General features: G+C 38.4%; 19 protein-coding genes, 1 long non-coding RNA gene, 3 other non-coding genes and 1 pseudogene across 30 annotated transcripts; 12 read left to right on the top strand and 12 right to left on the bottom strand.

Annotated features, from left to right (window-relative positions):
• The first annotated feature begins 5,109 nt into the window (after nucleotides 1-5,109).
• Nucleotides 5,110-7,072, top strand: LOC103430893 (1-aminocyclopropane-1-carboxylate synthase 7-like). Its single transcript, NM_001328913.1, is given in 3 exon segments — nucleotides 5,110-5,361; nucleotides 5,478-5,779; nucleotides 6,029-7,072. Coding segments are annotated over 3 exon segments (1,341 nt in total). The 5' UTR covers nucleotides 5,110-5,181; the 3' UTR covers nucleotides 6,888-7,072.
• A 4,865-nt stretch (nucleotides 7,073-11,937) lies between these two features.
• LOC139192371 (small ribosomal subunit protein uS10y-like) lies at nucleotides 11,938-12,526 on the top strand. The gene has a single exon (XM_070814430.1). It carries the CDS (start codon nucleotides 12,015-12,017, stop codon nucleotides 12,381-12,383), a length of 369 nt encoding a protein of 122 aa, XP_070670531.1. The 5' UTR covers nucleotides 11,938-12,014; the 3' UTR covers nucleotides 12,384-12,526.
• A 7,178-nt stretch (nucleotides 12,527-19,704) lies between these two features.
• LOC114821874 (small nucleolar RNA R71) lies at nucleotides 19,705-19,810 on the bottom strand. Its single transcript, XR_003769711.2, has one exon. It is a non-coding gene; the product is annotated as a small nucleolar RNA R71 (small nucleolar RNA).
• Nucleotides 19,811-37,843: 18,033 nt separating this feature from the next.
• LOC103453729 (uncharacterized) lies at nucleotides 37,844-40,301 on the top strand. Its single transcript, XM_008393294.4, has 3 exons — nucleotides 37,844-37,983; nucleotides 38,480-38,678; nucleotides 39,873-40,301. The coding sequence occupies exons 2-3, from the start codon at nucleotides 38,497-38,499 to the stop codon at nucleotides 40,057-40,059; spliced, it is 369 nt and encodes a 122-aa protein (XP_008391516.3). The 5' UTR covers nucleotides 37,844-37,983; nucleotides 38,480-38,496; the 3' UTR covers nucleotides 40,060-40,301.
• Nucleotides 40,302-41,709: 1,408 nt separating this feature from the next.
• Nucleotides 41,710-43,569, top strand: LOC103424185 (probable phospholipase A2 homolog 1). The gene is made up of 4 exons (XM_008362272.4): nucleotides 41,710-41,918; nucleotides 42,000-42,039; nucleotides 42,145-42,264; nucleotides 43,155-43,569. Exons 1-4 carry the CDS (start codon nucleotides 41,802-41,804, stop codon nucleotides 43,331-43,333), a joined length of 456 nt encoding a protein of 151 aa, XP_008360494.3. The 5' UTR covers nucleotides 41,710-41,801; the 3' UTR covers nucleotides 43,334-43,569.
• A 3,467-nt stretch (nucleotides 43,570-47,036) lies between these two features.
• Nucleotides 47,037-53,073, top strand: LOC103453732 (probable GPI-anchored adhesin-like protein PGA55). 2 transcript variants are annotated; one of them, XM_008393297.4, is made up of 7 exons: nucleotides 47,037-47,362; nucleotides 47,583-47,715; nucleotides 48,184-48,287; nucleotides 48,514-48,685; nucleotides 49,010-49,150; nucleotides 49,295-49,544; nucleotides 49,649-53,073. In XM_008393297.4, exons 1-7 carry the CDS (start codon nucleotides 47,331-47,333, stop codon nucleotides 52,627-52,629), a joined length of 3,813 nt encoding a protein of 1,270 aa, XP_008391519.3. In that variant the 5' UTR covers nucleotides 47,037-47,330; the 3' UTR covers nucleotides 52,630-53,073. The 2 variants fall into 2 exon arrangements, with proteins under 2 accessions (XP_008391519.3, XP_070670002.1); XM_070813901.1 differs by having other exon boundaries at nucleotides 47,060-47,362; nucleotides 49,292-49,544.
• Nucleotides 53,074-53,264: 191 nt separating this feature from the next.
• On the bottom strand, nucleotides 53,265-55,975 carry LOC103425002 (deoxyhypusine synthase). 2 transcript variants are annotated; one of them, XM_029094894.2, is made up of 7 exons: nucleotides 55,850-55,975; nucleotides 55,145-55,428; nucleotides 54,684-55,070; nucleotides 54,481-54,567; nucleotides 54,069-54,174; nucleotides 53,752-53,987; nucleotides 53,265-53,609 (listed from the first exon to the last, which is right to left on the bottom strand). In XM_029094894.2, exons 2-7 carry the CDS (start codon nucleotides 55,337-55,339, stop codon nucleotides 53,529-53,531), a joined length of 1,092 nt encoding a protein of 363 aa, XP_028950727.2. In that variant the 5' UTR covers nucleotides 55,340-55,428; nucleotides 55,850-55,975; the 3' UTR covers nucleotides 53,265-53,528. The 2 variants fall into 2 exon arrangements, with proteins under 2 accessions (XP_028950727.2, XP_028950729.2); XM_029094896.2 differs by having other exon boundaries at nucleotides 54,684-55,066; nucleotides 55,850-55,914.
• A 578-nt stretch (nucleotides 55,976-56,553) lies between these two features.
• On the bottom strand, nucleotides 56,554-56,625 carry TRNAP-UGG (transfer RNA proline (anticodon UGG)). The gene has a single exon. It is a non-coding gene; the product is annotated as a tRNA-Pro (tRNA).
• Nucleotides 56,626-56,664: 39 nt separating this feature from the next.
• Nucleotides 56,665-58,616, top strand: LOC103425001 (large ribosomal subunit protein eL28z-like). The gene is made up of 4 exons (XM_008363087.4): nucleotides 56,665-56,806; nucleotides 56,948-57,113; nucleotides 57,230-57,393; nucleotides 58,265-58,616. Exons 2-4 carry the CDS (start codon nucleotides 56,966-56,968, stop codon nucleotides 58,403-58,405), a joined length of 453 nt encoding a protein of 150 aa, XP_008361309.3. The 5' UTR covers nucleotides 56,665-56,806; nucleotides 56,948-56,965; the 3' UTR covers nucleotides 58,406-58,616.
• LOC114821879 (small nucleolar RNA R24) lies at nucleotides 57,584-57,675 on the top strand. Its single transcript, XR_003769716.2, has one exon. It is a non-coding gene; the product is annotated as a small nucleolar RNA R24 (small nucleolar RNA).
• A 568-nt stretch (nucleotides 58,617-59,184) lies between the features above and the next one.
• Nucleotides 59,185-62,511, top strand: LOC103400752 (histone acetyltransferase type B catalytic subunit). The gene is made up of 10 exons (XM_008339411.4): nucleotides 59,185-59,465; nucleotides 59,620-59,661; nucleotides 60,245-60,354; nucleotides 60,491-60,559; nucleotides 60,700-60,738; nucleotides 60,821-60,897; nucleotides 60,994-61,093; nucleotides 61,183-61,264; nucleotides 61,387-61,547; nucleotides 61,648-62,511. The coding sequence occupies exons 1-10, from the start codon at nucleotides 59,384-59,386 to the stop codon at nucleotides 62,308-62,310; spliced, it is 1,425 nt and encodes a 474-aa protein (XP_008337633.3). The 5' UTR covers nucleotides 59,185-59,383; the 3' UTR covers nucleotides 62,311-62,511.
• On the bottom strand, nucleotides 62,496-65,344 carry LOC103400751 (uncharacterized). Its single transcript, XM_008339410.4, has 7 exons — nucleotides 64,781-65,344; nucleotides 64,591-64,676; nucleotides 63,838-63,916; nucleotides 63,700-63,759; nucleotides 63,450-63,571; nucleotides 63,227-63,298; nucleotides 62,496-63,075 (listed from the first exon to the last, which is right to left on the bottom strand). The coding sequence occupies exons 1-7, from the start codon at nucleotides 65,174-65,176 to the stop codon at nucleotides 62,973-62,975; spliced, it is 918 nt and encodes a 305-aa protein (XP_008337632.3). The 5' UTR covers nucleotides 65,177-65,344; the 3' UTR covers nucleotides 62,496-62,972.
• A 4,185-nt stretch (nucleotides 65,345-69,529) lies between these two features.
• Nucleotides 69,530-70,958, bottom strand: LOC139192234 (uncharacterized). Its single transcript, XM_070813900.1, has 2 exons — nucleotides 70,768-70,958; nucleotides 69,530-70,686 (listed from the first exon to the last, which is right to left on the bottom strand). Exon 2 carries the CDS (start codon nucleotides 70,676-70,678, stop codon nucleotides 69,623-69,625), a length of 1,056 nt encoding a protein of 351 aa, XP_070670001.1. The 5' UTR covers nucleotides 70,679-70,686; nucleotides 70,768-70,958; the 3' UTR covers nucleotides 69,530-69,622.
• Nucleotides 70,959-72,362: 1,404 nt separating this feature from the next.
• Nucleotides 72,363-78,924, top strand: LOC103400750 (zinc protease PQQL-like). 2 transcript variants are annotated; one of them, XM_029094236.2, is made up of 21 exons: nucleotides 72,363-72,695; nucleotides 73,260-73,506; nucleotides 73,581-73,706; nucleotides 73,843-73,980; nucleotides 74,076-74,210; nucleotides 74,295-74,552; nucleotides 74,646-74,783; nucleotides 74,883-74,952; nucleotides 75,039-75,252; nucleotides 75,487-75,592; nucleotides 76,016-76,249; nucleotides 76,422-76,586; nucleotides 76,674-76,823; nucleotides 76,904-76,995; nucleotides 77,249-77,330; nucleotides 77,425-77,508; nucleotides 77,593-77,709; nucleotides 77,798-77,908; nucleotides 78,066-78,146; nucleotides 78,238-78,432; nucleotides 78,536-78,924. In XM_029094236.2, the coding sequence occupies exons 1-21, from the start codon at nucleotides 72,481-72,483 to the stop codon at nucleotides 78,602-78,604; spliced, it is 3,027 nt and encodes a 1,008-aa protein (XP_028950069.2). In that variant the 5' UTR covers nucleotides 72,363-72,480; the 3' UTR covers nucleotides 78,605-78,924. The 2 variants fall into 2 exon arrangements, with proteins under 2 accessions (XP_028950069.2, XP_028950070.2); XM_029094237.2 differs by having other exon boundaries at nucleotides 72,436-72,695; nucleotides 73,265-73,506.
• Nucleotides 78,925-81,683: 2,759 nt separating this feature from the next.
• Nucleotides 81,684-83,579, top strand: LOC103400749 (large ribosomal subunit protein eL31). The gene is made up of 3 exons (XM_029094157.2): nucleotides 81,684-81,817; nucleotides 82,085-82,190; nucleotides 83,125-83,579. Exons 2-3 carry the CDS (start codon nucleotides 82,108-82,110, stop codon nucleotides 83,402-83,404), a joined length of 363 nt encoding a protein of 120 aa, XP_028949990.1. The 5' UTR covers nucleotides 81,684-81,817; nucleotides 82,085-82,107; the 3' UTR covers nucleotides 83,405-83,579.
• Nucleotides 83,580-83,932: 353 nt separating this feature from the next.
• Nucleotides 83,933-87,109, bottom strand: LOC103400748 (uncharacterized). The gene is made up of 9 exons (XM_008339406.4): nucleotides 86,922-87,109; nucleotides 86,753-86,814; nucleotides 86,575-86,658; nucleotides 85,942-85,996; nucleotides 85,511-85,646; nucleotides 85,045-85,095; nucleotides 84,887-84,964; nucleotides 84,701-84,784; nucleotides 83,933-84,087 (listed from the first exon to the last, which is right to left on the bottom strand). The coding sequence occupies exons 1-8, from the start codon at nucleotides 87,025-87,027 to the stop codon at nucleotides 84,748-84,750; spliced, it is 609 nt and encodes a 202-aa protein (XP_008337628.3). The 5' UTR covers nucleotides 87,028-87,109; the 3' UTR covers nucleotides 83,933-84,087; nucleotides 84,701-84,747.
• Nucleotides 87,110-90,342: 3,233 nt separating this feature from the next.
• Nucleotides 90,343-93,630, bottom strand: LOC103431531 (IAA-amino acid hydrolase ILR1-like 4; annotated as a pseudogene).
• Nucleotides 93,631-97,923: 4,293 nt separating this feature from the next.
• LOC103400745 (vacuolar protein sorting-associated protein 32 homolog 2) lies at nucleotides 97,924-100,816 on the top strand. Of its 3 annotated transcripts, none has more exons than XM_008339402.3 (8): nucleotides 97,924-98,124; nucleotides 98,268-98,378; nucleotides 98,698-98,797; nucleotides 99,262-99,347; nucleotides 99,486-99,577; nucleotides 99,798-99,912; nucleotides 100,190-100,391; nucleotides 100,486-100,816. In XM_008339402.3, exons 2-7 carry the CDS (start codon nucleotides 98,298-98,300, stop codon nucleotides 100,379-100,381), a joined length of 666 nt encoding a protein of 221 aa, XP_008337624.3. In that variant the 5' UTR covers nucleotides 97,924-98,124; nucleotides 98,268-98,297; the 3' UTR covers nucleotides 100,382-100,391; nucleotides 100,486-100,816. The 3 variants fall into 3 exon arrangements, with proteins under 3 accessions (XP_008337624.3, XP_070670000.1, XP_008337625.3); XM_070813899.1 differs by having other exon boundaries at nucleotides 97,936-98,124; nucleotides 98,271-98,378; XM_008339403.3 differs by having other exon boundaries at nucleotides 97,936-98,124; nucleotides 100,477-100,517.
• Nucleotides 100,817-101,836: 1,020 nt separating this feature from the next.
• Nucleotides 101,837-102,980, bottom strand: LOC108169407 (uncharacterized). The gene is made up of 2 exons (XR_001785715.3): nucleotides 102,390-102,980; nucleotides 101,837-102,081 (listed from the first exon to the last, which is right to left on the bottom strand). It is a non-coding gene; the product is annotated as an uncharacterized lncRNA (long non-coding RNA).
• Nucleotides 102,981-104,135: 1,155 nt separating this feature from the next.
• LOC103400744 (meiotic nuclear division protein 1 homolog) lies at nucleotides 104,136-106,516 on the bottom strand. 2 transcript variants are annotated; one of them, XM_008339401.4, is made up of 10 exons: nucleotides 106,380-106,516; nucleotides 106,012-106,092; nucleotides 105,694-105,810; nucleotides 105,546-105,584; nucleotides 105,344-105,451; nucleotides 105,174-105,236; nucleotides 105,022-105,073; nucleotides 104,897-104,941; nucleotides 104,719-104,798; nucleotides 104,136-104,523 (listed from the first exon to the last, which is right to left on the bottom strand). In XM_008339401.4, exons 1-10 carry the CDS (start codon nucleotides 106,380-106,382, stop codon nucleotides 104,455-104,457), a joined length of 657 nt encoding a protein of 218 aa, XP_008337623.3. In that variant the 5' UTR covers nucleotides 106,383-106,516; the 3' UTR covers nucleotides 104,136-104,454. The 2 variants fall into 2 exon arrangements, with proteins under 2 accessions (XP_008337623.3, XP_028950603.2); XM_029094770.2 differs by lacking the exon at nucleotides 106,012-106,092 and having other exon boundaries at nucleotides 106,380-106,508.
• A 9,069-nt stretch (nucleotides 106,517-115,585) lies between these two features.
• On the bottom strand, nucleotides 115,586-116,035 carry LOC139191726 (uncharacterized). The gene has a single exon (XM_070812728.1). The coding sequence runs from the start codon at nucleotides 116,033-116,035 to the stop codon at nucleotides 115,586-115,588; it is 450 nt and encodes a 149-aa protein (XP_070668829.1).
• Nucleotides 116,036-116,878: 843 nt separating this feature from the next.
• On the top strand, nucleotides 116,879-119,193 carry LOC103400743 (large ribosomal subunit protein eL6-like). 2 transcript variants are annotated; one of them, XM_008339400.4, is made up of 4 exons: nucleotides 116,879-117,300; nucleotides 117,464-117,570; nucleotides 118,307-118,488; nucleotides 118,849-119,193. In XM_008339400.4, exons 1-4 carry the CDS (start codon nucleotides 117,044-117,046, stop codon nucleotides 119,002-119,004), a joined length of 702 nt encoding a protein of 233 aa, XP_008337622.1. In that variant the 5' UTR covers nucleotides 116,879-117,043; the 3' UTR covers nucleotides 119,005-119,193. The 2 variants fall into 2 exon arrangements, with proteins under 2 accessions (XP_008337622.1, XP_028950564.2); XM_029094731.2 differs by having other exon boundaries at nucleotides 118,715-119,193.
• A 1,090-nt stretch (nucleotides 119,194-120,283) lies between these two features.
• Nucleotides 120,284-121,794, bottom strand: LOC103400742 (transcription factor MYB36-like). The gene is made up of 3 exons (XM_008339399.4): nucleotides 121,535-121,794; nucleotides 121,276-121,405; nucleotides 120,284-121,008 (listed from the first exon to the last, which is right to left on the bottom strand). The coding sequence occupies exons 1-3, from the start codon at nucleotides 121,668-121,670 to the stop codon at nucleotides 120,504-120,506; spliced, it is 771 nt and encodes a 256-aa protein (XP_008337621.3). The 5' UTR covers nucleotides 121,671-121,794; the 3' UTR covers nucleotides 120,284-120,503.
• A 5,010-nt stretch (nucleotides 121,795-126,804) lies between these two features.
• On the bottom strand, nucleotides 126,805-128,792 carry LOC103400741 (zinc finger CCCH domain-containing protein 20). The gene has a single exon (XM_008339398.4). It carries the CDS (start codon nucleotides 128,548-128,550, stop codon nucleotides 127,357-127,359), a length of 1,194 nt encoding a protein of 397 aa, XP_008337620.3. The 5' UTR covers nucleotides 128,551-128,792; the 3' UTR covers nucleotides 126,805-127,356.
• Between the last annotated feature and the right edge of the window lie 8,084 nt (nucleotides 128,793-136,876).

The following is a 136,876-nucleotide window of genomic DNA, read 5'->3' as shown; positions in this document are numbered from 1 at the left end:
ACACTATGGATACATTCTTTTGCCATTTATTATTTCTTATTTTTATATAGTTTTTATCCATTTATTCAATCAAAATATTTGAATTTTTTTATTGTAACCGTTTCTAATAGTATTATAATGAGGGATTTTAAATTTATAGGATTATAAATCTCATAAAATATCAAACAATTAATGTCAAAACTATAAAAATATAAATATTAATAGTAATATAATGAAGTGTACAAAGTCAATGGACCTTGATCAAACTTTGAATATTATTAAGGTTTTAATCAAAGAATGTTAAGGATTAGGGACCGCATCCAAAATATCCCTATTAATTTTCATAATGTTTCCACGAAGAACAAACACGAACAATGTTGATAGGGCAATAAGTGGGACACACCAAGACATCAAAACATCAACAATTCAAATTCGTTTTTTCAAAGTAAATTATCGAATTTGTTGAATTGGCACAATCTTTCTCTTATCTGGGTTTATTTTTTTACTATTTTTGGTGACAAACATTCCCAGATAATCACACAACTATATATAACTACAAAGATGTGGTGTGTGTATATATCGTATCAAACACATACATTATACGTGGAAGATATATATTAATGTACATAATGTTTCCACGAAGAACAAACACGAACAATGTTGATAGGGCAATAAGTGGGACACACCAATACATCGAAACATCAACAATTCAAATTCGTTTTTTCAAAGTAAACTATCGAATTTGTTGAATTGGCACAATCTTTCTCTTATCTGGGTTTATTTTTTTACTATTTTTGGTGACAGACATTCCCAGAGGATTAATACTAAACATGATTAGAGAGTGAGCCCAAAGGGACTGTCTGATTGGTGAACCATTTCCGTTGACTAATGACTCCCTGCCATCTGATCATGATACCGACTTTGTGCATGCCAGTCCATTTATAAATTTAGGGTTGGAAATGGTCCATCCCATGCATATCAGTACAAGTCGAACCGTTAGGGATAATCAATTACTTGGACGACAAGAAATTGAGGCATTTTAAAGCCCACTAATTGATGGTCCTTAGTGGTGGCCCATGTGAACTGAATCATATATGTGTAGTACTTACCTCCTAAATTACCCTATCATTGAGCTTGTGGATGATATACAAAACTTACAAAGGCCGACTTTGTGTTTTTAAGATTTAAGCTAAGTGCATTTGCTTAAAGATGCTTTAATTTGTGTTGTTGATTTCCCTAAGTAAGTAATTAGCTTTTTAAGATGGTTCTTGAAACCTAATTGCCTTCTTTCGTTCTTTACCAAATTTCTAATTGTACCCATAATGTCATAGTCTTCTTTCTTTATTTCCTTTTATCTCTTATAAGGTCATTTAAGTTCCATCTTTCGTATTTGGTAATTAAAATTCGTTACAATTAAATAAGCAGAACTTTGTATTCTTACAAAGAAGAAAGAAACGTTTTTTGTATCAATAAAGGTTAGGGGGATTTAAACGTGAGACTTCTTCTACCATTGAGAAGTGAGGAATAAAGAAGAACGCTTTACTAATCTTACACAGAATAATAAGTTAATAACACTAGTCATGTTACACTTTTCACTTCTTAAACTAGAGACGATAATTATACCAATAGCTAGTTGACGAAGTGAAAGTAAGCTAAAAGATTGAGTGACCAATAATTAGTTTAAGAAGTTTAGTGAGGAATGTAGAAAGAAAAAAATTACTTGTGTTTTTAACTTATTATTCATAATTTCATACAGGGTAACTTGATTCGTACGTGTTATCTAATTGGACTTGTTTTATAATAAATCAATACGTTTTCAATGTGTATATATTGCACCCAAATATTAATAAAAGCAATTTTGATAATTTGGAAGTGTTCTTAACCCTAATTAAAGTATTCATACAGCAGTTGTTGTGTCTGAACTTATACAAATTAGCATTAGATTTATTTTTGTTTTATTTGTAATCCATGGATTAATCATATATAGCATTGAGATACAAAAGAAGCTAGCTCATTACATTAGGTTGTGGACATGGGCATGGTTTGTGGCCTCAACTAAAGGATCATCATAGACATAAATGAGATGTAATACACGACTTTGAACCTAGTTTTTGGTTCGACAGTATAAAATTTCCTTGAAAATTTCTTGCATCGAAATTAATCTATGCAGTAAAGGATATTTCATGTGCTCATGCAATCTAAAAATCTAGACGAAAAATGAATTCAAGAAAGTAAAAAAAGAGGTGAGGGAAATAATGGCCACCGTTTGGGATCTCATGGGTCACACTGCCACTTGCATTCATTTGCCTTGAATGGTTGCAGAAGAAAACACAACCCATTGACGTTGAAGGCACACACACAGTAGCTACTAATGCGGTAAAGGATATTTCATGTGCTCATGTTACCTAATCAGATGCATATTATATAATGTAGATATGAACTGGCTTTTAGCGACTACTTGCACATTATATAATGCGGTAAAAGATATTCCAACAACACTAATATTGTCCCCCAACTTGGTAAACTTTACCAAGTTCACAATCGGTTAGGTGTAGGGTGAGGTTTTATCATAAAAGACCTCGGTGTTAGTTGGAGAGGGGTTATGATATATAAACTTTTCTTTTCTCAGAGATACGGTCGATGTGGGATAATGAGATTAGAATATTTAAACTCTTATTTTCTCAGAGATACGGACGGAAAACAACGTCCAGATTTTTGGGCTGTGATAATTGGGTTACAATTAAACATGCCAACTCTTGTTTTTTTTTCCTCTTTACAATTTGGGAAACCCTAAATTAATCCTACCACTAGTTACCTAAGCAGATGCATATTATATAATGAACTGGCTTTTAGTGACTTACTTGCATGTAGTCCTTGAGAGCAACATTGAAAGACAAACTTTGGCCCTGTATTCAGAAGATGTTGACACGGTAGCTACTAATGCGATTACAAAAATCTCATTAATCATCAAAGTAATTATATAACACCCACAGCCTTTTTCCTTGTTTAATTAATTAATTGATTAAATTAGGTTAAGGCTGATGCTGCAAAAAGGCCATCTGCGACAGTACAGACTGTGGAGTTGTTCCAGCCAATTGGTCTGTCCTTTTCATATGTGTCAGTCCTAATTTCTGGTGTGCTTCCATTCCATGACATTTTCCTCAGTTGGAATGCACTTAGAAATGTGAACACTTTGTCAGCAATGAGCTTCTAATGCAGCTTCTTAATTAGTTCCTAATCGATTAACTTTATAGCTGATAACTTGATGCAAATAAGAACACTTTCACTTTCATACATAAAACACACACACATGAAGTGTTCTAGCTCTTTGCTTCCAATAATTTTCTTTTAAACATGTAAATAATTTTATTAATAATTGGTAAAAGACAACCCCACCATCCATTTTCTCTCTGTTTTTTCCCTTTTCTCTCTTACAAATTGAGTATCTTGTACATAGAAATATTATCTGATCCACCAACTATCTCACATCTTACAAAACGGAATCATGCTCTTGAAAGTTTTCACATATCCTATAACAATATTTTAGTTGGGATGTAATATTTGTCGTGGTCCATGAGGGTTCATTTTCTAATTTTATTTGTTGTATGACCAATAATTTTAATGATTTCCAAACCAATGGCTGATTGGGATTTACATAGAGAGAATAAGAATTAGAGTCATTCAAAATTCTTGAGTTTTATGCGTTTACTAAAATATATATGAGTATGAGATTCATTTTACTTATTAACTATTCTCCATATTTAATAGAGTTTATGTACTCAAAAAAAACTTCTACACTTAAAATCCTATCTATTTGAGTGATAAGTGTCATTTTGACTTAATTTATGTTTAGCTTTTAATTTTTTTTTTATAGAGAAGATAAGTTAAAATCCGTAATCAAACACATAAAAAATCAAGACCAGATAACTAGGAAGTTTGATACCTTTTCTTTAATTCCTCTATTTTCATTTTGAAGTCATTCTTCCGTTGCTGTTAAGTTTACATATCCAAGGATAAAAAGCACCTTCCACTGAAAGAAGTGTAATTACCCATAATCACAATTAATTTAATTGCCATATGCACATATAAATGAAGTTCCATATCTGATGTAGACTTTTTGGTTGATACTTGTCTCTCCCTTACAGGCTGAAGTGGCTGATCCAGTCGTCGTCATCTCATCATTCCATTCACGTTCTGTCTCTGTTGTATGCATTAGGATTCCACATATTAATTGCAAATCTCATGTTATCTCTTGCACATGGATTTTCACCATCTTGAGCCCCAAAAAACCATATATTCTCTATATATTATTTTTCCATTGAAACCATTTTGTCTGCACAAATACACACATATGGACATATAGTAAAAAACATTGTCCTATAAGTATAACACATACTTCTTTACAGAATTTAATTAGATTATGAGATTATTATTGCTTTAAACCTCAAAACCCTAGTTATGTATTTTGTTGCTAGGTATTAATACAGATGCATGTGTGATGTGTGGGGTCAGCAGATCTTCATGGAGCTTCAATTGTATGCAGCCCTAGATATCTTGCACACAAATCAGAATCTTAATCTCGGTATCTTTGTCCGGCAATCAAACTTAACCACTATAAGATCTCTTCAAATAATAATTTTTACAAGCATTTTAATTTCAAGCATCATTTGGGATTTAGGGTTTGCTCAGCAAGGATTTGACTTGTCATAGGTTGGGAAGTACATTGGGATTTGGAGAGAGAGAGAGAGAGAGAGAGAGAGAGAGAGAGAGAGAGAGAGAGAAACCTAACCATATATTCTGACTAATCTTAATCAGATCTTAGAAAGATTAAGAGAGAGAAGAAAGCTTTGAGAGCATAGCATAAAATTATTGACAGTTGTTGGGTACATGTAGGTGATGAGATTAAAACCATTTTATGTATGTAAAAGGCCAGCTTTGATGTATATTTTGCCTATGTCACAGAATCAACGATTGATTCTTCTTCTTTTTGTTTTCTCAATATACAGAACAGGCAAGTTGAGAGTACCATTTTTGTTTATTATTGTTTTATGCCATTGCTCGCCAAAGCGTTCCTATATATAAAAGTGGGTGATTTCAAAGGTTTTTCATTCAAACAATTCGCATTCAACTCTTTTCTCTCTCTATCTGAGTCGCACCCACAGCTTTCTTGAAGGCCAAAGTGCTTTTACAAGAAACCTAGTTATGGCTATAGATATTGAGCAGCGGCAGCAGCCTTCTCCTGGGCTATCAAAAATAGCTGTTTCTGATACTCATGGAGAAGACTCTCCATACTTTGCAGGATGGAAAGCTTATGATGAAAACCCTTATCATGAGTCAAGCAACCCATCTGGAGTCATACAAATGGGACTTGCGGAAAATCAAGTGCGTGTTTCTCTTGATCGTACAACGATCATTTGGTTAACAAAATCCCGAAGAAAAATTCAGATTTTTTAAATTTTTAGAATTTTCATCTAATTTTAACTTTTTTTGTTGAACAGGTTTCGTTTGATCTGTTGGAAAAGCACTTGGAAGAAAATTCAGAAGCCTCCAACTGGGGTTCAAAGGGAACAAAAGGAGTGTCTGGCTTTAGAGAAAATGCCTTATTTCAAGACTACCATGGCCTTTTGTCTTTCAGAAAGGCAATGGCAAATTTTATGGAACAAATTAGAGGAGGAAGAGCCAAATTTGACCCTGTTAGGGTAGTCTTAACGGCAGGTGCAACTGCAGCAAATGAGCTACTGACTTTCATCATAGCTGATCCCGGTGATGCTTTGCTTGTTCCAACCCCATATTATCCAGGGTAAGAATACTCCTAAATCACTCAAACTTACTGACCTTGGAAGTTAAACGTTCTCTTGTCAGACAGTCTCGCATGTCTTTCCTTTTCAAAGTGTTTATACGTCAGATTGAGTCTGGACATAACATGCCAACTGGTATCTGACAAAAGAATGCTATCATTTGGAAGTTATATTATTTCATGCAATTTTTCTGTGACTTTTTTCCATATTGATCATCAAAAACTAATTTCAACTTAAATTTTCTTCTTCAGGTTTGATAGAGATTTGAGGTGGAGGACTGGTGTGAACATTGTGCCAATTCACTGTGAAAGCTCAAACAACTTCCAGATTACTCCTCAAGCTTTAGAAGCTGCATACAAAGAGGCAGAAGCCAAGAACATGAGAGTGAGAGGGGTACTAATCACAAATCCATCAAACCCACTTGGTGCAACAATCCAAAGGGCAGTCCTTGAAGAGATTCTTGATTTCGTCACCCAAAAAAACATCCATCTTGTCTCTGATGAAATCTACTCGGGATCTGCCTTCTCATCCTCCGAATTCATTAGTGTGGCAGAAATTCTTGAAGACAGGCAGTACAAGGATGCAGAAAGAGTTCACATTGTTTATAGTCTATCCAAAGATCTTGGCCTTCCAGTCTTCCGAGTTGGCACTGTGTACTCTTACAATGACAAGGTTGTGACAACAGCAAGAAGAATGTCTAGCTTCACCTTGATATCTTCTCAAACACAACATCTCTTGGCTTCCATGTTATCTGACAAGGAATTCACTGGAAACTACATAAAGACAAATAGAGAGAGACTGAGGACGAGATATGATATGATCGTCCAGGGTTTGAAAAAATCGGGGATCGAGTGTTTGAAAGGAAATGCTGGGTTGTTTTGCTGGATGAATTTAAGTCCATTTTTGGACGAACCAACAAGAGAATGTGAACTGACTCTTTGGGATTCCATGCTGCATGAAGTGAAGCTAAATATATCTCCAGGTTCTTCTTGTCATTGCTCTGAGCCAGGCTGGTTTAGGGTGTGCTTTGCCAACATGAGTGAGCAGACACTTGGGATTGCATTAACAAGAATACATAATTTCATGGAAAAGAGAGAGCGGGCTTGCTAGAATTAAGTTTCCTCTCTTTTATCTTCTATTTTTCAGTGGACCATTTTTTATTCTTTTGGAGGACAAAACCCAATTTACTCTTTCTGAATTGTAACAATTCCATCTTGTTTTCTTGCTTGAAAAAGCAAGTTTTTACACAATCAGTTTGTATAATCGATGGATATAATATTTGTTTTGGCGTTCTACTAATTTTACCTTTGACTTGTCTTGCAATCAACTGTGAAAGACTTGAGCATTAACATATTAATGTTGGGATAACGTAAATTAATGAAGAACCAGAAAACTAAACAGATGGATTACAAATTCTTCTTCTTATTATTATGCCCCAACATGTATATATTATAAACCAAATTGTTAATTTTTCCAGCTAATTCATATATAATCACTTCGAACCCTTATTGTATATATGAGGTAGAATTTCCAACCTTCGACAATTTGAGCTGAGTTTGACGTTGCATGTCATACTCATAAAACCTGGCTTGATTAACTATGCGAATGCTACCATCTACCTTTTAGGTTTTTTTCTCAAAAATATATCTACCAAAAGTCATCTAAATCCGAAACATTTTTACCCTGTAAATGGTAGTCATTTTAGTGTTTCTTTTTCAAATAATATTGTTCCATTTTCTTTACTACAAATGAATGTCATAATGATTTTGGGTTTATTTAATTATTTTTAAGGATGATTTTATATATGAATGATGAATTTAAATATAGACTGTTTGGATTGTTAAAAAAAAATTACAAAGTGGGAGTATAAAATGAGTGAAAAATGGGTGTCTCCGATACCAACAACATTGTTGGGAAATCCACAATTTCTAGGACATAGTTACTAAAAGCAATTTCCTCAAATAATTTGAAAAAGTAGGTTATTTAGTTTGGAAAAAGAGTTAGGATGAACTATGATGGTGTGCACTGTGGATAATATACGAATGGTTGAGAAATGTAAAATAATTGAGACAAGTCACTCTTAATAGTTCATATTGGACTTCTTAACTACGTATTAGATTATTAATAATACACACACATATGTATATATATTTGCATGCGATCATGTGTGAAATTCAATTTTCGAGGTCTTATTTATACATATAACATTACATGAGTTCCCATGCATGTATGAATAGGTGACAGTTATGCGCATGCAGTTGAGCCTGTGCGGTTGCTTGGCTGGCAAGGAGGTGGAAGAGTATATAATTCGATTATTGGAATTTAAAGAATGGAATAAATTTAAATTATAGAGGAATTTCTAAACCAGAAACAATCATGGTGCTGTGTGACTGATCAATTTGTGTCTTACAATAATCTTTGTATGTGGTTCAATACATTAATGGATAAGATGTTGAGTTTCTAATCATACGTTATAGGTTTGAAATTCTCCAATCTTATAAATTATTGTAATAAATTGAAACTTTTCACCCCCTTTAAAAATAATAATATCTAATTACCGTCAAGCCCGTGTGCGTGAAGGTCATCATCTTGAATCACACTTCGAAGCACAAACTTGAAACACATACACACACACACACACACGCACGCACACATACATATATGAAAAGCATACTCACAAATGCATGTCATATCACTAGGGGTGCAACTTAGATTGGGCCAAACCGAACCCGTCCATGTCCAACTCGACTTTAAACCCGAATAAACGGATTTTTTTTTTTACTTATAACCCGCCCGACCCCAATCTAACCAGATTGTAACTAATATCAATTAATTCTCATACTACACCCAAGTGGGCCAAGTCCAAAAATCAACGCGTTTTCTAATTTTTTTTTAATAAATTACCCTTTATAATTACTTAAGCTTTTAGGGAATAAGAGACTTTGATTAGTCAGCCCATATTTGTAGTCTCTACATCCTAAAACTTTATAATATATGGATTTATGAAAATTAAAGTTAGCTAGCTTTGATGCTACTTGGCTTAATTTTTTTAGGAATTATTGGAAACTAAGTTGTTTACAAGATTAAACTTGAAAAAATTGGGCAATCCGAACCCAACCCAAGTAAACCCTAACCCAATTAAACCCGAGCCCGAATTAAACCTAACCTGAACCCGAGCCCGAATTGTAAAAGTTGGGTTACGATTAGGTTGACCTTCCAAACCGTCCAATTCGTTCGAGTTGCACCCCTACATATCACACACCATTTTTTCTCTCCGCATACTTTTCTTTACTTATGATTATAAAATTGAATGAATCAATTTTTTTTTTTAAATGTAGTCGTTATTATTTACCCAAACAGATCACATTCGTTTACTTGAGAAGAATAAAAGGCACATGGTTAAGACAGAAAATTCCTCCACAAAAAGGTCATTCTTGTCACATAAATGCATGTAGAAAAATAATTTAATTTGAACATATTCAATAATAAATACAAGTGAGGTGAAAAAAAAAACATAAATAAATATACAACACTGATGAAATGCAGAAAAGAAAATAAATTGATTTCTTGATGGCTTTTGACATATATGATAAATCAGTGGGAGTGTAAGTGGACGCTAGTGGATTGTGGTTGCAAAAATCTGCTGAGTCTGCTTCTGAAGAGTTCTTTGAGATTTGTGTGATGCTGAAGACTGACTACTTAAGGACTTTGATGTTTGCTCCAAGTTTATTGATAGTGTCGGGAAGGTAGTTCATTCGGATTATTTTGCGAAGCGTCCTGCTAGCTCGAGAAGGATTTTTTTGCTCGCTACTATGCATAAGACTTTGCTAGCAGGACACTTCGCAAAGACATCCAAACAAACTACCTTCCCGACACTATCAACAAACTTGGCGCAAGCATCAATGTCCTTAAGCAGTCAGCCTTCAGCTGCACACAAATCGCATGGAACTCTCCAGAAGCAAACTCGGCCGATTTTTGCCACCACAAATTGGTACTTTCATGGTGCTCTCAATGAAGCACCAATTTGTGGTAGCAAAAATCCGCAGTCTTCAGTCTTGACGAATTTATACCTACGCTTTGATAAAAGACCAAAGCCGGAATCTCTGATGCCTAAGTCAATATCTCTGAAAAGAGTGAGTTTTAGGCTTGTATGCGTAGCAAAAGCTTACCAAAATTTAGTGGAGATTGAGGTATTTATAGGGAGGAGTGGCCAGCCATAGGGTCAGGGTTTTGCCCTACACATGGCCAGTGACGGATCCAGGATTTCAAGATCGGGGGATCCCAACTTAAAAGCTCAAACCAAAAAAAAAAAAACTAATTTGGTTCCATATCACTATTTTCTACTGAAGTTGGTTCATTGAATAAATCAAGATTAATCTCAAAAGGTAATAAACCAACAAATTCTTCTCAGCAACATAACGCAATTAGTGACTCTATAAAGATAACATTTGTTAATGTAACATATATATTATTAATTGGGAGTTGGGACTAGAGTCTAGGATTGAAAAACTTATATGAATTTGGAAGAAATAAAATTAGGCAGCTAAAGGCAGTGGAACGATAAATGGTGGTGGGGAATAGGGTAACTTGGGTTTAAAGTTGGAAGGTTGAGACGATTGGAGCTGGGAATTCTTAAATATAATTTGGGGATACTGGAAAAGACCGGGGTTCTCGGGCTCTCTAGAGAAAACAGAGATATTTTAGTTTTTAAATTTTTTATAATTACCTGGCTCAAAAACGTTGTCGTTCTTTTAAAACAAAAATTAAAAACATCTTCTTCTTCTTTGTTATAAACACTGCTACTTGCACATTCATGGAGGCAAAAAGCCTCTCCACTGCACCTGCCCAAATTGTTGGAGGGTCCCGAAGATTGATCACAAGTATTTCTTCGGGCTTCTGAAGGGTCCCAGGACCTCCCAGGTCCCTATATGGATCCGCCAGTGCACATGGCGGCATCCGATTGGCCAATTAGTGTCATCCGTTGGATAAATGAGGAAATAATATTCCCAAGGTATTTTTAGGAGATAATATCTTGGGATATTGATGGAATGGAAGCATCCATAATTGATTGTGTTAGAGATTCTTTGCTTGATGGAGTTTATCTTGAATTGGAAATGTATTAAAGATATAATTTTGTAATTAATCCTATCTTTAATGCCTTTGATTTTTCCACGGCACAAGTTGGGGAGGTTTGAGCAATCATCGTCACCTCTAGAGATACTAAGTTACACGTGAGAATATTTGCCCATTTAATAAGGGCATTCTTGTCTTTCTTGAAAAAAAATTAACGTGTTGTCTTCTGAATTTTTTAGATTATAGTTTTTACTCCACATTGATCACATTTTACTATTTGCAACCAGAGGAAACAACATAAGAAAATGTATAGAGAACTACAGAATGTAAGGCTGATCGCATTTTCTGCAGAGCCATGAGGATAATACAGAAAGTGCATTTTTTTGTGCAGACATTAGTCAACACGGCTTATGTCCCAAAAGGTACTCGTCTGGGGTTCACAAAACGTGTTCATAGGCGAATTTGGAATCACTAATTATTATATTACAATAAGTAGGGGTTTTTTTTTAACTTTAATTCTTAAAAAATATTGAAATTTAATAAAAACTTAGCATTAGATTACATATTGATTGTAGTCTCTTGATTTATCCTTAATTCAAATTAATTAGTGTATTTATTTCAATGTTTCCCATTATATTTAACATTCTTCAAACTTGAAAGACTCAATGAATGTACTTAAATGTTTGTACCAAAATGTATTATATTGAATACACTTAAATGTTAGTATCGAAATGTATTATATTAAATTAATGTACCTAAATGTGTGTACCGAAATAAATATATTAAAATGTCTTAATTGATTAATGCACCCAAATGAAGAAGACAAAGTATATTGAAATATATTGTATAGTGATAACACTTTCTCTTTCTTAGTGCTCCGCCCCCTGCATCTGTATCTACATAAAGAGCAAAAACGACATCCACCAGCCAAACAAGTAAATTAGCTTATCTAAATTTTTACAACAAAATATATAATGACAAACGAAATGAAAATGAAAATTATAATGAAAAATAATTAATACATTAAAATTAAAAAGAAAAAGAGAAATAATTAAAACATCAAAATATAATTAATAAATGAGACCGCTTTGAGAAAGAGACGAGCCGCAGCTCCCGACCTCCCTCCTCAGCCACCCAGGAAAGCGAAGAGTTAGCCTGAAGTAAATGGCGTACGCAGCGATGAAGCCGACCAAGCCAGGTCTTGAGGAGTCTCAGGAGCAGATCCACAAGATCAGGATTACTCTTTCTTCCAAGAACGTCAAGAACCGCGAGAAAGTTTGCACTGATCTGGTTCGTGGTGCCAAGGACAAGCGCCTCAGGGTGAAGGGACCCGTGAGGATGCCAACCAAGGTTCTGAAAATCACCACCAGGAAGTCCCCTTGTGGTGAAGGTACCAACACATGGGATAGATTTGAGTTGCGTGTCCACAAGAGGGTTATCGACCTGTTCAGCTCACCAGATGTTGTCAAGCAAATTACTTCCATTACCATTGAACCTGGTGTTGAGGTGGAGGTTACAATCGCCGACTCTTAAACTCTCCCCGATTTCAGCATAGCTTTCCTAGCTATTTGAAAGATAAGCCTGACTGTTTTTACTCTAATTTTGAACTAAGACTCGTAGTGTTTACGATTCTTGAGGTTTTGGCATGGATATGAACATCGGATCATATTTCAATATTTAGTAGAAGTACGTTTTGCAAGAAAAAAATAAAATAAAATAAATAAATAAATGAGGTGATTAATGTATCAAAAAATTGAAATTAATTAGATTTTGATCTTACTCATTATTTTAGTCTAAAAAACATCTTTAAGAAGGATTAGAATGAAGTTTCTTAATTAAGTTTTGGATATATTTATGTTTGTTGCAAATCAGAGTACAAAACCCTAGCTAATTAATACGTACCAGTTCAGCAATTCAACCTACCCAGTATTCTACAATTCTCTCTCTCTCTCTATCTTGGCCATGGTCTTACCTAGCAAGACTATAATAAAAAAATTCCATGCCAAGTGGCACAATGGTTTTATATCTTCCACGAAGATATTTGGTCTTTGATTAGGTTACAAATACCAGCTCCATTTTTCCCTTTAACATTAATTTGCAGGAAACGAGCCCTCGTTAATTTTGATTGCCTCGTTGGATCATATGTGATATTATATATGGTTCACCCCTCTTCCTATATACTTCATTAATTTTGTGAAATAAATGTGAAATCATCTGAGAGAAGAAAATGTGGACCTTTTCTTAATTCCTACATATTACAAGATTTTGGAATATTGGAATATTTCCATATTTAGTCCCCAACCATTGCATGCATGCACTTTAACTAATGAGAATCGTCTCAATGTCAATGGAGATAAATTTTCTATATATTAATTTGTCTAAAATACAAAAATAGCACCTCTCCAAATCTGCTGATCGGAACCGACCATTTTTAAAATTGATACACTTTTCAAGTCTTACAATCATCAAGGTCGTTTTTGGATAGCTGAACAAAATGCCGTAGCACTAGCTATAGCCTAGCGTAGGCCAAATTATTGAGGCAAAAACCAAATTTACACAAATTAATATGTGATTTGTAGTCCCTATGAGCAACATGAAGTGACCATCTTTGGCCTTTTACTCTGAGGATGTTGACAAATTAGCTGTCCTATTGACTTGTTCTTGTCAGAAGTACAAGAACCCTAATCTCTGGTGTGCTTCCATTACATGCATGCTGGCTGCCCTGTTATTAATTAGTTGGAATCCACTTGGGAATGTTAAACACTTTCGTAGCAAAAGAGCTTGACAATTGACATGGTTTCTTGATCATCTACCTATTTAATTCATTAATATGTAGTTGATATAGCAAACTAATTTAGTTATGTCGATCGGCTGCTAGGCTGCTAGCAAGTGATTCCCCACTTCTAATGAATTTAGATCGGCCCGCACCAAATTGAAAGTCATGACCATAATGTTAAAAATTTACAAAGTAGAAGTTTCGTGTCCATACAGATATGGAAAATTAGCTAGGTTTTATTTTATTGGGAAATATTCTCATTGATTATATAAAAAATTGAAGGTCCGTATCTTGTGTATAGATTTTGTTTGATACTTGTCTCTTGAATGCAGGCTGAAGTCGCCCTGGTAGTCGTCATATGATCAGTGGCTATATTTCACGTTCTCTCTTTTCATGTTAGGAAGGTCTATCTACCATTTCCAAATCTCATGCTAGCTGTTGCGTTTTTGCACATGGATTCTCACGACCTCGAGCCCCACTCTGTAGTTCTTAATTATACCCCTGTATTTAAATTATCTTTTTCCATAGCCAAGTTAGTTGATTATAATCTACACAAATTAGAGACGCGATCTCAACAAATATATATCTTGACTCCATGCATATATATGTCTGACAAAAATACATAGCTAGCTTCCACATTATATATATGCCATTATAACATTTTGTATATGTGGCTATTGGTTATGGTGGAGAAATAATGTTTATGTTGCATGGACTGATGTGGTTCAGATTCTCACTATGACAATATAAGGCAGAATAAATCACATCAAACAAACATAGTAAATCCCTTACACGGGCATTACAAACAACACAATACACAACAATCAACGGTGGAAATCTATCACAAAAGAACAGTGATACAAGTTCCGAAACCAAGGAACGCACAAAGCCATAACGAAAGTGAGGCCATGCAGCCGTAGACAACACATACAAACACAATTTATAGCTAAGCCAAGAAAAAAACCACCAACGGCTCATCTCCAGAGTAAAAATTAGGGCAGCTACTTCTTTGTTAGTTTCTATTTAATTATGTATCCATTTTGTTTTACATATCGCATTTCAAACAAGGAATTGTAAAGTTTTCTATTATGTATATATTTCTTATTAAGTCTCTACTCTCTAGGTTATTTTCTCTATTTAAGTAATGTATACAAGAGTTTATGCTAGAGAATTTTAGAATGATTTTACTGAAGGAATTAATATATGTTTACAGTGTTCTACCATCAAATTAATTGATAAGGTAAAGAGGCATTTAAATAAACACATACAGGGTCACTTTGACCACTACTAAAAATGAAGGTCAATGGTCAGGGTTGCCATGGCCACAGATTTACTTGTCAGACCAATAGCCATAACTCTCTGGCCAATCTTTGAGGGGAACTAGTAAAATAATTGAAGTGGCCCCTGATTGAATTAGCTGTTTACAAACAAATTAATACAAATAATTATTTCTTTTAACGCCGAATTCATACTTTCAACAGTTACTATGTTTGTTGTTCTTTTGAGCACCAAATCTCTCTTGTTTTATTTATTTATCATGCGTTGCTGTATTGGTGATTGTTATTAGGAGTAATTAGGTTTTCATCCTTATTTTTACTACTCTATTGATTAAAACCTTATTACTTTTCAATTTTTGATCAAGGTCCTTTGTATTAATAATATCATTAATTATTTCAATAATAAAATATTTTTTATTTCTAAATTTATTCATTTAATATTAAAAATGTTACAATTAGTATATTTATATTTATGGCTAAAATTTTTATCATATATTTTTATTTTTAGTTTGTACCCATTTTTAATTTGCAACCCTTTTTTAATTTGTACCAATTTTCCTTTCAGTTTTAATTTGTACCCATATATTAATTTCTTTTTGTGCCCATATTTTTTAAAGTTTTATTTGTATTGTACCCATATTTATTTATTTATTTGTACCCATTTTTATTTTTGCTAAATGTACCCATTTTGAAGAATGTACCCATGTTTTGATACAATAATTTTTTGGTTATTTTTATGAATGTACCCATGTTTACACACACACACAATAGTATATTTATATTTTAATATTTTTAATCCCACAAATTATGGTTTTTTATTTAAAATCTCATTACTATAAATAACTATAAATTTTAATTTTTAATTAAAAAAATATAGTAACGTACATAGAAATAAATTATCAATTAATTTCAGGGACTTGGATCAAAAATTGAAAACCAATAAGGTTTTAGTCAAAGACTGTTCATAATTAGGGACCGCATCCAAAGTCTCCCTTGTTATTAACGTGAGCCATTATGAATTCGTATAAAAAAGGTTACTATTGATAATTTTATGTATTGGTTCTTTAGTTTCTTTCCTATACTTTGTATACAAAACAAAACTTACATATATTGATTCTTTAATTTATTTTCTATACTTTGTAAACGCCACATTTTTTGTTTTGATTTGGCTTTCGCTTCTATGTATTCTCTCCTTGTTCTCGTTTTCGTTGTCTTTTTTCTCTTCGGTTGTTTGGTATACTTCTCTTTGTTACTTTTCTTTGATTGAAGTTACAAACTCTTGGTTTCTTGATTGTCTTGTCATTGTCATGCTGGAGTTCTCAGGCTGCTGTTTTGAAAGAAAGAAAAATTAAAAAAATTGGTAGGGCAAACATTGCAAATGCTTAGTCTTGGATGATGGTCGATCATGAAACTAAAGGTGATGCTTGGCTTGGATATACATATGTTTGGTTTAGGATGAATGTCGACATACGCCATCTTCAATTCACACAAGCTTGTTTGTTTGTTTAAAGCTCACATTAGAGGGATTAGCTACAATGCTTACACATATATTTAATATAATTATCATTGCGGATTATATACAATTCACGTGGATACATGTATTTAATACAATCATCATCTGACAGTTTAGATAATAATTGTATTAAATATGTTGATGCACAAAACTGGAGGTCTGGGAACAACATAAATCCGACCGTGAATCTGCAAGAAATGTAAAGAACACAAGAGGTATCGTGGTTCACCCCAATGTTTGGGTTATGTCCACACTGATATTATATTTCTCTGTTTGTAAGAGGATTGTGAGGGTGAGAGCTTTGCTCTGAATATGAGAGGGGATGTGAGGCTTTGGGGATCTCAGGCCTAGGAATTGGCCTCTCTCAATGAGGAGAGTGATGGGTCTTTTTATAGAATAAGGGATCCTCACTTATTACATATTTGTCCCTTCATTTATTACATAATTACATTTGAGTCCCCCGAGTATTTATACGAGATCTAAATACGGAAGCCCTAAGTATGGTACAAACAGTAGTCCCCCAAGTCTTCAGTCAAGAGAGTTGATGAGTAGATTTTATATTATATATTTTACCCTAATCTTAGTATATTTTGGTTAATATTTTGGAAGAATTTTGATACTTTGATTTGTATTTTCAATATAAGATTTTCGACTTCATCTGGAGCAAAACAGAGCCAAATTGACGAATTTTGGAGTAATTCCAGTTGGAGGACGTTCGTGAGTCACTTGGCATGTTCGTATCAAAATTTGGGATTTTTCTACCAAACGGTTATTTTCTGGTGATGGAATAAAGAAGCAGTGCATGATGCTGGAAAATGACGTTTATGGGGTTAAATTGCGTTTTTGGAGACCAAGATGACCTTGGATGAGTTCGTGGCCTTCTGGAGAAGTGTTTAGAATATTCCAAACATTAAATCCAGCTATATTGGGCCAGTTTTGGAGCAGCTCATGGGTCCAAAACGTGGCTGTTCAGATTTTAGGCGAATTTTACCATTTAATTTAGGGTTATGTTTCCTATTTTATTTGATTATTAATTTTAGTTGCCTAGGGGGAATAAATGACCTGTTTGTGTGGGGGCTTAGCAGATATATTTGCTTGGCTTTTTCTCTACGCTTCCTTTTATGAAACTTTGGAGACAGAAAGAATTGATAGGGTTCTTGAAGATTTTCTACTTGGAGGTGTTTTTATTCTTATTCATTTTAATGATATTTCCTTTGATTTTTATTATGAGTATATGTAACTAATTCTTTTGCTAGGGTTAGGCCATGAACCTTAGCAAGAATATGTAGTTTTATTAATTTGCTTATGAACGGATGCATGTTTGCTTTGAATTATTAATCACTGCAGTTAAGACTATATATATATTTTAATGATTGATCACCATTAGGGTATTTAGACAAGTAATTTGATGCAATTTTTGTTGAAACATCACCCTGAAATTGAGAAGGGCTTCTTGTGATTAGTAATTGTAAGTTCGCTTAAGGCGAACATCACGCTCTTAAGGGTTACATGGTTTTTCAAAGGGTTTTCACGAAGTTTAGTGAGTCTTGCTTGTTTATATTTGATCTGAACATCACAGACGAATTGCATGCTAGATATACGTTTTCGCTTGAACATCACAAGGAAAATATGCATTAGGAAAACCTAACCTTCAAAGCATGGATGTGGAAATTCATAAGTAATTGATAGAATTGCATAGGATTGTGACGGTAACGGCTAAACGCTAGTCTTTCCCTAAATTGATTTTAATAAAAACAAACAAAAAACGTTTGGGATTTTTGGAAAAGTAACCATATTTTAGACCCCATACAGAATTATAGCCTCCATTTTAGTTTTTTGATAATTATAACCAAAACTTGATGTAGAAGTACTAATATACCCTTAATGACAAAAAAAATCCCCATTACTCTTAACCATGAAAAAACAACAATTAATTGAGATCTTGAAGCATAAAAGATGTAGCCTCTTGAATACTACCTGGTGCCCCTTACTCTCGAACCCCTCCATTTCCTGCAATCTTTTTTAATCTATATATATATATATGTATGTATGTATGTATGTATGTATGTATGTATGTATGTATGTATGTATGTATGTATGTATGTATGTATGTATATAGATATAGAGTAGATATAGATATTCACATATTGTTGTTAAATTAAGGGTATATTATGAAAAATTGGCAAAGGGTGCTCATCTGGTTTAAGGTGAGAAACCAAAAGGTTGCGAGAGAGTTTAAAGGAGTTTTTGTTGTGAGAACCCCTAATATTAAGGGTACATTAGTACTTTTACATCAAATTTTGGTTAGAATTATCATAAAACTAAAATAGTGGCTATAATTATATATAGGGTCTAAAATATGGTTACTTTTCCAAATTTCCCAAAACGTTTTTATTTTTTTCTGTTTGCTGCTTTTATTTTCTAACTTCTAGGTTTCTTTAATTGTTAATTCAATATTTTCAAACTCAAACATCTCAAATCTTTGATAAAAATCTGTTTTAATGGTTAATTAAGAGTTGATTTAATTACAAATTCATGAAACAATCTTTGGGACAACGACATTGCATGAGCAATTATACTACAATTACCTTGTCTTCTTGCAAGTATTTTCAGTGATTTTAACCCTATTGCGCAGGTATAAAAAATCATATCAAGAAATTGGCGCCGACGCCGGGGATTGTTTTAATTAATTTGTTTTTATCATATTCTTAATTAATTATTTTCGTTCAAAAAAATTCTTAAATTTTAATTTTCGTTTTTTTTCTTCAGATTATTGAAATCTGTGCATGGTCAACACCAGGTCACAATTTGCACAGCTTGTTCAATTTGATCCTAAGCCTGAAAGAACGTTACGAAAGCAGCGATGGGAACAATTTTTAAGCGTTTCAGAAAGCGAAGAAACAATGGCTTTTGCTATGCCCGAAGCTGGGCAGCCTTTGAGACAAACACTAGCAGCCCGTGCTAACGAATTACCGAGTTGCGTTGTTTATCCAGAAGATGAAGGTGATACTTTTGAGATTAGACATCACATGTTGGAAATATTGCCTACTTTTCATGGACTAGCTCATGATGATCCTAACATGAATATTATCGAATTTCTGATGGGTTGCAAGAATATTTTGGTTAAAGGGTTTTCTGCAAAGTCTATTAAGCTTCGTCTTTTTCCTTATACTTTAAAAGACAAAGCGAAAACATGGCTTTTTACACTCCCATCTGGGAGCATCACTTCCTGGGCACAGTTAAGCGAAAAGTTCTTAAGCAAGTTTTATCCAGCATCCAAGACTCTTGACATAAGAACTAAAATTCTATCTTTTGTTCAAAAGCCTAATGAAGAGTTCCATGAAGCTTGGGAGAGATTTTCAGATTTATTCAGGAAGTGTCCTCATGCTGATATTAATGGGGACACAAGAATGCAAATATTCTACAGGGGTTTAAATCCAACTACCAAAAGTTATGTGAATGCATCATCCGGAGGTTCGTTTTCAGATAAAAATGCCCAACAAGCATTTTAGTTATTTGAGAAAATGGCTACAGATACATAACAATGGGCAGCGGACCAGACACAAACTAGAGGCGTTTTTGATATGTCAATTGGAACTTCACATGTATCTGCTCAAATCGAAAAAATGGAGAAAAAAACTTGAAAATTTTGACTCAAAATTTGACATGCTTATGCAGAAAATAACAGTACTAGTGCATTAGGTTGCTGTACAGCAGCCTACTGCAGCAGTTTGTAGCATCTGCAGCATGCCAAATCATGATTTTATGGGCTACCCACATAAAGATGCTTATCCAGAACATGTGGCAGAATAAGTAAATGCATTCAACAATTTTCAAAGACACAGAAATGATCCATATTCTAATTTTTATAACCTAGGTTGGAAGGATCACCCAAATATGAAGTGGGGAGGAAACCAGCAAGTGCAACCTTTTCAGAAAAATCATATACAGCAGCCAGTTGTACAGCCCAAATGTTCTTTGGAGGATACACTCCAAATGTTTATGCAATCTACAAAGCAGTACATAGACAAAAATGATCAAAATATGCAGAATGTACAAGCTTCAATTCAAAATCTGGAAAAGCAATTTGGCCAGTTAGCAAGTCATATCACAGAAAGGGAGAAAGGAAAATTTCCTAGCCAAACAGTCCCTAATCCACGAGGTTCAAAAGAATGCAGTGCTGTTAGAGTTTTGCGGTATGGTAAAAGTTATGATCCAGCAACAGAAAAATGCCCATCACATGTTTATGAGGCCCCAATTCCATATCCATAACGTTTGAAGCCAAAAGCAAAAGATAAGCAATTGAGGGACTTCATGCAAACTCTATCTAAAGTTCAAATTAATCTGCCATTACTTGATGCAATAAAAAACATTCCATCATATGCCAACATTTTAAAAGATCTGTGCACTCACAAAAAGAAATTGGTTGATTTTGAAAAAAGTCATTCTTACTGAACAATGCAGCGCAATTCTACAGCACAAATTGCCATCCAAAAGGAAAGATCCAGGGAGTTTTACAATTTCTTGCACTATTGGAAAGTCTAATTTTAAACGTGCATTAATTGATTTAGGTGCTAGTATTAATTTAATGCCTTATTCTGTTTTTCAGAGATTGGGCCAAGGAGATCTAAAGCCTACATCCATTATTCTCCAACTAGCATATCGTTCTGTTACTTATCCTAGGGGGATTATTGAAGACTTAATTATCAAGGTTGACAGTTTGTATCTACTAGCAGATTTCGTAGTTTTGGACATGGATGAAGATTTGCAGACACCAATTATTTTGGGAAGACCTTTTATGGCCACTGCCCGAACATTGATTAATGTGGAAGCAGATACTTTAACATTTAGAGTTCAAGACCAATCAATGGTTTTTAGCCTATTTGAGGCTGTAAAACGCCCAGAAGGACATCAAGAGTGTATGTGGGTAGATGTGTTAGAAGGTGTTATTTAGGTAGAAATTATGACTCGATTGACATCTGATCCATTATTGATGTTCTACATAGTCCAGATACAGCACAAATAGAAGATGAAGACATTTTTGAGTATGTAACAGCATTAGACAGTGTACCAGCCCAATTACCACGTTGGAGACATGTTTACGAAAACCTTGGAAAGCCAAAAACGCCCCTGCAACCTTCTAAATTGCAACCCCCAAAAGTGAAGCTAAAACCATTGCCAAAACATTTAAAATATGCACATCTTGGGGCAGATGAAACGCTACCAATTATTATTGCTTCAGATTTGACAAGCATAGAAGAGGAAAAATTACTGCGTGTTTTAAGAAAATACCAAGATGCATTGGGGTGGACTATAGCTGATATTAAGGGTATAAGCCCAACCATTTGCATGCACAGAATATTGATGGAGGATGACATAAAGCCTATAGTTGATGCTCAAATGAGGTTAAATCCTATCATGAAAGAAGTTGTGCGAAACGAAGTAATGAAACTACTTGATGCAGGCATGATTTATCCAATTTCTGACAGTAAATGGGTTAGCCCTACACAAGTTATGCCTAAGCGTACAGGTATTACAGTGGTGAAAATGATAATGATGAGTTAATTCCAACAAGGTTGACTACATGTTGGAGAATGTGTGTGGACTACAAGAAGCCTAACGTAGGGACAAGAAAATACCATTTTCCATTGCCTTTCATTGACCAAATATTGGAAAGGTTAACTGGCCGAGCATTTTATTGTTTTCTAGATGGGTATTCTAGGTATAATCAAATTCCAATTGCACCAGAGGATCAAGAGAAAACCACTTTCACTTGTCCATTTGGTACTTTTGCTTATCGGAAGATGCCATTTGGGTTATGTAATGCACCAGCCACCTTTCAACGGTGTATGATAAGCATATTTTCAAGCTTAGTTGAGAGAATTGTTGAGGTATTCATGGATGATTTTTTAGTTTTTGGGGATAGTTTTGATCTTTGTCTACAAAATTTATCTCAAGTTCTCGAAAGATATCAAGAAACAAACTTAGTGTTAAATTGGGAGAAGTGTCATTTTATGGTAAAGCAATGCATTGTTTTGGGACATCTTGTTTCAAACAAAGGAATTGAAGTTGACAAGGCAAAGATTGATGTAATTTCCAAGTTGCCGCCCCCTACTACAGTAAAGAGCATTCGATCATTCTTGGGTCATGATGGGGTTTATCGACGGTTTATCAAGGATTTCTCTAAGATTAGCCGTTTTTTGTGCAACCTACTTGCTAAAGACGCCCTGTTTAATTTTGATGCAGATTGTTTAGAGGCATTTAACCAGTTAAAGACACTTTTAACTACAGCTCCTATCATTGCTGCCCATAATTGGGGTTTACCATTTGAGTTGATGTGTGATGCTTCTGATTATGCAATTGGGGCAGTTCTTGGTCAGAGAAAAGATAAAATTCCTCAGGTCATCTACTATGCTAGTAGGACATTAAATGATGTACAATTGAATTATACAACCACTGAAAATGAGTTATTAGCAGCTGTTTTTGCATTGGAAAAGTTCAGATCCTACTTGGTTGATGCTAAGGTTATAATTTACACAGACCATGCTGCATTGAAATATTTATTATCTAAAAAAGACGCCAAGCCAAGGTTATTTCGTTGGGTTTTGCTTCTGCAAGAATTTGATTTAGAAATTAGAGATAAAAAGGCAGTGAAATTCAGTCCATGTGTGGGCCGAAGTAACTAGATGTCGTCTAGAACTAAATACTCGATATGAGGTGGTTCTCAATGTGAAATGATGCTCAACTAGAAGTAGCACATGTTGCGAGGCTACTCGGCTTGTGGCTTATGTTGCCTTGGTTGGCTCGGCTTGTGGCGTTGAAAGTGAGGGAGTCTCTTTTATAAAATAAGGGATCGCTCCTCAATACATAAATGATGCTCGAGTTGATGCTCGCGGTGAAGTGGTTGCTCAGTAGGCGGCGATGCTCTCTAATGATGGTGAGGGAGTCCTTTTTATAGAATAAGGGCTTGTTCCTCAATACATAAGTGATGGACTAGAATTGATGCTCACGGCGAGACGGTTGCTCAGCTGACGGCGATGCTCTCTAATGATGGTGAGGGAATCCCTTTTATAAAATAAGGGTTCTCTCCTCAGTACATGAATAATGGGTTATGAGTGATGCTCGCGGCGAGGCGGTTGCTCAGCTGGCGGCGATGCTTTCTAATGAATGTGAGGGAGTCCCTTTTATAAAATAAGGGCTCGTTCCTCAGTACATGAATAATGGATGCTATCTAATAAAAGTGGGGGAGTCCCTTTTATAGAATAAAGGCTCGCTCCTCAATACATAAATAATGGGCTAAGTCCCCCAAGTATTTTTCATGAGTGCTCTCTAATGAAAGTGAGGAGTCCCTTTTATAGAATAAGGGCTCGCTCCTCAATAAATAATGGGCTAAGTCCCCTAAGTATTTTTCATGAGGCCCAATTGAGGGGTCCTTTTATAGAATAAGGGTTCATCACTTATTACATATTTACCCCTTCATTTATTACATAATTACATTTGAGTCCTCCGATTATTTATACGAGATCTAGATACGGAGGCCCTAAGTATGGTACAAACAGTAGTCCCCCAAGTCTTCAGTTAAGCGAGTCTTTTGGCTGGAGACTTGAAATTCAGTCCATGTGTGGGCCGAAGTAACTAGATGTCTTTTAGAACTGAATACTCGATATGAGGCGGTGCTCAATGTGAAATGATGCTCAACTAGAAGTAGCACATGTTGCGAGGTTGCTTGGCTTGTGGCTTATGTTGCCTTGGTTGGCTCGGCTTATGGCGTTGAAGGTGAGGGAGTCCCTTTTATAGAATACGGGCTCGCTCCTCAATACATAAATGATAGGCTAGAGTTGATGCTCGCGGCGAGGTGGTTACTCAGTAGGCGGCGATGCTCTCTAATGATGGTGAGAGAGTCCCTTTTTATAGAATAAAGGCTCGTTCCTCAATACATAAGTGATAGACTATAGTTGATGCTCGGGCGAGGTGGTTGCTCAGCTGGCAGCGATGCTCTCTAATGATGGTGAGGGAGTCCCTTGTATAAAATAAGGGTTCGCTCCTTAGTACATGAATAATGGGTTAGGAATGATGCTCGCGGCGAGGCGGTTGCTCAGCTGGTGGCGACGCTCTCTAATGAATGTGAGGGAGTCCCTTTTATAAAATAAGGGCTCGCTCCTCAGTACATGAATAATGGGTGATCTCTAATAAAAGTGAGGGAGTCCCATTTATAGAATAAGGGCTCGCTCATCAATACATAAATAATGGGCTAAGTTCCCCAAGTATTTTTCATGAGTGCTCTCTAATGAAAGTGAGGGAGTCCTTTTTATAGAATAAGGGCTCGCTCCTCAATACATAAATAATGGGCTAAGTCCCCCAAGTATTTTTCATAAGGCCCAGTTGAGGCCCAATAGATGGTACATAATGTAGTCCCCCAAGTCTTTGGTCAATAGAGTCAATTGGCTGGAGACTTCAAATTGAATTCATGTATGGGCCGAAGTGGCGGTTGTTCGGAGGTGGTATTTGTTTATCCTGAACTGAAGCTTTGTAGGTGAAGCTTTGCAAGTGAAGCTTTTGAAGCTAGAGCTCTGTAAATGAAGCTTTCGAAGCTGATTGACATGAGTGATGCTTATGAATGTTTATGTTGACTGAAATGAGTGATGCTCATGGAAGTTGACATGAGTGATACTCATGAATGTTAACATGAGTGATGCTCATGAATGTTGACATGAATGATGGTCATGAATGTTGACATGAATGATGGTCATGAATGTTTATGTATGATTGACATAAATGATGCTCATGAATGTTTATGTATGATTGACATGAGTGATGCTCATGTATAATTTTGGAGTACTCGACGTACTTTTGATCACCTGGTTGGTGATAATAGCGACATGCTGCCGAATAATTTTAGAGTACTGGGTGTACTTTTGATCTGGTTGGTGATAATAACGGCAGACTGCCGAATAATTTTGGAGTACTAGGCGTACTTTTGATCACCTGGTTGGTGATAAGAGTAGCAAGCTGCCGAATAATTTTGGAGTACTAGGCGTACTTTTGATCACCAGGTTGGTGGTAATAGCGGCAGGCTGCTGAATAATTTTTTGTAGTACTGGGCGTACTTTTGATCACCTAGTTGGTGATAATAGAGGGCCTTACTCTTTTGGGCATATGGGTCTTCGCCCTCCACATAACATTCCAGCCCACTATTTTGGGCTTGCCGGTTTTTTTTTTTACCCTCTGATGGGGTTATATAGATATCTGCGAAAAATAAGAAAAATAAATTACATCATTCAAAACAAAGGTTTCGATACAAAAGCTTCGACAGTTGCAGATCGTTGGTGCGTTGCTTTTGCTTTTGCTTTTGTTTTCTGCTTTGCTTTTGCTTTCGTTTTCTACTTTGCTTTTGCTTTCTTCTTTTCTCTTTCTGTTTTGCCTTTGCTTTCATTTTTCTCTTCTTCCTTTTAGTATATGGCAGACAACACAAAGGAGAATAATACTAGAAATATTGTAAGAAAACTTATCTTCATCCTGTTTTTCACTAGTGCTCGTGGTATTCGTAGGAGATGGGATCTGAGCAGCAACAAGGCCGCTAACGTGGGCCATGTCGCAGAGCAAAAAAGAGCACTGCACTTATCCGCATTGACGCGAAAGCGAATCTGAGGGATTGGGTTTGGATGAAAACGAAAAAGCTATGTCTCCCCCTCATCTGATTTGTAGTAACTCTTTGTCTAAAGTAAGCCACACCCGTCCAAAATGCTGCAAAGCAGCGCCTTGATGAGCTAAAGTAGCTCGTTATTCGAAAACTTGGCATGGCTTTAACTAACAAGAATCGTCGTTTGGAGAAGCTTAGGGCGTCGTTTTGAGAAGCAAGTAATGGTAAAGAATCAGCTTGAAAACCTCAGGTCCTCGTCCTTCCATCATCGCCTGTAAATCTCTTGAATTTCCAAAGAGCGAAAACTTGTGGTGTAGGAGATCGAGCCTGGACTTGTCAACGGTTTGTCGGCGAGCATATTAGTAAGGCAGATGCGTCGAGCACCATGAACCAAATTGGGACAGCTTTTCTGCCAGTAACTGTTAGCAAGAATCTTCATGTACTTCGTCAGTTCTGGATCCATGGCAGTTTTTCCCTAATACCCTGAATATCAAAGCCTGCAGCTCCAGCTCCTACCACTGTGACAAGCTGAAATAGCTTCCCATTTAGGGAAATCTGTATTATGTCGCTTAAGAAAAAGTCAGGAATGATGTCGAGCTGCCGAGCCATGGCGAGGTTGAGTAACTTGTTGAGCTGAGACGCCGTGGTAGGCAATATGAAATCTTCAATCTTTTCCAACTTTGCCCTCTTCAAAAGTGCCTCGTGATCTCATCTCCTCATATTAACCCTAGAGCTGGCAATCACCACTTTCTCTACTCTCTCCGGCCACATCTTCGCCAAGTGGTATGCCACACAGCCATCGTAGCTCGTCCCCATCACACTGAATCTCTCCACCCCGAACTTCTCCATCATCTTGGCAACCGAGGATGCCTGAAAGACCCCGGTTTGCTATGGGGATGCGGTGGTGGAATTCCTAAAGAAGACAAGGTTGGGGACGTAGACGTTGAAGTGGGGGGAGAAGAACTGGACTTGGTTAGAAAGTTTAGGGTTGGGACCCCAGAAGTGGAGTGTGGTTTGATCATTGTTGAGTTATAAGTTTTGCTGGGAGAGGCCCGAGCTGGCAAAGCAACGGCAGACGCAAATGGCGTATAAGGAAACGGGGCTAAGAAAGAAGGGTAATATTTTAGGAGTTTTTGATCATGAGAGAGATTAGTTTTTTCTGTTTTTAAGGTTGTTTGGGTTTTTGCAGGTTCACGGTGGTGAGATGGAAAAATGAAAGAGAACCGACATAGCTTTTCGTGTCGATTCCTACAGATAGCGCCAAATGTTGATGCACAAAATCGAAGGTCTTGGAACAACGTAAATCCGACCGTGAATCTGCAAGAAATGTAAAGAACACAAGAGGTATCGTGGTTCACCCCAATGTTTGGACTACGTCCGCACTGATATTGTATTTCTCTGTTTGTGAGAGGATTGTGAGGGTGAGAGCTTTACTCTGAATATGAGAAGGGATGTGAGGCTTTGGGGATCTCAGGCTTAGGAATTGGCCTCTCTCAATGAGGAAAGTAAGGGGTCCTTTTATAGAATAAGGGCTCCTCACTTATTACATATTTGCCCATTCATTTATTACATAATTACATTTGAGTCCCCCGAGTATTTATACGAGATCTAAATACGAAGGCCCTAAGTATGGTACAAACAAAATACATGTAAGTATTGTAGCCAAACTCCATATTAACAATCCATTTGTAAGTTTGAAATATTATTTTTATTGAAATTTTGCATTGGCATGGGCATCTGCATCATCAAACATTATCGTCGTTGATTTCCCCCTTTGCAAACTCATGATGTGGTATACCTGTAAACACGAAATTTTCCTGAAACAAACGAGAGAAGAACATGTGTACAAAATAAATTTTGTATTAATGATTTAGGGGTTACAATCTCTCTCAAATTTAATCATCTGATTCGATCTCCGTAAGGTGTTGATTTGTGGATTGTGATGCTGATCCAAGGGCCGTCGAGGCTTGATCTCGGATGAATGGTTGGAAGTTTCTTCAATGAGGGCTTTTGGGCTTGATCATGAATAACTGTTGATGAACGGATCTTCAAGGGGCATTTGAGGCTTGATCTTGATGAACAGTTGATGGATGGATCTTCGGGTTTTTGGGCTTGATCTTGAAGAACTATTGATGAACGGATCTTCAAGGGCCTTTGGGGCTTGATCTTGATGAACAATTGATGAATGGATCTTCAAGGGCTTTTGGGCTTTATCTTGAAGAACGGTTAGATATGTGGATTTGTTGATGTTGTTGATCCAAAGGGCCGTTGGGGCTTGATCTTAGGATGAACGAATGATGAACGATGAACGCTTTCTTCTAAGGCCGTCGGGGCTTGATCTTGAATTGGTGGAAGTTCATTCAAAGGGCTGTTGAGGCTTGATCTTGAAGGTTGGGTTGACGAAGAACGAAGAGAGCTTTCTTTATCCTTCGGGATTTGCTTTGGAACTTTGGAGTTTCAAAGCTTCAAGGTTTTGGTGTGAGGTGAATTGGTTATGACTTGGTTTTTTTTCTTTCTAAATGAATGAAATGGCTTATATTTATAGAATTTTCCAAAGCCTAATTTTGAATATATTATTCAAATGAAATAAATCGTTTCTGCCAGGTGTTGACACGTGTCCTGTTTGATGACTTTTCTGATGATTCTCGATTTTTCGTTAAGTCACCTGCTATGTGTAAAATTTATGTGACACGTGAACGTTGAAATTTTAATTATTGATCAACATTTATTTCACCAAAATTTCGATGTCTACAAATGCCCCCACTTCAAGGCGCGCCGTATACAGGTGCTTGTCACGTGTAGAAGATGCGTTTTGAAGTCCCTTAATGTAAATGTCGATCCAAAGGCCGTTGAGGGTTGATCTTGAATTGGGCTGGAGATTTCTTCAAGGGCCGTTGAGGCTTGACCTTGAATCGAGCTGGAGATTTCTTCAAGGGCCGTTGAGGCTTGATCTTGAATTAGGTCGGAAATTTCTTTAAGGGCCGTTGAGGCTTGATCTTGAATTAGGCTGAAGATTTCTTCAAGGGCCGTTGAGGCTTGTTCTTGAACTTTGTTTGAAATTTCTTCAAGGGTTGTCGAGGCTTGATCTTGAAGGTTGAAATTGGACCACAAGGAGCTTCATGTGGTAGATGATCCTTGGCTTTGGTAGTGGATGAATCGACACATATTTTGTTGCACTTGTTGACTTTCCACAGCTTATTCTTGAACTGGGTTGGAGGACCTTTTGGCTTCCTCCGATTGTTGACTTTCCACAACTTATTCTTGAACTGGATTTAATTCAAAAGTGGTAGACACTTGATCTTGAATCGGACTTGTGATTTCCTCAAGGGCCGTCGAGGCTTGATCTCGAATTTGGCTAGAAGCTTCTTCAAGGGCCGTTGAGGCTTGATTCTTGAAGGTTGACTCGAACACATGGCAAGTAGGCATGAGGTGAAGGTGACGACTTGTTGCTTTGTTCAATCTTTCTAATTCACACCTGAGCAGTTTGGTCAACAGTATGATCTTCAAGATTGATGAGCTCTTCTTTTAGTTGGTGACTTGATCTTTAAGGATTTGATTCAAGGGTGGTGAATCGGCACGTGCAGCCCACAACGCTTAGCGAGTCGACCCAAGAATTTGAGGGTCAAAACGAGTCATCCACCCAGAGTGATTGCAACCCTGATGATATGAGATACTTTTGATTTTAAAGAAGTAACGGATGAATCGGCACATGCTTTGTTGTGTTTGTCTCCACATGCTTCAATGTATCATTTTCCCTTGCCTTATCTGTTCTTCTGGCAGATGTGATATCTTCTCTAGAAGCATAAGATGTTGAGACAATGGGTACTTCGAAAGCAGTGCTAGGTAAGCAATCAGGGAAGGGTTCCAGGCGGTTCTAGATCGGAAGATTGATAACAAGTGCTGGCTGATTGCTTTCTTTCTCATTGTCCCACAGGTAAGAACAAGGACAAAGAAAAAGACAGGGAGAAAGCATGATATGAAATACTCTTGCTTTCGAAGAAGTGGTGGCGATTTGACAGCTTTGCATAGCGAGGATTTGTTCTTCGGCGATGGTGCTGTTAATATGTTGTTGAAACTTCTCGAGCTCTTGGATTCAACTCGGACCCCTTATTATCTCTAATTCTTCAACTCGGACTCCTTCTGTTGAGTTGATTGTGCATGCCGCATTTCCTTATTTGTTCTCCAAGCAGATGTGGCAGCTTCTTAAGTTCCTCAACTCAGACTTCTTCTGCTGAGTTGACTGTGCAGGCTGCATTCTTCTCTGCTTGTTTCTTCTGCACGTTGTCTCCACATGCTGCAAGTATCGTTTTCACTTGCCTTATCTGTTCTCCAGGCAAATATGGCATCTTCTTCGGAAGTACATCAGCAGCTGAAGACGAGTACTCGAGAGCAATGCCAGGTAAGCAACCAGACAAAGGTTCCAGGTAGTCGATTCCTTACCCGAGTTTGAGTGGAGGTTCCGGCATATTGCTTTCTTTATCATTGCCTTTGCAAGTAAGAACAAGGACAAAGGAAAGGACAGGGAGAAAGCATGATATGAGATACTCTTGCTTTCTACCCTGGTGATATGAGATACTTTTGCTTTGGTGTCATTTGTTTGCAGAGGTACCCCAAGGAATAAGGAACACTGAGTGACTCGAGAGGCTTTGTTGAGAAGGCATTCTCAGAGATGAAGAAAGGTTATGTATGTCTGCCTTGCTATGAAGGGTGAAGGTTGACATTTATATGGATTAATAACCGGTACTGTTCTTTCACTCTTGTCGGCAACCGTTGGATGATTTAACGGTAAACTTCATGTTTTTTCTACTTCACAAGAAATCTTCGACAGATTGCCCGTAATTTCTGCAAAGCTGAATGTGCATGTGACAGGCGCTGACACATCTGGAAAAACAAGTGCCTCTTCGATATCTGGAATCGGCGCTTCGACAAACTGCCAGTGATTTCCACAAAGTTGAGTATGCATGTGACAGATGCTGACACGTCTGGAAAAGCAGATGCCTCTCCGATTTCTGAGCTTGCCTCTTCAAGTTCTGAGCTCCGTCTAGTGCAGAGATTGCATGTGACAAGTGCGGACCGATCTAGAAAGGAAGATTGGCCCGTGGTTTCTGAGCAAGCCCAGCTTTTGAGAAAGCTAGCACCTCTTCGATTTTTGAATTGGCCTCTTCGAATTCTGAGCTCTCCTCTTCGATCTCTGAAATCTCGTCGAGTGCTGATTTTTATAGAGGCACGCAGTTTGTTTCAAAGCACACTTGAATTTTCGCTTGTAGAAACTCCCTTATTGCACTTCTAAGATCTTGATTTGTCCGACCTCTTCTTTCTTCAACACATTTGAAAATGTCTGGCCCCTCCGACCGTCGTTTTAACTTGAACCTTGGTGAAGAGGTAGCCATGCCTTCCCCAGACAACATATGGCGTCCATCTTTCATATCCCCTACTGGTCCTCTTACCGTTGGGGATTCGGTGATGAAGAATGATATGACCGCTGCGGTGGTGGCTCGGAACCTTGTCACTCCCAAAGATAACAGACTACTTTCGAAACGGTCTGATGAGTTGGCTATTAAGGATTATCTGGCTCTCAGTGTGCAGTGTGCAGGTTCTGTGTCTAATATGGCCCAACGTCTATTTGCTCGAACCGGTCAAGTTGAATCATTGGAGGCTGAAGTGATGAGTCTCAAATAGGAGATTAGAGGGCTCAAGCATGAGAATAAACAGTTACACAGGCTCGCACATAACTATGCTACAAACATGAAGATGAAGATTGACCAGATGCATGAATATAATAGTCAAATTTTACTTGATCATCAGAGGTGTGTGGGTTTGTTCCAACAACATTTGCCTTCGTTTTCTGGGGCTGTACCGCGTAATGAAGCTCCAAATGATCAACCTTCGGTGCCTCATCCTCCTAGGGTTTTGCCTAGTACTAAGGCTTTGAATAATCACCCTCTGGTGCCTTTTCGACCTGGCGCTCTGCCGACTGCTGAGACTTCTCCTGAGCAACCTTTGTGAAGGCTCCCTCTTGTTTGTTTATTTTGATTTATGTATATGTACATATTTGTAACTTATCGGAAATATCAATAAATGAGTTTTATTTCATTTAGTGTCTATATATACATATATATTCATATGGTGCTGATCCACCATTCATTTATATATATATATATATATATATATATATTTTTTTTTTTTTTTATTATTATCTTGCACATGGTGGTGCTGATCCACCAAGATTCCACCATTTCTTCTTCTTTCCAGACTGGTTTGTCCCCTTTCATTTTTTTATATATATTCCCCACATGGTGCAGGGAGGAAATGCAGAGAAGGACGAGGACGGACAGAGAGCTGCAGTCGAGGCTTCATGATCGGCTAGTCGTTTGACGGCGGTTATTGAAGTTCTTCGCCATTGCTGTTTACCACGGACAGAGAGCTTTTGAAACTGCCGTTGCTGTTTGCTACAAGGGACACTGCTTGCTGCGGAGGGGAGTGTCGCTCGTTGTTGATGGTTCCGACGTGTTTCTTGCTGCTAAAGCTGATGGGCAGAAGGGGAAGACTTGCAGAGGAGGACGAGTGAGTTAGGTAAGTCCCGACCACTTAATGGAGCTGCTAGAGCCGATGGCTTTGATGGCGGCTGCAACGGTAACGCTGATCTTCTCATCTGCCAGATGAGGATGCTGGAGTTGTAGCTGAGGCTGGTGGAGCACGGCAAAGACAACCATTTTCGAATGCACGGAGGAGATGACCTTTATGGCTTTAACGCCGAACACGTATGAGCCGCAGGTGAACTTCTTCAAATCTTTACAGTTCTGCGCGACGCGATCATGCTGAGGTCGATGATTTCCCAACAGCCGGTAAGGAGGAGGATGCAGAGCTGGTGGCGACCGAGACCAACGACTCGTGATGCTGGCCTAGGAGCTTTTGGACGTCGGCTTCCCCATGTTGGAGAGGATGATCCAAGATGTTGCTATGCCATGCAGAGGAAAAGATGACGAGATGGCGCTGTGCCATGCAGAGGAGAAGACAAAACAGTTGCAGTCCCGCAACTCCCTTACTTCATTTATACTTCCTGCCAGCTGGTTCACGCACACCACACATGTGTCGCAGTCGCCACCGCATGGTGATCAAGCTGAGATTTACCGACAGAAGTGGAGGGCACAAAGAGGTTGAGGACGGAAGTTGTGCTGAAAGATGAGTCATGCATCCATAAGAGTACAGCCTTCTTGGTGTTGTTGTTGAGTTCGGAGAAGAGGGTGGAGTCGTTGGAGTTGAAGCTTTTAAAGACCTTCCGGACCTCGTCGGTGACGATGCTGCACCTGTCGTCGTGAGCAGGTGGCAGAACGGTGGTAGGGATTAGGAGGGAGAGCCAAGCGATGATGAAGAAAAACAGGCTGCTAAAGATTGCTGCACACTGTCGCTCGCTACGCTGCTACTGATTACTACATTAAATGTTTGGTACTACTCGCTGGGATGACGGCTACCCACTGCTTGCTGGGATGATGGCTGCTCCCCGCTTGTTGCTGCCTTGCTTGCTCAGCCATGCTCCAGCCCACTCCATCGAAATTGACAGCAGGAACGTGATGAAAGTTGAGGAGACCCACCAGGTTGTTGCAGCAAGGTTTTGAAGTTTAGGAGGTTTTGTCTTCCGCTGATGTGGACTGATAGAGACTTGAAACCTTCTGTTGGTCTCCCTCTTTGATAGCAATCTATCGCTTTCCATAACCGACTTATCATCTCTCAACGGCATCTCCATGGCCCTCATTCTTGAGCTGTAGAGCGACTTCAAAGCCGGGGCAATCAAGTCAAGGTGCCTGTTTCTGTTAGCATTGACTCAATTAGCATCGGCGGGAGCGTCGGGCAAGAGCTTGACAACCTCAAGTGAAGCAGTGGAACAGCCAGCAGCTAATCGAATGACGGGTACTCCAGCTTGCACGAGAGTCGTGGCCTGGTCAATGATGGCTACTATCTTGGAAGCTTTGACGGAGTTGACTTGTGGGCTCAAAGAGAAGTCGACTTCCACTTAGGTTTGGTCCTGGTCCATGAAGAGGTAGTCGGTTCCTGTTTGGAGTTTGACAAACTGCCTCACAAATTCAGGCCCAATAAAAGGATTTGTCCTGATTGCTGTACCGACTGGATTTAGGACTGATTTCATCCATTTTGGCTTGGGACGGCATTTAAAATGGAGAAATACCCCACTTTGATATATATATATATATATATATTTTTTTTTTTTTACAAAGAAATTGTAATAATATCAAACTTTTAATAAAAATTTTATTCTTTATTTTGATGTGACTGAACTCGAAGTTGAATGTTTGAGATGCCTACGTACCCCTCCAAAGAAGAGATCAAGTCATAACGTAGTTCAAATGGGTGATTTTTTTGGATTTTTTTTGTGTTGTACGCAGTTTATGCTCTTGCGGACAATGAGCATCTTGGTGCCATTTGCAATTTCAACTCGTGCAGGCAATGAGCGTTTTGGTGTCAGTTTTTATGCTCGTGCAGACAATGAGCTTTGGTGTTGCCTTTTATGCTCGTGCAAACCAGGAGCTTTGTGCCATGCAGTTTAGGCTCGTGCAGGCAATGAGCTTAGTGCCATGCAGTTTAGGCTCGTGCAGGCGAGGAGCCTTGGTTGTAGATTTGTCAAACGATCTTGGAGAGTCGTTCCTCACAATCTTCATAGCAAGGAGCCTTGACTGAGTAATTGAAGAAGTTTTTGGGCAAGAAGTCGCGCATCGTGATGGCAACGGAAGATCTTTGTGTCGCAATTTCATCATCCACAACATTTTCGTGTAGCTTTGGAGGTTGACGAAAGTTGCTTTGCCCCCTTTCCAATTGGTGAACTAGTGGATGAAACGTATGCTTCTTGTGCAGTTTCTTTGGAATAACATGTGTTCATCCCTCAACTTTACTTTGCTTGACTGGCATGGTTTTGGAGCATGCCCCCAGCGATTGAGGTGAAGATTTTGAGTCGACAGAACCATAAGTGATGGTGGTATAATTTGACTTCACCACATCGTCAAGATCTAGCTCAATGATTCCTTTCTGAGCCAGCTTCATGATGAGATCTTTCAGTACGAAGCACTTTTTCGTTGGATGACTTATGAAACGGTGGAATCTACAGTACCTTGGACTGTCAGTACGATTCATCTCTTCCGGCCGTCTGCACTCAGGTAAGTCGATCACATTTTTGTCAAGCAAGTCTTTTAACATGGCAACCACATCAGAGTCAGGGAATGGATAAATCTTCTCCTCAAGCTCCTTTAAAGTACGTCTACGCATCTCTTGATCACGAAAAGCTTCCGCTTGAATCGCCTTGCCTCGTGTAGAGATTTTGACAGGAGCTGTGTTGACCGTCATTGCTTCCTTGATGGATTTCCACGCAGCATTCTCCATCTTTGTCCCAAGAGCTTTGTCGTTCTTGTAGTCGGCGATCGATTCTTTCTTCCCATGATGGGCGATGCTCAACTCCATGTCATGAAGGATGTAGTGTAATCCCCACTGCATGCCTTGAACACACATCTCGATTGATAAGGTCTCCGAAAGTCTGTCTTTGCAGTCAAGACTTAGAGTGCGCCATCGGTTGATGTAGTCCACAACTGGCTCATCTTTCCATTGCTTCGTACTTGTCAGCTCCAGTATGCTTACAGTGCGGCGGGTGCTGTAGAAGCGGTTAAGGAATTCTCTTTCCAATTGATCCCAATTGTTGATGGGCTCAGGCTCTAGGTCCGTGTACCACTCAAAGGCGTTTCCTTTCAGCGAGTGCACAAACTACTTGGCGAGGTAGTCTCCTTCCGTCCCCGCGTTGTTGCAAGTTTCGATGAAATGTGCAACGTGCCGCTTTGGGTTTCCTTTTCCATCAAACTGAATGAACTTTGGTGGTTGATAAACCAGTGGCATCTTCAAGGCATCAATCTTCTTGGAGTATGGCTTCGAGTAGAACAATGAGGTATGTGAGCTTTCTTGGTACTGCGCCTTGATGGTGTTGGTGATCATCTCTTGCAGCTGCTGGATAGAAAGAGATCCCATGAGTGCTGCTGCTTGGTCTGGCTCCGGCTTCACATCGATTTTCTCTACCGGAGGCTCCTCTTCTTCGCCAGCTCATCTCTTTAGTGGATCATCCTCTAGGTCGAGGTTCTCGCCATCTTGTGGCTCCAGTCGGTTGACGAGTGCAACGATTTGCAAGTCTTTTCTTCCACAATCTGTGTTAGCCTTGCGATCGCTTCATTCATTTGAGCCAGTTGTTCTTCAATAGAGGTAACGCCGATGGTCATGACTTGTGCAACCAATATACGTGACTTTCCTTTAGACATCCAGGATGCTGACGAAGAACGTTGTTGGCTGCTTTGGGATGTCATCTTGTATGCTTCAGCAGCATGTTTCGGTGCCCCCAGCGAGGTCAGGTTGATGAGGACTCACGCTTTTGATGCTCCCCTTGCTCCTTTAACAGCACCAACTTTGAAGTGGCATGTTGAGGAGCGGTTGTGGTGCCAATAGATTGTCCGTTCGCGGCAGAAGTGCTCAGGATCCTTCCCTTGGTGGTTGCGAGAACGGCTTGTCCCTTGCTTGATGCCATTGACTTTGAGGTGTATTTGGATTCCTTGAATGGACAAAGAGATGAGAGGTAAAGATGGTCCCACTGGGCGTGCCAAATTTGTAAACACGAAATTTTCCTGAAACAAACGAGAGAAGAACACGTGTACAAATTTTTTTTTGTATTAATGATTTAGGGGTTACAATCTCTCTCAAATTTGATCCTCTGATTCGATCTCCGTAAGGTGTTGATTTGTGGATTGTGATGCTAATTCAAGGGCCGTCGAGGCTTGATCTCGGATGCATGGTTGAAAGTTTCTTCAATGAGGGATTTTGGGCTTGATCTTGAAAAACTGTTGATGAACGGATCTTCAATGGGCCTTTGAGGCTTGATCTTGATGAACAGTTGATGGATGGATCTTCGAGGGCTTTTGGGCTTAATCTTGAAGAACCGTTGATGAACGGATCTTTAGGGGTCTTTGGGGCTTGATCTTGATGAACAGTTGATGAATGGATCTTCAAGGGCTTTTGGGCTTTATCTTGAAGAACGGTTAGATATGTGGATTTGTTGATGTTGTTGATCCAAAGGGCCGTTGGAAGGATGAACGAATGATGAACGATGAACGCTTTCTTCAAGGACCGTCGGGGCTTGATCTTGAATTGGTGGAAGTTCCTTCAAATGGCCGTTGGGCCTTGATCTTAAAGGTTGGGTTGACGAAGAACGAAGAGAGCTTTCTTGATCCTTTGGGATTTGCTTGGGAGCTTTAGAGTTTCAAAGCTTCAAGGTTTTGGTGTTAGGTGAATTGGTTATGACTTGGTTTTTTTTTTCTTTCTAAATGAATGAAATGGCTTCTATTTATAGAATTTTCCAAAACCTAATTTTGAATATATTATTCAGATGAAATAAATCGTTTCTGCCAGGTGTTGACACGTGTCTTGTTTGATGACTTTTCTGATGATTCTCAATTTTTCGTTGAGTCACCTGCTATGTGTAAAATTTATGTGACACGTGACCGTTGAAATTTTAATTATTAATCAACATTTATTTCACTGAAATTTCGATGTCTACAATACAACCGTGAGTTTGACAGGTGTTGAAAAAGTTAGCAAGTTAGCAAAAAACAGTTTATCGGGGAGCAAATGGGCCTTGGACATTCTAAAATGGGCCTATCAAAATGGATAAAATGATTGCAGGCCAGCTGAGTTGGCAAAACGAAAGCCCACATGTTGGACAAAATTACAGGAACACCCTCAATAGAAAGCCAAAACCTCTGATCCCAAAGGCGAACTTCTCTCTACCATAAGCGCACAGGCCGCTCCGCAGCACAAAGAGAAGCTAAGGACTCCGGGAGTCTCACTCTCTCTTCGGATTTGCATTCGAATCCAAGAGCACGAACGCGAAGGTAAACCCACTTCATATTTTGCTTTCCCTGGTTCAATTCACTATCTGTTGATTTTTCTCATGGCTCTGAAGCTTTTGCTTGTTTAGATCTTGCGATTTTGAACTGACCCTTTTGGTGTTTTGCTTTGAATTTGTAATCGGAGCATGAAAATCTATGTGGTTGATTTGGGGTTTCAGACCCAGATGCAAAGATTTGATTTGTTCTTGCGTATGAAGTTTTCTGCTGATTTAATTTTGTTTTAATCTCGATGATTAGGGTTTATCTCAATACCCAATTGTCAATTTTCTGCTTTGAGGCTGATAAAACTTAGGTTTTATGTAAATTTCAAAAAAAAAAAGGGGGGGGGGGGTTTATTGTGCTTGGTGCAAAATGATGAAATTTTTGTTTTGGGTGGTGCTAAGATTACTTATTTTTGGTGAATTGTAGTTATTTTACTTAGTTTAGGGGGCGATTAACTGATTGTTGTATTGGGTAATTTGTTGTATTGTGAACTTAGGACTGATTTGGGGATCAATGGCATCGAAGTTGCGTCAGTTGCAATCTAAGGCTTGTCAAGCAACACAATTTGTGTCCCAACATGGAGGTACCTACTACAAGCAGTTGCTAGAGCAGAACAAGCAGTACATTCAGCACCCACCAACCGTGGAGAAGTGCAACGAGTTGTCCAAGCAATTGTTTTACACTCGACTTGCTAGGTTATACTTCTGAACCTTTTTTGTTTAAGGACTGAATTTAGTTACTACTTGGCTGGCTCTGGTACGAGTTGTAGAGTGAATACCATTAAAGAAGTCTCATATATGTTGACTGAATGCTCTTCAAGATTTAAGTCTGCTAGTATTTTGTTGCATCCATGTAGACGATATGATCCATTATATCTCACAGCCTTACTTTGAAAGTTTTAGCACCTTTCTTACTTCCTAAACAGCCTGATCATGGTAACTAAAATGTATGACTACAAATAAGTAGATTGAGTGACAATTATTGTGTAGACATTATTATCACGCACAATGATAGGGTGGATGATTTCAGACACACTCTTGCCGACATTAGGATCAAAATTTAGAACTTTATGAAGAAAATGTTTTATTTACATTTTAATACATGTTTGCGTATTAGATTTCTTTCATTTATCTGCTCTAAGTAGCGTTTCTTTTGAGAAGAAAGAAAAGAAAGCCTACTTTTTAAAACTCCGAAAATTGAATTTGATGTTGATGCAGATTTTTTAATCGAAGGAGAAGCATGTAGATTGGGTTACTTGTTTGTCTTGCCTCCATTTACTTTTTATAATAACAATATGTGCTCTGCGAAGAAACTAAGAAAAGTGCATTGTCTTTGCTCCTATTTCTTTGTGCTACTAAGTTTTTATGAAGTTTTCAAGTGCTTAAGAAACTGGGTGAGGTCTATGGAACATGGGGACTAGTTGAAGTATCAATTGAGATAATGACAGATCATTTGACCTTTTAAGTTGGAACTTTATTGGTAGGATCTGTACTTCAATTGAGATAATGACAAATCATTTCACCTTTTTAGTTGGAACTTTAGGTGGTCCACCAAAAAAGATAGTGAAAAAAATTATTGCTAGAGTTTATAGGAATTGTTCATGTTGCATATGGTCTAGCATCGGGTATTCATTTACTGATTTGCTTTCTAGATCCAGGAAGTGGCACTAGAACTTATTAAAATAGTCTGAATAATTTGGATACGTCCTTGAATTACAATCTTTCATGGGAACTCAGTGGTTTGATTTTGATTTTCACAAGGGCTCGGCTATATTTGTGCAACTTGGAAACCGTCATTCAGAATGCATCTGATACCTTTTTTCATTCTTTTTCATTGCAACGACATCTTAGTTGTATGACTATAACTGACTCATTTTCCACTACATACAGTATTCCCGGTCGTACCGAGTCATTCTGGAAGGAAGTTGATTATGTCAAGCATTTGTGGAAGAACAGGAAGGAGTTGAAGGTTGAAGATGCTGGAATTGCTGCTTTGTTTGGGCTGGAATGCTTTGCATGGTTTTGTGCCGGTGAGATTGTTGGAAGGGGATTTACTTTCACCGGTTACTATGTCTAAGAGCAACCATAAGGTAAAATGTTTCTAGGGATTGCACATGGCCTTTCTCGTCATTTGTGGTTGATCTGAACCGCGAGTACTGTACTTGAAATTTTTTGTTTTCCGAGACGAATTTTTGAAGCTGAGAAATCGGTGGGCAAGTTTGACAGCCATAATAATCAAATGTATTTGAAAGTAACTTGAATGGGATGTTGTTCGGTTATCTTTTTTCCGGAATCATGAATGATGCTTCTACTTTAAAATTCTGATTTGGATTCACTCTTTCTGTCCATCAATGGAGCTTGTATTTCTTGTTGGAACCACTCTGCCTTGTTTGGCGCCCCCGGCTTTATAATGGGGGCGTCGAACCCTGATGGCTAGAACGGAAGTTATTTGGAAACCAACCAATCTACTTTGGCATTATATTTCTGTTAACTGATTTTCATGTATGGCTATCCTTTAGAGCAAGTCCACCTCTAAAAAATGTGATGGCGCTCAGCCCATTTAATCCATTCAGTGAATAGTGATATGTTCCCATGAACAGTTGAATTGGCCAAATGCATCTACACCCTTAAAACTAAATAGCCTAGTCAATTTTATTAAAATTTTATTAATTTTTATTATAAAATAATAATTTGACTTTTAATTTCTGACTTTTTAATAAAATAATACTAATATAAAATAAAATTATTATTATTAAAATATTTTTATTTTTTGCATCTCCACCCTTCATCCTCGTCACTACTGCCGTCCACCCCTCCACTTCCCTTCCATTCCCACCACCGCCTCCAAACCTCCTCCTCCCATCCTCCGACGTCGTCGCTCTCCTATCCTTCAAATCTCAAGCCGACCTCAATATCAAACTCTTCTACACCCTTGACGAGCGCTTCGACTATTATCAATGGTAAGGCGTCAAGTGCGCCCAGGGCCGCTTCGTCCTCCTATCCTTCTCCCTCCAACGCCACGCTGTCGTCAGCATGGTGTCAGATGGACCGTCCAATGGGTCTGTCGATTCTGGGTCAACCTATGGCCTGGCTTGGGCTGGGTGCCAGCTTATTAGGCTGGGGTGGAGCAAAAAAAGGGGACGCCGGTCCATTTTTCAAGCTGGGTGCCAACCCATTAGCCTAGGGTGGAACTGCTCTTATAGTTGTATAATTTTTTCTGGAGCTATTGTTAGAATCCAAAACATAGCACTCCATTGTTTATAGTCACATATCAGTTATCACGTGCTCCTCCTTTTTATAGAGGTGATTTTCACACACCCCTCTTCATTCTTGATTGTCGGATTGAAAAATTAAACGAAAATAACGGATAAGATTAAACAAAAGTAAAAAGAATGTGTGGTTATCATTTTCTATTACAAATTACTGGACCAATTTAAAATTGGATAAAACGTTGTAGCGAGTTCAGAACGAAATTATTAGCCGTCCATTGTATGATTTAGTTCAACCCTCAATATTGTTTTATCACCCAAAAAAAAAAAAAAGGCATGATAATTTATTTTGAAATGTTGATAATATTTGAAGTGCTTCATTCTCCAAAAAAAAAAATAATAGTAACAAATACGGCAGCGAGTCAGGGACCAGCGAAGGGTACTTCAGTAAAATCATACGACGTCATTCGGCGAATGAGAAACCGACAGATCTGCACACAAGGAAACGACAAAAGTATCACGCGGAAACGCCTCGAGAGCAGAAGGCGCCGAGGGCTTCAATTTCTGGTAGACCCGTTGAGCCCAAATAGCTAAAACGCGAGCTACAACAATGTCGTCAATGTCGCGAGACGCCGGCCTCCATCGCACGACACAGTTCTCCGCCGCATTCGCCGTCGCTATCTTCTCCCTCGCCGTCGTCGCCCACTGTTCCGACAATAATTCGGAGGTAAAATATCCTCACTTCCCACAAATTTGGAAAAAAATATTGAGTAAATTGTTTATAAAATGAGGCTTCTGGAATTTTCAGGTGAATTGCAGCCGCATCTGCGTGGCGGAGAACTGTAATTGTAAGCTCAATCTCTCTACTGCCTAGTTAATTTCTCAAAATTCTACTTTTTTTTCGGTATTTTAATTTGTATTTGATTTTAATTCGTTGTTATTTGTAAACTTAGCGGTTGGGATTCGATACGGGAAGTACTGCGGGGTAGGGTGGACCGGCTGCCCGGGAGAGCAGCCCTGCGATGATCTTGACGCGTGCTGCAAGATTCATGACGATTGTGTTGGCAACAAAGGTAGCAATTTTACTTCATTTTTGTGTCGTTGGAATTTTGGAAGTATAAATTATCATTTTTCTTTGTTGTTGGAATTTTGGAAGTTTAAAAAGTATCATATTTCTGTGTTGTTGGAATGTGGTTGTTTCAGTTACTTCAGTGATTTGATAAGCTTTGGAAACTTGATTTTTGGATGAATGGGAAACAAAATGTCAAACGTGTTTGGCCTTTTGATGGCAGAAATAATTGATCTTTCTATTATTAGAATATAGCGATGAATTGGGATAATTACGAGCAAAAACTTTTTGGTTGTTGTTCTGTTGAAATGGTTATGGTTTTATATTTCCGAAGGATAGTAAAGGATGAACAAAAGCCAACATGTACTTGGTTAAATTCTAGGCCTGCTCTGCTATAATGTAAGACACTTCTTGTACAAAGCAAGTTGGTTTTTGTTTAGCAAGTGATGAGTGAGATAGGGATTAACTTACACCGAGGAAGGATATATCCTTCCCAGCGAGCTGCTCTCCCTCGGGAGATTAACTTACACCGAGGAAGGATATATCCTCATTATGAGTGAGATAGAAACAGCGGGGATATTTCCTCGTCAGAAGGTACTTTAAACTTGGGGCTTAATTGGGGGGTCGATGTGTTGGTTTTGTGGTGCATCCTGAAAGACAGCTTACACAATTTATATCGAAGTTCTGTTAACTACCAAACCAAGAAATTAACAAAGGGAAGACAACTTGTGCAACCGTGAGTTGGATATATTATAGAGTAGACACTACAATGCTCAAGCAGTTTGTCGTGAATTATGCACATAATGTTGTTTGTTCTTGGAATTTGTTTCTGGTCTGTATATGGATGATTGTAGTTCAAGGTCCTCTGATTCTAGTAATATGTTGGTTTTATAGGTATGACCGATATAAAATGCCATGAGAAGTTCAAGCGCTGCATAAAGAAAGTACATAAATCTGGGAAGTATGGATTTTCTAAGCAGTGTCCTTATGATACCACTGTGCCTACTATGGTACAGGGTATGGATTTGGCTATCTTACTGAGCCAGTTTGGTAACTCAAAGCTTGAACTCTGATTTGCCGAAGAACAGAGACATTTCCCAGGAGTGGAATCATATATAGCACCCCTACCTACAATTTATCTCCAACACCCGTAAAAAGGGGAGTGGAACTAACTATGATTCAGTAAATGGATCCTCAGATACCTGATTTTGTGTTGCGTTGACTCTTATTCCTTCGTTTTTACAGTTGATTCTTATTCCACAACAATGTGATTATTGACATGAATTCGACAATTGCTTAGCCCCAAAAATTCTCTTTCTTACTGTGTGTATAATGTACAGGAAGCGAATTGGATTCGCTCTGATTTTTTCTTTTTGGTGATAATGTTGTGATTATGTTCGGAAGAATGTTATCTTGGTAGGTATTTAGGTTTATCTTAGAAGCGGAACTAAGCGGAAGCTTGGTCTCCAGGCATCTGAAATAAAGACGAACTCAAGCTCCTTGTTTGCTTACTTTAACTCGGATGATAGTGAGTCTGAGGAAGATCTTCCTAGGAAGATTTCCACCAGCAATGCTCATCTGAATACCAATATTTCTTGAAGCGTCACGGAGAGACCGGGACAATGTTTCATACAACATGCTGCCGGTAAGTTTTTCCGGACGAATGTGAAGTGCCATGAAATGATTAGATTTACTCAGCAGTGTCCTTGTAAGACAAATGTGCCTACTATTTGTGTATGTGGTAAAACTGATGTTTTACCTCCCGAACTATCATCCTAGTTGAAATTGTTCCCCTAAACATTACATAGATTTTGTTAGGTTAGATGTTAGATTAGTCACTGACAGTGTTCGAACTTACGCCATAGAACTCAACTCCTTTCCACCACTGTGATGAAGGGCCACTTGCCAATTTGTTGTTAATTAAGAATATTATAAGTTTCAAATTTTATAAGTTTGAAAATTTAGTAAAGATATATATATATATATATATATATATATATATATATGTTAGTTCATTTGTTCTATGTTTATTGGTTGGTCCAAGGCGACCCGTAAGGTCATTTCCAACCGAAATGTCCAGAGGGTCGAAAATAGCCCAAAAATCGTCTCCAACTGAGGGCCAGGCCAAAGGGCTCGATGGGCCCCATTGGACAAAAAAGGGCCAAAGGGCCAACTAGTAGTCCGGGCCGGGCCACAATCAAACACAACGGCTAGCTAACGTTAGTGTGATGCCAGTTAGCAACGGCTAGTTGACGTCAGTTACCGTTAGATTTGAAATTTTTTTTTTTGGGCCAAATTTTTTAAATATATATTTTTTTTAATTCTCATTTTTTCATATAAATACCTAAGCCACTCTTGTACCATTTGTCACATAATTTTCACCATTCCTACACCTTTTCAATTCTCATATTTTCTTACCTCTTCCAATAATTTTTCCTTCAATTTTTTCAATAATTTTCAAATGGCCTCATCTGCAATGAAAGGTAGGGTTTAGACCCGAAAAGAAGATGAAGCTCTTTGCATGGCTTATAGATGGGTCTTGGAAGATAGTGTAAGGGGAAGTTCTTAAACAAGTGAAAGTGTTTGGACTCGTGTGTCAAAAAAATACTATGAGTTCTACGAAGGCACCACTCCACCGAATACCCGAAACCACGAGAGTTGTTCTTCAAGATGAAAGAAACATCTTCATCCAAGTTTGAATGAATGACATCAAGCATTGTTAGCAGCCGCAAGTAGATATGAAAGCGGCGCCAATTACTACGACGAAGTAAGTGTTTTCACAATTTATTTTAAATATTTAATTATATTACATTTAATTTCATAAATTAATTTCCCTTAATTTTTGTAATTATATTTAATTATATTACATTTAATTTCATAAATTAATTTCCTTTAAGTTTTGTAATTATATTTTCTAGGTACTCAAAGCGGAGGAATTGTATATGAAGGGCAGCTTGAAACCCTTTTAGCATTATGGTTGTTGGGAAATTTGTAAAAGGTGGGTGTTATTTGAAGATTCACCTCAACATAGAGTAGGTCCTGCGCCGGTGTTCGAAATTGCATCCTCAACTGTATATGTGGATGAAGATGGATCTCCTACCATTCAAGAAACAAGGGTAGAAAATTTGTCTTTGGGCGAAGGTTTCATACCTAGGGCTATGAGAGGAAACAAGGCCCGAAGATTGATGGAAAATGGCAAGGCAAAGGATGATTATGCTGCTCAACAGGAAGTGGTGGCCTCATTGCGATTAATGGTGGAGCAAAATGCCTTTGTTGTGGAAGACATGAACCGTAGGCATGAAAAACGGGCCAAACAAATACAAGAAGAGATGAATGATAGGAATATGCAAAGCAACACTTCGGATTATACTCCAATGAGTAAGGCCTATTTTGATAAAAAAAAGAGGGAAATTATGGCCCGACTGCAGTTGTTTACCTTTAACTATACTCCTACAATGGTGGATGATGAAGATGATGTTGATCATGGACTTTAAATTTAAGTTGTTGTTTTTAAATTTAAGTTGTTATAGTTTTTAAATTTTAGTTGTAATTTTTAAATTTAAGTAATAAATTATGTTTGGCCCTATGGTCCTTGGCCCTTGGTTGGAGATGATTTTTTATCACATGACTATGTTTGGCTCTTGATTGAAGATAGTAAGAAATATAACTTTGCACTGTTTATTAAAATATTAATTTCTTTGAAGATTAGATGGTTAAAATGAACCATTTGACCCTCCTTTGATTGGAGATGCCTAAGAAAGACTAATATCAGTTTGACTAAAATGTGGATCGAGTCCAATAGTAGAGGTAAATTGGCTACTTTTAAAATTTAGGTCCTTAATTTATAAAAAAAATAATAATTTAGGAAGTCAATTTCGATTTAAATAAACAGTTTAGGCATAGAAAGTTGGCGCCCACCTGAAAGCACAGAAGTAACAACTTTTGCTGGCATTTAATTAAATTGGGCACATTCTGTAGTTATTATGACGGCTTGCAATATTGTATGAAATACTTGGTTACTAGTCGTTGCAAGAGAAAATCTCTAGCATCGATAGTTTTGAAATTAAGTTTTGATGTTATTGTGTATTATATTTGGAGAAAGCGGAACAGTCATATATTCAAGAATTCATGTCAACCCGTTACGGTGGTTCTCAACTCAATTAAGTTCATCTTTAGACTTTGATTGAGTTATTTGAAAATTATCCATTACACTGTTAATTACTCTACTTTACGGAAATAGAATATAAATATGAATAATTAGTGCTTGTTGTCGTTGCAGCTCTTTGTTGCGTGTATTTTTAGCTACTATTTACTGCTTGTACTTTTTTTCTTCATATGTTTTATTTATAAAAAATAAAATATCTGGCTACCATTCTAAACTTATCCACGCCACTTGGTGAATGAATGCTTTTGCTCACAAGTTGGCTCTATTCCATGACAAGTCGTATCTGTTTTTATATATTTCGCATCACGTAATCAAGTCACGTGAGAAATTATGTAACTAGACCTATATGTGAGAGACATGTAAGTGCCATAACAAGTAACAAAATACACAATCATGAAATGACACCCATCATCATCACCCACCGGTATGGTTGCGGCCATCATCACATACAATGACGGCTTTGGGCATGTGCAATGGACGACATCGACATCATCAAATTTAACTATACACAAAATTAAATTAATCCATAAAAATTTTACAAATTATAAAAATAAAATTCTCTCATTTCGATGCGTTATTTTAGAGTTCCTTTATTAATCTCAAGTTTAGTCATTCGAACGCTGTGTAAGAGTTCCTATGATTCCTTTATATTAAGAAAATTTTAATTAAAAGCTTCTATTATCGTTTATTTTATACTAAACTACTTACTTTTCCTTACTTTTTTTACTAATGCCAAACATCAAAAAAATTCTAATTTGTAATAATATTGTCACACGCTTCCCCGAATCAAAACGCCATATCGATTTCTTACGCTCTCAGAAAAATTCAGAAAAAAATATTAAAAATCGTATAAATTTCGCGATTTCGGAGCATTCGGTTTTGAAGATTCTCAATTCGAATTCACCATGCTTCACAGGAGCTTCAAGCCTGCCAAATGGTAATTTTCTCCCTTTTTTTATTGTAATTTTCAACGACCTGTTTGGTTTCCGAGAATCCTAGGGGAAGAGAAAGGAAAATTGGAACAGAGTTCTGTAATTACGTGATGAATTTGCGCGGGTTGACTCAGCTACTGTGGAATTTTGAGTTTTTATCGTCGAAAATTAAGTATGGGAATTTTTATTGTTGTATTGATGGATTTTGGCGGGTTTTTGGTGCAGCAAAACGGCATTAAAGCTCGCGGTTTCGCGGATAAAGCTATTGAAGAACAAGAAGGATGCACAAGTGAAGCAGATGAGGAGGGAATTGGCCCAGTTGCTTGAGACTGGTCAGGACCGGACTGCGAGAATTCGGGTTTGTCTTGATCATCATATCTAATTGCAATTGATCTTCTGTTTTTTTTCGGTTTTTCTCTGCTTGAGATTTTAAATTCAACGTTTTGGTCTTGTATGGTAGAGTATGCTTCTTGATGGATTTGATCCTATTGGCTTTGACAATATTTGTACCTTGCATTGTTCACTAGTTTGTTTAATTTGGAGGACCTGTGTATGAATATTGCATTTTAAGAAGGTAATGATATGTTTTGTTTTCCGATTATGTTGGTTGAAATGGATTCAATGGGCGAGGATACGCAGTTTTGCAAAAATTTAAAGTGTGGTGGTGCACTCGTGAAAGGCCAGGAAGTGAATTAGAAAACCGAACTTCTTGCCCTGGCTGTTTGTATTTGATGTCTGATCATAGTAGCAGACTCTACTTTTTTTGAATTTCCAGTGTGCTAACATACATTTTTTTGCTGACTTTTACTCGAATCCTGTATCTCAGGTTGAACATGTGGTCAGAGAAGAGAAGACAAAGGCAGCGTTTGAACTTATCGAGATATATTGCGAACTTATTGCTGCACGCTTGCCTATGATTGAGTCACAAAAGTATGTAAATCCATTAATTCTTGAATGGTTTGGGCATCTTTTATTCATTCATATGCTCTTATGCTTAAACTTAGCAGTGTTTTTTTATGCATCAGTTACGTGGTCCATTGTCAGTGCTTCCCTTAACATTGTGCATTTTACTATTTTATGATAGGTTCATAGCTTATTCATGAATCTAGTACTATTAGCGTTCCTGCAACTAAGGATTTCTTTTATATTTTTACAGAAACTGCCCCATTGATCTGAAGGAAGCAATTACAAGTGTAGTATTTGCATCTCCAAGATGCGCAGACATACCAGAACTCATGGATATTCGCAAGCATTTCACAGCTAAATATGGAAAGGAGTTTATCTCTAACGCTGTTGAATTGCGTCCAGATTGTGGCGTAAGTCGCATGGTATGTACCTTGTGCAATTTCATGGATAATTTTAATATGGAAACTAAAATATCTCCAGATCCTGCGTTTTTGGATCATGGATCGAGCCAAGTATCACAACTTCTTCTACCTATCCTGTATATTGTCCTTTTAATTCTGTGTTGAAATATAAACTTATTAGTAGGTGAGATTTTACGGAAAAAGGTTCTTTATCTTCATAGCATAGGAGAAACAACTATTTTTTATTGGGCCAATTACAGATGGTTGATGGACTTGTCAAAAGTCAGCACTCAGCAGATTAGTTTTATTGATCTTTTTATTTATTTATTAATATTATCGTGTCAGTTAGTGGAGAAATTATCTACCAAATCACCTGATGGCCCTACCAAGATGAAAATCTTAGCTGCAATTGCAGAGGAACATAATGTCAAATGGGATCCTGAATCCTTTGAAGAGAAAGAGTCCAAGCCGCCAGAGGACCTGCTGGTAAGATTTGTTTCCCTCTAGCCTGGTCCATTCATTGCTTGAGAATACATAGATATCATAAAACTAGAGCTTCACTTTAGTCACATTACATTTGATTGTTTAAGACACATCCGTTTATTGCTATACTTTTTGACATTTGAGCAGAATGGGCCAAATACTTTTGCTAGAATTCCTGAGGAACCTCCTCGTGGCCCACTTCCTCCTAATCATGATGTCAAGGCACCTTCTAGTGTTCAGGCTCCACCTCAAAATTATGGGAATTATGGTCCACCCACGAACTTTAACGAGCTGAATGCAAGATCTGCACCTCGCTTCCAGGATTCTGCTTCTTCAAATGTTTCTTCCAACAAAGCAACTACATCTGGCTCATTTCATTCAGAAGTGAGACCTTCAGGTACATCAATAATCATTGGAAGATGGTGGTTTAATAAGTTTATTATTTACAAGTGGTATTTTTATTTTATCCTGTCTCATTCTTAATTTGACATTCCCACGCAGGAAATCAAAATGATGGGATGGAAAATAGACATTCGTCTCCTGAGGATGGAAATTCTTCTTCACCGGGTAGGCAGAGTTGGAACATGCATTTTAAGGATGCTGCTTCTGCAGCACAGGCAGCTGCTGAATCAGCAGAAATGGCAGGCATGGCTGCCAGAGCAGCTGTTGAACTTTCAAGAAAACACTATTCAGAATCACAGGATAAATTTAGCCAGTCAGCTCCCTTGGCATCTGATAGAACATCCACAAATGATCCTTCGGTGAATAGGCACCAAATGCAAGATCGACATCCTGACGAAGTGTCAGATCGATATCCTCAAAAGAAGTCATCTGAACCTGAGAAGCATGACTTTGTAAGTGAAGTGAGTACGACAAGACAGTCCAGCAACACTAACGTGTATGCAAGTGAGGTGCAAACTGGAATGAAACCTGATAAAACTTCTTATTTGGGTAATATGAGATCAGAAGAGAAATCAAGTAGACCTTCCCAATCCAATCCTATAGGTGAAGTGAGTGTGAAGAGACAGTCGAGCAACACTGGTGTGGAGTATGGGAGTGAGATGCAAACTGGAAACAAACCTGATAACGTTGCTTATTTTGGTGATATGAGATCTGAAGAGAAATCTAGTAGGCCTTCCTCCCGATCTAATTCAAGCATTGGCAGTGATGATCAGGAAGATGTTTTCAGACGGAGTGACGATATTTCTTATTTGGGAAATAAGAGGAGTGGAGAACAATCTATCTGGTCTTCCTCTCATTCTCATTCAAGAAATTTTAGTAATGATCATGAAAGTGTTTCAAATGGCCGTGATGAGGATTCTTTTGTTAACGATGTTAATATCTTCCAAAGCACTAAGGAAATATGTTCTGATGGAAATGCTCCTTTGGTTTTTGATGAATCTGGTTCAGACGACGATAAATGTAAATTTGATGAGGAGGACTACAAGGGCCAAGAACCCAGTTTGTTTTTTCCTTCTCCTGATAGAAACTCATTTTCTCCTTCAGCTAGTTTGGATCCTTGGAGCTCTAAACAACAGACGTATGAAGTACAATTTAAGTCCAGTTCACAACTAAGTTCTTCATCGGTGAAGCACTCCCCTCCTGTTTTTTCAGAAAATTCAACAGGTTCCATGGACTCTTCACAACCAAATGACTTGTTGCCTGTTGCTTTTGATGCGTCAGATGGCCCAAGTTCAGACAGTGAAGAGGAGGTAGACAAGCTTGCCAAGAGCACAGTTTCTAAATTTTCCCTTGTGCAGAGCCAAAGTGCAAGTCGTAGGTCATTTGGATCTTCATCCTCGGAGGAGATAAATATAGGTTCTAACACAAAGCCAGGGTTGCTGCTTTCATCTCATAATTTGGACTCAACTGAAGCACATCCCCAGAGAAGCCAAGGAGACAAAAATAGAATCGTCCCGGAGGAAAAGTATGATTTTGATGAAGTGCCTACTGGTCAGCCATCTGTAAGGCTAAGGAAATCTGGATTAGATTCAAATGCCAGGGACGATTTTCAAACACCACATTTGCATCAAACTATGAAAGATAGTGAGGTTTCAGATGGATGTAGTTGTGTCAGTGACACTGACAATGAGCTGAGCTTAGGGATGTTGACAGGTGGGCTGCGAAATAAGGGTTTAAGGCATCCACCGTATACGAAGAAATTACCAGGAAACTTTTTGTCTGTTAAACAAGATACTGAAGACACCAAGGTTGAGCAACCTTCCTTCTTTCCATCAGTCAGGACTTCTGTTGTCTCTGAAGGGGAGCAAGGGAGCAAAAAACTGATCAAGGAATGGAGCACGAGAACCCCCATCTCATATGTGGCTTCTGATGATGATTCTTCAGAGGATGAATTGTCACACAGAACTGCTAGAAGTAGCCAAGACTCATTCAATAAAAAATTGGGATCTGAAGTAAAGGCTAGCTCCAAATCCACGTTTTCTTTCTTTGATTCAGAGGATAGTGAGCCGGAAGAAGATCTTCTTACAAAGATTTCCACCAGCAATGCTCGTCCAAGTGCTAGACTGTCTAGAAGAACACAGCTGTCTTCTTCGAATTCTGTTAGAAGCTCTAGCTCAAAGACAACAGTAGTGTCTGACTTGTCAGGGACTTCAGAGTATGGAAAACCCTCTTCAAGGAGTTCATATGACACTGAAACTGTAGTAAAGCCCTCGTCCCAGATCAAGAGCTCAGAGCAGGAGTGGAATAGACAAGTTGCTCCTAAACCAGTACGAGAATCCAAGAGGACATCACCTGTAGAGACTTCAAATTCAAACAGAAACTCCATTTCAAGGAGTTCCGATGCCACTGAAACTTTACCAAAGTCCTTGTCCCAGGCGAAGAGTTCAGATAGTCCAGGAAGTCAAGAGTGGCATAAACCAGTAGAACAAGCAGCTCCTAAACCAATGCCAGAGTCCAAGAGATCCTCACTTGTGGAGACTTCAAAGTCATATGGAAACCCCTCATCAAGGAGTTCCTATGCCGCTGAAAGTCTACCAAAGCCCTCCTCCCAGACCAGGAGCTCAGAGCATCCAGGAAGTCAGGAGTGGCATAGACCAGCAGAACAAGCAGCTCCTAAACCAGTTCGAGAATCCAAGAGTCCTTCACCTGAAGATGTAGAGACTTCTAAGTCATATGGAAACCCTTCTTCAAGAAGTGCGTATGCTTCTGAGACCCTACCAAATCCCTCGTCACAGACCAAGAGTTCAGAGCACCCAAGAAGACAGGGTCGGCAAAGACAAGTAGAACAAGCAGCGCCTAAACCAGTTTTGGAATCCAAGAGGCCCTCCTCACATGTAGAGACCTCAAAGCCATTTGCAAGGGAGCAATCATCTGAAAATTCTCAAAAGATCGAAACATCAAAGTCCTCAGGTTCTACAGAGAATCCACCAAAGGAGAAGGTTTCTCATGTTCACCCAAAGCTTCCCGACTGTGATGACATAATCGCCAGGTTTATGGCTCTCCGGCAGAATCGACAGTAAACATAGTTATTACCACATACGTATATAGGATACATTTTCATGTGATTATATCAGGGTTTGTTATTCTTTGGTATGCTTGAATTTTGTATGATCGTCAGGTAAAGTGTTGATAGCTGTATCGTTACTTCGCGTCGAAATTGAGTCTTATATTTTCCAGACCATTGCAAATATGATATAGGTTTTGTCCCCTAATTTTGCAATGGTCTGGAAAATATAAGACTCAATTTCTGTAGTATAGGTTTTGTCCCCTAATTTTCTGAAGTTGGAGACTTGAATTGAATAGAATATCTTGTTAATTTGTGAATTTCTGTTGTAATTTGTGTTTCAAACTCTGGTGCAAAGAGGTGGGCACACTGCTCCAGTGGTTTGATTTACAACAGCAGTTCAATATATTGATATCATACTCATGAATAAATTGGTATCACACTCAAATTTTCCGACCTATTGTAAAAGTGCGATTCATATATATATATATATATTGGTATAACGTGCACTTTTTCCGGCCTACTGTGTAAGGCCTTACATGTATAACGAGGCATAAACAACTTCATCTTTGCAGTTACGAAATTAAATGGCAAACCGAGGTTCGAAGATCATTCAAACCAAAAATGAATTAAAACGAAACAAGGTAGGCATGTTTGAAATTAGACGAATTTGTCTACTAAAATTTCTTATTTCGTAGTTCAATTAAAACATAGCTAGGAAATTTAAAGCAAGGAGAATTGAGGAAGCCGGAGTTTCCTAATTCACTCCTATAGTCTCAACCTCCGCGATAATGTAAATCAATTTAATCTTACAGGGAAGAAATGCGCCATCAGAATGCATCCTAACCCTACGTTAACAGCTTTAACATGTAAAAACCATATACTACGAATCAATCTTCACAATCAAAACCTGTATCAAGTCGTAGTCTGGACAGCGTTCTTCGCAAATGTTTCAGCAACCAGCAGAGGGAAAGCAATTGTTGCATCGCAATGCACCTAGTTCAACCAATCAAAAAAGGTGGAAAGTAATCAGAATGATATTACGACAGAAACGAGGATGACATATTCAAGAATGCAAAGGACACAATAGAAAGCAATGAGATAACTTAGCAAAGATATGGGTTAAATTAAGTAATACCTTGACGGTTTTGGCAGAACCCCGTATTTTCCCCCACGATACAGCCTCGTCAGGACGAGCTCCAGAATCACTCCCATCAAACTCTTGTGCAGTATTGATGAAGACAGCATAATCCGCACCATTACGAAACATATTGGCATTGCAAATGTGATGTTTGGGCATTCCCCCTCCAAGTATGATCATTCCAGTCTTCCTTGGGCTTGCATGGACAGCTTCACCATTAATGGCCCTAATATCTGTTCAAAGGCATACTATCATGTGATTTCATTTCCCAAGTATATTATCAGCTACAATGACAATGTAAACGAGCAACGTACCTTGCACTATGTCGATGATCAGACCTGGGCTGCGGAAAGAATAAAAATACAACATGTCTCCCAGCGAGCCATCTGTTAAGCCCGGACAGTAAACTGGGATATTGTTCTGGAAATAAACCACAAAAACATACCAAATGTAAGTGGACTGTCACTAATTTCATAGAAACAAGTTTTAAAATGCAACCGCAGTACTAATTGACAGTACCATTTTGAAATCCTGAAAACTGACCCCTAAGACCACAAATAACCATTTCTAATCTCTCTACTCATCAAAATACAATTTCACAAGACGCTGTGTTTATGCATGCCCATCCAAGCAAATTTAGATTGTAAAACACATAATTCATGAGGTAAACATACTATAGAAGCTTAAGAGCTAAATATAAAGTGCTTGATTAGGTTGATTTCTTGCCTTGTATGCCCAATACAGGTATGAACGTCGATCATTTATTTCCTTCCCCAAGCGTGCAATCAATTTAGACGGAGTCCACAATACGTTCTGCTAAAAGAAAAAAACAATCAGAAAAAACCATATTGATCACAGCCTAACCACTACACCATACCCCTAAAAAAACTAACTTGAAAAGAAAGTTATCATTATATTTGAATCCATGCCTGCTCGGTTTGTTCCTTCAACATCTGGTCGAAAATTGGTATGATCCAATCCTCAAATTTGCAGTAATTTCCATTAGGAACAAGCAAATTACCAATACGATTCAAGCCTTTTGACCGCAAATGTGCTCCCGGCAGAGAGAAATCACCTCTATAAGTGGGCGCAAGGCATTTAATTAGATCTTCCTCTATACCACCAGCAGTTGAAACCACAACATCCACCATATGGTGCTCCACCAAGTACCGAATTGTATCTCTAATCCCCGACGAAACCAAATTCGAAGTAAAACCTAGGAACACTTTGCATTTCACCAACTTTCTGTATTTCAAATCCCTCTCCTCCTCACTGCAATCTTCATCTATAGCCTCATCTGCTAGCCTCCAATCTAGCTTCAGTGCAATAAAAATAATGGTTAGGTCAAAAATTAAAAGACAACTAGGTCAGTTTGGTAAGAGGAACCTACCATTTGGTTGACGACTTGAATGGCATCTCCGAGATTGGAGGCTTGAAAGCCAGTGGAGAGCATGGAGCTCATGAGGCGAGCGTAGTCTACTCCCTGATTGAAATCATATCCTTCGATTTCGGTGCTTTGGCCTTGCAAATCCTCTGACTCTTTGAACACTGTAGAGTGCACGGATGACAGCCGGTTATCTTCCATTGCTTCACTAACTGATTCCAAAACCGTATTCTGCTACTACCGCGGTTTCCTTGTAATTTGGACAGCTTTTGGCTCACTCACCGAGTAATCTGAACTCAATGCAGTCCAATCCAAATTCATATTAGGTTGGATTACAGATTAAATATGCACAAAAATGCAGAATTCATCATCAAACGATTATCAAACGGGCCCTAAAAAAAACTAGCACGAAAGGCCGAAATCATAGTTAATCTTCACCTTCCTTATTCCTCCTCCCTCCCACGCACTTTCCCACTAGCTAAAGTACAAATGTTAAGAAAGCAATGCACAACGTAAACGAAAACAACGACAGGAACAATTAAGCAAGAATAAACAAGTAAGACAACATAAAAAAAATTCAGTTAAGCTTAACTGACTATAAAAAAGAAAAGAGGAAAGGCATTTCAACGAACCAAAGTTCTCACCTTTTTGATCCCATCAATTTAAATTTCATATATTTTCGGAATTTAAGAGGAAGGGCAAAAATCTTACCGCAAGAGAGGGAGAGGCAAATGGGGAGCAGAGAAAAACGGCCGCCGCGATGGGTCGTGGAAGGGAAAGCAGGGGCTTGGAGCAGGGTAGTTTTATGGGCTCAGCCCTTCGAGCTGAGTGGCAAAGCTGTAATTTCCACTTTAATAATAAAATAAAAAAGGAAGTGTAATTTGTACTCCAAAAATTTTATTCTACACTCCTCACAAGTGTATTTTTCTTTCTAAATATAAAAAGTTTGGAGTGTAAAATAAGAATTTTGGAGTGTCAATAACAATTCCCATAAGAAATAGGAAACTTTAGTGAAAAGCTCCTGATACCGTTCACTTTAACGAAAAACCATATTTTTACAGCAAGAAGTCAATCATATTACTATTCACTTAACCCTTTATTTTTTTTCTTTATCGTCAAAACTCAAATTTTCACTTTAACGAAAAACCACATTTTTACAGCAAGAAGTCAATCATATTACTATTCACTTAACCCTTTATTTTTTTTCTTTATCGTTAAAACTCAAATTTTCAAACTATTTTTATTAGTTTTCTTTAAAAAAATAAAAAATCACATTTTTACAGTAAAAAATCAATCATATTACTATTTACTTTACGTTTTATTTTATCATTATCCTTAAAATTCAAAATTTTCAAATTATTTTAATTAATTTTCTTTAAAAAATAAGTCTAATGAGAAAATAAAAGTTAAAAAAGGGGCCGTTCCGAGAATCGAACTCGGGACCTCTTGCACCCAAAGCAAGAATCATACCACTAGACCAAACGGCCGGTATTGTTAACCCATCATGACTTTATAATGATACAGGTCGTCATTTACATTCTCAGCTGATCGTTTTAAGAGTGTAGGGTTTTTGTTAACGACGACTATATAAACGAAATCTTTAGCTGCTACACTGGTAAACCAACGGAGCCTCCTTCCCTCTCTCAGTCTCTCTCTGCCTCTGCAGATGTAAGTCCACCGCCGTCGCCGAGATCCCTCGAGCTCCGATTCCATTTCTGTCTCTCCGTTGACTCAGATCACGGTTTCTATCGAATCATTTTTGGTCTCGGTGTTGAATCTGGCCGTTGATTTTTCTTGTGATTTTTGCAGCAGCGGAATCCAGGCGCGATGACAACCGTTCCGGGACAACTGATCTGGGAGATCGTGAAGAAGAACAACTCCTTCTTGGTGAAGGAGTTCGGCCGCGGCAACGCCGGTGTCCGCTTCAGCAAGGAGCCCAACAACCTCTACAACCTCCATTCCTACAAGCATTCCGGTAAATTTTCCTTTCTTACCTTCTGTTTGTTTCCGGGGAAAATAAAAAAAATGTAAAACCCCGGGAAGCCGAATCGTCGTTCTAACCTTCGGTTTGTTTCGGTGGGGGATTTCTAGGTTTCGCGAACAAGAAGACGGTTACTATTCAGGCAGGAGGCAAAGACCAGTCTGTGGTGCTCGCCACCACCAAGACCAAGAAGCAGAACAAGCCCGCCAGTCTGCTCCACAAGTCTGTGATCCGAAAGGAGTTTCCCCGCGCCGCCAAGGCTGTTACCAATCAGGTAATTAACAATGTGATTAGCATAAGCTTTGGATTTGGCTAATTGAGTATTGCTGTATGAGTCGAATTATCGATATGCTTAATTTCAATAATCCTTGGATTAAATTGATTGTAATCGCAATTTCGTTGCCATATTATCATCTGTGTGTAGCCCTAGTTGTTCATGTGTAATGTGCTATGTTAGTTACTTTTTAGCAGTGATGAGCAGCTAACACGTAAGAAAATCCTGCTTTGTGTGGGATTTTCCATGAAATACATTTGTTACGCTTGGCTTCTGAGCACCCTCTTTAGCTAATACAATTTGGGCTTTTTTTTTTTTTTTCAAGTTTCACTCAGATTGGCATATATATGTTTTGTTGAGTGATTGATGGATGATTAATATGGTTTTTGAAGACCTGAATACATTAGCGACACCTGAAGTAAAATCGAAATTTGCCTTTCAGGCCCGTCTTAAAAACTGTATCGTTATATCTTGTTTTCAGATGTTCATCCAATTTCGATGACCATAGTTTTATTGTACTGTAGTTTGTGTTCTTTTACATTTGAAATGCTTACATTGTTTTTTCCCTCTGAAAAACTCTCAGTAAAGTAATAACTTTTCCAATTCGTTTAGTGTCCATGCTTCCTAGGCTACCTGAAATATGAACACACACACACACACACACACACACTCTCTCTCTCTCTCTCTCTCATGCATACATGTTTCTGAGATGATTAAATAGATTGATGTAAATCATGCAACGATAATTGAACTATAGGATTGACTGTCCATGCCAGATTATCTGATTCCTCTTATTTCTCTCATTGCACAATGCAAACTTTGATTGAATTCTGCACTCACTGAATAGTTATTTGATTGTGACGTGTTACAGGTTGCGGATAACTTCTACAGACCTGATTTGAAGAGAGCTGCCCTTGCCAGGCTCAGTGCCGTTCACAAGAGTCTCAGGGTTGCCAAGTCCGGTGTGAAGAAGAGGAACAGGCAGGCTGTCAAGACCCCCGGTAGGAAGTGAGGGGAAAAATGTGTCATCGTTGTGTTCATTTGGTGTTTAGTTCCCTTTTCCAGGTCCAAGGAGAGACATGATTTCCGGTTTTAGATCTTGTATTTTCTCGTGATGAACATTAAGACTAGCCCTTTGACTGAACAAGGGAAGGATGGTGTTTTGTTTCTGTCGCCAAATTTTGCTGAAGATTAATATCGTAATGCAATCTAGTTTTTAGAAATATCTCGATCATAGAGCTCAGGGTTGCAATTTCTACACCTGCATATGAATGGTTCACTCTGGCTATTTCATTGCAAGATGGCTTATGGTTATGGTTAATGAATGACAGTTTAAACCAAAATTTATCTTTCACTTCATTTTTTATTAACTAATTGAAGTCGAGTCGTACCAAACCAGCCCGATTTACCTTATAAGAATTTAGTTCTAAAAATACTTGCATAAATTGGTTTACTTCGAGTATTGAAGTTAAAACAAAGGCTGAAGCGTGTGTGCTCGATCGATTTCGTTGTTGGAAACTTGGAATACTTGTTTATGTTTTGTGCAAATTTGGTTTTTAAGATCCAAAACAATCTCAAACGAAGGGAAAAATAAGATCTTTCTGGCATAAACTCAAACCGAATCTAAATCAACAATACTAAATTTTTTTGATTGGTTTGATTTGGTTTGATTGTATTGATATGACCCCTAGTGTTCAACTTCAAATCCAAATACTTTATATGATTCGGTTTGAGTTTCAGGTTCCAAAAGAAACTAGACCAAACTAAACCGAGCCGAACCGTGTCTACACCAGTGAAATTCAACATTTCAAAAATTGGAATTTTGACAAAACAAAAATATGAAAATTGGAACGAGTAACACGTGCATTGCACGTGAGAGTTATCTTTACCAATTTCCGCTATAAATATCACAGACGTCCCAATTTGCAACAGTGTAATTTTCCCGCCTCTCTCCCTCCCATTTCCAGCTCCGGAAACCCTAATTCGAAAAATGGTGCAGAAGCAAGGAGCCTCCGCCGATCCCACCGCCACCGAACCTAAGAAACGACGTCGCGTCGGCTTCTCCAGCGTCGGTGAGTCCTTCTGGCATCCGTTTCCTCAGTTATGTTTCCGTTGTTTTTAGAATGCACTTCCATTGTTCCACGTATTCTACTCGAATTTCAATTTTTATTTCTGTTTCTGCCCTAAATTCATTGATTTTGTTTGTCTTCGTCGATTTGGGAGCAGATGCTGGACTGGAGGCCAAAGATTGCATCAAGATTTACCTAGGTATGATGGGTTTTATGCGTTTTTTTTGGGATTATTTGATTAGTGTGCTTAATTCTGCCGATTTTAACTTTGAGTTAACGTTTTTGTATGATGATTTGCTGTTCGGTATCTTGTTCTGGTTCTGCAAAGTAGTTCCCTTGGCAAGAAACAATTTTTTTCATTTTGGGTGGGATTTCATTCATTCCAGCTGTTTGATTAATCAGTAACTGCGGTGGCGGAAAATGGCAGTTTTGATTTTTAAGTTTGATTTATTGGACTTAAGGTTGGTATTCTGTCAGTAATCGAAAAGTGATGATTTTTGGCTGAGTGGAAAATAAGATAGTTACATGATTGAGTTGCAAGTCCTAGAATGCTTAATAGTTTAGATGGAGGATGTTAAGAATAGACGCAGTTGGTTGCTTTATGGATTTTCAGATTTGTTGGAAAAGTTTAATTGTCAACTGTGATAATAATGTTTTACATTTTTATAATACTTTCGTTCTCCTAGATCTGAAATTCAATGATAATGGTTTTGTTGTGCTTAATTTATTTTAATAATATCTCTATTTTTACATGCATGCTTAATCAATGGCTACGATCATAGTTTCTAGCAAAGAGGAAGTGGGTTCTACAGACAGTTTTTGTATTGAGCCTGTTGATTTGAATAGCTCTTTTGATGATGATGGGAAGATATATGGTTACAAAGGATTGAAGGTAATCTTGGTGCATACCATTTGAAGTTTACCTTCACAGAATTTGCTGCACCGGTGCAAATAATGTCAAAAGCTATTTTAATAGTTTGAATGGAGTGATTTAGAATGGCTTCGTTTTAATCTTTCTGCGGATGCAGATTACGATATGGGTCAGCAGTTTATCCTTTCATGCGTATGCTGATATTGCATTTGAGAGCACAACTGATGTAAGTACTCTTGTTCTGTTCATCTCTCTCTCTCTCTCTTTGTCGATCTGTTCAATCTGCCAACTTTGCTTATTACTTGTGCTACTAGCTTCCTCTTTATCAAGAAAATTTTACTGATAGCAATTTCTAAATGTTATAAGGGTGGAAAAGGGATCACTGATTTGAAAGCAGCTCTTCAGGTATGCCTTGCTTCCCAATTTAAACCATCACTTTTGTTTTGTACGTTGTTAGTTCTGGTGCTAAGTCAGTAATGTTCTCCAGAGAATTTTTGCTGAGACCCTTGTTGAGAGTGAAGAGGAGTTCCTTCAAACTTTTTCGACGCAGAGAAATTTGATTAGGTAATGAATTTTGCATTCCTTTTGTTGAGTGCAAAAACATTTAGATTTTTGTTGTTTACTTTATATCATGAATTCCACCATATAATACACGTGCAGATACATGGTCACAACTGGGGAGGTGTTACAGCGCAATACCTCTAATGGACAAATAAGTTATTGTAATGGTCAGCTTGGAGCAACCACTTCTGATTTGCAGGTGCTTTGATGTGGCGAGCTTTGTCTTTTCGCAGTATCTAAAATATGATAAATTTTCTTGCATTTTGCAATAACAGTGACTATGTTCAGGTTGTTCGCTTGGTTGTGGGCAAGACAGCTGCTGGGAACCTTTACAGTCACTTGATTCCTCTTGTTCTTCTTCTTGTTGATGGTAATCTCTTCTTACCTTGTCTTATCAGAGAACACTGGTAGTTTCTTTCTGTTATGGAAAGAGAGGGGAGGGGAGTGCAGTACATGACTCACTGTGACATCAGTTGCTGTTTTTTGGATTAGGTAGCAGTCCGATCGATGTCATGGATCCAAGATGGGAGCTGTATGTCCTGATCCAGAACAAAATAGATGAGAAGGGGGACATCTACAATATATTGCTTGGTTTTACAGCTGTTTATCGTTTTTACCATTATCCTGATAGTTCTCGATTGCGGCTCAGTCAGGTTTTCTCCTTGTCAATATCACTTATGTAGTATTTCTCATAAACTTCATTGTTTATGCACTATTGGTGCTGTTCTTTACTAGAATCTTTGTTGATGTCAGATATTGGTATTGCCTCCTTACCAACACAAGGGTTATGGACGATACCTTCTTGAGGCTCTCAATGATGTTGCAGTATCTGAAAACGTCCATGACCTCACAGTTGAAGAACCATTAGATTACTTCCAACATGTACGTACTTGTGTTGATGTACTACGCCTTCATAAGTTCGACCCAATCAAGTATGCGGTTAACTCAGCAGTTTCGCAACTGAAGCAAGGAAAGTTGTCGAAGAAGACACACACTCCTCGACTCATGCCAGCTACTAGTGTCATTGAGGATGCCCAGAAAAGTTTGAAAATTAACAAGAAACAGTTTCTTCAGTGCTGGGATGTTTTCCTTTATCTCGGCCTTGATCCTGTGGACAAGTACATGGAGGATTTTGTGGGAATTATTTCTAATCGCATGAAGGAAGATCTCATAGGAAAAGATTCTGGGGCGGGTGGGAAGCGAGTGGTTGAAGTTCCGAGCGAATATGAGCCGGAGATGTCATTTGTCATGTTCAGGTCACAGGCCGGTGAAGCTACCGGTACTGTTCAGATAGACGAAAATCAACCAAATCAGGATGAGCAACTCCAGCAATTAGTTGAGGAGAGAGTGAAAGAGATCAAATCAGTAGCTGAGAGAGTGTCTTCGCAGATCTCCCTCGCTGCGGAGGCATCATAATGGACTTCGATTCTGCTGATGCGGTTGCAGTTAACCCAGTGATGCAATTTGTTAGGCGAAAACTGGTTTTGTGGATTGGGATATCGGAGGAAGCTTATCTGTAAATTACTGAGTTTATGCGTGATTCTAGCTTATGTCATCTGAATATTTGCACAACTTTATTAGCAGTAAGTTTGAGCAGCTAATGCCTTTAACATGCTACTTCCGTAACTTTTTATTCATTCATAATTGTTGTGAACCGAGTCTACTCGTATTCTCGCCCCTGGAACCAAAACCTTTTCTTCTTACCTCCATTCCCCCTTGCTCCTTCCTCCGCTACCGATCATGTCCTTGTTTTGTCGAAAATCTGAACACTTTAGTTTCTCCTTGGAAATGAACATATATACATCACAAAGTTTCTAACGAAGGGAAAAAGGTGCGAAGAAAATTGTCAATGGATGTTGTGCAAGTTTCAAAACTTTCCGTAATCCGAATAACCGAAACCACGAGGATAAAAAACATGAGGTACGCGACTTGAAGTTATCACTGAATTGGCTTGCCCCAATGTCTGCAATCTTGACTGTATTTGTACCGAGTCTGAGATCTTCAACCCTCAGATGTTGAGCGTAAAAAGCCATGACTTAACTGCGTTGTATAGAAATCTCCAATGCACCGCGAATTGGCTAAATGTTGTGGATGCTGTAACCTGCATCCTCTGATGTCATGTTCTCCTTCCAGTTTTCAAATTCAGATCCACCAAACACCACTTGCTTGATTCCGACAAAGCTGTTTAACACCAATCAAGGGATAAGAGTTAGAATGAACATCCGAAATAAGAAGCGAAAAAGTTTTTGAATCTAGGACAAGGCATTAAACACGCAACATCAGAAGATGTGAATAAAGATGCGTAGAAGATATAGGGATGTTAGAGGCGCACTCGGAGCTTATCTGAGTCAATGCGTTTATTAGAACATCCAGTAGCAATGGTTCACTGGTGCCGATATCCACCCTGCCAAAAAATTTATCAGATTGGTGAGCAAGAACCACCTGCACTTCCATTCCCAATGGCATAAAAGCATCAGCATGAAACGAAGCGTCACGGTAAAGTCTCAAATTATAAAGACTACAGCATGTCTAGAAATACTAGTTGAGCTCCATACCAAACACGTGCTAAGTTGTCCTGAACCTCAAGATCTCCGATATTGTAAAAAGTAGTTGGGGTCACATTTGCTCCCTGAATCGCATCATAACTTGGTCGTTTATCAAAAGGAGACTGTGACAACTGCATGAATGAAATTAAAGAGGGTGAGGACGTATGCCTCAAAAATTCGCATCATGTACAGTATATTTCTACTGGTTACCGACTCATGAAGTCTACACCGAAATTTTATAGACTGGTTGAAAATTTACCTGCATATTCATGGAATTGCATCCACCCATGCGCCCAATGATGTGCCATGATCGAATGGTCTGTAGACAAGCCAGGTCAAGTATGTTACTGCATACATTACAAAGTGATATAATTTCAAGGTAAGATAAGTTACTTACATCAGAGATTAAGGTAACATCTTGCTCCAACGGAGTGTTGTAGAATTCAAACCATATATACGAGTTTGAGAAACCAAAGCTGTCAGTGGCCAAGACCCAAGAGCAAGTTAGTAATTCTGTATGTTTCGGCAGATATCGAACAAACAAGACCAGTGATAGCTTGACAATATAACATATGACAAAGAAGCAGGGATTAGGCACAACGCATTTCGTCTGACCTATCAAAAGTCGCTGATAGAGCTTAGTTCTAGGAATGAGAACAGGGTTCCTTTTTTTTTTGAGCATACAACACATGAGGACAGTGAAACCAGTTCGGTTTTTTCAATCCCGAGCTCCTCAACCTAATAGCAGTCATTTGACTCATTTCGAAAAGAAGCCATACCAAAAGAAACAAAGATCACATACATTCAAAGAAGACATGAGGTCTTAGTTCATCGAGTAAACATCCTTAATGCACAAATTCACAATTAGATTGAAAATAAACCAAAATAGCAGTTTATACAAAATTTCTGACGTGCGCTGTCCATCAAGCATGTTCGCACGGGAACAAAAATTCGTTTATTTGCTTCAGCTTTCGAGAGGCTCATTCAAAATTTACTCCATTACTCAGTGTTACTACTGAACTATAACTAATAGCTATGATTTCGGCTCGTCGGGATACAATACTAAGCATCACAGCATGAACAATCCAGAAAATGGACCAAAAAATCACACTAACAAATTGCTTTGTGTTCCTACATCATCTCAACTTACTTGTTGAATGTCACATTCATGGGCAGCCCTGAACCAGACTTTGTCTGCAAAATCTTGTTCCTTTTCTTCCTCAACCTATCTTCCATCTGAAATTTGGTTCAAATATCCTTAAACATTAAAAAAAAAAAATCCTTAAACCTCAACAATTCCAAACAACACAAACGTCAAATTATCCAAAAAAAGGGATTACCTTGGACCTAGCTTTTTCTGGGTCATCAAGACAAGCACCCATAATTTCAGCAAACTCGGGATCTCGATCAAAGTCCTTTTCTTCCTCTCTCCCTCCGAAGCCGGTTCGACCCGGAAACCCGTCTTCGGATTCAGCTGCAACTTCGAAATCTATATCCACAAAGCCGCCGTCTTTATCTTCTTCTCCGTCACTCGCTTCCTGGGTCTTCAGCCTTAGGCTCCGACCCGCTTTTGCGACGAATACGGAGGTCCTGAGCTGCCCCGGCTGTGCAGAAAAGCTCTGAAAGTGAAGTCCAACGGTACTAAATGGCGGGAAGCGGTTTGTGTTGCGAGAAAACATGGATAAGGGAGTGCAGGGAGGTTGAAGAACGGGTGAGCGGGTGTGTAGATTAAGCATGGTTAACGTGCGCCTCTGTAAGCTGAACGGAGCTGAAGAGTGAAAGACTCGGAGAGTGAAGCAATGCAAAGTGAGGGGCCGTCTGGGCTGCTTCTGAAAGCGGTAAGATAAAATAGTGTCCACCTCGTCGCCAACTAAAGTTAAAACTTAAAATATTCTACCCAATATTGACGAGAGTCATTGAGTATGTTCTTAAACACACTAACGTTAAAAAGAGAAATAGATAATGTTATAAATAGGCAAAATTTATAGAGAGATAACCTTTACTCGGTGAAGGAACGAAGCAGTTGCAGAGTAATATACCGACACAAGCTGTTGCAGAGGAAGTAATGTATATTATTGCTATTAGATATATTTCTCTTTTCTTTCTTCTTCTCATTCACTCCTCTTTGCACAATTGAAGTGCTCTATTTATAGAGTTACTTCAATGGAAAATTACAAAATATTACTATTTAGCTTATGAGTATATAGTATACACATTACTATACACATGTGGGCAAACATACCCATTATTTACAACACTCCCCCTTGGATGCCCACATATCAACATCAGTTGCCTCATTAAAACCTTGCTTGGAAAAATCCTGTGGGAAAAAACCATAGCGAAGGAAAAAGAGTACAACTTTACCCGGATGGTGTTGAGCATGCTTAGGTTGCCTCGTTAAAACCTTGATAGGAAAAACCCAGTGGGAAAAATCCTAAGCGAAGGAAAAAGAGTACAACATGCATGTATCATGGATGCTCCCCCTGAATTGTATCTCCCCCTGATTCCGCATTCTTCAAATCTGTAAGCCGACGTAATCCGATTCCCTGTACCAACTTCTGAAATGTGCACTTTGGTAGAGATTTGGTGAACAAGTCTGCTAAATTTTCATTAGAACGGATTTGTCTGACTTCAATAACTTTAGCCTTCTGAAGCTCATGTGCGCTGAAAAATCTTGGAGATATGTGTTTAGTCTTATCACCTTTGATAAATCCTTCCTTCATCTGGGCGACACAGGCTGCATTATCTTCATGGATGACAGTTGGAGTGTCTGTCTTTGAAGGTAAACCACATGAATTCCGGATGTGATAGATCATTAATCTTAACCAAGAACATTCACGACTTGCTTCATGTAAAGCAATTATTTCCGAATGATTGGAAGATGTTGCAACTAGCGTTTGCTTTGTTGATCGCCATGAAATTGCAGTATCTCCATTAGTGAACACATATCCATTTTGTGAGCGGGCTTTATGCGGATCGGAGAGAAAACCAGCATCTGCGTATCCAACAAGGATTTGTTCATTTGTGGGCTTGTCTGAGTAGAAGAGACCCATATCTGTTGTCCCACGAAGGTATCGTAAAACATCTTTGACTCCCTTCCAATGACGAATTGTTGGAGCAGAGCTGTACCTGGCTAACAAGTTAACTGAAAAAGCTATATCTGGTCTAGTACATTGTGCTAAATACAATAAAGCACCTATTGCGCTCAAATATGGTACTTCTGGACCAAGGACCAGTTCATCATCTTCTTTTGGACGAAATGGATCTTTCTTAATGTCCAAAGAACGAACGACCATTGGGGTGCTAAGTGGATAAGCCTTGTCCATGCCAAATCGCTTTAGTATTTTTTCAATGTAAGCTGATTGATGGACCAAAATTCCACTAACACAATGCTCGATCTGCAGGCCTAGACAATATTTGGTTTTCCCAAGGTCTTTCATTTCAAATTCGCTTTTCAGATATTCAGCAGTTTTGTTGAGCTCTTCAGGAGTTCCAACTAGGTTCATATCATCGACATATACTGCCACTATAGCAAATCCAGTATTTGATTTCTTAATGAACACACAAGGGCAGATGACATTGTTGGCATATCCTTCTTTAATCAAATACTCACTGAGACGATTATACCACATTCGCCCAGATTGTTTTAGCCCATATAGTGATCGCCTTAATTTGATTGAGAACATACCCCGTGGTTTGTTAGTTGCTTCAGGCAACTTAAGTCCTTCTAGGACTTTCATATATATGTCAGTATCTAATTCTCCATATAGATACGCGGTGATGACATCCATAAGTCGCATGTCAAGTTTTTCTGAAATCACCAAACTTATTAAGTAACGGAACGTAATTGTGTCCATTACAGGAGAGTATGTTTCTTCATAATCAACTCCAGGTCTTTGTGAAAAACCTTGTGCAACGAGTCGTGCTTTATATCTTGCAATCTCGTTTTTCTCGTTGCATTTCCTTGTGAACACCCATTTGTAACCTACGGGGTTTACATCAGTTGGGGTTTGGACTACTGGTCCAAAAACACTTCGCCTTTCCAAGGAATTTAATTCTGCCTGGATTGCATCTTTCCACTTAGGCCAATCTTGTCTCTGTTTGCATTCATCAACAGAGCGGGGCTCAATATCATCACTTAATATAATTTCAGTGGCTATTGCAAATGCAAACATGTCATCGATGATTATTTCATTTCGATCCCACAATTCATTAGTACATGCATAATTTATGGATATTTCTTTGCTTTCATGTACTTCTGTCTCTTCAGGGACATGTGTCTCATCAAGGACATTTTCTTTTTCTGGAAGTACAGAGTCACGAATTGTGGATTTATCATTCAATTCCTTTTCTTGAATGATATCATTTGGGTTCAATTGGGCCCTCATCTTTCTCTTTCGAGGGGCTGAATCTTTTGAACCTGGGGGTCTACCACGCTTCAGGCGTGCACTGGATGAATCATTCGCTGCCACTTTATTTTGTCCAACAGGGACATCAATTCTTGCAGGTGCGTTTGCAGCCGGTATATATGACTGTGTCACTTTCGAAGCATCATTAAATGCATCTGGCATTTGATTAGCAATACCTTGAAGATGAACGATCCTTTTCACTTCATTTTCACATTGAGTGCTTCTTGGATCAAAATGAGATAAGGTGGGAACAACCCATGTTAGCTCTTGTCGTTCTTCTGGAACGGTCTTTTCTCCCCCTAACGACGGGAAAACTATCTCATCAAAATGACAATCAGCAAAACGAGCTGTAAACACATCACCAGTCAAAGGTTCCAAATATCTAATGATAGATGGTGAATCAAAACCCACATAAATTCCCAATCTGCGCTGAGGTCCCATTTTAGTTCGTTGTGGTGGTGCAATAGGCACATAAACAGCACAACCAAAAACTCGTAAATGTGAAATATTTGGCTGATGTCCAAACACGAGTTGTATTGATGAGTATTGGTGGTTGGCTATGGGTCTCAATCTAACCAATGATGCAGCATGTAATATGGCATGTCCCCATGTAGAAACTGGCAATTTTGTTTTCATGAGCAGAGTGCGGGCTATTAATTGAAGCCGCTTGATAAATGCCTCTGCTAAACCATTTTGAGTATGGACATGAGGAACAGGGTGTTCAACATTAATGCCGAGTGCCATACAGTAATCATCAAAGGTTTGAGACGTAAATTCACCAGCGTTATCAAGTCGAATGGACTTAATGGGATGATCTGGGAACTGTGCTCGCAACTTAATTATCTGAGCAAGAAGTCTCGCAAAAGCTACATTTCGAGTAGACAATAGGCAAACATGTGACCATCAGGTAGATGCATCAACCAAAACCATAAAATATCGAAATGGTCCACAAGTTGGTTGAATAGGTCCACAAATATCCCCTTGAATTCTTTGCAAAAATGATGGGGATTCATCATCAACCTTTAGTTGTGATGGTCTAATTACCAACTTCCCTTGGGAACAAGCCTTGCAAGGATTATCATTCGAGACATTAATGTGTTTGCTCAGTAATGGATGTCCATTAGAGTTGGTAATGATTCTACGCATCATGGTAGATCCTGGATGACCTAGACGGTCATGCCAAAGCATATAAACCTTTGAATCAATGAACTTCTGGTTCATGACAGTATATGCCTCAACTCTCTTTATGTATGTACAATACAATCCACTCGATAAACCATGCAACTTCTCCAATATACGCTTCTGGGTATCATTGGAGGTAATGCATAAATATTCCACATTTTCTACACTTTTCGTTTCAAGGTGGTATCCATTTAAACGTATGTCTTTAAAACTCAACAAATTTCGAATGGACTGAGTAGCATATAATGCATTCTTTATAGACAATATTGTTCCATTTGGTAACATAATCTGGGCTTTTCCTGAGCCTTCAATTACATCTGATGGTCCTGATATTGTTGTTACCTTTACTTTTGCAAGTACCAAATTCGAGAAATACTTTCGGTCTCGAAATATTGAATGCGTGGTTGCGCTATCTGCAAGACAAAAGTCTCCGCCATTGATCTTGTTTTGAGAACAACCATAATTTTTATCCATGATCTCTGAGTAAAGAAAAAGCAGTTTATTCATACTGGAATACTACTTTTATTGAATTGAAAATGCGAGCATTAAACCACAGGTACAAATAACATGAGTACATTAAACATAAATAATTCAATCGGACCCATAAACTTCATTCCCTCTTTCATTAATAAAGTATGTAGCATCCAAGTGGGTTGTGTTTAACTGTCCTGATAAATTGGTCACTGGATCAGGGGTTTCCATTGGTTTAGCCTGGTCAAGGAAATTGATCTCGACACCCTTTTCCTTGAATGAGGCTTGATATAGTTCCACCAGATGCTTTGGGGTGCGACAAGTACGCGCCCAATGTCCGTTGCCACCACACCTATGGCAACCTCCTTCATGACTTCTAGGAGTGTTCACATGAGCTTTTCCTTTCTGGCGATTGGTATTTTTAAAGCTCGGGCCTGGATTATACCTTGGAACCTGGTTGTGAAACTGGACACCATGGTTCTTGCTTTTCCCTTTCCACCGACCTTGCTTGTGGCCACGTCCTCGTTTGTAATTATTGCCACGAGAGGATATGATATTCCTTTCAAGGGAAGCAACATTCACTTCTGGGAACGGTGCTGATCCAGTAGGTCGGGAATTATGGTTTTTCATGAGAAGCTCATTGTTCTGTTCAGCTACTAGGAGCACAGATATCAGCTGGTTGTATTCAGTGAAGCCTCGCGCTCTATACTGTTGTTGCAGTACCATGTTAGAGGCGTGGAATGTGCTGAAAGTCTTTTCCAATAACATCTCCTCAGTGATAGTATCCCCACAGAGTTTCATCTGAGAGGTAATTCTGAACAACGCCGAATTGTACTCAGCCACTGATTTGAAATCCTGGATCCTCAGGTGTGTCCAGTCATAGCGAGCTTTTGGAAGAATCACCGTTGTCTGGTGATTGTATCTGCTTCTCAAGGCATTCCAAAGGGCTAACGGATCTTCAACCGTTAAGTACTCGCTCTTTAGTGCCTCATCAAGATGACGACGAATAAAAATCATGGCCTTTGCCCGATCTTGAGAGGATGAGCTGCTTTCTTCCTTGATGGTATCTCCAAGATTTGCTGCTTCCAGATGGATCTTGGTATCCAGTACCCATGTAAGGTAATTCTTTCCAGTAATGTCCAGGGCAGCAAAATCAAGCTTTGCCAAGTTTGCCATTTTCTTTTCTGAAAGAAAAATGAGGTGTGTAAGAACTTGCAATAATATGTGTACTGGAGAAATATATTGTTAGAACTTCTGTTTCTTACAAATTTTTGATCTTCAGGCCAAAATGATAAGTACTCGAAACTTCAGGCTCGAGATTTACACAATTAATGAGAAGGGCAATTGTACCGCACCATTCTCATCGAAATAAGTATAGGATGGGTGATTATTCCGCACTACTTTAAACAACAGGAAAATTTAAATATGTAGAGCAAGGTGGACAATTATACCGCACCACCTAAAATTGCAATAAATTTTAAATATGCAAAGCAGGGTGGACGATTATACCGCACCACCTAAAATTGCAATAAAATTTAAATATGCAAAGCAGGGTGGACGATTATACCGCACCACCTAAAATTGCGATAAAATTAAATATGCAAAGCAGGGTGGGTGATTATTTCACACCACCTAAAATTGCGATAAAATTAAATAACGGGAAAATTTAAATATGCAGGATAGAGCGGGCGATTATACCGCTCCACTTAAAATTTGCAGTAAAATTAGATCTGCAGTCCAAGATAGGCGATAGAACCGCACAATCTTAGATTGCATAAATAATCAGTGGGTTAGTAGTCAATATCTACACCAAACAAGAAATCAAAGATATAAGTGACTGTTAGTTGGAGAACTAGAAGTAAACATGGTGCAAACAGTTCTTCGCGAGGGTATACCCAGCAATTGAGAGAGAGGAAGAAGAAGAACAGTAAAAACCTTAGAGGAAACATTTTTTTTTTTTTTCGGTGAAGGGAAATGAGAAAATGATTAGAGAGTCGTGCTGATAACGTGTTATAAATAGGCAAAATTTATAGAGAGATAACCTTTACTTGGTGAAGGAACGAAGCAGTTGCAGAGTAATATACCGACACAAGCTGTTGCAGAGGAAGTAATGTATATTATTGCTATTAGATATATTTCTCTTTTCTTTCTTCTTCTCATTCACTCCTCTTTGCACAATTGAAGTGCTCTATTTATAGAGTTACTTCAATGGAAAATTACAAAATATTACTATTTAGCTTATGAGTATATAGTATACACATTACTATACACATGTGGGCAAACATACCCATTATTTACAACAGATAAGTATTTATGAGACATAAAAGAACTTTTTACAAGTGATTTTGTATTGATCTTAACTTTTCAAAAAGTTTAAAATAATTATTTAATATTTTAAAAAGTGAACATGTATTGTCACTGACTTTAGGTGATAACACGAAAGAATATTGAAGCGGGATTTTACTCTCGCTCTTCTATGGATTTCTAAAACTCAAATCGATCCATGAGGATTTAGATTTTAGAGCTCCACAAAAATGGCAAGTTAGTGAAAACCAATTTTGTTATTTGTCTATATCATCAGTTAACAATAGTGACTTAATCGCTTAATTTGGTTGACCTAGTGACTTAATCACTTAATTTTAGTGACCTAACGAACACTTATGTTCTAAAATATTAAGTAGTTATTTAGAATATTTAAAAAAAAAATTGAATAAATATAAGATTAGTCTTAAAAGTTGAGCAGAGTTATCCATATTTCTAATACAACACATATAACAGACGTGCCCTTAACAGTCTAATCCAGAGGAAAAAGTAAGGGCCCAAGTCTATTTCGGGTGGGCTGAGACCCAAGATATGGACATAATTTTATTATTATTTTTAATATTATCAAATTTTCAATCTTTGCCAACAATCCACTGAAATCTGCAATTTTTAAGTGAGTCCCAAATTTCCCAATTCGGAAATTGCTACAGAAGGACATGGATTTGCTTCCGGCGGAGATCACCACCTCGAAGATAGTGAAGAAACATGGGTTCCGGTCGCTGAAGCTGCTGACCGTAGACATGGACCAGGAGCTCGGAGACCAACCTGTCGGAGTTGACTACGGCAGGCTTGATAATGGCCTCTCTTACTATGTCCGTTGCAATTCTAAGCCCCGAATGAGAGCTGCCCTCGCTCTTGCTGTCAAAGTCGGGTATGTGTATATATAATTGCTTTTTTTTTTTTTTTTGTACTTTCAATTGGGTTTGTTTTCTTTAATGTTGTTGGTTTTGTTTGTTTGGTCGTTGATTTGTGTTGCTTGGGTCGGTTGCTTTTGTCTGCTTAATTTAGTTGTTTTGTGTTGTTAATGGGGTTTGATGAACTAGGTTGTTGAATTTGGTTGGTCAGTTGGTTTTGTACTGTGGAATTAGGGTAATGTGATTTGACCCAAAGACAATGAACTGAGATTTTGATGAGATTTTGATTATAGATGCCGAAACCGAGCAATGTATTGAGTGAATAAGAGGAAAATTTGTGTTTCCCCCTTGGGAATTACCAAGTAACTAAAGTCGAATTACACGGGTTGAAGTAAACATAGTGACACCACTTAGAAAACCAAAGTAATGGTGTTTTTCCCACAATGACGGTGCTTGAGTTGGAAAATTGTATTGTTCGTTGAGTTAGCGAAAAACTACTGACTAGATAGGTTCGGAACTTTCACGTATGAATGTATGCTTGAATCTATAGAGGGTTTTTTATATTATCGGGTTCATGGCAGATCAGTTTTGGAAGAGGAGGACGAACGAGGAGTTGCTCACATTGTTGAGCATCTTGCTTTCAGTGCAACTAAGAAGTACACAAATCATGATATAGTAAGGTTTCTTGAAAGTATCGGAGCAGAATTTGGCGCTTGTCAGAATGCAGTTACATCCGCCGATGACACTGTTTACGAGTTATTTGTTCCTGTAGATAAGCTTGAGCTGTTATCTGAGGCCATTTCAGTTTTGGCCGAATTCAGTTCTGAGGTATAAACTAGTTTCACCTTGTTCGGTAATCCTCAACATTTTTACACCTTGGTTTAATTACTTGCAATTTCCAGGTTCGTGTCTCAAAAGATGATTTAGAAAGAGAAAGGGGTGCTGTTATGGAAGAGTACAGAGGAAACCGAAATGCTACAGGAAGGATGCAGGATGCACATTGGATTCTGATGATGGAAGATTCTAAGGTACTTCCACTAAAAGGCTTATATTCCCGGACTACCTTGATCAGGAGATTTTTTATTCTATAAAATGAGTCATCACCTTTAATGCTTTTACACTCCAACCGCATTCTGAGTATGCAAAACCCTCTTTTGATTGCAGTATGCTGAGCGTTTACCGATTGGTTTAGAGAAGGTGATTCGAACTGTTTCTCCTGAGACTGTGAAGCAGTTTTATAAGAAGTGGTACCATTTAAGCAATATGGCAGTGATAGCTGTTGGGGATTTCTCTGATACGCAGGTTTGGTATTGTCGACATGTTAATGTTTACTTTGGATTTATAAGGGTAGTTTGTAAAAAAGATTTATTAACAATCTCTCTCTTCCTTTCTCTCAGAATGTAGTAGAGTTGATAAGGGATCAATTTGGACATAAAATTTCAGCACCTGACCCTCCTCCCATACCAAGTTATCCAGTTCCTTCTCATGAAGAGCCACGTTTTTCATGTTTTGTTGAATCTGAAGCTTCTGGGGTTAGTACGGAATAAATCACACTCGTGTTTGTACCAGTCTAAATGGAACATTTCAGTTCTAATGTAGAAAATTTCTTGTGACAGTCTGCAGTGATTATTAGCTATAAGATGGCAGCTGATGAGCTGAAAACAGTGAGGGACTATAGGGATTTACTGGCGGAGTCCATGTTCCTTTACGCTCTAAACCAGAGGTTCTTTAAAATATCTCGTAGAAAGGACCCGCCCTATTTTTCATGCTCGGCTTCTGCTGACGTTCTTGTTAATCCATTGAAGGCTTATATAATGACTTCATCTTGTAAAGAAAAGGGGACTGTTGAGGCGCTAGAATCGATGCTGATTGAGGCAGGGTTTTCATCCAATACTAGAAATATACTTGATTGATTTTCTTTTTAATTTGGAACTACTTTTAATAACACTTATATTTCACTATTTTAGGTTGCAAGGGTACGATTACATGGCTTTTCAGAACGGGAAGTGTCTATTGTTCGAGCTTTACTGATGTCAGAGATTGAATCTGCCTATTTGGAGCGTGATCAAATGCAGTCAACTAGCTTACGTGATGAATATTTACAGGTATTTTCAGATTGTAGTTTTCTTGTGAACTTCCAATTTTCTTATGTAATGTTTGTATTGATTTGGTAAAATGCTATGCCTTTGTATTTCTTTGAGCAGCATTTTCTCCGCAATGAACCTGTTATTGGGATTGAATATGAAGCTCAACTCCAGAAGACTCTTCTACCTCGTGAGTCATTGCATATTTGGTTATAGTAATTTGATGGTTATAAAAGAAATGTATAGCTGTTCTCATCCAGACTTTTATACCTGTAGATATAACTGCAGCAGAGGTATCCAAATATGCAGTGAAGTTACAGACATCATGTAGCTGTGTCATTAAGACAATTGAGCCACGAGCTTCTGCAATAGCCAATGATCTAAAACATGTTGTATCAAAGGTCAATCGCCTTGAGGAAGAAAGAATAATTTCTCCTTGGGATGAGGAACAGATTCCAGAGGAAATTGTTAATACAAAACCTAATCCGGGGTATTTTTGGACCTAACGTCTCAGCAATTCATATCATCATATGTATTTATTTATTTTTCTCCCTTGTGTGTGTGTGTGTGTTATTCCTTCTCCAGTTCACGTGGGAATCGTTCCTGTGTGTAAATTTTGTGGGGTTTTTTTTTTTTTTTTTTTTTTTTGCATTTTCTACGTCCATTATCGGCTCTATGAATTATTTGTTCTACATTCATTCCCTTTATAAATTATTTGTTTCAGGAATATTGTGCAGCAGGTTGAATATTCAAATATTGAAGCTACTGAGTTAATTTTGTCAAACGGAATGAGAGTTTGCTATAAGTGTACCAACTTCCTCGATGACCAGGTAAACTCAGTGCAGTCAATGAAATATCTGTAGTTCAAGATCAATGGACAAACTCTGTGAATCTTATTATTCTCGTTTGCTCTAAAGCTTCGTCAATTTGTCAATTGGTTGTTTGAAGTTGTAGTTCTAAACATAAGAGAACATTCATCGTAGTAATTGATCAGTATTCTATAAGGCTAGGGATGAAAGAGAAAGGAAGAAACTCAATTTCCGATGAATGAAGGGAACATTTAGTAATTCAAGGCTGAAATAGATATTTATCTGATATTGTTCCTTTCCAATCATGAGTAGAGAAATTTCCGTCTCATATGACATTCTGTTGTCATGTATGTTAGTAGCAAAGTTCTGAAAGTTGTTGTATAGCATGTGTCAGTCATTTTTACGTGTAGAATTGTGATTCTTATCGATACTTTATTTTCATAGGTTATCTTTACAGGGTTCTCATATGGGGGTTTATCTGAACTTCCTGAAAGTGAGTACTTTTCTTGCTCAATGGGGCCAACCATTGCAGGAGAAATTGGTGTATACGGTTATAGACCTTCTGTTCTTATGGATATGCTTGCTGGTAAGAGAGCCGAAGTAAGCCCAAAACTTGGAGCATACATGAGAAGCTTTGTTGGTGATTGTTCACCCTCAGACCTGGAAACTGCTTTGCAGGTGTGCTTCATGATTCTCTCTCTCATGATCGCAATTTTACAAGAGTATTGTCAGTTGAAAATTTAGATTTAAAAAATCATGGTTTGTCTTTATGCCAGGAGTTCTCTTTATTTTTCATGGTTTTTCAATATCGTCTGAAGCTGCAAAACTTTTGCAATATTTGTTCTGGCAGCTTGTATATCAACTGTTTACGACAAATATAATACCTGGAGAAGAAGATGTCAAAATAGTGATGCAAATGGCTGAAGAAGTGGTCCGTGCTCAAGACAGGGATCCTTACACTGCATTTGCAAACCGTGTGAAGGAGCTCAACTACGGAAACTCCTATTTCTTTAGGGTACGATACCCATTCTGAGTGTTCAGTGTAGTTTTTATTCACCTGGTGTATTCGAGTTACAACTTTGGGTTAATATATATTTGGCAGCCTATTAGGATAAGTGATCTCCGGAAAGTTGACCCTTTGAAAGCCTGTGAATATTTCAACAAGTGTTTCAAGGATCCATCAACTTTCTCCGTTGTGATTGTTGGGAACATTGATCCCTCTATAGCACTTCCTCTGATATTGCAGTATTTGGTAAGTAAAAATTCCTTTGTAGTCTACTTACACCGGGATTTTATATATATGTGCTCACAGGTATGTAATTTACCATGCAGGGTGGAATACCAAAGCCTCCTGAGCCACTCCTACAATTTAATCGTGACGACCTCAAAGGACTACCATTCACTTTTCCTAAAACCAGAATAAGGTAGAATAGAGCACAAACCTAAATGCAGCAAACATACTATACTTATGTTTGTGGTAGAAAGGCGTTTCAAATATTGTTCGATTGAGCAACTCCATTGATCACCCAATAAGCTCGGTGTTTGAATATTGTCGATTCCTGCCCTTGTCTGAGATCTAAGATTCCACTGAAGTTTCTCACAATACTATTTGACAAGTCACCTATTTTCTTCTTGGTCCAAATCCCTTCTTACAATCTGGACTAAATGTTCTTGCAGAGAAGTTGTTCGCAGCCCAATGGTGGAAGAACAATGTTCTGTCCAGCTGTGCTTCCCAGTGGAACTGAAAAATGGAACCATGGTGTGTGGCTTTCTTGTCCTATATTACGAAGCTTTTGATAGAGAGTTGAATTTTCACGATGATTTATAACTCGGGAAAAACAATTATATGGCAGGTAGAAGACATTCACATTGTTGGATTCCTGAGCAAACTTCTTGAAACAAAAATTATGCAGGTTCTACGGTTCAAACATGGACAGGTATGCGTGCCTCCATATTATTTTATTTCTATTTATCATCTTCATCTTTGAAGTCAATTTTTCTTATTACCTTCTATGCTATAGATCTACACTGTAGGTGTTTCAGTATTTCTTGGCGGTAATAAGCCTTCCAGAACTGCAAATGTTCGTGGTGATATAAGCGTAAACTTTTCTTGTGATCCAGAAATCTCCTCAAAGCTGGTTGGTGCTTTTGTAGTTAGACATGTCCTAGTATTTTGGTTTATTAATCGATTGGTCGTTCAACTAGCTGTTTGATACCATATTACAGGTCGATCTTACTTTGGATGAAATATTACGTCTTCAAGAGGAAGGGCCGTCAGATGAGGATGTCTCAACCATCCTTGAAATTGAGCAAAGAGCTCACGAAAATGGGCTTCAAGTAAGTTTTCTTGTTATTATAGGGTTCATTTTGGTCGGTGATACACCATTGTTCCTGACAATCACCTAGTGCACAAAGTTTCGTGGAAGCGAGAGATGAATGAAGTGGATATAATTACAGCCCATTTGATTTCTGTTGCGGATTTTCCTTCTTTCAGGAGAATTACTACTGGTTGGACAGGATTTTACACAGCTATCAGTCAAGAGCCTACTCCGGTGATGTTGGCACTTGTTTTGAGGTTGGTTGCTCGTCTTCTCTTATTAACTGAAACCGAAACATTTCCTAGCATGTTTCCAAATATTCTAATGATTATTGAACGTCTGTTGCAGATTCAAGATGAAGGTCGGTCCACAGTCAGACAATCTCTGACGCCAACAACGGCACAGTCAGCATTACAAAGGATACTACCTTTCCCTTGCAAAAAACAGTACACTGTAGTGATTTTAATGCCCCGTACATCTCCCTTTAAGTCACTAAAATCGTTCTTCCAATCTACTGAAACCAGTTATCAAAGACACACCAAGGTGAGTTCTAGTCAAAATTCCTCTTACTTCAACTGATTATCTCCACTGATTTTTAATCTTTTGAGTAACTGTATGACAAATGAGTTTTTACTGGTTGTGGCAGATTTTGGCCGGCCTTGCTGGTCTCACAGTTTTGGGTCTTTGCTTATGGAGATATTCACGACGCACCTAAACTCGTAGGTGAAATTTACATAGAAGAGCTCTAGAATCTAGATACACAACAAGCACGAACGTTTTGGTTACAAATTTAGGACGCTTCTGTGGTTTTTTTTCGTTGCTCCAATTAATCGAGAGGTACATAGGAAGCTGAAACTAGCTGAATTTCTGCAGAACCAAATACAAATTTATTTTTGCTCCGTTCGTAGCCTGTAACGTTGATGTGTATTTCTTTCCTTCCCAGCTCCATAACATGTATTCAGTAATTTTGTTGGAAGAGAATTATCCGGTAATATAATAAATATGATCGAAAAACAGAAAATTTGTTTGTGAAAATATGTTTTTCACTGGACAGTTGATTTTTCATGCATATTTTGGATGAAATTTGTCTGTGATGCAACTTACAACTGTTTGATACTTTTCTAGTGATGTATTACAACTTCATAATTTCGTGGGTTCGATCTGATCCAACGTTAACGTGGGACGGGACGGAACGGAGTGGGATGGGGAGTTCCGTCCCACGTTTGATGCGCCTAAAAAAGGTGGAATGCGTTGTTTCAAGGGACAAGTTTTGGATGATTTTTCGTTTCGTCTCCCCTCCGGGAACGACTTGTTCCACATTCGTGGAACACATATTTATAATATTTTAAGACAAAAATACCTCGTTTTTTTAATATTTACATCATCTAAATCATACAACAAACCCTAACTATCATCTTCTCTTCTCTGCTGCTGTGAACTTCTTCAGCTCTGCATCTCCCCTTCGCAACCTTCCTCCTCATCCTTTTTCGTGTAGCCTCTCTGTGAACTTTAGCTCTGCATCTCCGTTCCAAGTTCGATTTGATTGTGATTGTGTAGCCTCTCGGTCTCTCTTTCTTTGTATTTTGTAGTGCTTCGATATGCCCAATACTGAATCTACAACTAAAAATAAAAAAATTGCTTCCAGGAGGTCCCTTAATTAATTTTCATGTAAATTTGAAGTGGCATTATTATTCTTTTCTGATTAGCTTGTTTCGATTTCATTAACACCCATTTCCTAATTCTGCTGAATTTCTTTGTATTTTGTAGTGCTTCGATCTGCCCAATACTGCATTTGCAACCAAAGATCCGCCTCTGTTTATCTGCTTCCACTCCCCCTATTGAGCTTGTTTCGATTTCTTTGTCTTTTGGTTCCGTTCTCCGTGCTGTGTTTGTCCTGCGCACCAAACGCTGAACGGAACAACTCTCTCGTTCTGTCCTGCGCATACCAAACATAACATGGAACCGCTGTTCCGTCCCGTCCCATTCCTTCCCATCTGCATACCAAACGGTACCAGAAGAGTGAATTTGACATGTTTCTTGTCGCTTCACTAGCTAAAAGGTCGAAAAAGGTAATAGGGTTTAGGGGTGTAACAAGAAATCAAAATTTAATATGCATTACAAAAGAAAAATAATACAGAAGTCATAATTTTTTGGTGATGATGTCATGTTATGTTACCAGTAACACATAATTATTCATTTACACTATGCTCTAAAGTCTACACATCAATACTATCGTGCACGTATATTATGAGTAAATATGCGTTGTCTCCGATAATCCATATGTATAAAGACTATTGCAAATTTGCAATGTAGTCATATGGGCACAACAAGGTTACTTCTCCGCAATGAGGCTAGCAACAATTAGGAATTAAACGCAAAATATATGGTATTCATAACTCATATGAGTTGAATTTCAGATCTCCTCCGCTTAAGTGAAGACAAGCATCATTTTACCAAAAGTTCGTCGAAAATTGATTAGTTGTTAACACATTTTCGAAAGAAAAAATACGGCTTATCCTAAACACATTTTTTTCAACTTGAAATAAAAAACAAAAGGGATGTGCTATGCACACACTCCTTTTTACTTCTCATACACCCTCTTAATTTTTTGCTATCGAATCGAATGAATTGAAGAATATCAAATGACAAAAATGACAAAGGGTGTGTGAGACCCCAGCAAGATAATAATTTGTTTAATTTATTTTAGGCTTTTTAGCCAAAATGATTTATGAGATTTGCATAACATATCACTTTGGTCCCTGAGATTGAAAATCAATAGAAATGGTCCCTGAGATTGTCCACCATCCATTATTTTGGTCATTCTGTTAAAAACTCCGTTAAGTGTCCCGCAGCTCTTGGCTGAAAATTTGAGCAATTTTCAAAGCTTCGTAACTCAATCGTTTCTTAATCAAATTCGACCCATAATATATCAAAATGAAGATAGTAAAGTGTAGAACAAGATTATACCTTGAAAGCCCAATGGTTGACAGAGATGGCCGGTAAGTAGCCTGAAAGGTGACTGGTCTGTAGGAAAAATGGAAAACTTGTCAAAAACTGGGTAAACTTTAAACGTTCATAACTTCTTCAATACTTAACGAAATCAAGTGATTCAAAAACGAAAATCATACTTCTCGACGAGATGAAGAGAATGGTACTTTATTAATGGCTAATTCGCTGTGGTTTGGCTTGAAAACGGCTCGAAAGTGGCTGTTTTAGTCTCTAGTTAACCACTTTCGAGCCATTTTCCGGCCAAACAACAGCGAATTAGTCATCAAAAAAGGTACCATTCTCTTCATCTTGTTGAGAAGTATAATTTTAATTTTTGAATCACTCGATTTCGTTAAGTATTGAAGAAGTTATGAATATTTAAAGTTTACCCAGTTTCCGGCGAATTTTTTAGTTTTCCCGCGGACTAGTCACCTTTCAGGCTATTTTCCAGCCATCTTCGGCAACCATTGGACTTCCAAATAGGTATATACTTTGTCTACACTTTCCTATCTTCATTTTGATATATTATAGATCGAATTTGGTTGAGAAACGATTGAGTTACGAAGCTTTGAAAATTGCCCACACTTTCGGCCAAGAGCTCCGGGATATTTAACGGAGTTTTTAACGAAATGACCAAAATAATGGATGGTGGATAACCTCATGGACCATTTCTATTGATTTTCAATATCAAGAACCAAAATGATGTGTTATGCAAATCTCTAAAAAAACCTTTATTTTTTAAGAAATAAAACAAAACGACATCATTAGTAAACTACCATCTCCAATCGGCAACAAGCGACACGTCGTAGAACTAGAAGAACGGGAGTCTGATAGATCTTTATAAGGGTGTGGAAGCTAGGGTTTTACGCTTCTTTTTTAGTTGATCCTGCAGCGCCTCTTCTTCCCCCCTCTTTCTGCATCCACTTCCAAGCTCCCAAAGGTCCGTCTCTCTCTCTCTCTCTCTCTCTCTCTCTCTCTCTCTCTCACATTCTTCCTAGCATGTATAGCAATTCTAAATCTCAAGTCCTTCAATCCCTGTTTGGCCGCCGAGAAATCGACGGAAAACAGAAGAAAATTACATCTTTCCAATCGGATTTATGCTTTTACTTTCTGGTTTTCTGTAGTTCAAGTCTAGGGTTTTTGTTTTAAAATTAGAATTTTGAAATTGTGGGTTTTTTTTTCTGAAGTGAGGGATTTGCATTTGCAGGTACTTAGAAGGAGAGTGTGAAAATGGTTGAGAAGACGAAGGGAAGGAAGGAGGAGGTGGTTACCAGAGAGTACACCATCAACCTCCACAAGCGCCTCCATGGCTGGTATTATATTTTGCCCCCCCCGCTTTTCGTGATCTGTTATTACATTATGTTCTTGCTTTTGGTTAATCTTTTTATAAAATAGTTGCTTTTTTGTTGTTGTAGATCTTGATTACGGATGCTTGTTTTGCGTATTGTGTTGTCCGGCTAGCTTCGTGTTTGTCTATTTTCTAATTTTTATGTGGGATTGGGATTTATTTGCGGATTGTGGATATTTGATATCAATTTGCATTTCTTAGTTGTTGCTAGCCCTGTTGTGGTGGCGTAACCTTGTCGTCGACGTGCTTGTTATGAACTTCTGTTCTATTTTCATGATTAGTTATTTAACTAGAATGAAATGTATGTTTGTATCGAGTGTGAAAAGAGTAGGGACAGAAAAGAGATATGATGCAGATCTTACTTATTAGAACTGGCTGGCTGGGTCTTCTAGCAAGTTCGTAAATTCTTGCATGGGGTTTGAGGTGGACAATGTCCACTATAGTTTTACGTTTAGGAGCAGGGAGTGATGATTTTCTTAGCAAAATTTGGTTTGAGGTCGCTGAAATTAGAGTTACCAGATGGAGATGCATTGGTTATTGTGTGGTGTCTTGGTGATGGATTAAAAGGGGGGGGGGGAGTGGAAGCGAGACTGCTAGAAGAAATCGTTTGTAGGACTTTAGTAGGGAAATGGTGTAAGCTACTGCGTGGCTGTGGGCATGGGGTTGTTGCAGAGGTTCTGGTCCAAAGTGAGGGAGTGAGTTGGGCTTGGAATTTGTGAGGTGGGGGGCAGTCGATGCTATTGAAAGTGTCGGGAGATGGTAGGATCTGTAGAATTTTTCCTTTTGTTTGCGAATGTTTCTTTGTTCATTTGCTTGTGCATTGTTGTTGAACCATTGAAATTTGTACTATCATTAGAAAGGCATCAAAGTAACTCTTGTGCATTGTTGTTCCATAACAGCACATTCAAGAAGAAGGCTCCTAACGCCATAAAGGAGATCAGGAAGTTTGCCAAGAAGGCCATGGGAACAAATGACGTCAGGGTGGATGTGAAGCTGAACAAGCAGATCTGGAGCAGAGGAATCAGGAGCGTCCCAAGAAGGATCAGGGTTCGCATTGCTCGCAAGAGGAACGACGACGAAGATGCAAAGGAAGAGCTCTACTCCCTTGTTACCGTCGCTGAGATCCCAGCCGAAGGACTGAGTGGGTTGGGCACCAAGGTCATTGAAGAGGATGAATGATCTATTCATTTCTGTTTCGAGTAAGCTACTCTCATTAGGAAGAAAAGGGAATTTTATATGCATTTTTCGAAAGACCTTCAGAGTTTGTTGCCAAACTAAAGACTTACCTCAGTAGTTTGGTGTATTTTTGTTTGGTTAAATATTCAGCATCAGTAATGTACGTTTTGGTTTTTAAGTGATGTGCTTTTCTGGTTACTAAACACCTTTGGATCTCTTGGTCTCTCTCTCTCTCCTCGAATTTGCTTTCAGAGGAAATGAAACTGAGCAAAACTCTGTTGTGCGACGAACGGATCATGTGTCGAGCGTCCTAAGGCAGCATAGGCCACAAGCAGACGCATGTCCAAATGCGGGCATTTGGACGGCCGTATAAGCTATTTGATCGCTAACCGCCACAAAAAGTTATTTTAGGCAGCGGTTGAGGAATCGCTAAGGTATTTAAGCAGCAGTTGGAAAAATCGCCATGGTATTTTAGTACGCGGTTGCAAAAATCGCCGTTAAAAAAATCGTAGAAAAAATGTGACCCCTCCCTTGACGGTTTAGATAACGCCTTTACACTAATAAGACGTACTTTTACAAATAGTAATTTTTGTAGTCTTTTACAAAATTGATTTCTCTAGCATTACCTTTTATGATATTATCGTTCGTGCTGACATAAAAGCCAGCAGGTCCCAAAAGTTTGACGCCTGCAAATTCACACATCCAAAGCTCAGAAATCACGCGAGTACAAAACAAAAAAAAAGGGAAAAAAAAAATCACTTTCCCCTACTAACATTTTCGAGCAATACAATCGCAACATTTTAGTTTTCATAGCGACCAACATTCCACTTCCTGTATTTCAGTTCTAATTTTTTACCCTTTACATGCCATCTTACATGCTTCTATTAAAACAAAATAAAATTCCATTTACTTATCATGTAATTAGCCACTTATTTGGTACTATCTATGTACCCTCCATTTCAGCAAGAAGTGACTTCCAAGAAAAACATGCAATTAAAACTGGAGTGCTTCTCTCCGTTTTTTTCCCTTATATCCATTCGAAGAAGATAAAATTAACCGACACCGATCAATATTACTATGCTTTCTTAGGTTGCAGCACAGGGATATATGAATAATTTTCAGAACCTTCGACTTTAATTTTCATATTCAACTTCATTGACTTAAATTATTCAAATTATCTAACAACAGGATTGATGTTTAAACCAAACCCTATCAGTGACTACACAATCGGAAACCACAAAATTTCAGACCTGACACTATTCAAAATGAGTATTACAAAATGTGATTAAAGAGAATTACCTTCGATTTCAACCAGGAATTTCCATGTGATTAACACAGTTCGAGAATCAAGCTTGTACGAGCTCCCTCTCCCTCTCCCTCTCCCTTATACCAGAGTCAAACTTTTAGTCTACAGCCCGTGCTATTTATCTCGGATCAATGTCAAAGATGGACAAACACAAGGTTCAGCTAGCTTTGTAAGCATACATATAGCCTCGAAGCTTTCTTATCTCTTCTGATGACTCAGTTAGCAGATGATCAACGTACAGAGCCAGTGCTGCTCCGCTGCATACCAGATAAGCATTCATGAATAAATTTAAAAGTTGCACGGGCAACTTGTGAACATGAATCGCATTCTAACATACCTTAGAGGTCCAAATGGAAGCCAGATTACATCCCAGCGGAACCTTGGCAATCTGCACAAATATCATATTTGTTCAAAACTAGTTTGTTTGTACCTTAAACTACAGCACAGTTCACAAGGGAAATAAACTTAAGAGCAAGGCAAGATGATAACATACTGACCACAAATCAGAAAATAAAATGCGGGTGCAGTGGTGCACCCTACCCATGCTCAACACAAAAGTGGAATTGCACATTTATTTTCTGTTTTTGCACAAGTCAATTGAATGAAGGGCCACTGTCTCAGGGGCTGAATGAAGGATATTTATAGAGAAATGAGATATTTTAATGTATTTAATTTATTGTTCCACTTAACTACCTCAGAGTGACAGTTTCATCGTATTTCATTCTCAATGTTTCTAAGTTGTGAATATTCTTGTATAAGACTGGTTATGTGAGTAGAATGTGTGAGTTTGAGAAGTAACATACCTCAACATGTAATACAGCCAGAAAGCCGCAAGTACAATGCCAGTAAAGAGTGAGTACCAAATCCATTGGCGGTGATGCTTTGAATCATGAAGCAATCCTATGATAGCTGATGAATATGCTACAACAGCTAGCCAATCTGTTATAGTTTTAAATAGTTAATTATTTCATCTCAAAGTAATGTAAAAGACAGCCAACTAAGCATACTAAATGCCATGCAAAGCATACTTCCCCTAACAGTGAAAAATCACGGACTAGGTTTAAAACCCAACGAATACCCATTAAGTATTAGTACATATTCTAAATGCAGAATTTCAAAAGACCCAACTATAAGAAATATTGGTTGAGCACTTAAACTACAATGCTACAACCATCACATGACTGTTGACACATTGACAAGCAACTCTACTAAATGATAAGTAGGGGAACATCACCTGCAGATATAATCATCCATGAGAGCATCTCTTCCATGAAATAAGCATGATAACGCTGTTGACCAAGATCAAAATGTGACAATTTCATCATGAGTAAACACATTTTTCAGATTAACATAGCCGCAAAATCACATATAACCAGTAGTTGCCCATCTGACTGCGTGGCACTAAACAATGTCATTATCGATATTAGAACGACAACAAATGACGAAAAAGGATTCATCCTCTACAAAAGACAATAAATTACTACATCATTCAAATGTCACAGGTTCCATAAACAACAAAAAAGCACTCAACTCACAAATTCTCAACTTCTCAACAACAACGAGCTCTACCCAGTGAAATTTTGCAACTTGATCTTAGAACCCCTACCCTTATGGTAAGTAACTGAAGATACCACATATTCACAACATGTAAAGATCTCTTGCTCATAATACTTATTATTAAATAAAACCCCAATTGAGACCCAACGGCTCCCAAGTCCCAAAGAATTATTTGAAATGCAATTGAAAGAAGATGCCCACTGTCAAACATATAGTCCTAATAACCCAGAAAAATGGTAAATTCAATGAGAACTTAGTGAAAGCAAGATGCTTGAACTTGCTTTTAATAAGAGAAAGAGAATCCGCATACCAATTCCCAAGGAGACATAACCTGCTGACAGATTGAGTACAACAGAAACACCGCGAAACAAAAGAGAAGCAATGCAAACAAAACCTAGCAAAAGAAAAATCAGCAAAGTTACTTCACATTGTAGAAAACCAAAAGCAAAATAAGATGTAAAATTGTTTAGTTGGAGACAACTTTTTACCCTCCATAACCGACTCTGTTGAGCTTGACTCTTCTCCATTTCACGAACCAACTCCTCTTGCTCTGTAAATTCGACAACCCAGTAACTAAAATTGGAATGAAAGTTCAAAATTTTGCCAATTTATCATTTTTCAGCAGCCAATTGGAGAGAGAGGGAGAGAGATAGGGACCTTGAGTATCCATGGGGCGAGAATCGTTGAGGGAAGGATCGTCCCAAGTGGGTAGAGAGAAGTCGTCGTCCTGTGAATTTCTCAATTTTCTCCTCAGCTTCCTCATCGCTCACACTTTTCGCAGTTGAGGTTTCTAATTTTCTGTTTGGCTTTGGGGAAAGTGGAAGGGAAAAGAAAGGAAAATTTGGGGATTTATCTCGGCCGAAATTGTTAGTCCTATCGTTGACGGTGGATCATGTGGGTCTGTTTTTCTCCTCTTATTTTTGACCGTAGGATGAGTAAAACCGGAATTCAAAAGTCGGGCGGTACTCATGTTTTTTTTTTTTTTTTTAATGCATAACCGTTTGGAACTGTCTCTCCCTTATTGTTTTATTCTATTCTTTATTTTTTGTGAAGGTTTCAAGTATTTTATTAGCTATTTGGCCACTTAGCACAAGTTTGGTAATCACATCAACACAAATGAAGATCTTATATTTGTCACGTGATCATTTAACAGTTAACTTAATAAATTTTCTAACGGTTGTATGAAATTTAAAATGAAATAATAGTAACTGTATGAGATTAAAATATTTTAAAGATGATGTATGAAATTGCAATTACACCAGTACTTGAGGATATAAAATGTAATTTACCATTTTTTTTTGGTCAAAGAAGCCGCACTTCTTTTTAACATGACACGTTTGTTTCTATTTTTCACTTTTGAATTTTAAATGAAATGTTTTGGTTATTCGTTCTATTGATCATATGTCTTGTTTCACTTTTTTTTTTAAACTTCTAATTCATTGTAATGTAAATTTATCGTTAATTTTAATTATTCTGCCAACTCGATGTTATTTTCATCCATTTTAGTCAGTAAAAGCCTTTGGATTTGCTATGTGTTTAAGCTTCCGTTCCTGCAAATTTTGTTCATAATTAAATTATTTGTTAATTCAAAGTATTTATTAATTTTTATTCCAAGTGTGCTAGTAAACCTGTACGTTCTCTAATTTAGTTTTGAAAATATTGTGTTCTACTAACACAAATAAATGAATATTAATGCAGTTCATGAGGAGGGAAATTCTGATAAGTCTTACTGTTTAACTGTTTCGACGTGATCATTCTGCAGTTCATGTACCTTGGAGTCCAAGCTACCATGGAGGGCGAGTGTAACGGAAGCCTTGCATTTGTAATTCGACGACGTTCCGATGGACCACAAAGCCTTTGCAGAAACACAGAAGAGTGAAAAGAAAAGTTGTGTGGGGAAGGGGATGAAGAACAATCAACTAAAAAATTAAGCAGATGTTTTTCCAGTCTGGGAAGTGGTCCAAAATATCAGCAGAAGCTCTTAAATTCAGGGGAAAAGGAAAAGACTTGCTGTGTCTGCAGAAACAGGTTTTACATTTCAATTGGCATAGTTAAATGATTATCACTTGTCGAATGAATGATTCTTAGAGCCATAACTCATTGCTCGCAAATCACAGTTTGACACGTATGAAAAAATAAAATCACACAAAAATAAAGTTTATGTTTACAAATGTCAAACCGTCTTTTGCCTCTAAGATGAAATGATCTTTTTACGTATGCAGAACCGAGTAATTTCCAAAGGAATTGATGGCAAAGCATCCATTAAATATGGGCACTAAAACATGCTTTATCAGTATGACAGTTGCCAATGATAACTTTTGTACTGAAAAAACAACGAAGTAAAATGGATCTCCTTTGCACAACTTCTTTTACAGGAAAAAGTAGAATACAAATATACAAGAAAATATCTCGTAAACTCATAAAATTATATTCGCTTGATCTAAGCAACCCTTGATCAGATGATGCAGATTCCAGATATAAAAAAAATCTTATCCACCTTCTGCTTATATAACATCAGTTTTCTACCATCTGCAATTAACACAAATCATATCATATGCCAATGTAATATATATTATATATACACATTACATGTTCTTGTCTGTCAAGTGAGTGAAGTAGAAATCTTCTTACCACTTCTGTAGGTTCTGTAGAACTAGACTTCCTGCAGTAGAAGATCACCTCCTTCAGATTCTCGTCACGCTCATCAGCACTCATTGCAGAATAATACTCAGCATGATGTTGTCCCTGCAGGGGTGACTGCATTCCGCTTCTCGTTTTGGCTGAATCATCACCACCACAAGGCCTCATTCCGTTGGAATCATTTTTCGCAGTCCCCGAATAAAGTCTAGGCTTAAAAAACTTCCAAAACCGAACCACAATCTTCCCAAACAAGAACCTCCCTTCGCGTCGCTTGGGTAAACTAGGGACGGTGAAGTAAGTAGTGGGCGAAGTAAAGCAGCTTGGTGATGGTGCAGAAAAGCTACTTGGTGAGGGAAGTGATTTCGACACAGAATGAATGGTGCCATCAAAGGGCTCCAAAACCCAACAATCACATTGTTCATCATACTTCAACTCTAAACTCTGCATTATATGATCTAAGAAACTACTTCCCTCGTCTCTCACAAGAATATTATAGTTCTTTACCCGCTCCTATATATAAGCAAAAAAATTCATCTTTTTACCTTTTTACGGAAACATTGATCACCTTCAATAATCTGCCGCACTGGTTGAGGGGAATCTTTGATGAACTGGGAAGAGTTTTTGGTTAACTGCAATTTACCAAATTTACCAAGGACTTATTTTTGGAAAGCAACTTGATTGATTTTGCTGGGACCATGAGTCTTGTTTTAGAAATACAGTTCAAAAGAGGCTTTAGATTTGATTGATTGATATTATGTGATTTTGTTTCTTTCTTGTGTTCCCGACAATTTCTTTAGGAAATTATTATGAAAGTTTGTAATCCCAAACATGGAAAAGGCATGTGACCCAAATTTCTTTAGTAATAATTGACTGCATAACCAACTAGTTATTAGTTTGGTCATACTTCTATTTCAATGTCGAAACAGGTCTTAAGTTTGAATCTGTCCACCATGTTGATAAAAAAATGAGGTCATATATTCCAATTAAGTTTTGATGAGATAAATGTTAGGTGTGAACAACTACATAACCAACTAGTTTTTGATCTAGTGATACTTTGTTTCCTAATGTCAGAAGAAGTTCCAAGTTTGAATCCGTCCACCCATAAAAAATGACTGCATAAGATTTGAGGGAATATTCCAAATGGGTTTTCGTGAGATAAATTAATTTTGTATGAGAAAAAAAAATGAAAATTGTTATTGACACTCTAAACTTTCAATATTACAAAAAAAAAAACACCGATAGTTGATATTTTCAATAGGTTAAAGTTAATATTACGAAAGAAACAACGCAATTTGCAAATGGCTTATAAGTCAAGTGGTTAAGAATATTTGCCTTCACACTAGAAGTCTCGAAGTGTGATTCTCCCCTCTCACTATCGCTTGTATAAAAAAACAACACAAGTGAACCTATAAAGCATGCCATGCTCACTATTAACAAATTAACACAACAAGATTATCGCTTTAAACATCAACAGGTTAGCTGAAATTATTTATATGAAGTCAGCTTTACTTTACATGCCTAAGAATCTGCTCAAATTCATATGAAGTTGGAAACTTTGATGTGGTTTATAACATTCGAGCCCTAACTATCAATCCTAGCACTTCACAATTCATCTTGAGAGTTCCCTTTAGACGAAGTAGATTCCGGTTGATTTTCAAGTAGGTACCTTGTGGCCAAGGATACATGTAATGCCGCTCCATACGGAAGCACATCTTCGTTTACTCTGAAGTTCGGTGAATGCCCTGATTCGAGCTCTCCTTGAGACTCGTTCTTCATACCAACCGCGAAGAAGTATCCTGGAATTACTTCTTGATAAAATGCGAAGTCTTCTGCACCCATCGTTGGTTGCCTCTCAACTATGTTCCGAGGGCCTAGCAAATCTCCCGCAACATTTAGGAAGTGTTGATGCAGATCTCTGTCGTTAATGACTACGGGGTAAAAGGGCTTAGCCTTTTCGTTGAATAGGACAGTTGCATTGCACCTCTGTACGCTGGCTTGTCTAGTGATGACCTGCAACTCGCATAAATAATTAACGTTTATGATGAGACATTGTAAAAGAAATGAATGAGTCGGCGCAAGAATTTTTAACTTCAGGACTCAGGATGCCAAAAGGAAAGGCAGGAATCTAAGCCAGTAGAAGCAAAGCATACCTCTTCAATTCTTTGTTTAAGATGCATAAAGCTTTCCTTCGAAAATGCCCTGAACGTCCCACCAATTGTAACAGAATCTGGAATGACATTGAAAGCACCGCCTCCTTGGAATTTTCCAACAGTAACAACCTGCAAGACGTGCTTTCATGTAACTGGATGGATACGGACTAACTGAAGCGTTATTCCTTGTGTAGGGGTCTACAAATCATATGAAAAAGATGCCAACATTCACGTAAGGGAGAGTGACTGGCAGCACATGGGAAGTAAAGTAATTAATTGCTTGCTATAGTCGAAAACAGAATTGATATGGGTAGAACTTTTAACTCCAATAAGTAAATAAGCAGTAGAGTAATAACAGGAACAAAAAATGGATTATAGGTACAGACACAAGCAAAGAGAGAAGGAGAGAGAGGGAACCTGTGAATCCAAGCGGCCAAGATCGGGTCTATTGTGTGCTGTGGAATGGCAGCGTGACCCCCCTTCCCACTTATTACCGCCTCAAAAAAACCACTGGCAGCAAAAAAAGGGCCAGACCTGGAGGCCACTGAACCAATGGGGTGATTAGCGGCGACATGCAACCCAAAGATGGCACCAACATTCTCCAGAGCCCCTTCATCTACCATCTTCTTTGCTCCTCCACCTCCTTCCTCAGCTGGTTGGAAAACAAGAACAACTGTTCCCTATAAGAAACATAAGAAACAACTAAAAAAAGGTTCTCATGGATAAGAGAGATACAAATGACATTGAAAGCCAGTTGACAGAAACAGTATCTCAGAGAAGAGAGACATCTAAGTACAATGTAGCTCTATGTAGGATACACATAATCTCCAATGATAACTGGCATACAGAAGCACAATTAGAGGTCTTTATGTAGATAAATTAGTCGGCAAGCAACTTCCTACAAGCATTATGCAATTACATTTGAGAAAATTCCATATTCAAGGTACATTTTCTACGATTTGGAATATGGTCAAGGAAGAAAAGAAATTTTTAAGCTAAAAACAAGAAGTTCTAACCATGAAATTTAACACACAGAAGGATTAATAATCTCAATGAGCTAACCTGCATGCTTCTAAACTGGTATCGCCCAAACAGGGAACACATATATGTTTTAATGATATTGTTTTTTTAATTCCCTGATGTTTGCGTAACCTGGACATGAATCGAGAACTTCGCTTTCCTATCTGAAATGACTATTTTAAACATAAGTTCAAGTCAACTGAATCAAAGGTCACGTAACAAACTCAACCCGTAAAACTAACGAGTAAACAGAACACAATAGATTCAAACCAATCAAGCAACCAGACTCGCAATGCAATTGATGACATTTTAGAACCATTATATACATTCATTATTTTAACAAGTCGTCCAATAACACCTGTAATTCGTGTCGATGTTCTTGAAGTATCTTTGCAGCACCAAGAAGCATGGCAACATGAGCATCATGTCCACAAGCATGCATCTTCCCTGCAACTTTGCTCTTGTGCTCCCACTCCACACTCTCCTGCATCAAACCAAAAGACACAATACTTTCCATCAATTCATCATTAGCTTTAATTCAAAACACCAGTCTAAAAATCACGATTTTCTCCAACTCAGCAAGTCAACAATCACCGATTTCTAAAACAAGAAAATACGTGCATGTTTGCGATTGCCTTGGAAAGAGATAAAAGTGCTTTCTGACCACAAAAAACGCTACTAACTGTTTTTGACAGAAAAGTTTAGAAGTGCTCGTGGGTCATAGAAAGCTATTTCTAGCACTGCCTAGCTTCATTTTTTAACACTTTTAGCAAAAGCACTTCCCTTTCTGCAGAATCAATTTAAAGCTCCAAAATTTTACTAGACCTGCATAGCCAGAGCATCCATATCCGCTCGAATCGCAACGAACGGCGGTCCACCACTCCCAACAAAGCCAACAACGCCGGTTCCGGCGAATGGGTATTTGTAACGGACGTCCATCTGATCAAGTTCGTCTCTGATAAGCTTACTGGTCTCGAATTCCTCGAAACCAAGTTCTGGGTTTTCATGTATTTTCCTTCTGACTCCCACCATGTAATCGAAAAGCTCCTGCCTTTTGGCGAAGTCAAGGAACTTCACCGGGATTTGGGCCAACTCTTCCGGGGTCAAAGAACTGGCTGAAGAAATGAGAAGCAGGAGAATCAGTAAAACAGTAAAAATCGGGGAGACCCATTTGCAGGACGCCATGGATTTGCACGGTGAGCTTTGTGGAAGTGGTGATGGATATGGAGAGTGGGGTTGAAATTTTGTAGAAGGGTGTAGGATGCAAATCATATCGAAGTGTGGATGATTTTTTTTTTTTTTTTTTGGATTAATCAGTTTACTACTTTGAATTTTCGTGGTTTTCAATATTTGATGCATAAAATTTTTTCATTCCAAAATCATTCTTCAAGTTTTAATTTTAGGATAATTTCATCGGTTAAGTTTTTCATTAGAACTTCTGTTAATTAATGACGTGACGCTTACATAGACAATAACCAAATTCCACGTGCTAATATAGGCCCGCTTCAATATTAAAAAAAATATATAAATACAAGAAAAAAAACTCACCCGTCTTCTACCTCCCCTATCCTCCTCCCTTCCTTCTTCCCTCTGCAATCTACACCCTCTCCCTCAACCTTCCTTCACCACGGGTCTCCCCCCAACCTTCCCCCACCTTCATTCTTCCCTCTGTAATTTCTTCCCCCATCCCCCCCCCATCTCTCTCTCTCTCTCTCAAATCCCTACAAACCTAACCCATGTGGATATTTCTCCTCCTACCACAATTTCCTCCCCCATTCCCCTCTCTCTAAAATCCCTCTCTGTAACTTGCAATCTGTCATCTCCTCCAAACACTCAAATTATAATTTGTAAAACCCTAATTTCTACCCATTTGTGAGAACCCGCATAAAATTTTCTACATATTAATTTATGCTTTGCTTGGTATAGTAATATTTATACTACTTATAGTATAATATTGCATTAGTATCCACGTGGCGACAATGTGTGAAAGGAGGAATGAAGTAATTGCAAAGCTACTCTGAGAACACTTCAATCTAGCAGGAGCTGGCATAAAACGAGACAACAAATAAATTACTTATTAAATATTTTTAGTCAATCGGTAACTTGCTTGTCATTATCCTACAACCCAACTGACTGAAGCCATGTATTTATAGGCAAAGACCTTCAGATTGAAACGAGAGGGAGACAAGAAAAAAGAAACCGAGAGAGGGAGAGAGAGAGAGAGAGAATAGAGTAGAAGTAGCAAGAAGTTTGTATATGTATAAGAGAAAGGAATAAGAAGCTGCAATCTGAGAGATGGCTTGTGGTGTTAACCAATAGCATGTTATGTATGGAGGTAATGATCTCTATATTTTATATCCTTCCCATTCTTAGATTACTCATTGTTATTCAAATTAGTTTTCAGCAGATTCTTATTTTGATCGCATATAAAGAGATTTGGCTCTAAGTATATAGGTGTGTGTGTGTGTGTAGGGTTTATAGCTGTTAGGGTTGTGCGATAAGGAAGAGAATGGAAAGTTTTCCTACATGTTTGTATTATAAAACAAGAGGGAACATAATGTTTTGGATGTGTAGATAAATGGAATGGGTATAGAGAGATCAGGGACACTAATATGAGAAATACAGCTATTGAGATTTGTTTGGCTAAAGTGCTCTTACTGTTGTTAATTCAGGATTATGGTGTTGCTATTTGGTTATTGAAGGTAGAAATGAATATGGAAAACAAAAAGAGAACATCAAATTTCACAAGGTATGACCAGTGTGGTTGGTTGGTAAATGGAGCTAAGTTGTAGCATGACTAGTTTTAGAATTTAGGTAAGGGAAATACGGTAGATCTTTACGGAAATTGATTTTATTAAATTTTGTGAAGTGCTATATTATTCTTGATCTTTTTGGTTGATTAATACAATTGGATATTAATTGGCTAATTGCTTCAGTAAGTGTTTACTTGTTATTGATTATGAAATTATTGCTGGAATGCTATTCATTGAGAATATATTGTGATATATGTGAAAAATGAAATGACATTATCTGTGCATCACTCACATTGTGAGATGTGATTGGAACTTCAGTATTTAGATTTGAATTCGGGAAATGAGGGTAGTTGGAAAGGTTCTTTTGTATAGTTAAATCTATTCATTGTGAAACCAGTTATAGGCGAGCCCGGTGTGCACAATAGAATAGGGTATCGATGGGAATTGTCGATGTGGGTGATTTGGGATGGAGATCAATGAATTAGATACGATGACTAGCAAAAAGGGTTTATGAACTTGGGATATCATATGGGGGTTAGTATGCTGGTTGTGTGGAGATTGTTAGTTGGGTTGTATTGCCAAAGCTTGGATTATCGAGGTGAGTGGTTTATGTAATATGTTTCAAAATATTCTTTTTTTTTTTTGATAAACGAAAACCACGAGCTATTGTGGGTTTTATCTATTTCAAATCTTTATCTATTTTCAAGTCAAGCATGTTAGCTTTCAAGAAATATTTTGATGAGTATATATATTTTGTGTTGTTGAGATTGTTCATGGAGCATAAGAACTTTAATGTTGCATTAATCCGAGGGATAAATGTAAACTGCATACAGGTACATTAGGGTAGAATGACCAGTGGGGGTCATGTGGTGAGTTACAATTTATAAATGATATAATGAACACGTAAATGGATGATGTGATATGACATTATATGGCTAAATCTTTGATATTATTATTCTATTTTATAGTGTGATTAAAATGGCAAGCTTGACTTGCATATTACATATTCTACTCCCTGAGCGACGGTGGTTGTTGCTTACTCCTCACCTTTATATTTTACATATGAGTTATTTGGCAAGACAAGTGATAGACGAGTTGAAGTTGTGTTAGATGAGAGTTTTAAGGATTTTAATTTATTACTTTTGTACACCCTGTAAGAATTTTGGAAGTATTTTTATAAGAGGAATTTATTTTCCAACCCGTTTCAATTTCCTTCTATTTATTGAGCTTTTAACTCACGTTTCAGATTCAAGTTTGAGTTTTTATTATCGACTCCGGGTCCGGGGCATGACACCATTTCTCTCTCTCCACTGCTCTAGAGAAAGAAAAAAACCACTAATTTCCATTGGCGAAGGGACGAGAAGAATCGGGGTTGTGGAGGAATCGAAGATCAAAGCTGGGGAGGCGTAGATGCATGTCGCAGGAGTGAGCTTGGATCTGAATTGGTTCCTGCCCTTCATATTGTAGGTTGCCCAGAGAGAGAGAAGAAAGAGAGGGTGGTGAAGGAAGGTGTGGGGGGGGGGGGGGAGCTTCACGACAGGGGTTTTGGCATTCTGCTTCTTGTTGCAGGGGTTGCCGGCGACTGAAATGAGAGGGTGTAGGGATTTTAGAGAGGGTGCGGGTTGCAGAGGGAAGAAAGAAGGGAGGGGTTGGGGGAGGTAGAAGACAGATGGGTTTTTTTTTTTTTTTTTTTAAATATTGAAGTGGGCCATATTGACACATGGTACTCAGTTATTGTCTATATGGACCATATGTCATCAATTAACAGAAATTCTAACAGAAAACTTAACGGATGTATGAAATTGTCCCAAAATTAAGACTTGAGGTATGACTCTAGGATGAAAAAAACTTCATGTATCAAATGTTGAAAATCACGAAACTTCAGGGTAGTAAACTAAGATTAACCCTTTTTTTATATGAACAATGTATAGGGTGTTATGTCAGATTTTTATTATATAGACAATAATCTATTCAACTTCATAGTTAGAAATTCAAAGTAATAGAAAATAATCATGTTTTATAGCAAAAAATCATCCAATGCTTGTGATTTTAGGAAAGGGATCATCTCTAGATCCCTTCCACTAAATCCACCTAATCACCTAATTCGAACTCTTGAAATTTGATCTAACGGCTAAAGTTATTATAACTTTTAAAGGGATCTTCTGTTTGTAGCTGTTTGATCAAATTTCAAAGACCCGGATTGGTTGATTTGGTGGATTTGGTAGAAGGGATTCGGAGATGATCTCTTTCCGTGGTTTTATACTTATTTGAAATATATATTATTAATTTAGATTTTATTAAGTTAGATTTTTGTAGTGAGAATCCTGCAAGGATCATCTTTGTAATGATATCGGGAATTCTCAAATCATATCAGTTTATCATAAATCGTGCGGTAAAAAATAATTGTAATTTTTTTATTTAAAATTAAATATAAATAATATATGACGAAAAATGATCGTACGACGTACGATCAATGGATGCGCCGGGTCCTCTCTCTGATTTTTGTATTAATTTATGGACCATACGGGCACACAGGTAGGCAATAGTGGATCCATTTCATTTTGACGGAGTAACCAACATACTTCGACAGTAGAAGAATAGAAGGCAAAATGAGAGAGAGTTAAATAAGAAGTTTCAGAATCAACTATTACAAATAAGAAGTTATATAATATATCTAATTGTTTAGCTTAGCTTAATGCTTTCCTAAACTTTCACTCAATATTACGTTCTAGTGATATATTTTCTTCAATTATAAATGAAAGATCTTAGATTCGGTTCTCATCAAAGACGAATTTGAATCATATAAACAAAGGGTAATTTTGTAGGAAATGAGTTATTTACATTAAAATTCGACGTCTTACAGTAAAAATAAAATCATTCAAACTCTTTTCTAATTAGAAACACTTCCCACTTCCACTACATTGCAATTGCAACCCAAAACTAATCAGCGTCCGCTTCAGAACGACCAACCAGTGACTGCCAAAACGACACCGCCCCAAAAGATAAACACCATCCAGCCGTCCCTCGCGCCCCCAGGGACCCCACAACCCAGACATCACGCCACGTGGAAATGCATAACTCCACTCGACAACGTAGAGGAAAAAACTCGGAAAAAGGCAAAGCAGCTTTCCCTTCTCCTCCTTCCAACACGACACCAACACGCCTAAGCAAATTGGCAGAGCTCTCACCCACTGTACGCGGGTCTCTCTTTCCCCACCCCTTCTTCTTCTCCATCAAAACCCTAATTTCTCCAATCCGATCCGTCGTCTCTCCCCAATTTCCACCGTCGATTTCGAGGTACGCGTACACACCCAATTTATACCCGCACGTCTGTATGGTCTGATTGTTTTCCGATGATTCTTTTCGGTGAAAATTTTCGATCTTGATTTGTGTGGAAATAGGGTTTTGCGTTGACGTTTTTTTAATTGTGAATTGTGTAGAAGATCGAGAGGGTTTGATAATCTGCAGAGATGTCAACCATGTTCACCAGGATTTTTGGGAAACCTAAACAGGAAAACAGTGCCCTAACCACCTTAGACAAGTTGAATGAGGTAAATTTTCGATTAATTCGTCGTTACGTGTTGTTTTGCATTGATGGTATTTGATGAAGTATTTGAATTTGCGTGGTTCCTTGGTGATTTTGTTTGTTTGATTGATTTGGGTTTTGGAAATTTGATGAGTTTACTGTGTGTTTCGAACTTTTGGCATGTCGACGATTCTTTTCGGGTTTGTGGATAGCCTACAATTTAGTTTGAGAGGTTGTGGTGGCACATGAAATGATTCCTCATTGTGTAGCTCTTCATGGTTTCTTTGAAGTTGGTTGATGCAATTAGATTGCTCTCTGAATCAATTTTGGTAAATGTTCCACAGACGCTAGAAATGCTTGAGAAAAAGGAGAAAGTACTACAGAAGAAGGCCGCTGCAGAAGTTGATAGGGCCAAGGATTTCACCAAAGCAAAGAACAAAAAGGGTATGTTTGCAAAGTGTTTTCATTTTTCTTAGGAGAGTTTGAGTGGTGATATGTAGTTTTGAATCATGTTCTCGATGAACTCATTAATTTTCTGCTTTGAGAGAGGGCTTATGTTCACATCCGTAATGGTGTCACAATTTCCACCTAGTTATGTAGACACAAATATGTCTGTTTCCATGTATTGCTTAACTCAATCTATGTTTCAAACTTTACCTGAGATTTGTTTATCCTTTTCACCATTGCTTTTAGCTCCAATTGAATATGTTAGTGATGAAGACTCACTGTTAAGAAGCCCTTGAAGTTGGTCAGATGCATGAATGATGACTGTCAAACTTTTTTAGATTTTGTCCTTAAGGTTGAAATCATTAGGAGGTGATTTGGATCTAAAACCAAAGATGTCTTAACCACGGCTTTTTAAATTCTAGTATTGTGGTTGAGTTATAACTTATCTTGCTATTTTGCAGCGGCTATACAATGTTTGAAGAGGAAGAGGTTATATGAGCAGCAAATAGAGCAGCTTGGAAATTTCCAGCTGCGTATCCATGATCAGGTAACGATGAGATTGGAATTATATTCTCCCATGCTTTGAAAGTGTTTCAAATATATTTTATCATTTTAATATATAATATAATCTTTGTTTTGGATTTTTTATGTTGATGAAAAGTATTTGTGTGTATTGATGTTGCAGATGATAATGCTAGAAGGTGCAAAAGCCACAACCGAAACTGTAGATGCCTTGAGAACTGGAGCTGCTGCAATGAAGGCAATGCAAAAAGCAACGTAAGTAGTGTATATTATATATAGAGGATATTTTCAGGTCCACTGGAGTTTTGCTCTAATAATGTGCTCAAGTCGTTAATTTGAGAGTACTAGATCTGTATAATATTATCAGTTACTTACTATTTATGCTTTATCTTCATTTCCTGATGTCCCATGGGATCTGAATAATTCAATTACGGGTGTTCCCTGACATAATTGAAATGTGTATGTTTTTGTACAGGAACATAGATGATGTGGACAAGACTATGGATGAGATTAATGAGCAGACAGAGAACATGAAACAGATACAGGAAGCATTGTCAACTCCAATTGGTGCAGCTGCTGATTTTGATGAGGTTTGCATTCTCGTTTCCTTCTTTTATCCCTTCGATGTTTGGTTTTTTTTATATATGAAAATGATAGTATCGATGATTGATATTTTTATTTATGAAAAAGATAGTATCAATGATTGGTTTTTTAAAGGATATGTTTTTGTTAGCCCTCTTTGTTTACCCATGGGATGTGTTTTAAAAAAGGATGTGTTTTTTTTTTTTTTTCTCTTCTGTTAATTTTGTATGTATTCTATTGAGTTTGCATACAGCTACTTAGAAGTTTATACAATATTATTTGCAGGATGAATTGGAAGCAGAACTTGAAGAGCTGGAAGGTGCCGAATTGGAAGAACAACTTCTTCAGCCAGCAACACAAGCTCCTGCAGCTCCAGTGCAGGTTCCAGCTGGAAGGCAACCAACTCGTCCTGCTCCCCAAAGGCGCACTGAAGAAGAAGATGAATTGGCTGCTTTGCAGGCTGAGATGGCGCTTTAAGCAGCAGCAGGTCTGTGGGTCAGTTTCAGTACAAAGTTCCGCTCATACGCGGTTCTATTGTTTTCGTGTTTGGGAGTTGATTTTGTTGGTTACGGTGTTTGCAGGTATTCATTCTTATGAGTCAAGGCTATGTCAAGGATTGGTCTGATTCTACAATGGAGATTTCTGTTCCGATCACGCATCGCAGGTTTCTATGTGGCTTCTTCATTATTAAAGAGAATGTATATAAAAGTGGCATAAATTCAAACAGAGTCCCCTTTGAAACTTGTATTCTGCTTTTCTCAGATTTTTCTTTCTTCCTTGTTTTCTTTCTTTTAAGTTTACTTTTTGAACATTTGTTCAATGTTCTTGTGGCCTTATATCAAATAGCTTGTTCTATTATTATGTGATATTGTGACCAAGTCAATAATAAGAATATTCTCTTGGAGCCTATAATAGAGAGAGGATCATTGCCGGATCCTCTTTGTGAGGATCCTAGGAATCCTTCAATCACATATGTTCATCGTACATTGTACGGTCAGTTTTTGTCAGGTATTGTTTATATTTAATTTTAAATAAAAAAAATTACAATAATTTCTGATCATACGATGGTATGATAAACGGATGTGATTGGGCCGGAGCTAAGTTTAGGTTAGTTTTCCGGGTTCTTGACCAGCGGTTGACCCAAGTCAATGATGGAAAGGGAGACGCAAGTCAATGATCGGAAGGGAAAAAAATGCAAAAAATTTCACCCTCTCCCGGGTTTGGTGAAGAAAAAGAGGCATTGATTTTAATTAATTTCTTTTGTAAATGTATAATTAGATTTAAAACTCAAACCGGGAAGGATACTAGCCCCAAACGATTCACATGAATGATGAGTTTGATACTTAATTATTATAGTAAATAGTTGATATATTTTACATTTTATAATTTTACATTTTTCTAAAAGAAAAGTGTAGTGGAAGTAAATAGAAAAGTGTATTGGAAGCAAATGGTTTGTTTTTATTAACGTGGTTTAACCGTTAAAGTAGGAGGGAAGGGAAGGGAAGGGAAGGGAAGATCCTTTCATATTTTTTTTTTTATAAGGTTTGATGGGGAGTGCAAGCAGTCGGACCTGGTGGGGAGTTTTTGGTACGAACTGAAATCGAGCACGAACGAAGAAAAAGGGTGCTCCCACGTTTTAATCAACGTGAGGACATTCTCCCCTTCCGCTTGAGAGATCCTCTCGTCTCGTGTCACCTGAATTATATCCTTATAAATCACGAGTTTCGTGGATTCATAAGAATTTATTTCTGGTTACAAGTAAAACACTCCATTCTCTTCTCGTGAATTGATTAAAATTGCCCATGAGTTCACTTTAATAATTTCAATAATTACGAAAAAAAAAAATGAAAGAGAGGGAGAGAGAGAGAGAGAGAGAGAGAGAGTGAATAAAGAGGAAGAGGATAAGAGACGAAAAAAGAACGTATCTTGGAATTGAAAAGAAATAGGGATTTCGATAAAAATGGTAATAACAAATGAACAAGAACATAGCTTAGCTAGCTAGCAAAAGCCAAGCAACAAGAAGATGTAACAACAATGCACTTCACATGTTTCTTGAAGAATTAATCATGGATGGATCTTAATTTCTCCAAAAATGGCGATTCATCAGTGGATAATGTAGGTGAGGAGCAATGCCAATACCATCAACCCATAAGCAATTCCCTGATCCACTGCCACCCCTGCATACCAAAACACAACAATCATCAACCACACGATATAAACAGAAAGCAAACACGGGTTAAGCCAGTTGGTTAGCGTTAACACCCACATTACAATATAAAATTTAAACTACCGCATCCAGAAATCATTTCCGCACACATTTTCTCTCTCTCTCTCTCTCTCTCTCTCTCTCTCTCTCTCTCTTTCTGCAAACCTCTTTATTTTCTGCCATATCCAAATGGCTCGAAAAAGAGAGTGCAGAAAGAAAAAACCGTGTGCGGAAATCGTTTCTCTACGGCATCTTCAAGAGAGAGGGGGAGAAACTAACCATCACTTGTAGGGGCAGGAGCAGGAGCGAGGCTTTGAGCATCGATGGAAGGGAGAAGCAGAGAGATAACAAGGGCAAAAACTGCCATCACAAAGAATTCAACCTTCAAAATCTCCATTTTCTTTTCTTTTCCTTTCTAAAAGCTGTAAAATTTTCTCACTTCCCAAACAGCTTTCTCTCGCTCCCCCCCCCCCCCACCCCCCAAATCGGCCCCAATGGGATTTCTCTTCTCCAGAACAAATGTTGTGCCAAATGAGGGTGGCTTTCAACCTCTCAGTTTTCGATTTATATAAACCCGAGGACTCGTACGACAAACCCTAACGGCCTAAAACGACAGTCGGACTAGGAGAATCTTTCCACAAAGGAAACGGCCACTCTGGCTCATTGGCTCTCAGCCTCCCACCCCAAATCCTATGCTCTTGACCCTGCCACGTGGACGGCCGAGATTGCATGCACGTTAAAACTACAGGTAATGTCGAGCTGTGGATATGTGGGCCTCCACCAATGACTTGGGACCCCTTCTTCTGTGTACTTCCCACATGCAACTCAATCCTTAATTTATATGTCGACTCCGCTCGTATGTTATTGTTCGAATTTTTTAGCATGTTCGGGGATATTTTATACTCAATTTATGATTGTTATAGTTTTTTTATCGATGATATAATGACAAAGTTCTAACAACTAAAAATTTACTCTGAAATATTATCGTTAGAAGATGCTACATAAATTACGTTTTGTAAATTACATGTGAATTATTTCTCTAGTAAAAGTAGCATCCACCAATAAAATTAGATCTGACTTCTATTTGATAAATAATTATCATGTGGTCCACAAACTATAGAGTATGATGTTCCTAACATTTTTCTTTTGTCGTCTATTATTTTTTGAATTTTTTTGTGGATAAATAATTTGAAATATTGTAGGAAATGATGGTGCCGTTGGTGTGTTTTATAGACAGATCGGATATCTTCCACCAATGCTACCGGATCAAGTTATTCGGACTTTTGAAATTTCATTTAACGGCAAAAAATTATTATAACTTTTAGAATATCAAAACAGATGGGCCAATTGGATGAAATTTCGAAGAAAAATTATTATAACTTTTAAATGATCAAAATAGGTGGGCCGGTTGAATGAAATTTCAAAGACCCGGATCACTTGATCCGGTGGTTTTGGTAGAAGAGTTCCGGAGATGATCTCTTCTCTCGTAGACACATCATAAAACAAGATAACTGACAGAGATCGATCCAACTTGGCAAGCAACAACTATTCAGTTTTTGTTGGATTTCGGAGCATGCGTTGGAGAGAACAAACAGAGTTGAATTTTGAACCGTTTGGTTTTATGATTTTGTACAGACAATGAAAGGTCAGAATGTTCTTTCATTGATTCAAATCTGTTTGGTTAATTAATTTGATCCACCTGTACATAACAACCATGTGCTACATACTTAAGAGCGTATTTATAGGGATTGTAACAACAAATAACAGATCATCTTTAATTGTAATTTTAACCCCACACGTATGAGAGTAAGTCAGCAAAATTACAAGTTTACTTATTAAGAACACGTCTGAAAACACTTAACAAAATTGAACATCAATAATCCTAAAGACGTAGTTTTAGAAAATGTAACAACGTATATCATGGTGATAAAGAAACAGACCTTAGAGTGCGATAACAGTACTCTTCTAGTAAACATTAGCGGAAATATGGCTTGCATGTTTGTTCGTTGAACAATTGACACAAGGTTCACCCTTAAACCCTATACCAAAATGTATTGCCTTCTATAGAAATAAACATCAGAATACATATACAAGTCAAATATACTAATATGAAATGGTTTATAGCAAAACTTGGAATAATGTTTTATAACATTGGCTCGGGAATTTGACATTAAACTGTGAAGTGGTAGAGAGTCATTCTTAGAGAGTCTCCTTAGCATTTCTCATATACGAGAATATTTAACAAAGTAAATCAATATGCTTCTGTGTTTGTACGATCTGTTTAGTCTCGATTTTTCAACTCGATAGAGCAGTAGTTGTTGAAAATAGACATCATAGAGCAATACTAACCACCAACTGAGCTCAGTGGAACCGGTGCCATCTCCAGATAGTCAAAATCCTCCGTTATTCCAATCTGCATTTGTAAATAGAAATACGAATACGAAATGAAACAGATAAACTTGGAAACAAGATAGCGAGATTGCAAGATTAAAATGGAGCGTGTTTTTTCAGCTGACATACAAACAAAAAGATAACCTCAGCATGGCAAACTCATGAGTTCAAAACAAAAAATAAAGGCATGCCCTCTACTCTTTTAAATCTAAATCACCTCGTTGTACAAGTTTTCGAGCTGCTCTTTGGCCTGTGGGAAATTATTTGCACACCATTGACGCACTGTGAAGATGTTGTCTGTGCAGCAATGAAACACAGTTATTAAATCTCCAAATTCTCTATGGCCTGCGGAAAGTTATTTCAAAAGAGGATCGAACAATAAGTGAAGGTAAAACCTGTCCATCGATTAGCTGCTGAGTGGGCAACTTCAATTTCTTTCTCTGCAAACACAATTATAAATACGGTCAGTTCTATGGTGTTAAAAGGCTGACATTCTACTACTGTTGAAATGTCAACTAACTCATCTCTTCGAAGGCGGCTGGATCATTGTCTGCGTACTGCACCACCTCATCCTGAAAACGACAAAAGACTACAGTCAGCAATTTGATCTGATCATTTATACTATCTAAGACACTAATGCATCAGAAATGTGCAGAAAGTATATAATCCTACCTTCAGCTCATTATGCTTTAGCTCTATGGCTTTCAGTTCAGCTAAGGCCTCATCTCGCTCGTCCTAGTAAAAACTTGAGACTTAGATGCGTGATGATAACCACATAGAACATACTTGCAAAGTAGAAAATAGTCAAGCCTTTGGAAGAAATGTAACTTAGAAACACTCACAGAATCCTCTCGTCCCTTCTTCAGTGCATTACACTGGTCAATGAGTTCTGCATGACGCTTCTTACTGCTTTTGAGATCCGACTCAAGCCTGCTATACACATTCCTAAGCTGCCCACCACCCAAACATGTTACCACGGATTTACTCATCAAAATTCAGAAAAATATCCTTCTCTGTTAAAATGTAAAACCATCATAGATTCACCTGATTTCCAGCAGTGCTAGGAAGACTCCAAAAGTACACCTGACATTTCGAAACAATATGCATTACGAACTGCCAAGATAAACAAGCATTTGCAATTTTCTTCAACAAAATACAATCAGGAAGGATATTCACCGAAACATCTACTTACGGAGGTTCCTATCTTGTCTTTGAAAACAAGATCATCATCCACTAAACTCTGAATCACATCTTTCACAGACTGAGAGATTACACCTTTCTTTGGCCCTGACTTCTCAAGCTCCTTTAGCTGAAAAATCATCAAACAAAACACTCAAAATATAACCAAAAATGTTAATCTGAAAAGATCACCACCGTCCACAATCATGAAGAAATTCATACAAGAAAATTGGAAAATAATCCCATTTAGAATCACAGAAATCAACTCAAATAGGATTCGCAAATTCAAATTAGTAACAATAATTATGAATTCATTAAAATTAACACTCACAAGGAAGAAATCTTGAGAATCGTAGAAGATCTGAAGCATCTTCTCACGCTTCTCGTCCAACGAAAGACCTCGTTTCTTCGACTAAACAGCACTCAAAACATCGCCACCAGAATTCAAAAAATCAGATAGACGCAAAAAAATAGCAACGTATTCGAAATTACTCACTTCGTTTCTATGAGGTAAATTAACTAACTGGAGTAATTAATTCGAAATTAAATTGAAAAATTATAAGATTCTAGCTCTTTCGCGCATTTTCTCAGTAACCAAACGGCCCATAAGATTTGAAATGAAAATTAAGAGATCTGATGGTGTGGATTGAGCAGTGGAAATTGAATTGGGAAAATTAGGGTTTGGAGAGAGGGCTTTACCATTGGAGGCGAGATTTGGAAGACGGATTGCAGAGGCAGCTACTGGAAACGAAGCCTCTGGTTTGGCGGGAAAAACTTGTATCCGCTGCGGCAGCACAGAAGGGACCGAGTAGCACCCAGCTTCGGCTTAAATGAAATGACTATCGTGTCGTTTTATATGGAGCGGCTAGCTTGTTCAAGCGACGTGCCGTTTGAACGTGAAGAGCAACACATGCGTTGATGTCGTTCTTTCGTGACATCTCTTCAAAAATAAAAAAAATTCAAATTAACCATTTCTTTTTTGTCAAAACAAATTAACCATTGAATCAAATCAAGTTTAATGGTTATGAATAAGTCATCAAACAAAATTTCTGGAATTTGAATGTCACATAATTTTTATCGTCACATTTTTATTTATTTATTAGCTTCATTACGTATTTAAACATTTATGTTAAGATGACTGTGATACGTTATGAAACTATTCAATGTTAAAACTATTTATTAGAAAACTACGTGTTTGTGTAGGCTAGAATAGGTCAGGCCCATCTTGAAATATCACCCATTTGTATATGTTGATTGCTAGTTTATACAAATAAGAGTATGTGACCTATTGAGGGAGTAGAGTTTAAAGTTTCCAGCAAGTCATGGGTTTGAGTCTAGACTTGCTTAAGCAAACAATTTTTTATTTTCTTACCATCTAAGCCTTATAACTGGCCTATATTTTTAGGGGTGTGCTATCCACACATCCATTTTTACTTCTCACACATCCCTTGTTAATTTCTGTCTGTTGATCTTCTTCAATTCATCCGATCCGACGGCCGAAAACCAAAAAGGTGTGGGAGAAGTAAAAAGGGGTGTGTGGATATCACATCCCTATTTTTACCATATAAGCCTTATGATGCCTATAACCTTTTTAAACCAATTCTTTTTTTATTTTTGTCAAATCATATCAAACAAGATCCATACAATCTAGAGGAAGATCCAATTATGTTGAAAGGAAAATCTCATAGTAATAGTTTTGAGCTAGCCATAACTTTAAATTGTGGTTCGAACCTAATGTGTTAATCCTTGTTTACTAAAGCTCGTAAATGGGCTAACAACAATAATGTGGTTCAAATTCGTCTTTGGCGAGAATTGAATCTAAAACCTCTCACTTACAAGTGAAAATAAATACTACTAGACCGTAGTATTAAGTGACACTAGCTCTGTTCTTATGATATAGTCATCTCAATATTAAATTTTTATACAAATTTTAAAGCTCCATCAATCTTGTTTGATTAAAATTTTCCATGACAATACAAAACAACAACAAAACCTTAGATCGTTCTCCAATTAATTATATTTTAACTATTTTTTTTTCTAATTCTTTCATTTGGCTTAAAGACCCCTCCTATGATAGATTTATGGCTCCACCACTGGTTGAGTCCTTATAGAAGAGTCAAAATGTATCTTCAAAGATAACCTACTCATTCCATTCTTGATCATCTCATTCACCCATATGAAATGCACTTTCGTGGCGAAACCACGTAAAGACGAGTGAAAGTTATTGTCCATGCTTTCCTCGAGTATAGATGTTGTGGGAGCAAAGTGTTTGCCAAAAGTCCTCAAACTGAATTAAGGCATAACAAAAGTCGACAAGTGGCATGGACTAGGGCTGGTGGGAAGGAATGAAAAAAATGGCTTATATGTAGACCATACGAAGAAAACTTTTAGAATCCGCTATTGAGACGCGCATTACAAAAACCCCGAAAGAAGGAAAATCCGATCAAGGAAAAAGAGTAGCACAGCATCCCCCATTCATACGTTCATTACATAAATATCACGATTAACAATAACAACCACAAGATTTGTCTTCCTCGAACTGATCATGTCTCTCCTACACAAATCCTCCTCCCGGTCAACAAGCGAAATGACGAATAGCTTCCTATACAGCTTGAAGCAAGTAATGTTGCACAATCTTGGCAAGTACCCCGCAATGCACATCGTTCTCTTTTCGAGATGAAAAGCATGTGCATCCAACACATTTTTTTTAGTGCATTGATAATTGTTAGTTGCTCATAAGAAGAAATGCTTAGCTTCATATCGGTAATGTTTGATCTCGCGTTGTTAATGAATGCAGTCGAGTCGACGCCATAAGGAACATCAAAACTAGGTATCGAATAAAAGAATATGGGCCAGTGATCCTTGTGGACCTAAGAATTTCTCTTGGGAATGGAAGGTCTAATGCAACTACAACACTTCTCTTCCTCGGTTTTCTTCCCTATGGGTCCTTCTGATGAGGAAGTAAATTAGCTAACGGCTATAACACATGAACTATTTTGATACTGAAGCCCTTAAAATATCATGACCTAATTGGATTAATAGCCTCATGATGGTGATAGGGTAGTTGGAAGATAGCTCATATGGTAAAAAAAATTTAGGATTTAAACCCCTGTGGTGAAGTCTGTTAGAATTTAGGCCCAAAATTGAAAATTCCGTCAAATCTCCGTTAATTATTAGCACGTGAGCCACACATATTAGGCTTGTTTGTACCATACTTGACCAATCCCGAAACTACTGAGCACCGGTCAACGTTATACCGTCAAGGACCCAGAAGAGTTTCCCTCCAACCAAGAGGCCAATCACAGCGCGACACGTGTCGATATCAGAAGTCAATCATAGCGCGACACGTGTCAACATCAGAGGCTAATCACAACACGACACGTGTCAATGTCAGAATGAAACTAGAAACTCTCTTCTATAAATAGAGATCATTCTCTCACAATATTTCCTAATGTCATTTGTACTAAATCATTCACTTGTACTCACTAAAGGAGAGCTTGAACCTATGTACTTGTGTAAACCCTTCACAATTAATGAGAACTCATCTACTCCGTGGACGTAGCCAATCTGGGTGAACCACGTACACCTTGTGTTTGCTTCCCTATCCCTATCCATTTACATATTTATCCATACTAGTGACCGGAGCAATCTAGCGAAGGTCACAAACTTAACACTTTCTGTTGTACCAAAGTCCTCACTGATTTTGTGCATCAACATTTGGCACCGTTTGTGGGAATCGACACGAAAAACTATGTCGGTTCTCTTTCATTTTTTCACCTCTACCGTGAATCTGCAAAATCGGCAAAATCTGCAAAATCACAAAAAAACTCAGAAACCTTTCTCTTTCATATTCAGAGCTTTGCTCTCAAGCTCTCTCTCTCTCTGCCCTTTGCTGCTCATAACATAAGCCACCAAAAGGGATGATGAAAAGCCCTTTTACTCCTTTCGTTTCAACCCCACCTGCCCGCACGCCTTGTCATCCAGCTCGCCGGAATCTGACCCATTAGCAATTTCCCCCGACCCGATCGACCGCTTCAGCTCCGGTTTGCCGTTATTTCTGCTTCGGAGTCCGCGCCTGAGTCAAAAGTGAGGACTAGAGAGTGGAATCGACATTGCTGTATCGAGAATCGAGCGAGGATGACCTTAACGAGTTGAAGCTAAATGGGTGGTTGTTGGCGGCGAAGAAGAGATGTACATGGTACCTCCACCGCAGCGATCGGATCCGGCTTTCGGATCCGCCGGTGCCGTCGATGATTTGCGGGTCTACCAAAATTGGAAGGGCAACAATATATTTTTCTTTCAGGGGAGGTTTGTTTTCGGACCAGATGTAAGATCGTTGAGGTGACCATATTTCTGATTGTTGCTCCTGTCACAATATTTTGCATCTTTGTTGCCATAAAGTTGATGGATCATTACTCACATCACCTGGGAATATTCATCATGGTTGTCGCTGTTGTATTCACTGTTTATGATTTAGTTCTTCTCCTGCTTACCTCTCGAAGAGATCCTGGTATAATTCCCCGTAACAACACATCCCCCAGAGCCTGAAGGATTTGATGGGAATATAGAAGGTGGGGCTGGACAAACTCCACAGTTACGCTTGCCTCGCACCAAAGAAGTTGAGGTGAATGGAATCTCTGTCCAGATCAAGTACTACGATACTTGTATGCTTTATAGACCTCCTCGCTGCTCCCACTGTTCAATGTGCAACAATTGTGTAGAAAGATTCGATCACCATTGTATTGGTCTGAGGAACCAGAAGTGGGTTCATGGTCCCCTGACGATTTGCGAGGCCCTGAGGGCTTTTGGATCGTCATCAGGCAGTCGAGCAGCTTTTCAATAATGCAGATAGGCTCTACTAACCCTTGCAGTTTTGAAAGTTGCAGGAAACAAAGCAAAAAAGAGAAAGGCAAAAACAATGACGCCAAAAGAGAATAAAAAAGCAGAAATACTTAATGATAGATATAGATGGAGGAAGTATGGTCAAAAAGCAGTATACTCATCACCACTGAATACTCTGATGGTTCTCCAAAGTATTTAAGATGCTAAGTTGGTGTTGGGGGTACTGATAAGGATGAGGGCTCCAGCTTCGACCACCCACATGCAAAAGCAAGAAAGAAAAGCAGAAAGCAAAAAAGCAGTGAGGAACAAAGCAAAAAAAGAGAAAGCAAAAGAGAAAGTAAAAACAGAAAGCAAAAGAGAAAGCAAAAGTAAGTAATAAACACCCCACCAGAATGATGTGATTTACTTTTGTTATTTCTGAATGATGTCATTTATTTATTTTATCTTTCGGAGACATCTGTATAAATCCCATCAGAGGGTAATATGTATAAACCCCATCAGAGGGTAAAAAATAAATAAATAAATAAAAAGAGCCCAAAATAATGGGCTACAATGTCATGTGGAGAGCGAATGCCCATATGCCCAAAAGAGCAAAACCCTTTATTATCACCAACCAGATGACCAAAAGTATGCCCAGTATTCCATAATTATTTGGCAACCTGCCGCTATTACCACAAACCAGGTGATGAAATGTACAACATGTACTCTCATTCATGCCACCAACCAGGTGATCAAAAGTACGCCCAGTACTCTAAATTATACATGAGCATTACTCATGTTATTCATACATAAACATTCATGAGCATCACTCATGTCAACATCTATGAGCATCACTCATGTCAATCAAACATTCATGAGCATCACTCATGACAAATCAAATTCAAAAGCTTTATTTACAGAGCTCTAGCTTCAAAAGCTTCATTTACAAAAGCTCTAGCTTCGAAAGCTTCATTTACAGAGCTTTAGCTTCAAAGCTTCACTTGCAAAGCTTCACCTACAAAGCTTCAGTGCAAGGTATACAAATACCGCCTCCGAACAACCGCCAATTCGGCCCATACATGGATCCAATTTGAAATCTCCAGCCAACAGACTTTATTGACCGAAGACTTGAGGGACTACATTATATACCATATATTGGGCCTCAACGGGGCCTCATGAAAAATACTTGGGGGACTTAGCCCATTACTTATGTATTGAGGAGCGAGCCCTTATTCTATTAAAGGGACTCCCTCACTTTCACTAGAGAGCACCCATTGTTCATGTACTGAGGAGTGAACTCTTATTTTATAAAAGGGACTCCCTCACCACCATTAGAGAGCTTCGCCGCCTACTAAGCAACCGCATCGCCACGAGCATCAACTCTAGCCCATCATTTATGTATTGATGAACGAGCCCTTATTTTATAAAAGGGACTCCCTCACCACCATTAGAGAGCATCGCCGCCTACTGAGCAACCGCCTCGCCGCGAGCATCAAATCTAACCCATCATTTATGTATTGAGGAACGAGCCCTTATTTTATAAAAGGGACTCTCTTACCTTCAAACGCCGCAAGCCGAGCCAACCAAGGCAACATAAGCCACGAGCCAAGCAGCCTTGCAGCGTGTGCTACTTCTAGTTAAGCGTCATTTCAGATTGAGCACTGCCTCATATCGAGCATCAGTTCAAGAATAAGCCTGTGGAAACTTACTTCTTCAAAAGCAAAAGTATCTCATATCATTTCTTCTTCATTTGCTTCTCTTTATCCTTATTGCTGTTTACAACACAAGGAGAAGGAGAACAATCAACCGGAAGCCGAAGTCGAACCTCCGATCCAGGTTACTTGCTTGGAAGTCTGATTGCTTAACTTGTCTGTTACCTCTTTCGGCAAATCTCCTAGCTCGGCGACTTGGAGGACTCTTACTATAGGGTTTTGTATCGCACTTGACTAAGCCCGAAATTACAATTAAGCTTCAAGTGAAATTGATACATTACCTTGTGCATCTTCATCGGTTAAAGATACCACCCCTGGATGGAGGAAAAATACTTTCAGAGAAGATGTCATATCTACGTATGAGACAGATAAGGCAAGTGAAAATGATACCATAATTCGGTACTTAGAAGTTTCGTGATTACTCAATGGCTTGGATCTTGCAAGTCCCCAACCGAGGAGCTTCCCTCACTCGGGAACTTAGGGGAGCACTGTTTGTACCATACTTGACCAATCCCGAAACTACTGAGCACCGGTCAACGTTATACTGTCAAGGATCCAGAAGAGATTCCCTCCAACCAAGAGGCCAATCACAGCGCAACACGTGTCGATATCAGAAGTCAATCATAGCGCGACACGTGTCAACATCAGAAGTTAATCACAACATGACACGTGTCAATGTTAGAATGAAACTAGAAACTCTCTTCTATAAATAGAGATCATTCTCTCACAATATTTCCTAATGTCATTTGTACTAAATCATTCACTTGTACTCACTAAAGGAGAGCTTGAACCTATGTACTTGTGTAAACCCTTCACAATTAATGAGAACTCCTCTACTTTTTTGGACGTAACCAATCTGGGTGAACCACGTACACCTTGTGTTGGCTTCCCTATCCCTATCCATGTACATATTTATCCATACTAGTGACCGGAGCAATCTAGCGAAGGTCACAAACTTAACACTTTCTGTTGTACCAAAGTCCTCACTGATTTTGTGCATCAACAAGGCTAAAACAAAACTATCCGTTAATTATTAGCACATGAGGCTTACATGTGGGGCTAACTTTATATTTTTAGTTTCATATATGACCTTCATGTGTTAATAATAAACTGAGAGTTGACAGAACTTTCAATTTTGGGTCTAAATCTTAACAGACTTCACCATAAGCGCTTAAATCCTAGTTTTTTTTTTTTACCATAAAGGTTATCTTCTAACTACCCTATCACCACAGAGACTATTAATTCAATTAAGCCAAATATCATTATGAAACACTAATTGTTTTACTTTTAAAGCCAACTATTCTTAAAGGGTAATGCTAGCGAGACTTAATTTGTAGATAAAATTTTGTAAACTAAGTGACATGAAAATTGATAATTAGATTATTATTTAAGTGTTGATAAAAGTTATTTTTTATATTAATGACACATAATTTAATTTACAAATTTAGTCTCTTAGCATTACCCATTCTTAAAACTCAAATGTTATTCTAAAAGCACACAACATTTTTTAGGAGTGCAAGTTCTTTTTTTTTTTTTTTGGTTAAAGTACAGGTAAAGTTTCCAAAAAAAAAAGCGCAAGTAAAGTTTGGTTCACTGATACGCAGGCCCTTTTTGCAAAGAAATTTTCAATTTTTTTTTAAATAGGAATTAGGTGCAAGGTTCACTATACATTAAACTTTAATGATTTGAACCATTTATTTTGTAATTCTCAATTCATAGATCATTCTTGCAAAAATTCAATTTAATCCGAACCCATTTGCTTATTTAATTATCAAGATAAAATTTCATTGTTTCTTATATAACAAAGTATTCGTTAATTTCTTTGAACTCAATTAGATGTCAACCGAAGGGTCCAGAGGGCCAGAGGGCCGAAAATAGTCCTAAAATCGTCTCCAACCGAGGGCTAGGCCAGAGGGCTCTGGAATCTGGGAGGGCCCCACGGGATCAGAGAGGGCTGGCTATTTTTTTTTTTTAATGTTTTCCTATTGCTGTCGGTTATAACCGACAGCATTAAAGAAGAATTTTTTAATACTGTCGGTTATAACCGACAGTAATAGTTATTCAAAGCAAAATTTTTCTTTTTAATTACTATTAGTGTCGGTTATAACCGACACTAATAGTTTGAATTTTTTTTAATATAATGGCTAGTAGCCGTTGTATTAACTTTTTTTTTTTATGAATTTAAACTTCTTTTTTTCCCTTGTTTTTTTCCTTTCATATGAATCAAATTTTGTTTCAATTCTATTTTACAAAATTTGTTTCAATTTTTTTTTAAATTCTATTTTTTTCCTATAACTTCTATTTTACAAAATTTGTTTCATATTTTTTTTTAAATTTCATTTTTTCCTATAACTTTTATTTCACAAAATTTGTTTCATTTTTTTTTAAATTCTATTTTTTTCCTATAACTTCTATTTTACAAAATTTGATTCATACTTTTTTTTCATATAATTCTATTTTACAAAATTTGTTTCATATTTTTTTAAATTCCATTTTTTTTCCTATAACTTCTATTTCACAAAATTTGTTTCATATTTTTTTTCAATTCGATTTTTTTCCTATAACTTCCTAGGCCATTTATACAACATTAAATTAAATTAAGTAACATGAAACAACATTAAACAATATGAAACAACATTAAATAACATTAACCAACATACAAATTATACAACATAAAAAAACATTTAACAACATGAAACTTAAACAACATTTTTAAAAACATTTAACAACATAAAACTTAAAAGCCTACTCCATGCTTCTTTTGACCCAAAGATGTGCAACAAGATCCTGTTGTAGGTACTTATTTGTGGCACGAGAACGTATCATTCTATAGCGCCTCATATACTCATTTATAGAGATACTACCAGTTCTTGGATTGAAAGGCAAATTAGGCCCATCATATATTTTTGCTAGAGCCCTTCTTGACCTATTTGGATCTTCTTGGTCATCATCGGACTCTCCATCAATATACCCATCTCGCTCATCCTCCACTATCATATTGTGTAATATGATGCAAGACATCATGATGGAGTTCAAATTTTCTCGACTCCACCTTCTTGCCGGTTCGCTGATAATCTTCCACCGTGCTTGTAGAATACCGAAAGCTCTCTCAACATCTTTCCGGTATGCCTCTTGGTGTAAGGTAAACAACTTTTCTGCATCATTCCTAGGGTTTGGAATTGCTTGGACAAGTGTCGCCCACTTTGGGTAGATGTCATCTGCCAAGTAATACCCCATATTGTATTCACGGCCGTTGATGTAGTAGTCAAGTTGAGGTGCTTTACCTTCCGTCAAGTTATTGAAGAGGGGTGAACGCCCAAGAACTGTAATGTCATTTTGGGATCCAGGGACTCCAAAGAAAGCATGCCAAATCTATGTGTCATATGAGGCAACTGCCTCTAACACAACAGTTGGCTTTCCCGACCTTCCGCTAAAGCCTCCTTGCCATCCAGTGGGACAATTCTTCCAATCCCAATGCATGCAGTCTAATGACCCTATCATGCCCGGAAACCCATGGTCTTCAGCTTTGTGAAAGAGCCGATTAAGATCTTCTTGATTTGGCTCTCGGAGGTACTCGTCTTTGTAAACCTGAACAATTGTGTTACAAAATTCTTCAAGAGTATTAAGACATGTAGACTCAAACATACCATGGGTTTCATCCATCGAATCAGCTGATGAGCCATATGCCATCATTTGGAGTGCAACAGTAACCTTCTGATGAGGTGAGAAACCAGGACAGCCTGCACTGTCCCGCTTCTGTCGAAAGTATGCATTGACCTGCTGGACATCACGAAGTAAACGCTCGAAGACATGACGCCTCATCCGGAAGCGACGTCTGAAATCCTCTTCTGTGTACACCGAGTTGGGGTTGAAGTAGTTGTTCATCAGATTGGCATGCGCCATCGCTCTGTTTCGTGGTTTGTAAGAGCGACCAGCAACAGAGCCACCCCATTGAGGTTGTTTCTCAGTTGGCTGACACACCATGGCCGCAGCCATGGCTGCTGCCATGTTTTGTTTGTTGCGCCTTACTTGAACTTCTTCATCAGACTCCTCATCTTCTCGTCTCATTTGCGCCCATTTTGCTTCCAATTTGGAATTGGATGAGGACCCCCAATTGGAATTGGATGAAGATCCAAAGTTGGAATTCATTGCAAACTTGAATTGAAAGAGATTGAATTGCAAGAGATTGAATTGAAATAGATTGAATTTAAAGTTGTGTGAATTATAGCCCAATATCCACCCTATTTATAGCAAAAAAAAATTCAATTCCAACGGCTAGCTGACATCATGTTGACGTCACTTGGCCGTTAGATTTGAATTTAAATTGTAGTTTTTAAATAATAAATTATGTTTGGCCCTATGGCCCTTTGGCCCTCGGTTGGAGACGGTTTTTTGTGACAGGGCTAAAACGAGTCATCTGGCCCTTTGACCCTCGGTTGGAGACGGAGGCCAATATGGCCCTGTACTGTTCATTAAAATATTAATATCTTGGGGAGGGCTAAAACGAGCCCTCTGGCCAGCCCTCGGTTAGAGATGGCCTAAACATTTCCGATTTAGCTAATATTTTGCAAGGATGATCTATGTGGTGCAACTTAAAAAATAAACGATTCGGATGGTTAAAATTCGATATGGTATAAACCCTACAACTAATCATTTTTTTTTATAAAAAATAGATCCATTCCCTTAAAAGATTTCCGAATGATACAAAGCCCAAGACCAAAAACAAAAAACAAAACCCCAGTTAGGGTTTTACATCAACCCCCGCCTGCTCTTCCTCTGTCGTTACTCTCTGCAAATCTCAACCCGTAGAGAGACTGTGTCAGCTCAGCAATGGCGGCAAAAGCAAGGAACCCGAGAAAGACCCGAAACCCAGATCTCGTTCGCGGGGTGGGTAAGTTCTCGAGGTCCAAAATGTACCACAAGCGTGGTCTTTGGGCTATCAAGGCCAAAAACGGCGGCGTTTTCCCTCGCCACGACGCGAAGCCGGCGGCGGAGACCCAGCCTGAGAAGCCGCCCAAATTCTACCCCGCCGACGACGTCAAGAAACCTCTCGTCAACAAACGCAAACCCAAGCCCACCAAGCTCAGGTTCTCTTTTTATCTACTCTCTCAAATTTTAATCATTTTTCAAATTAGAATCATTGGGTTTCTAATAATTTTTAGATAATTGTTGAAATTAGAAACTAGAAAATGGGTTCTTAATAAATTAAATTTTGATTGTTTTATTTGGTTGGTTGGAACTTGGATGCAGGGCTAGTATTACACCAGGGACGGTGCTGATTATATTGGCTGGAAGGTTTAAGGGAAAGAGAGTTGTTTTTCTTAAGCAGCTTTCTTCTGGGCTCCTGCTTGTTACTGGTGAGATTTGAATTTTTTTTTTGTTTTAGCTGAATTGTCTCGAATTTCGAATTAATGTTAAAATTTTCATGTTACCGGGATAAGTTAATAATGTTTAGTTTGGGCTTATAATTACCTAAGAACTTTCGTCGTGAACTCCCGCCAAATGCCGATAACCTTGTTTCGTAGCGGCACAAGTAGAATTTGGTGCAAAAATGGAAGGCTCATTTTGTTTTAAGTTATTGCAAAAATGGGATTGCTCCCCTCCTGTTGGATGGGATAATTTTCAAGGTGGGGTTTGCTTTGAGTGCGGTATATTCACATAGGGCTAGTGAGTGAGTACTCTAATGCTAATGTTTTTCTTCCGAAAGTGTATGGAAGGATGAAATTGATCTTGTGAAGCAATGATTGGTGACATGAAAGAGTAACATTTGGTGGAAAGAGAGAGGTACAGACATTGCGGGAGTTTCACTTCTGTAACAGCATAGATAGTGTATCAACTTGTGAAGTGTCATCTAGTAATCTACATTCTTACCTTCTCTAATTTATGCAGACGTTTTTTTCTTGAGGATATGATCTATGTTCCTTGCATTATTTTAATCGTGATTGTTATGAGGACATATAGATATAGTTAGAATTTATGAATTAGCTTTTATGCCTTCAACTTTCATAGATGTAGGTTTTCCGTTGCCAGCTTCTTGGAAAAAACTTGTTGATTGCCATTCTAACTTTATTGCTGGTATTGACGCCATTGCAGGTCCGTTTAAAATTAATGGTGTGCCTTTGAGACGTGTTAATCAGTCTTACGTGATTGCCACTTCTACCAAGGTTGACATTTCTGGGTTGAACGTTGAAAAGTTCGATGATAAATACTTTGCTAAGGAAGTTGAAAAGAAGAAGAAGAAGGGAGAGGGCGAATTTTTTGAGGCCGAGAAAGAGGTTAGAATTATCGTCCTTTTCATTTACATATACTTTTGAGCTAAAACTTTATTGTTCTCGTGATTCTCTTCTCTTTCGTTGTTGGCACTGTCTGCCTGGACTTTCAAAGTTCAATGTGGCAAAATGTGATCATTGTCTTCCGATTTTGCTGGTATTTTTCTTATACAGATTTTCTGATCCTTTTTTGTTGCCCTTTTAATTGTACCTATCCATCTCTTTCTACTAGCTTGATCTCTTCTTCTACATGTTAATGGCAAGTATGTCAGTTATTGGAGAATTACATTCACTGTGCCAAAGCTTCTGGTGGAAACTTTTCGTTGTCTCACTACTAATTAATATTTCCCGAACAACAAACTGTAGGAGAAGAATGTGCTCCCGCAAGGAAAGAAAGACGATCAGAAGAGTGTGGATGCTTCATTGATAAAGTCCATTGAGGCTGTCCCTGACTTGAAGACGTACTTGGCGGCAAGATTCTCTCTCAAGGCTGGGATGAAACCTCATGAGCTTGTCTTTTAGACCATTATCCTATAAACTACTACGCCTTAGGATAATTTCTGCACTTCGGCTTGTTTTTTTCGCTTAAGATCATCAGCGAACTCGGAATTTTCACTTTGCCGGTGTATTCAAATTTATACTCATTTTGGTTTGGTTTTGATTACTACTGCTTTCGGCACGTAGAAAATACCAAGTGAAATTCATATGAAATGAACAGGGGATCATTCGAAATCAGCTAATTAAGTATGTTATTCGAAGTCAACAAAACAACCAGCAGTCGATGCGGTCGTTGAAGTACCGCAGAGCGACGAAAACCCTCACTGTGTCGACCCTCCCTGACAATAAATCCCAGTAACGACCCAAAATTTTTGCTTCTGCAAGAATGCTCTCTGCCTGCAATGCAAATGCAACACTCTATCACAATGTTCTTAATCTTAGTACTCGCGGAGAAGTACTAACCGGAATGTCAATGTGTCACTATCGCATGTCGGAAACACGCGTTGTTCTATGAGAAAATTCAAATGAAGAAACTCGTGTCTGATTGCACCATACCATAGTTCACCTAGAGTGATTTCCAGATATACAGATTCCACAAATGCAGGTTCCATGACAGCACCATTTGCTAGGTAGCTAGTTAGGCGTTACCTTTGCTGGTTCCTACGCTATTCTTTGAAATTCTTGGTTTTTTTAAGTACATAGTTAAGCTTTTTTATTCATTTTTTTCGCCCATTTGGCGTCAAGGTATTGTGTTGAGTTCAAGTGGTTAAGAGCATACCGACATTTTACATTAAATTCCCCACTCCGCCAATATTAATTGCTTGTATAAAAAAAAACACAAAGAAAGACCAGCTTACTATGAGAACCAAATAAGTTACTTAATATGGAAGAAAAAGAGAAAAAGAAAAGGAAGTACGATGGTAGAGTTGAATGAAAACAGATCAATAATTCATCAGAGTCGTGAAATTTCATGGAAGGAGAGGAAAAAGTACACAGAGAGTACGAAGTTTACAAGGGCCACTTCGTCAGAGAGAGAAATGCATGGTAAATTAGTCAATAATCAGATGGAGACATTTCTTCCCCTTGACTTGGCTAATGTTAGAGACTTTTAAGGTGCTCCGGCGTATCCGACGCTCTAAATATTTTAATTTTTAAATTTAGGTTTCAAAATATAAAATTTAAGATTTAACAGTTAAAACATCTAGAAAAACATCTAGAATCTCGAATACCCTGAATAACGAACACAAAATTTTAATTAGACTAGCTCCACAATGCAACTATTGTGACTACGACTAGTCAGAAGAAAACAAAATATTGCTGGCTGCATATCCTATGTATGTCACAAGATTTCCACAAACATATTAGTACAAAATAAGACTACAACAGCACGTGATTAGTCGATAAACTTCGTGCATAATTCCATCATCCAAATTAATTGGTCTTAATTACCTTACAGAAAACCAACACCTTAGCTAGTAAATAACATAGTCGCATCCCACTATTTTCGTGTTAGTCAATGAAACTTAATAACCGAAGCCATCCAGAAGATCATCATTAGGAGGCTCAAATCCATAGTCCATAAGAACCCCACTGACATTATCGACACCTTCATTGCCAGACCAGATGCTGTAATTGTTCTCCAAACCCAAACCAGATGAAGTTGGAAGGCTTGAAACTTCTTGAGATGGTGAAATAATGCTGAAACTCTTGCCTTCTCTAGTCTCAAAACCATTAACTTCCATAGGGTTTGAAGGAGAAATTTGAGTGCAGGGATCAAAACTTTGCCCCGAGCTTACATCCTTTAGATATGGCAATGTGCCATCAAAACAAGATGGTGCTCCCTGGTCATGTAGGGTTTCAGTTTTCGGAATCGAATCCGAAAACTGTGACAAGTTGGTATCAACGGTGTCTCTAGTAGCCAAATTCATGTTGTTTGTTGCCAAGAGTTTTTTCTTCAACTTGGTGTTCCAATAGTTTTTAATATCATTGTCAGTTCTTCCTGGAAGTTGAGAAGCTATAATAGACCACCTAAATCCCACAACACAAAAGCATAAATTACATATACACGTTCACAAATACATACAAAATAGATTGAAATATGCACTCGTTAAAAAAATTTAACCAAAAAGATAATTGGGGACACCAAACGAACAATTTGCCGTCTATAAAAAAGTTTGTAATTGGTTTTGTTTATCATATATCCGAAAATTAAACTAAGATATATATGTACATATATATTATGATTTATATATAAATATATATATATATATATATATATGATGATTATTGACTTGCCTACTTCCAATGGTACCATGGAGAGTGCAAATAACATTGTCTTCTCCCTCAGTAAAACCTCCACGCTTGATGTCAGGCCTAAGATAGTTTAGCCATCTCAAACGACAACTCTTACCGCAACGATTGAGGCCTTAAAACATAGAATTAAAATTTAATTAACCTCCGTGAAGAGGGTAAAAAAGGATGGGTTAAAAATTAAGAAATTACTGTTGTGATCTAAACAACTAGTGATCAGTTAAAAATAGAGGATGGGTTTTACCTGCTTTGGTCGGTAGAGCAATCCAGTTGCCACCAGTGCCATGTTTGTGGAGGTAGTTCTTGAGGGTGGTGTCTTCTTCCGGTGACCAGGGTCCTTTCTTCACTCTGGATTTGTCACAGCATGGAGCTCTTCCCATGGCAGCCAACCACTCAAAACAGCACCAAAAGCTAGCTAGCGGAGGCGGAGGACCAGAGAACCAGGACAACTAGCAAAAACAAACAGTTGAGAATTTGACAGATGGATAATAAAAAGAGGTTTCTAAAGCTTGACTTTGTCTGACTGACACCATATTCTATTCATTTTTAATGAGAAAGAGACTGGTCAATGTTGGTGTTTGAGGAATCACGCAGGTTGCATGCATTTGTTATTAAAACACCAATTGGTAGCCAATGGCCAAATTGGCCAAATTGCCTATGACATAATATGCATATGAAATTAAAATCGCTTTCCTTTTACAAGGATATTATAATCTAACGGAGATTTAGCGTCAAACACATAATACATAATTAGGTATCGAACTTATCATTTTCGACCACACAAAGTATATCAAACTCACTATCTATATGAATTAAACATGATATCTCTCACTTAAAAATGTTTGTTTATGTGGGTAAAATTGCACAAATTTCATGCATTTGTTGTCAAACAAATAGTAGAGCCAATGCCAAATTGCCAATGACATAGAACATTGTTCATTGCTTTGCTCCTCACACATAAGAGTCATTCTTCATTGCATATTATAATATGGCACATGCATACAAAAAGAACAACTCATTAAAATACAAAATGTAAAATGTGTACATATATCAAACCGTAGTTGGTCTCTAACAGAATCTATCTCTGTAAGGAGTAGACGAGTATTTTTCCAACAACATACATAAAAGTTGAAATGGGGTTTTAATATGAAAATATGGTTGGCAATGGCATGAAACTAAATATTATGTGAATTACTCCCTAATTGAAAAATTTTAGGAGACGTATGCTATTTAACTATGGCTAGGGGTGGGTTGAAATGTTTTTAACCTTTTTGAGCTCCATTGGGGATTAGTTTTACCCTTCGCCGGTGTGGGATATCTCAGGCTCCAGCAAAAAAGGGATGATGTGAAGTGCTATTGTATTAGTTAAGACTCAAACTACACATGAAATGAGTCATTTAGTACTACGGTCTAGTGATATTTCTCTTCACTTGTAAGTTAGAGATCTTAAGTTTGATTTTTTGCCAAAGGCAAATTTGAACCACATTATTACTAGCCCATTGTGAGGCTAAACTAACCTCTATGCCTTTCCTTTTAGTATAGATAATCTCGTTTATTAAAAAAAAAATAACTACACATGATACGAGAGTTAAAAATAGGTTCAATTGGCATAGTAGGTAGTTGGGCTTCCAGCCTTCCAACAAAATCCAATTCATTCGGCTCTAGCCTATGGGAAACTCTCCTCTCTTCCGGTCCAATTCTTCACCTTCATGATTTCAAGGTATAGCCCATGACATTGATGGAAAATATAGCCTCTTGAGCAGCAAATAGCATGTTTCACTTCAACGATGCAAAAGTAGTCCAATTCTCCATCCGATCCAAAGTTCCAAATTATTCCTGGTTAGAAAGAACGAGAGTCGAATATTGACTAGAACAAAAACTTATAACTCTAGTGGTTAAGAGCATATATTTTGATTCAGTACATACAACCAAAGTCTCATGTTCAGTTCTCTCGTCTGCACCTTACAAATAGGAACACAATAATTGATCAACACAACTAGCAATAAAATATGCAAATTGATCCGGATTTGCAGAAATCTAAAGGCAAATAAGTGGTTTACCACCTTTCATGTCATGCATGCGACTGTGCCCTTTGATCACATCTCATCCATATTTCATTATTTCTAAGTCACAACACCAAATTATCTTTACAATTTAGTCCATTCCATCACCATCATACTCATGCTTGCAGCATAAATTATATAAATTATAAATTACATATCGTCTGTCTCTAAAACACATTAGACTTGAATATATTAATTGGTGTTGGATCATCCAAAAGTTTGGCTTTCAAAACCACCGGCGCACTATAGCGACTGCCAATATTACTTTAATATGTGATTTAATTAGTGACTTGGTTTGACGATAACCTCAACTTGCTGGGATATCAGACTACATAATTACTCAATTTCCTGCCCCTCTTCCTCCCATGCTCATTGACAATCACACACACCAACAATATTACATTAATATGTATTCGCTTTGTCTCGCGTTAAAAATGGACCCCATTTCAATATTTTCTTTGATAATGTAGATTTCAGTGGACTTAAGGTGATATTGACAACGAAGAATTTAAAATGGTTTTTCGTACTCATTTTATCATTATCTTTTAGCATTTTAATAATACAATTCATCGAAGAATCAAGAGATAAATAAAAGAAGACGGCGTAAGAACAAGGGATGGAAATTACCATGCTAAGAGTGACATAAATTAATTGTCACGGTATACGTTATACGGATTCATCGTAGTTACTCATGTTTATAACATTTACAAAGCCCCTGGAAGAGGAGGGTTTGGATTTATGCATGCATGCGCACGATTGATAGGGAGAATTTATGCATGCATGCGCTCGATTAGTATTATCATCTTGCAACTAGTTAAGGTGAATGTACGCATGCATGCACGCGATTGATCATAATACTCCTCTTATCGACAATATTACTAAATAATTATACCCAATTTCTTCCCGCTGGTAGAAGCCAAACATGACTCTTTATATATCTCTGTCTTTTCCTTCTTCCTCGATGGATTCGTAATTGTTGTGGTCCTATATAAATAATTGCTATTTGCAACATCGATGTTTTCTATTGCCGAAAATGGGCTTTTAGTTTTTTTAGTTTTTTTACCCTAAATGGGATATTCTTGATAATAATCTGGCAGTCCGCGGTCAGTGTGGCATCTGCCCAGATATAATTGAGAGAAATTCTGGACCGCAGCCTCCAAATTTGCACTCACAAGAGCAAAAGAGACGAACAAAATTAATGTTCGGTGCCGCAAAGCATACACGCGGCAAGCATGCAGATGCATGATCACACTTCTTATGTGATGCGGCTTATAGCTTATGACTCGTGTAAGAAGAAAATGACACTTGGAGTTCGATCTTCCAAACTCAACGGGAAAATTTTTGCTCACTATTAGTGGTGATGTTTTCCACTTTGAAATTTTAAAATTTGTGTAATGGAGAGATAAATATTAAAATTTAAACTCATAAACGATAATACGTAAAGGGGGAGAAGAGAATTTTTAGTGTGTGTAAATATAAAATGGTACGTTACATGTTATTATACAAGTAAAAATAAGTTCATTTTTCAAGTGTCCATCGACTTGAATAATGACTTATTGCGTATGTGTTTGTATTTCACTACTGTCAGTGGTGAACAATATCTCTAATTGAAGGTGATGTGCAAAAATACACCCAACCTCAATATTATAACTCTCTCTTGTTTGTCGGCAATCATAAACTCTAAATTTGTCTTCCTAAAATCTATAGCATTCAGTACTCGGTAGGACTACTTAAGACCATCTCCAACCAAAGAGTCCCAGATGACTAGAGGGTAAAAAAATGGTTCGAAAATCGTCTCCAACCGAAGGCCAGGCCAAAAAGCTCGTGGACCCAGCTGGACAAAAAAAGGCCAAAGGGCCAACCGGCCGGCCCCAGATCAGGCCAGGCCACATGCTGACGTCATATTTGTTTGTTTTATTTACAAAATTTAAAAATTATATATACTTTTTCCTATAACTTCCTAAGTCATTAAACAACATTAAATAACATTAAGTGCAACATCCCACATCGCCCAGGGGAGTGGGTCCTATAAGTTTTATATGTATATTCTCATCTCTACTTAGCACGAAGCTTTTTGGGAGCTCACTGGCTTCAAGTTCCATTGGAACTCCGAAGTTAAGCGAGTTCACGCGAGAGCAATCCTATGATGGGTGACCTACTGGGAAGTTCTCATCTGAGTTCTCAGAAACAAAATCGTGAGGGCGTGGTCGGGGCCCAAAGAAGACAATATCGTGATACGGCGAAGTCGAGCCCGGGATGTGACATTAAGTAACATAAAACAACATTAAACAATATCAAATGACATTAAGTAACATTAAATAACATAAAAAAAAATTAAACAACATGAAACCTAAATATTTTTAAAAACATTTAACAACATGAAAATTATTGACAATCAATAACTTAAAATTATTGAGGTAATTTAATTTAAGTAACCATAATATTTCAATTAAAATAATAAATTATGTTTGGTGTTATGACTCTCGATTGGAGATGGTAAGAAATATGGTCATACACTGTTTATTAAAATATTAATTTCTTAGAAAATCATAATGTTAAAATGAGCTATCTGATCAACCTTCGGTTAGAGATGAACTAACTGGAAAAAAAAAATAAAAACCATAAAATCAGCATGGTTTACGATAAAACCAAAATCACATACAAGTGCTCCGGCGGCTGATTCAACAAGTAATAAAAAGCCAAAAGCAGCTTCCTTCACTAAGGAAAAGTTTTAACTATGACGGGAATACGGATGGTACAACATCTGTTTTTATTCAAGTAGTAAAAAATTTTAATTTTTAAGTTATTAACTTCTTAACACATATAATCCATCATTTATATAGAAGCACGTGATGTATTATTTTATGTGACGAGAACACTGAAAAACCTCTCCACCAGCCAGCCCTACAAAAAGACAGTGGAATGCTCAGAAAATTAACAAATTACGCCAGAAATTATTGTTCGTGTCATGTCATTATTCCATCTCCCAATAATACTTCCAACACCCATACTCCATACATTGAAATCATCATATAAGTAATTATCCAAGTCCAAATCAATCACATCACCCCCATCAAAACAAAGACTAAAACCCTATTAGAAAAAGAAAGAAGGGACTAAGCCCGATGCACCAAGTCAAAAGGCAACCAAAAGAAACAGAGCAAACAAAATACCATTATTTTCCGAACCCAATCTTTCCTGCAGAACAGATGTAATTCCCAAACTGACCATTACCACACAGTAAAAGCTTCATGTAACAGCCAGCCGAGAGATTATATTCGCACTCCACCTCAAATTACTTCCCTACACCTTTTTAATTTTTAGTACTTTTTTATCAAATGTTGAAAGTGTAAAAATAAAAAAATATTTTAAAAAAATATGGAAGAAGTACTTTGTGGTATGAATATAATCTCTCATTCACAAATCCAAGTACAGAATACACAGTAAAACCTGATAAAATACTAATTTACATTGATAATTGCATTAGCACAAAAGAGACTATGCATTACAGAAGAAGCAAGCATAAGTTTTTACAATGATTTGATGAGATCAGTAAGAGGGGATGGTGGTAATTATACCCCAAACACCACAATTAACAAAAACAAAAGAGGGATTAGATGTTCTTCCACTGTCCACTCCTTCAACTACAAAAGAACCGAAGCCCAGTTCTTTTCATAATTACCATCCTTAAATTTATCTACTTGTCCTTAATCCGATAGATAATCCCCCTAAAAAAGACATAGATTCATTCCATTACTCATCTCCGACAAAAGACATCCCACTAGTTGTGTTTCTGCAAAAACATTTACACAAAACAGCATAATCTTCAAATTCTTCAACTTGGCTTTGCTACCAAAATCAAATTCCCCTCTCCCCTCCTCCATGCATTATTCACATAATCTAGAGAGAGAGACCCAAAATATATGATAATTATAGGCCACCAGAATCAAGCACCCTATACAGAATCGGCGTAATAACAACAAATCATCGGACAAGTAGTCCTTCACTGAACCAGCTCAGAAACCCACGCAACATCCGGAGCACCCGAACAATTCGGACCCGGGTCGCCCCGGCCCAATGAATTCTCCTCCCTCAGCTTCTCAAACATCTTGGCTCTCAGCCCCCTTCCAGACTCCACCCTCTCCATTGCAGGCTCCTCCTCACAACTCTCCTCGCAGAAATCCAAATAACTGATTCCGGAACGGGGCGGGACCCGGGTCGGTGTTGAAGGCAGGCTGGAGAATCCGGGTCGGAGCATGGACCCGCGTGGTGACCCGAACCCCGGAGATACTGGAGACCCAAACCCAGAAGATCCCCCCATCTGAACATTCCGAGAAGAGGGAAAAGACTTGACCTTTCCGAGCTGCAAGTTCCTAAGCGAAGCTACCATTTCGTTAATAGAGCCCGACCCAAGAGACCGGCTCATCGGAGATACCGGCGGCGACACCTCCGGCGACTGTTGCGGCGGGGAGGACACGAAAGGCATAGTTTTCACACACGAAGCAGCAGCGGCCTCCATCGCCTGCCTCAGCGGCGACCCGTCATACGACTCGGCCGAGTTGAGGGAGTTGCCTCCGCCTCTGGGGCTCTGCTGAGGCAAAACCCTAAGCTGCTCGGGCGTGTGAGCAAAGAAACAAACCCTCCGCTTGCAGCTGGTGCCGTCCTTGCACGGCTGAGTACGGTAGCGAGACGGGTGAAGCCAGCACTCGAAAACCCCGTGCGCAAACTCGCACGCGTCGCCCTTCTTGCAATGACCCTTCCGGAAATCGGGGCAGGCCGTACCCGAATAGTGATACTTCCTCGGGTCGCGGCGCCTGGCCTTCTCCCCCGGGTGGGCGTACGGACACTCGGTCCAGTCATGTGACCGGCCACGTGCGCACCTCCTGACCTTGAACTCGAACATCCTGAAGTGGTCGCAGGAGTAGGCGTCGACCGGCGCGTCCGATTCGCGGCCGGAAATATCTGAGTCGGAGTCCAGGTCGGTCTCGTTGGAAGGCAAGTAGCGCTGGAGCGTCGTTAGGGCTTCGTGGAGGTAGTACGGGCCGTTGAAGTCGGCGCCGTTTGCATTGCCGTCGGAGCTAACAGAGACGCCGCTCAGGGGAAACGGTGAGTACACCTCGGCCGTGGAATCGTCGTGTAGGAACCACGGAGGGACGTGGACCGTTGGATTGGGACGGTGCGGTTCTCCGAGCATCATATTTTCGGTGGGTTTTTATTTTCCTTTTGCGGTGGATGGTGGTGTTTGGGGATGCATAAGTGAGGAGTGGGTTTATATACCGCTAAAGGAGTGGGTTTTGAACCGTGGTTGGGTTAATGGGGCTGTAGGTTAACCGTCGTTGGGTTAAAACTTCTAGGAGCTGCTGCTCCAGTTACCACCGCGGTTTGGGGAGTTTCTCGGTCACTGGCTGTCTGGTTGGGTTCGGACAGCTAGAGTTTTGTTCTCCACGTGGTTACCGCGAGGGGCCGGGGTTTATTTGAGTTGATGTCCGTGCCACATGTAGGGTAGAGATTTGAGGGTGAGCTGAATGCAGATGGACATGCTGTTTGTTGATCATCAGGCTTCCTATGGCGGTGGAGAGTGATAAGTAATTAAAGGATTTAGAACAGCAACTAAGTAATCCAACAAAAACATAAATAAAAATTTTATTTGAACCCGTATAACATCTTTTTACACTCAATTTACTCTCTTTACCAATATTGTTTTTGACATGCCGACCCTGATATCCTCCAAACATCAGGATAGGCACGTACTGACTGACACCCAAAGATGGCGAAGCCACACTAATATGCATGAGAACCAATGAATATAAATAAGACTTATAAATTTAAATATAATTAATATGCAAATGAGGAAATTGTTTAGAGCATACAACTAAACCGAGACACTAGAAAAGAACTAATATAAAATTGAATGAACAAAGGAATGGGTTCTACACCAAAAGGACTCTAAGATGCCAATGCAGAAATGCCTTGATGCAGGGATTGTATACCTCGATTTTATGTCCTGAGGGGGCGCAAAACAAAACATGAGTGGACCAAATTGATATATAAGTTGTTGATGCACGAAACCGAAGGTCTTGAAACAACGTAAATCCCACCGTGAATCTGCAAGTAATGTAAATGACACAAAATGTATCGTGGTTCACCCCAAGGTTTGGACTACGTCCACACTGATTATATTTATGAGGGAGAGAGAGCTCTGAATGAGAGTGAGAGCTTTGAGAGGGGTGAGGAGCCTTAGGAATTGGCCTCCTCAATTGTGAGGTTGAGGGATCATTTTATAGAATAAGGACTCCTCACTTATTACATATTTGCCCCTTCCTTTATCACATAATTACATTTAAGTCGTCCGAGTATTTATACGAGGTCTAAATACGAGGCCCTAAATATGGTATAAACATAAGTAATACTAAAATGGTTATTTCTCAACATACTAACCCCAAAAGTTTATGAAAACTCATTAGTATAATATGTAATGGGTTTTCCGAAAACCCTAGCATACCATAAAACCTTTCATAAAACATATATCATATATAGTGTGCTAAATAGTGGTATCATACTTGCCCGTAGGCAGGACATACACCCGTAGGTAGAACATATGCTCGTAGATAAGCACAAAAATCATTGAACATAATATTTCCAAACATAAGTACATAATATTTCCAAACATAAGTACATATATTTCAACGGAGCTCAGTAGCTCAAACATCATATCTTAAAACATCTTCATAGTATATAGTCATCAATCAAATATACTACAAAGAACGTAAAAATTGATAAAGTATGGTATTCCAAAATATTCTCAGTAAAGCATGACTTTCATGTATGCATTTCTAATAGCAAAATTATGCATTTTGGAAGGGGTCCACTCATAGATACTTTGTTGTCGAAGAACCATGCAAACTAGTGAAAACGGAAACGCCACAATAAATGCACTTAAGCACATAAAGGGTCTAATTAATAAAACTGAACTTAAACGATTGAATTTTGGAAAACGGACATCATAAACGGATTCAGAATGTCGAAAAACATAAGATGGGACCTCGGGTACCCCCCCACACGCCATTTTAGGTCACCAGAAAGTTCGTCGAAAAAGTCGTCGACACCACCGTGGATGGAGACGAAGCACAATACCTCTGGTGAAGGCACATGTGCTCCACGCGCGGCCTAGATCCTGGGATCCGACTGGGTTGGGCCGGATCAGGGTCTGGGCTTGGCCCTAATGGGTTTCAGGGTTTAGTTAAGTGGGTCTGGGCTTTACAACTGGGTCTGGTTCCATGACCCAAAGGTTGGGGTTCCATTTGGATTTTGGGCTCAGGGAAAAGGGTTGGGCTCCCTAGGGTTTGGGTTTGGGTTCATTGTCCCGAAGGCCTAAGTTAGCATGGCATAAAACCCTGGGTTCAATGGATCTGGGTTCAGGGCTACTAGGTCGGGTTGACCCGATTTTCAGGCTGAATTTACGAATGAGGAAGTCAGAGCTTCCCGAGCTCTGTTCAACTCCGATACACAACGTTAGGATACGATCTACCTACCAAAATGAAGCATAACGAGTGTAGATTAGGACTTTACCTTTTGTTTCACAAGTGGTGGCCGGGGTTAGTCGGCAATCGGCTTGAAACTATCGAGCTAGTTGGAAATTTTGGAAACCACAACCTTGTGTTGTTTTCATGATTCAACCTTCACCACAACACCCCTCCCCCGATGCCTAAGTTGTTGCTTGTGTGTTGTGAGAGGTGCTCGGGGGATGAGGGATGGGTGTATATGTGTGGGTCGCTGGGAAGGGGAGAGCACAGAGAGAGAGAGCACATGGGAGATGAAAGAAGAGAGAAAAGTGAGGGAGAGAGAGAGAGAGAGAGAGATAGAAGGCCACGTGGCAGCCAAGGAAGAAGGGAAATCGGGGACCAAAAAGCAAGTGGGTCCCAGCCAACTCACAATTTAAGGCCCAAAAGAAACTCCTTAAAGTATCTCACCCGTGAAAAGCTCATAATGCCCTCGTTCCAAAATCCGTAAAAATAATCGGGACGGGTTGTTACAGTTTTTTATTAAAGAATTAATATCTCTTTAAACCCAAATTTATTACCTAAACTACCATCTCAAATCGAATTCAAAATGTAAAATTAGCTTTACACTCATTCTCTTTATAAAATAACATCTCTAATTGAATGTTTTTTTTTTCTTTTCAAAGAGGCATCCTTTGCCCCCTATAATTGGGACTAGCATTCCATGGCTGTTTTTTTACTTTCTGCTACCACAACCCATCCATGGACTTGGGATCCAAGAGATCAGTCCATAGACTTTAATTTGCCAAGAGAATGTTATGCAAGCTCCAATTCAGTCATTTTTAAATCGAGCATTTTCATGTACTGTTTAAGAAACTTTGAAGTGACATAGGGTTGGGTGTTTTGCTGCTATGTTAATAAACAAATAAACAAATTGAAGCTATTTTGAATATAAAAAAAGGTGCAAGACATGCCACCCGCTAGTTCGTGGATAAGGTTGAGCAATCTTTATTTGCACCAAGAATCAAGTTTTGTCTTTGCAGTACTAATCAAAAGTCCTCGCACTGGTGTTTTGGCGCATATTGACGGCATAGAAAAACAAATACAATATAATATAAAAAGTATGAAATTTAAAAACAAAAACAAAATATCTAAAAATTGAGTCATATCTTAGTTGGAGGATTAAAAATTTCAAAATCACCATCCATCAATAGAAAATCTTGTTTTTCTCTATCACAGCTATTAGGGGGCGTTTGTTTCACCTCCTTGGGAGGGACTGGACTACAGTCCCATATTTGATAGGTGTTGGGACTAAGTTAAGTGGGACTAAAGGGGACTCGTGTGGACTAGAGGCCTCCTTAAAGGTTCTTAGCGAAGTCCTCCCCAAACCATTGGACTTGCTAAGACCGGCTTCTTCCTCCTCCCTGTGAGCCCTTTTGTGAGTTCTGGGCTTCTTCCTCTGCTCCTATGTTTTCACAAACGTCGAGAGCCACCATCATTCCCCCTCGCCAATTCCCCCTTCCCCTCATCCTCTCTCCTCGCTTTCTTCTCTTTCTGCTTCGCTGAGATCCAAACTTGGCCGCGACGGCGACAGTTGCTTCATCCTGCTGGTACTGTAGTTCTGCTACGGCGGTAACGACTTAGTAATAGTCGGTTTCTCCTGCGCAGAAGATATTCTAGGCACGCTCGAGAAACGCTATAGGCCGGTTCCGCCGCTCCACATACTTGTGGCTCCGATTGAATCCACATACTTGGAAAGCTCTCTCCAGTTGGAATCTTGCACCGAACAAAAACCAGAAAAACCAAGCTTGATTCTTCATTTTGCAGATTTTTTTTTTGGCAATTAATCAGAAAAAAGAGGAAAGGGAATGAGCGTGTGGGACAGAGAGAACGAGGAATAAAAGGATGGAGGCTTCCAGAGAGAGGGAGAGTATTATTAGAAAGAAAAAAAGATAGAATTAATTAATATAATATTATTAGATATGAATTAAAAATATAAAATATTGTAGTTTGTTATTATCCTTCTTTTTAGTCCGACACTGCACCAAACGCTTCACTAAGTTAGTCTAGCTTAATCTAGTTTAAGCCAGTCTAGCTTAGTCCCTGAAGCTAATCCAGTCCGAGATAGTCTGGTGCAACAAACGCACTCTTAGGGTTTTAGTCGAAATGAACGCAGAATAAACAAAAAGTGATGCTACGGGTTAGTTATAATATGTGGGTCTATTGATAAATTTGATTTTAGTATTAATTTCATTTTGTACTTAATAGTAATTATGCAATAAGATAAAATAGACAAGTAATGTCATATCCTGGCTCGGGCGGGACCACTTCCCAGGCTCGCTTCACCACCGTAGCACGATATTGTCCGCTTTGGGCCCTGACCACGCCTTCATGGTTTTGTTTCTGGGAACTCACAAGCAACTTCTCAGTGGGTCACCCATCATGGGAGTGTTATGACCTCCTTCTCGCTTAACTTCGGAGTTTCTACGGAACCCGAAGCCACTGAGCTCCCAAAAGGCCTCATGCTAATTGGAGGTAGGCATGTACATATAAGACTTGCAAGATCCTCACCCCTGGGCAATGTGTGATCTTACAATCCACCCTTTAAGGGCCCGACGTTCTTGTCGGCACGCTTCCGGCCAAGGATTGGCTCTAACACCAAATTGTCACATCTCGGCCCGGGCCCCCACCATATCCCGGGCTCGACTCCACCATAGCACAATATTGTCCGCTTTGAGCCCTGACCACACCCTTACGATTTTGTTTTTGGAAACTCACGCGAGCAGAACTTCCCAATGGGTCACCCATCTTGGGAATGCTCTGGCCCATTCTTACTTAACTTCAGAGTTCCTACGGAACCCAAAGCCAGTGAGTTCCCAAAAGGCCTCGTGCTAATTGGAGGTAGGCATGTACATATAAGACTTACATGATCCTCAACCCTGGGCGATATGTGATCTTACAATCCACCCCTTAAGGGCCCAACATTCTCGTCGGCACGCTTTCGGCCAGGGATTGGCTCTGATACCAAATTGTCACATCTCGGCCCGGGCCCCCACCATATCCCGGGCTCGACTCCACCATAGCACGATACTGTCCATTTTGGGCCCTGACCACGCCCTCACGGTTTTATTTTTGGGAACTCACGCGAGCAGAACTTCCCAGTGGGTCACTTATCTTGGGAATGCTCTGGCCCATTCTCGCTTAACTTCGGAGTTCCTACGGAACCCGATGCCAGTAAGTTCCCGAAAGGTATCGTACTAGGTAAGGATAGGAATATACATTTAAGGATCACTCATCTGGGCGATGTGGGATGTTACAATCCACCCCCCTTAGGGGCCTGACGTCCTCGTCAGCACACTTCCAGCCAAGGATTGGCTTTGATACCATTTGTCACATCCCAGCCTAGGTCCACCACATCTCAGGCCCATTCCACCACCGTAGCACGATATTGTCCGTTTTGGGATTACCATTCCCTCACGGTTTTGTTTTTGGGAACTCACGAGCAACTTCCCAGTGGGTCACCCATCATGGGAGTGCTCTGGCCTCTTTCTCGCTTAACTTCGGAGTTTCTACATAACTCGAAGCCACTGAGCTCCTAAAAGGCCTCATGCTAATTGGAGGTAGGCATGTACATATAAGACTTGCAGGATCCTCACCCCTGGGCGATGTGTGATCTTACAATCCACCCTTTAAGGGCCCGACGTTCTCGTCGGCACGCTTCCGGCCAGGGATTGGCTCTGATACCAAATTGTCACATCTCGGCCTGGGTCCCCACCATATCCCGGGCTCGACTCCACCATAGCACAATATTGTCCGCTTTGAGCCCTGACCACACCCTTACGATTTTGTTTTTGAAAACTCACGTGAGCAGAACTTCCCAGTGGGTCACCCATCTTGGGCATACTCTGGCCCATTCTCACTTAACTTCGGAGTTCCTACGGAACCCGAAGCTAGTGAGTTCCCAAAATGCCTCGTGCTAGGTAAAGATATGAATATACATTTAAGGATCACTCATCTGAGCGATGTGGGATGTTACAATCCACCCATTTTAGGGGCCCGATGTCCTTGTCGGCACACTTCCGGCCATGGATTGGCTCTGATACCAATTTGTCACATCCCAGCTCGGGCGGGATCACTTTCTGGGCCCCCTCCACCACCGTAGCACGATATTGTCCGCTTTGGGCACTGACCACGTCCTCAAGGTTTTGTTTCTGGGAACTCACACGATATTGTCCGCTTTAGAACTCGACCACAGCCTCACAGTTTTGTTTCTGGGAACTTATAAGTAACTTCCCAGTGGGTCACCCATCATGGGAGTGCTCTGGCTCCTTTCTCGCTTAACTTCAGAGTTCTTACGGAACCCGAAGCCACTGAGCTCCCAAAAGGCCTCGTGCTAATTGGAGGTGGGCATGTACATATAAGACTTACATGATCCTCAACCCTGGGCGATATGTGATCTTACAATCCACCCCTTAAGGGCCCAACATTCTCGTCGGCACGCTTTCGGCCAGGGATTGGCTCTGATACCAAATTGTCACATCTCAGCCCGGCCCCCACCATATCCCTAGCTCGACCCCACCATAGCACGATATTGTCCACTTTGGGCCCTGACCACGCCCTCACGGTTTTATTTTTGGGAACTCACGCGAGCAGAACTTCCCAGTGGGTCACCCATCTTGGGAATGCTCTGGCCCATTCTCGCTTAACTTCAGAGTTCCTACGGAACCCGATGTCAGTGAGTTCCCGAAAGGCATCGTGCTAGGTAAGGATAGGAATATACATTTAAGGATCACTCATCTGGGCGATGTGGGATGTTACAATCCACCCCCCTTAGGGGCCTGACGTTCTCGTCAGCACACTTCCAGCCAAAGATTGGCTCTGATACCATTTGTCACATTCCAGCCCAGGTCCACCACATCCCAGGCCCATTCCACCACCGTAGCACGATATTGTCCGTTTTGGGATTACCATTCCCTCACGGTTTTGTTTTTGGGAACTCACGAGCAACTTCCCAATGGGTCACCTATCTTGGGAATGCTCTGGCCCATTCTCACTTAACTTTGGAGTTCCTACGGAACTTGAAGCCAGTGAGTTTCCAAAAGGCCTCGTGCTAGGTAAGGATGAGAATATACATTTAAGGATCAATCATCTGGACGATGTGGGATGTTACAATTAACATTTAAAATTTAAGTTGGGTGTAGAAAGAAGTTAAATGGGTTTAAATAAAAATTTCCAAACATAAAAGAGAAATACCAAGGACACTCTATGTAAACACCCTATGAATTTACAATTTAACATTAATTCTCATATTAATATTATAAAACAGTATTTAAAAAATATAAAGTGTTAGAGAGTCCATAAATGTCTACTTTTAAAGAGATTCTGCTTAGCATTTCTCAAACATAAAACAACAACAAAATAAATGGAACAACGAAACAAATTAAATTTAAAATAGAAAACTCCGAATAAATTCAAAACAACTTTGTTTAAAACGAACTAGTTGCTCATAGAAGCATTCTATATAAGAATGTATATTAACAACAAGAACGGAGCAACTATTTCACATTCGAGATTTGTTTTCGTTTGCTCCTAAATTGTTTAACGGAACAACACATACAGTGGCTTCTTATGTTATTAAAAATGTCGAGTATCATATCATAGGTCTGATGACTGTGAGCCAATTTTGCTTTTTAATATTTCAACTTCGGATGTACCATTCATATCTAATAATCTCTAATCACGTTCCCAACACTCAAAAAGTTGCCATTAGGAACTCATCTTATAGTTGTATAGAACATTAGTGAAGATAACATCAATGCGTGAAAAAAAAAAATAGTTGGGAGTGATGCTACTGTTAGGTTATACCTAATACACTTATCTTTGGACATAATGTAGATCCCATTGTTTGATTTGTAGCAATCAAAGAGGTATAAACACACACATTTCATATTTTTGTAATGTAAATTGTTATTAGCACTTCAAAAATCTCATTCTACATTTCAAATTTTCTATATTAGAAAAGAA

This window comes from Malus domestica, chromosome 15 (genome assembly GCF_042453785.1).
Source record: "Malus domestica chromosome 15, GDT2T_hap1".
Classification (NCBI taxonomy): Eukaryota; Viridiplantae; Streptophyta; class Magnoliopsida; order Rosales; family Rosaceae; genus Malus; species Malus domestica.
This window is presented reverse-complemented; position numbering and strand designations above follow the sequence as displayed.

Excerpts from the sequence above, each read along its gene's own strand:
- LOC139192371 (XM_070814430.1), top strand. The coding sequence starts at position 12,015 with ATGGCGTACGCAGCGATGAAGCCGACCAAGCCAGGTCTTGAGGAGTCT.
- LOC103453729 (XM_008393294.4), top strand. The coding sequence starts at position 38,497 with ATGGCATCGAAGTTGCGTCAGTTGCAATCTAAGGCTTGTCAAGCAACA. Across the intron at positions 38,679-39,872 it reads TTTTACACTCGACTTGCTAG|TATTCCCGGTCGTACCGAGT; the intron begins GTTATACTTCTG and ends CACTACATACAG.
- LOC103424185 (XM_008362272.4), top strand. The coding sequence starts at position 41,802 with ATGTCGTCAATGTCGCGAGACGCCGGCCTCCATCGCACGACACAGTTC. Across the intron at positions 41,919-41,999 it reads GTTCCGACAATAATTCGGAG|GTGAATTGCAGCCGCATCTG; the intron begins GTAAAATATCCT and ends TGGAATTTTCAG. Across the intron at positions 42,040-42,144 it reads CGTGGCGGAGAACTGTAATT|CGGTTGGGATTCGATACGGG; the intron begins GTAAGCTCAATC and ends TTGTAAACTTAG.
- LOC103453732 (XM_070813901.1), top strand. The coding sequence starts at position 47,331 with ATGCTTCACAGGAGCTTCAAGCCTGCCAAATG. Across the intron at positions 47,363-47,582 it reads AGCTTCAAGCCTGCCAAATG|CAAAACGGCATTAAAGCTCG; the intron begins GTAATTTTCTCC and ends TTTTTGGTGCAG. Across the intron at positions 48,686-49,009 it reads ATTGTGGCGTAAGTCGCATG|TTAGTGGAGAAATTATCTAC; the intron begins GTATGTACCTTG and ends TTATCGTGTCAG.
- LOC103425002 (XM_029094894.2), bottom strand. The coding sequence starts at position 55,339 with ATGGAAGATAACCGGCTGTCATCCGTGCACTCTACAGTGTTCAAAGAG. Across the intron at positions 55,071-55,144 it reads TTCAAGTCGTCAACCAAATG|CTAGATTGGAGGCTAGCAGA; the intron begins GTAGGTTCCTCT and ends ATTGCACTGAAG. Across the intron at positions 54,175-54,480 it reads ACCTGTATTGGGCATACAAG|AACAATATCCCAGTTTACTG; the intron begins GCAAGAAATCAA and ends GTTTATTTCCAG.
- LOC103425001 (XM_008363087.4), top strand. The coding sequence starts at position 56,966 with ATGACAACCGTTCCGGGACAACTGATCTGGGAGATCGTGAAGAAGAAC. Across the intron at positions 57,114-57,229 it reads CCATTCCTACAAGCATTCCG|GTTTCGCGAACAAGAAGACG; the intron begins GTAAATTTTCCT and ends GGGGATTTCTAG. Across the intron at positions 57,394-58,264 it reads CCAAGGCTGTTACCAATCAG|GTTGCGGATAACTTCTACAG; the intron begins GTAATTAACAAT and ends GACGTGTTACAG.
- LOC103400752 (XM_008339411.4), top strand. The coding sequence starts at position 59,384 with ATGGTGCAGAAGCAAGGAGCCTCCGCCGATCCCACCGCCACCGAACCT. Across the intron at positions 59,662-60,244 it reads TTGCATCAAGATTTACCTAG|TTTCTAGCAAAGAGGAAGTG; the intron begins GTATGATGGGTT and ends CTACGATCATAG. Across the intron at positions 60,560-60,699 it reads CATTTGAGAGCACAACTGAT|GGTGGAAAAGGGATCACTGA; the intron begins GTAAGTACTCTT and ends AAATGTTATAAG.
- LOC103400751 (XM_008339410.4), bottom strand. The coding sequence starts at position 65,176 with ATGCTTAATCTACACACCCGCTCACCCGTTCTTCAACCTCCCTGCACT. Across the intron at positions 63,917-64,590 it reads ATGAATGTGACATTCAACAA|CTTTGGTTTCTCAAACTCGT; the intron begins GTAAGTTGAGAT and ends GGCCACTGACAG. Across the intron at positions 63,076-63,226 it reads TTGACTCAGATAAGCTCCGA|CTTTGTCGGAATCAAGCAAG; the intron begins GTGCGCCTCTAA and ends GGTGTTAAACAG.
- LOC139192234 (XM_070813900.1), bottom strand. The coding sequence starts at position 70,678 with ATGGCAAACTTGGCAAAGCTTGATTTTGCTGCCCTGGACATTACTGGA.
- LOC103400750 (XM_029094236.2), top strand. The coding sequence starts at position 72,481 with ATGGATTTGCTTCCGGCGGAGATCACCACCTCGAAGATAGTGAAGAAA. Across the intron at positions 74,553-74,645 it reads TAGAATCGATGCTGATTGAG|GTTGCAAGGGTACGATTACA; the intron begins GCAGGGTTTTCA and ends TCACTATTTTAG. Across the intron at positions 77,331-77,424 it reads AACTGAAAAATGGAACCATG|GTAGAAGACATTCACATTGT; the intron begins GTGTGTGGCTTT and ends ATTATATGGCAG.
- LOC103400749 (XM_029094157.2), top strand. The coding sequence starts at position 82,108 with ATGGTTGAGAAGACGAAGGGAAGGAAGGAGGAGGTGGTTACCAGAGAG. Across the intron at positions 82,191-83,124 it reads CACAAGCGCCTCCATGGCTG|CACATTCAAGAAGAAGGCTC; the intron begins GTATTATATTTT and ends GTTCCATAACAG.
- LOC103400748 (XM_008339406.4), bottom strand. The coding sequence starts at position 87,027 with ATGAGGAAGCTGAGGAGAAAATTGAGAAATTCACAGGACGACGACTTC. Across the intron at positions 86,659-86,752 it reads AACAGAGTCGGTTATGGAGG|GTTTTGTTTGCATTGCTTCT; the intron begins GTAAAAAGTTGT and ends TTCTTTTGCTAG. Across the intron at positions 84,965-85,044 it reads CTTCCATTTGGACCTCTAAG|CGGAGCAGCACTGGCTCTGT; the intron begins GTATGTTAGAAT and ends TCTGGTATGCAG.
- LOC103400745 (XM_008339402.3), top strand. The coding sequence starts at position 98,298 with ATGTCAACCATGTTCACCAGGATTTTTGGGAAACCTAAACAGGAAAAC. Across the intron at positions 98,379-98,697 it reads CCTTAGACAAGTTGAATGAG|ACGCTAGAAATGCTTGAGAA; the intron begins GTAAATTTTCGA and ends AATGTTCCACAG. Across the intron at positions 99,348-99,485 it reads AGCTGCGTATCCATGATCAG|ATGATAATGCTAGAAGGTGC; the intron begins GTAACGATGAGA and ends TTGATGTTGCAG.
- LOC103400744 (XM_008339401.4), bottom strand. Across the intron at positions 105,237-105,343 it reads AGAAGGGACGAGAGGATTCT|GACGAGCGAGATGAGGCCTT; the intron begins GTGAGTGTTTCT and ends AGTTTTTACTAG. Across the intron at positions 104,942-105,021 it reads AGCCGCCTTCGAAGAGATGA|AGAAAGAAATTGAAGTTGCC; the intron begins GTTAGTTGACAT and ends TTGTGTTTGCAG.
- LOC139191726 (XM_070812728.1), bottom strand. The coding sequence starts at position 116,035 with ATGAGGCGTCATGTCTTCGAGCGTTTACTTCGTGATGTCCAGCAGGTC.
- LOC103400743 (XM_029094731.2), top strand. The coding sequence starts at position 117,044 with ATGGCGGCAAAAGCAAGGAACCCGAGAAAGACCCGAAACCCAGATCTC. Across the intron at positions 117,301-117,463 it reads CCCAAGCCCACCAAGCTCAG|GGCTAGTATTACACCAGGGA; the intron begins GTTCTCTTTTTA and ends ACTTGGATGCAG. Across the intron at positions 117,571-118,306 it reads TGGGCTCCTGCTTGTTACTG|GTCCGTTTAAAATTAATGGT; the intron begins GTGAGATTTGAA and ends ACGCCATTGCAG.
- LOC103400742 (XM_008339399.4), bottom strand. The coding sequence starts at position 121,670 with ATGGGAAGAGCTCCATGCTGTGACAAATCCAGAGTGAAGAAAGGACCC. Across the intron at positions 121,406-121,534 it reads TGCTCTACCGACCAAAGCAG|GCCTCAATCGTTGCGGTAAG; the intron begins GTAAAACCCATC and ends CTATGTTTTAAG. Across the intron at positions 121,009-121,275 it reads CATGGTACCATTGGAAGTAG|GTGGTCTATTATAGCTTCTC; the intron begins GCAAGTCAATAA and ends TGTGGGATTTAG.
- LOC103400741 (XM_008339398.4), bottom strand. The coding sequence starts at position 128,550 with ATGATGCTCGGAGAACCGCACCGTCCCAATCCAACGGTCCACGTCCCT.